We start from the raw sequence: 138510 nt of genomic DNA on the forward strand, positions 1-138510 counted from the left end.
TGGTGGTGGTGATTGGATGGATGGTTTTGCCTTTTAAAAAAGGTAGTGAAGGTTGTGGTGATGGGGTGGGAAATGGTGGTGGTGTTTGGAATGGTGGTGGTGATTGGATGGATGGTTTTGCCTTTTAAAAAAGGTAGTGAAGGCTGTGGTGTGTGTGTGTGTGGGGGGGGGGGGGGGTGGGGGCAAAAGAAAAACAAAAAAAAAAGTGGAAAAAAGGTATGAACATAGCAAAATGCAATTAGAAAAAATAAATAAAGAAATTGTGGATAGTTATGTGTGACAATCTGTTAGTAAATTAGATATGGTAGATGACAAAAAAATAGAGAAATTGTGAATACTATTGACAACTTGTTAGTTGTTAGACCATGTACAATTGTTTAAACATTCAACACCACTTTTTTCACTCCACATTATTTTCTCTTTTTTTTTCACCTACTCATTTAACTATTACCCTCTTTAATAGTTTTTCATTCAACACTCTACCCCACCAGTTTTTATTTAATATTCTTATTTAATTTTTATTTTATTTTTATGATCACATAAAATTACAATTATCGGTTAAATTAAATTAAAATAATTAACACTTAATGATTTATTTTTTACGATACAAATCATTTTAACTTAATTTAAAATACAACACACAAGTAACGTAATTAGTACGATACAAATAATTTAAAATACAATGCAACACACAAAAAAATATTGGGATTTTGATAATTGTTGGGATAATTAGAAGAATGTTGGGTGTTGAAATGATTATTGGAATCCATTTCACTAAAAAAAGACAAAAATTTCAAAATAAACACTAATTGAAAGATAATAATAATATTAAGATAGTGAAAAACTTGAGTTTTTTTTCTGTGTCCAAATCAAATGAACCAAGTCTCTATTTATAGACAAAAAAAATCATGAATTTTGGTAAAAAAAATAAAAAAAAATATTTTACGATGAAATAATTGAGTTCAAAGTATTATTGTGATAAAAATCCGTCCAACCAATCGCAACCAGCCATGTGGCTGATCATATCAACATCACCTTTCTCTCTCTCCGCGTGAAGACCCTCCCACGCCCCTGTCCGCGCGTGGCTTACACGCGCCTGTTTTCAACCACTTGTTGCCTGCCGCGTGTCCCCCGGCGTCAGTTTCAACTGTGTTGAGTTTTCTCAACACCTCTCTCTTCCATGTCAAACTCAACACCAAACTCAACAACCATTGGACCCCTTTTTATATGTTGAGTTCAAACTCAACACTTCCATTGTAAATGGTCTTAGTCAATTGGATGACATACTTGGTGCTGACAACTTTGAAACAAAAAAGTTATGAGAAGTATAAAAAGAAGTCTATTGTGAAACTTTTTGGTAGAGCTCGCTGGTGTCACCACTGTTCATGGTGGTGTTTTTCACTTGGATGAAAAAACTAAAGCAAAAAGAAAAAAAAGTATTTTGTGTTAGCTGTGTTCACCATTCCTCATAGTGGTGTTCTTCCTAAGGAGACAAAATCTCCATCCAAGGCTGGAAAATGCCTAGATTTAGTTTCATGCAATTGAAGGTCCTGAAGTTTGCTGGTTTTTGGTTACAAAGGAGGCTCAAGTGAAGTTTGCTGCTATATTGCTCCCTCATATTAGAGGGAGCCTAGCCTAGTTTCATAACCTGCAGGTTGGTAAGCAGGCAGTTTTGAAAGTCCTTCTTGCATCATTTGAAGGGTTTGGTGTAATGATGAGCGGAATTACTCAGATGGAGAAGATGGCAGGCTTACTCACAGCAGCGTCATGGCTCACAAGCGATGACACGAGAAGAGAAGGACTATATTCTCAAGGTGCAATTACCCCACAATCAATTCTTCCCAACCAAAGCCACACTACAGTACAAATGCAGAATCACCAAAACTCAAATTCATAGCTGAATTGAAGTCTATATAAGACTCCTTTCGTATTGTCTAAAGCGATTGTATAGGTGATTAAACTCTAGCAGGATTTTTAGTACATTGTGCATCATATACAGTGCAGCAATTAGGGAATAACATGGAACTATAGCTTTCTATGAAAATATTTTGTTATTTTCTTTGTTTGAATCATCTTATAATGCTTTCTACCTCGGTATGCGCTATGTCATATAATCCAAGAGACTATTGTATTTCTGTTAGTATCAGACTATCTAGCATGGGTACTCCTAAAATGGTGAAGTACTCGTACCGGGTACGTATCAGTACCGGATACTCCATGGTACTTGTGTGGTACACACCGATTCCGTACCCATTTTTATTTGGTTGATTTATGATGATGAATACGGAAAAAACATATTGGCTGTTAAAAAATCTCTTAAAATATTATAATTTTTTATTATATTTCAATTATATCTCATTTTTTTATGAAAATAGTTGAGACGGTGGACCAAAAAAATTAAATCTTCAAAGCATGATGATAATAATTCATTTAAAAATAATTTTTCTAATATTTTATATTAACGTACCCGTACCTTAAATTTTCTAAAAATGTCGTACTGCGTACCAGTACCCGTACCGGATACCGGTACGGTACCCGTACCTAGGCAACATAGGTATCAGATAACTTTGTTGTCTAATGCAACTAAAATGAAAATGTGAGTTTTTGTGTTATGTTATTTCTCCACACGTTTATCTAAAAATCACCATAATATCATTTTTGTTTTAAGGTTTTTATTCTCATATTGAATGCAATAATGCAGTACCCCTCTACAAACACACTCAAAATATGCAAATTCAATACTTTAGGCATGTATATTGAGTTCAGGTTCCCTCCGTTTGATGGCTCCATTATACCAATTTGATATTAGTGGGACATAAACAAGAGAATTGAAACAGCAACAAAACAGAACAAAGGAAGAGTATTATGAACTTGACACTATATTTGTTGATTCAAACTTATTATACAACCTAACAAGGATGCTCTAATTCACTAAATCGTTTGTCAGTCCAATTAGGTGATATTGAACGGTCAAATCGATGAAATTTGCAATCTGCAGTCAATATCAGTAGTTTTAGTCAAACTTCACGGCCCTTTCACAGAAACTAGATTTCTTTCGACAATCTTATTACAATTTTTCTATGCATTCGGAGTCCAATCTTATTACAATCTAGATTCCTTTATTTTTTATAAATAAATAAGATAAGGACCAAAGTGTTAAAAAAAAAGGACTAAAGTGTTACAAATAAAAAAGATAAAAGACCAAAGTGTTACAAATAAAAGATAAAGGACCAAAATGTTACAAAAAAAGATAAAGGACCAAATTGTTACAAAAAAATAAGATAAAAGACCTGCAGTGTAATTTTGCCTATATTAATAAAGGATGTAGGTTATTCAAACACAATTTTTGAGACACAAAATTAACACAACTCTTTTTCAACTCACAAGTACGCAAAACGAGATATGAAAAAATATTAAAAAAATCAAAAAAGTATATTTATTGTATTTTTGTCAAATAAATACGTTTACATAACATTTTTCTTAATAAAGTGTGACTTACTTTCTCTCTCTCTCTCGTTATACATATCCTTTATTTATTAAAACAAAATAGATTGCTAATCATATTTGTCCGCCAAAACAAAGGACACGATTGTAATTTCATACGCCAACTTCATTCATTCTACTTCTACATATCCCTTCACTTTCCTCTTTAGAATATTGCACCGTTTTTTTTTTAATGGCAACCAACTAGCTTTTACTGCAATATTTACAATTAATGCACCCTTTCATTTTTTTTCACTCTATTTTTATTTATTTACTGTATCATATTTTTACCTATTGCATATAGTATTTCCAAAGTCCTTTAATTTCAACAATATCTATGCATAATTGCATCTTAATGAGTAATGACACATAAAAACATAACTAGACTATTTTAAAATGAAAATGTTATTTTTAAATTCATAAATTTATAATTTCTATATAATTTTTTTTATATATTTGTAATAAAAATACAATATTTATGCATAATTAGTCCCGTGCATCGCACGGGTGGAGATACTAGTGTATATATACAGTAAAGTGTAATTTATATATATATATATATATATATATATATATATATATATATATATATATATATATATATATATATATGAGTTTTTCTTTTCATTTTGGAGGATGTTTGTTTATAAAAAAAATACACTTTGATAAAATATATTATATTATACTAAAATAAAAGTTTAGCATATACAAATTAATTTAATAATAATATATAAAATATATATATTAGATTAATAAATTTAAATTATTATCTTAAATATAATTTTTATTATGAGTTAAGAATATCCTTTTATGTCATTTTACATTATCAGGTAGTTGAACCACTATTTTTACGAAACACTTCAATTAACTTATTAGCTATCAGTCATCGGTCATCAACTATAAGCTAAAAGCTATCAGTCATCAGCCAACCACTATTTTTGCCAAACAAACTACGATAAATTGTAATTTCTCGAGTTCAATGAATTCTTTGATTTTTCGCAAAAGAAATTTTAGTAATTCAAAATTTTGTAAAATAAAGTCCAAAAATCAAATTTGAATTCTTTCGAAATATTTGTCCTGTCCTAGAATATTATAAGAAGATATTTATTATTTTTGTGAGAAAAAACCTTAAACAAGAACAAAAAAGGTAGTAAAAGAAAGAATGTCATTGTGGTTGGTGGAGTGTTCATCATGCATTTGCTTGATGCACTCATTCATCACTACTCATAGCTCTCTAAGTTAGCTCTCAAATCAAATTCATTCCAACAGATCAACCATGAACAATAACAACGACAACAACAGCAACAAAGACACTACCATAGGAGTCCTCGATTCTCGATTCAATCAAACCCTCAGAAATGTTCAAGGGTATCTTTTCTTTTCCCTCAATTCCTCATTTTTTTTCTGTTAAATTTATTGCTTGTAAAAAAAAGCTTCATAATTTGATTAAAAAAAAAGATGGGTATTTCAGAAAAATTCATGATCTCAATAATTACGCTGCCCGATTTGTTGATTTCACATGTTGATTATTTTTCAATCGGATATGAGAAAACCCTTCAAAAAAGTTGATTTTTTTTTTTAACATTAAGATCAATTGATTAGGAATGTATGATTTGTGTGTTTCTGATAAGGATAATTGACCCCAATTTTCATCTGATCCGTGTAATCAAATTGGATTGCTTTTTCTTAGTGTTGTGGATTTTTGTTATCAAATGTAGGAATAATGAAAGCTGGGAAAAGTGTCGATGATTGAGTGCAGTTTCAGTTATTAATTTTGCATTTGCAGCATGTTTAATTGTTCTTAAAATTGGAGATTATATAAAAAAAAATGCTTTTAGAGAATTAGTCATTTCTTTGCATTGCAAAGCTGTTATTCGTGTTGAGAACTTTTTTTGTATCATGGATTTTCAAAATTGCTACATCTGTTTTTATGTTTCATCTTCTTTAGTGAGTTGATTGATTGAGCAATATTTTGTTTTGTTTATAGATTTATATGTTTCAATGAGATGCTTGTATCTTATACAATTGATATGTTCTTTCTTTGTCAAGGTTACTCAAGGGTCGTAGCATTCCTGGTAAAATATTATTGAGCCAAAGAGTAGATCCTATAGATAATTCAACCTTATACTCGCCAACTTACAGCAGGAGTTCCTCATACAACGATACTGGCACTAATGATCGCAAAATTGAGACAGTAGAGGTAATTTTAGTATTTGTATTTTGTGGTTATGTCTCATTATATGTATCTATAATACTGATTGGTAGCACTTATTCAAGTGTGACATCTACTCTTAAAACAGGAGGAAGTTCACAGTGGAAGCAAACCATTTAGTACTCCTAATGATAATAAATTGAAAACATCAACCTCCCGTGTAGAGAACCCGTCTGAAGAAGTCCGGAAATCTTCCATGGGTGGTAGAGCTACTGATTCTGCTAGAGTTATGAAGTTCACAAAGGTTCTTTCTGGAACCATGGTTATATTGGGTATACTTTTATCTTCTGTATTACTAATTAACTTTTATATCACTTATTGACTTATTCTTCATTACTCCTAATCCTAAATGACCACTTCCCATTATGAAAGTATCATATGTAAGGTTCAAAATAAATCTTAAGAAAAACATAAACATTTCAATTATAAATAACTTGATATTTCTCTCTTCCAATTTTTTAGTTGTCGAGTTTCATGTGTACTTAGGCTTGCCTGTTAGTTACTGTATAATATAGCTATGTCCTTTTTTCTCACCATTTACTGCTTTTGCTTAATCAGACAATTGATAGTAAACATATACTCCTACGAAATCACGTCACGGCAAGAAGCCATAATCCACTAATAAAAACTTAAGTACTTGAGTGTCTTTCATTCCCTTGATTTTTGGCCCAAAATTTTGGTTGTTTTCAATTTCAAGCATTTAACATTCATGTTTGCTTATGCTGCAAAGCAATAATGCCTCAATAATATTTATTTAGTTTTTCAGTTTTCAATGGTAAACTGATTATGAAATCATAATTTTCTTCCTTAACTATCCTGTAGACAAATTGCGTGAATTAGCTTGGAGTGGTGTTCCAGATTATATGCGTCCTACAGTGTGGAGACTTCTCTTGGTAAGGTCTATGATCTTCAAGAATCACAATAACAATTAAGTTTGGAGTTCATATTAGAATTTGTTAGGATATGTGTATTCTTGTTCTATTTTGGTGATATCTAAACAAATCAATATAGGGTTTTGGCCGTATATATAATCATTTTAAGTAAATAGGTCAACATCATGTTTTTCCACGGACAATATATTTTTTTCTTGAAATTTAAAGATGAACTGACAACAGGGATATGCACCAACTAATTCAGATAGAAGGGAGGGAGTTTTGAGAAGGAAGCGGCTCGAGTATCTTGACTGTGTTTCTCAGTATTATGATATTCCTGATACAGAACGCTCAGATGATGAGATCAACATGCTTCGCCAGGTATATCCTTAAATATAACACATGCCACTCTTGATTATTAATGATGAAAATAAATTCTTCTTTTTTAATCTTTACTTTTAACATTCGTTAGATTGCTGTTGATTGTCCAAGAACTGTACCTGAAGTTCCCTTCTTCCAGCAACCACAAGTTCAGAAATCACTGGAGCGTATTCTTTACGCATGGTATATTACAGATAACCTATTTTTTGGGCCTGATACTATTTTCATCCCAGTGTTCTTTGTTGTGGATTTTAATTTCTGAGGTCAAAAGATGGCTTTTAGCTTTACTAAGATACTGTAGTTAGATAGCGTTTATGAGGAGAGACTTTTACTTTCTTTTTGGGTACTGTACTCAATCTTATCTGAACCCAGATGAAGTAATTTCTGTAAGGTAGACTGATCCTAGATTTTTTTTTGTTTATCGTACTGATTGATAATCTTGATGGACACTGTGTGGAGATTCCCTTCTAGAAATGGATTCAATTTTAGAAGCCAATAAGATGGTGTCAATATTTATTGCGCTTTCAGAAGATTCTAAGAATAGTTGCTCTAGTGTTGCATGTGTTTATTCTTAGCAGAAGTTTAGAACAATGATGTAGGAAAAGAAACTAGATAAATGATGCATGACCACTAATGAACGTTTATGATCTACCTTTCGCATTTCAAGTACATCACGCGGTAATAAATTGGATTAGTTGTGGTCTTTGCCCGAGATGGATACTCAGGAGATCATTAACTATGGATTATCCTTCCTGTTGACTACTTTCTTGCTTGTGAAATGTATGTATATATTATCATGGTTATTTTACTTACATGATTTCCTCATCTTCTGCCAGGGCCATTCGGCATCCAGCAAGTGGATATGTTCAGGGGATAAATGATCTTGTCACACCATTTTTTGTTGTTTTCCTATCAGAATACTTAGAAGGGAGCATAGATAATTGGACAATGTCTGATTTATCTTCAGATAAAATCTCTAATGTAGAAGCTGACTGTTATTGGTGCTTGTCAAAATTACTTGATGGTATGCAAGACCATTACACGTTTGCTCAACCAGGAATTCAAAGGCTTGTCTTTAAGTTGAAGGAATTAGTCAGGAGGATTGACGGTAACGCTTTTCTCAGGCCTGTTGTTTCTTTCAAGTATATCTATGATCGTATGGACTTAAATACCCCATTTTTGCATTTGGATCTGTATTAGTTTTACCAGACCAACTCACCTTTTGTTTGTTATTACTACCTCTATTTCAAAATATCAGTTGTTTATGGTTTTTGCACCACAAATAAGAAAGTTGTTAAATACGCTCAATTTTAGGGAAGCAATTGTTTAATGCTATCCCTTTAATCACTTTGTAGATATATTACCAAGAGATAATGCTTTCATAGTTTTCCAAAGTGAAAAAATGAAATGAATTTTCTTCTCTAAAACAACTAATATTTTGAAACTTATGGAGTATATTATTACTTGTATATATATCCAAATACAGTCTGATACTGAAACTTTGAGCTGCGACAGATCCTGTTTCAAGCCATATGGAGAATCAGGGACTGGAATTTCTTCAATTTGCTTTCCGCTGGTTCAACTGTCTTCTAATCCGCGAGGTTTGTTCTGATTTTTGTTTCCTTACAAGTTCAATAAATTTTTGCAGAAGAACAACTCTATAATTAATAAAGGGACTGCATCTTAAGTTTCAAGGGATAATGGACTAAACAAATTCGACACAGTTTTTATGCTTTTTAAGTCTGATGTCCGATTTATGTAATCAGATACCCTTCCAACTTGTCACACGCCTTTGGGATACATATCTAGCCGAAGGAGATGCCTTACCAGACTTCCTTGTGTATATATTTGCCAGTTTTCTTCTTACGGTATGTCAGTATACTTTTTCCCGTTTATATCACATTCTGTTTGAATTAAATTTTATCTTATAAGGTACAAATGCTTTGTAAAGAATAGATACCATTCTGTAATATGCTAACATTATAACACAACATACCAAAGTGTTCAACTAAGATGGAATGATGCATTCTAACAATCATCGCAGAAGACAGTTTTCATGACGTTATCTGAAATTTCTGTTAGGTATTTCTAAGTAAATAGCAATGTATAATCGTGTGTCATTATACGGTGGTTAATTAATGAATATCGTCAGTGTCTTATATAATTAAGATACTTAAGAGGTTTAGTGTCCATCAACAAGGACCCCTAAAAAGAAAATCTACTAGGAGAGGGCTTCACTGTTAAATTTTCAATATGGTTGCTTTTGATTATATATTCATAGTATTTCTTTTAGCATATTATTATACAGTAGAAAAACAAAGGTTCTCTAATCTCTATCATTGTTTTTTCAGTGGTCAGACGAAATTCAGAAGCTTGATTTTCAAGAGTTAGTAATGTTCCTTCAACGCCTTCCAACTCAGAACTGGACTGACCAGGAGCTCGAGATGGTACTCTCTCGTGCATTTATGTGGCACAGCATGTTCAACAATTCTCCTAGCCATTTAGCTACCTAAGCACCAATTCTGAGTTTATGTATTTAGCTTTTTCTGTTTTCGGCTTTAACTCATCCCGATAGACTTTTTCCCCTTTAGTGTGTGATGCTTGTTTCTTATAGATGTACTTTTTTGTTAACCATTTTCACATTTATTCCATGTAATATCTTGTAAAGGAGAGGTAAAATAAACTGGAGATAGAAACTATTTTTGTTGTATTAAATTTTCATATCTAGCAATGTCAACAACAAATGGGAGTTAGCAGACAGTTTAATTTCAATTATATTGATGATTTGAATCGTCTTTTATGATTTTATGTCAATGATGCTTTGCTTGGTTGATTTAAAGGTGTAAGTAGTCTCAGGCATTACATACAAGTGCAAAACTTTATATGCTACCAGCCAAAAATCTACCATTATTTTCAACAACCCTTCCTCATTATAAATAATTGTTCAAATCAAAAAGTACAAATGACCTCATCAACATTGCAGCATCAGTAGTATATAGCTTCACTATGGAAATGGATTTAATGCAGCTGCCAGTAACCGCTAACGGTGTCCAATTAAAAGGGAACGGTTGAGATTAAAACTGTGAAAAAGTAGTTAAATAAAATCATGTTAATCAGAGCCGTTTTATTACATTTCTAAGGCTGAGATTATCTACTGCATGAAAGCAGTACTGCAAAGTGCAAACAATCTCAGTCCCTTGGCTACCTACGAACCATGCCAAAACCTTAAACAATTGGTGCCTATCATATTCAAACATGACATAACTACAACCAATTTGGCAGTTGCCACCACCAAGCACACAAATAATGTTGGGTTGAAGCTCAAATGTATGGAATGGTCCAGTGAACCTCCTCCAGCCAAAATGATGAAAATTAATCACTGAAAGTAGCATCTCTACAATAAAACCAGTACAGTAGAACTTCATCCACTGCAGGAATTACATAACCAGTTTGATATGTTTCTTTTTTGCCTGAAACAAACAGTAAAACAAATTTACAAAATTAGCTAGAAAAGTATACTTGCATAGCATAACACTATTGAGAATTCCAAAATATAACACCAAATTGGTCATTGAGAAAACAAATTTACAAAATTAACTAATTCTATTACCCTTCCCATGTAACATATAAGGTGTGATTCCAAACTATAACTTGAAAAACCAGAGAAAAGAGAAAACAATAGTTGCATAGCATAACACAATAAAATTTGAAATCTCACATGTTTCTGCTGGACTCTCTGAACAAAATTATCATGTTCATTGACATAGTCAAAACTCTCTTTTTTCAAAGTCTCAACCAGTTCATGTTCTCCATTCTTCAGTAGATTCTTAATCAATATCGTAAACGTCAATTCATCCGGCAAACACCCTGAATCCTTCATGGATCTATAAAGATTCATCGCCTTCTCTGTATTATCAACTTGCAAATAAGCCCCAATCATCTCATTAAACAACCTCGTATCCGGTTTCAACCCCTTTTCCACCACTCGATTGAACATCTCTTCCGCCATCTCAATCATCTTGTTCTTTCCCAGTAACAGTATCGTGTCAGAATACAATGGTAGCAGCAATTCATCATACCCCGCTTCCTCATCATTAATAATAAACTCCAAAACCTATGCTTCAATTATCAAGTCCATAGTTAAAATTAGAAAGTAATAAGAAATAGTAGTTATAAGCTACTGGTAACTAACTGATTGGAAGCAAGTTGTTATCAATCTTTCTAGAGCATTAAAACATACATGAACACCAGACACAATACTGATGCATAAACATCGATAATACTTTGAGAAAATAGAAATGATCGAAGGCAACAATTGCATATGTCAGTGTCATGTGACACCAATATACACATTCAATCTTTTAATTGTCAGCACTACATATAGGTTACTATGCTTCAGCTAAGATCAAATTATTAAATTAGTATGAGTTTGATACCTAGATGAAATTACTTTTTACCAACTTAACTCTCGACCGAACTCTGAATTAGTGATATCATTTTCTATAAGGCAAGATAATTCAGACAAAAAGTAGCTAGTTACTTACTAGTGTAATAAGTTTGAATTGACTTATTGGAATTTCTCTATTAGCACAAATACTTGTGAAACTGTTGATTTATGAAATTGTTTGTAGCTTATATTCACAAGTTCCACGGAATAGCTTATGAAAACAGCTTATATCTTATAAGAAAACAATTTGACTTTGACTCTGTTTGGATAAACAGCTTAATTATACATACTGTATATGATATTTATAAATAAAGTCACAATATTTTCATATAAATTATACATTATTTTCACAAGCTATCCTAAAGAGCTTATAAAAATAAGTTGAAAACAAGTTTCGGACACATCATAAGCTATTTCCATAAATTCTCCAATACAGTCGTCACACAAACTCTCCATAATAACAAATACAAGATAATCACTTATGCTATAAGCACATAACCAAACAGAGTCTTATACCTTGAGAGATAAATGGAGTTGATTTTGTCTCTGCAATTCAGCTAAAACATCTAACACATCAGCTTTCAATAATCTAAGAAGTCTTAACTTGAGAACTTGATTGAGTTTTTCATCAGAATTTTTTGCAAGTTTGAGAGCTTGAATTACTTGAACACTTTCTTTCGAAATTACCATTTGTGTTGGTGGCTTCTTATTTTTGTATGAACGAAGACCACACACTACTGTTGTTACTTTGCTTCTTCTTCTTCTGTTGTTTTCAAAATTATCATAATAATCGATTCTGTTGTTAATTGAATTTGAGTTTTGCAAACGCGTTTTTGTCAGGAAAATCCATTCGTGAGGGCTTAGTATCATTTTCGAAGATGGTTTAAGTAAAAGCGGTTGAATTCAATGAAGATGATTTGGGGAAACTTACTGCTACCGTGCTTATGTTATGTGTGTGGTTGTGTTTTAGCTTATTTTCAAATTAAATTTAAGACAAATTGAATGATTGTTTTATTTTATTTCAAATAAATTGAATGATAGTTTTATTTTATTTTCAACTTATTTGTATGATCTCTAGAATAACATATGAATAAAAATGTATAGCTTATAAATAAATTGTTTGACTTTATCTTTTTTTTTTTTTTTTTTTTATAATGACTTTATCTAATCTTTTGTTATAAAAATACACATGATAGTCGCTTAAGCTATGAGTGCTGAAGTTAATTTTTGTCTATGCAATTCAACCAATACATCAATCTTCAATAGTCTGAATAGTCTTTAAAAAAAAATATACAGTTTAAATAAGCATTTTTCATGTTTCCAACTCATAACATAAGTTTTTTTTTTATGGCTAAAATTTCACTGGACCTCTAATGTCATATGGGAGAGGATTCAGGTCCCAAGATAACATTAGAAAATTCTTATGTATTATATTTTGATCATGTAATTTAGTGGCCAAAAATTTTATCCTTTAAGATGGATAAGTGAAATAATTGAGGGTGAGTTCGAAGCTCAGTCAGACTGGAATCTAACAATTTCGACATTTCTAGTTGAGCTAGGATTTATAGATTGGTTATTAGAAATTTTATTTGATCATCAACAACACAAAATGATGCACTTATTATATACATGTCTTAATGTTATATTCGTTTTTTACTTTTATTTTTAAAATCAACAAAATAATTATACTTAAGTTAGTTTCACAAATATTTTTAATTATTGATTTAAAATAATTATCAATTTACAATATAAAAAAGTAGTTGCAAAAAGACATTCAATTTAAAGTCAATAATTTAATGCTATTAAAAAAAAGAATTGATAAAAAAATCTAGACAAAATAAATTATATTTCAGTCAAAATATATCATATTTTCAATATCCATTAATTTAATTTTTTTTTCTAAAAACATCTAGTCAAAATAAATCATATTTCCAATATCCATTAATTTTATTTTTTAATTTTATTATATTTTAGTCGGTTTCACAAATATTTTGAATTATTAATTAAAATAATTATCTATTTAAAATATAGAAAAATAGGAGCAATTTTAGCTCAATTGGTAGGTCATTATATTATATATGCAGAGGGCCGGAGTTAGAACTCCGGTCATTTCACTTATTCACCTTAAGAGTGAAATTTCTAATCACTGCGCTACTTGACAAAAAAAAAAAACTCAATTGTTTCACAAATCTTAATTTTACTAGTAGAAATGCCAAAATTATTAGTGTTGAACGCCAGACCGGAGTTCGAACCCTGATTTCCACTTCATGCGTTTGCGTTTTTAATGAATGTACCATTGTGGTTTATCGAAAAAAGAAAATACACTCAATTTAAAGTCAATAAATTTAAGGATTTAATTGATATTCACCGATGTTGTAAAATAATTTTACATTGTCAACCAATACCAACCATGTTTTCGGCCACATCACCCAACTTCACCTCACTTTCTTGACACGACATGGCAAAATGATTGTTATTTACTGAAAGATGGTGTAAAACTATTTTACACCGTCAGTGCATATCAATTAAACTGTAAATTTAATGCTAGTCAAACAAGAATGGATAAAAAACATTCTATTCAAAATCAATTATATTTCAGTTAAAAAATAGATCATAACTCTTCAATATCAATTAATTTTATTTATCGCGTTAACGTTTCTTGTCCTCTTAAATAGCCTATTGCTAGATGGTTTCTATCATCAACCTTTCAAAATAAAAGCTTATTAAAAAAAAAAAAAAGTTTCAAAGTAAAATGGCGATTCGGTTCAATCATCTTCTTTTCATCTTTGCAATTATGTGCATTTCTTCTAGCATGGTTAAAGGTAATAACCTAATTTTACAACACAAATTATTTATTTATTTCAATGGAAATACACACGATAGAAGTCTTAGGAACTTTATTTTTTTGATAAAATTATAATCCATGTTTTTAATCAAAGTTTTAGGAACCATATTATTATTATTATTATTATAAAAATGTAAAACATATCTTTCAAGATTAATGGTAAAAAATAGTATTAGATAATATCTGTAATGCAATTTAATTGATTGTGCAGGATTTGGAATACATCTACCACCACCTGGCACAGTAAAATGCTTTCCTTTGGAAGGAAATGCAACTGCATGTAGTTCAATATTTAATAAAGAATGTAATAAATTGTGTATAGAAAAGGGATACGCTAAAGGTAGTAGATGTGTAGAGTCCATACTTCGTCCATGTTGTTGCAATAAAGCCTAGAGACAATTATTTATGGCTCATGTATTTGTACACTTTCAATAATAAAATCATTAAAAAAATTATTCAATAATATTGTGGTTTTTTTTTTTACAGATTTTCCTATTTTCCATGAAAATTTATATTTTATCACAGTGATTATGAATTTTATAATAATGATTAATAAAATAATGGATTTAGTTGTACCATAAAAAAAGGACTTATTTTATTTAGCTTTTGGTCCTCTATTTTATCAATTTTATGAAATTAATCCTCTTCATTCGAAAATCAAACTTTTCTATAGTTTATTTTGACACCGAGGTTTATCACACAAAAAAAAAGACGACTTGTATCGGAAAAAAAAAAAATTGACCACCGAGGTTTATCGCAAGTGGTTGATGCAAAATGTATGAGTGTTGTAAACCTTTAAGTATCGAGTTCACTTTCATCCCATAAAAAAAAAAAACAACATAGCATTTTAGGTATAGTTTATTTACCTCCTTTGGATCACCAAGCATTCCAACAATTGCAGTATGTATGGCATCTTTGATTCCCAGTTCTAGAATCCATTGCTACAAGAATGATAGAGATCTTCTTGTCACCCTTCTTTTTTTACCGACATCTCTTTATTTATTAATTGATGTTAATTCATCTTTCTTGTTACAAAACTTGTAGGTACTAAGAGATGGTCCATGGAGTGAAGAAGAAGATGCTGCAATTTTGGTCTCCTGGGATGGAATTAGCATTAAATTAGGAGATATCATTTCTGTTGATGCTCATTTTTTTTTTATAGTAATGAGTGTTGATCAATCCGGATTAACGGGAGAATCTATTTTGGGGAGAAAGAATCCCTCAAATGAAGTGTTTTATGGTTCAAATGGTAAGAAATGTGAAATTGAAACAAGTTATTATTCTTACCGGAGTGCACATATTTTTTGTTAAAGTTTGTCACCTTGTTAATAGCACCAATTGACCAACTTGGTTGGTTTGTGCTATCAACAAGATGATCAGCTTCGCTGAAAAATGTGCGCACTCCGGTAACAATAACATCTGCTTCAATCTCACATTTCTTAACGGTTGAACAAGAAAACACATTATCTGAGAGATTCTTTGTCGCCGGAATAGATTCTCCTGTTAATGCAGATTGATCAACACTCATCACCCTAAAGAGATCAGTATCAGCAAAAATGATACGTCATAATTTAATGCTAATTATGTCACCTAATTACTAATTTAAAATATAGAAAAATAAGTGCAATAAAAACATTCAATTTAAAGTGTTGTGAGATTGTTCGCGGATTCATTAAATATCAAAGGAGTGAGAGAGATAGCAGGAGTTGAAAATGAGTTGAGAGGAGGGAGAGAAGAGAAAAGAAAGATGGGAATATCAGCGTCAAAGCGAGTTAACAACAGTTTTCAGAACTCAGACCGATTCAACTCAGCATGTGACTCAGCGTTCTCTCAATGTCTTTCTCTAACTCAACACGCTTTCGAAGGAGTTTTACCTTACCAACTCAAAACCGCTTCCGATCAAATCCACACCATCATCTCCGACCATCCACTCATCCACAAATGGGTCCCACAACCTCCTGATCGGACTCAAGTTGATTCCGCCCTCCGTCATATCCTTCCGTCCGATCACGGCAGCGATAACGTCCTCCGACTTCCGATGTTCAAGGATTGGGCTCGTTATCTTTACACTGACGCTGTTTTGTCTTCAGCTACTAAAGCGTTGATTGTACGAGTTCCTGTTGGTGTCGCCGGAATCGTTGGAATCGGTGCCGTTGCTCACTCCGGTCCGGCACTGGTTGGGACTTTCGTTGGAGCTTATTCTCTTGGTGTTGCTCTCTCTATTTTTCTTGGTTTATCCTCGTAAATTATTTATTTTTTATTTATGTTTGATAATCTCATAAATAATTTATAATTTGCAATGCTTTATTTTTTCCTCTAAGTTAATTGTTCTGTTAATAAGGAAAATGTAAATGTAAAATAAATGTTCTTTGTTCCTTGAGCTTAACTTACTTGGTAAAAACATTCCATTATGGCTCGGTTTGGTAAAAAATAGCAGATAACCAATATACTAACTTATAGTTATAGCATATGAACTTATAGCAGATAGTTTGTAAGCTAAAAACTAACTTATAGCGAATAAGCTAACTGATAAAAAAAGATATGTTTAATTAATATTTAATTTTTTTCAAGTAAGATGATATGAATAAAATTGGAAGAAAAAATTATAAGTTAGTAAAATAAGTTACAAGTTTTTCTTAAAAAACTGTTACCAACAGAGTTTTTAGCTTATAAGCTATAAGCTAGCTTAGTTGGCTTCCCAAACAGAGTCTATATATGCAGGAACCAGAGTTAGAATTTCGAACACTACACTTGTTCTTCTTATGGGTGAAATTTATAGTCACTAGACTACTAATAAAAAATAAATAAATAAATAAATGTTATTAAAAATCACAATAGTAATTTTAAAAACTAACATTTTTAACTTGAACATAGTTTGAATGTTTCATCCTTGATGGGATGTGTTCATCAGGATATGTGAGTTTGGAGATGCCAATGGTGTAATTTTTTTTTTTTTTTTGTGGTATGAAAGGATCAATTGTTGATTTTTGTAGTTTAGTTGAATTGTTACTAGAGAACATATCAGTTAGCAATAAATAATCCTTCTAATTTGAAGAATTAACTTACTTTATAGAAACCTGATTTTTATTAGTACAAAGTTAGAGTGCTGCACAAATTTTAGGGTCTGCTAGCTCCTTTATGCACAAAGATACCAAAACTCTTTACTTCTGCTAATGATCTTCCCTATATTGATCTTGTTATCAAAAACCCAAGTTACACGTGATAAAATAAGGTCCGAGCGAAAAGAGTTTATAAAAGAGTGACACCATTTATCTTACAAGTCGGTTTTGTAAGATGAGTTAAATCTAATATAAATTCCTGATAGTTTGTATGCCTAATTAAGGCATGGAATGAAATTTTGGAAGGAACTTCCTTGCAAGTTAATTCCTTTTCCGTATCTTCCAACCAGACTTCGACCGTGTGAAATCATTCCACAATGTCACAAGCTGAATACATGCTACTTGGTGTTGGAACAAAGAAAATGTATAAACCATGCCAACCTGTTGTTATTCAGGGGAAGGGGAAGACAGAAAATGTGGTTTAGTTAGTTTGTTAATATTGTCTTGGCATTAAACCTATATATCAAGAAAAGGTATTACAATTGTTTTTCCATTTGACTTGACTGGTGGGTGTCTCCATGAAAAAATGTGTTTGGAATAAAACTATCTAAAGTCTAAACCTTATAACCTGCCAGTCAAGAAACTTATTTGAACTAACTACTAGTCTAGTCTAGGACACAACACAAGGAATTGAAGCATGTAGACATAGATGATTTTGAATTATATTTATGTTATATATGAAATGAAATGATTCATCAGACTCCTGAATCCTACATGATATATGCTGCTGCCTGCTGTGTTCTGAATGTTCATATGTTTGTGTGTGTGTATGCGCGCGTGTGTGTGTGAATTAAGGGTCCTCTCATGAAAGTAAAGAGAAGAGATTCACACTTACAAGTCCTTGAGGCATGTACTTTTGGATTCCGATTCTGGAGGATCTTGGCGATCCACAGAAAATACTGAAGGCACATTAGGATTATCAAATGTCTTGTGCAGATGCAGAAGAGGGAGATTTTCAGCAGACGCAGGGGTTGAGAAAGGTGGCGATGAAGTTGAAGAAGCCGAGAAAGAGTATTTCCTGTTTCCTGCACCATAACTTATTGGTAGTGGAGAGGGAGGTGTAGGAGGTGATGATGTTGGAGACTCCCATTCTAACTCCAAACTCATATTATTATTAATCAACAACATTGTTAATATTCATTCACAAACTCTCACTTTTATTCATTCTCATTTCCTTCTGTTTCAAAAGTGATTTCCTGGATAATTTGAAAATGAATGCACAATTTTTTAAGTATATGTATAACTTCCTAACTAACGGTCAATCCAAATTACAATGTACAGTACCAACCATCTGCTAGTTATTAATGGGCATTTAAGCATCACTCAGTCAAATCTTAGTTACTTTGGGTTTGACTTTCAGCTTGAGAACACTCTCTCCAGTTGAATCCAATTTTCCTCGGCACGTCTGCCAAAGCCTTAGATTACAGTCACATACACTATAAGCAAAGTGTCTAAGTTTATTTCCGCTGTTGAAACAAAGGGACCAACTGCCGCGTAGGTAGTTCGGTTGGTGAGCTCATAAACATCTACATGGCAAAGGGCAGAATTAACATGGGTGCGATCGGGAGGGGTGGAGACCTGCTTGTTGATGAGTTTGTTGGAGGAGTTTTGCACAAGCATATACTCCACGATATGAATAACAAATCATAATCTCTGAATCCAACTCCATTTGTAAATGTTACATGTTGTCATGTGCTAGTATTATTGCGTTTCTTGTCAAATTTATCATCCTCGAAGGGATACTGAGTCAAAAAATGTAAATTGTTTTCCCTTTGGAATTTCTTAAGGAATGAACCAATTGTTTGTTTTTGTAGTTTAGTTGCATTATTACTACAGAACATATCAGGTAGAGATAATCCTTCTAATTGGAAGTAAAAAACTTGCTAGAAACATGGTATTTTATGACAAATGTAGAATGCTGCAAATATTTCCTTTATGCCTAATGACACCAAAACTCTTTATTTGACTGCATGATCTCCCCTATCTTGATCATGTCATTTCCCTCTCTTTGCGAGTCTTTCCTTTCCGTATCTTGCAAGTAGATGTTTAAAACGTGTGAAATCATTCAACAATATCACAATTCACAAATTCAAAGTCTGTTAAAGCAATGTCAATGTTCTAGTACATCAAAAGTCAAAATTATTAACTTTATACCAAACTGGCAGCCTCCGTGCCACCCCTATATTGAGTGGTTACATGTCATGCCAGATATTCTTTGACTGTTTGCTTTGAGCATTGCAAGAAGAATCACTAATGGCACAAACACTGGAATCCTATTTGAGATGCTGAGATAGAAATGGAACTCGATTATGATTAATGGAGACCAAACCCAAAAGCATAGTAATTTTGTGTGTTCTTTTGGTTTCTTCATAAAACACAAAGTTTGTTCAGTTAATAAGTTTGTTCATTTAATGGAGACCAAACCCATATACCATGCTTGAATTCAGGTATTTTATAAAACACAAAGTTTGTTCAGTTAATAAGTTAAGCATGCAATGATATATCAATTCTCTATGGATATGTTATAAAAGGAGAAATTGAATTATTGAATTTACAACACTATGATATCATTACACTATGATATCATTTATTCATACTTATAATATACTTATATATAGTATATGTGTTTGTATGTTTTGTATGTCTAGCTAGCTTAGCAAGTAAGATTATCACCAGTAGACACACCAAATTGACTACAATATTGTGTGTAATAATCAACACGAGCCTGAACTGCGGATGGGTTACCGCCACCACATTCCATACCATTAATGGCTCTAATGGTTGCACCAAAGCCTTGGGTGACAACAGAGTGCACATTTTTCATCCAAAACCATAATCCTGTCTTGAAGGACACTGTAGGATCATTGGCCACTGTTTCAGGAGAGTTTAATCCATCAAAACCGTTGTCTTGTCCGGCTGGTCCATAGTTGTAGTTCCATGAGATTTGAATCGGTCCACGACCAAAGTATCCTTTGTTAGCGACACACGGGTACTGTGTGTTGGTTTCGTCGCAGTAGTCCTTTGATGCACCATCAATCTCTTCTATATAGCAAAAATCTGCATCAACATTTAGAAACATATGTTATGTGTGTTAAAAAACATGAAATTTCCAAAGAGTTGCGGAAAATTAAATTTAAGAAAATACTTACGTCCAGTTTCATGTGTGAAATGAGCAAAAGCGGCAGCAATCTCGCGTTTAGAGTCATCCTCAGAACCAGACCTACCAAACTGATCATAAGAATTAAGTGCATCAAGAAAAGAAGCTCTTGTGTAAAAGTTCTTTCCTGCACAACTAGAATCAGCCTGATTAATTATACCATTGAAAAAGTCTTGTGTAACAATGTCAGCTACATTAACATTATTGGTAGGACTAGGAGAACTTTGGCCAGTACATGGACCCTCTTTACACCCTGTGCCACAATACTCATCACCACTACCACAATATCCATATTGGCTGCAACACAACCCATTACAGCCACAGTTTTGTGCACTTGCATTTTTTGGAACCATGATCATGATGAAAAATGCTATAGCAAGTGTTGCTATAGATATGCTTAGTGACTTGTTTGCCATTATAGTCATATTATATTATGAAAGGTATTGAAGTAATGTTTAAGATATTTAATCAGCTGGTGGAAGGGGTGTATTTATAGTGATAGCAAGGTGTTGTGTTTGAATTTGTGATGAAGAAATATGTAATAAGTTATGTGGATGACATTTGAGTTGAACATTTCAAAGATTGAAATTCACATCCTTTTCTAGAAAGCATAGGCCTTGGAATGTGGGGAACTTTTACTTTGACTTGTCTATAAAGTAGAGCACTAGTACTCCCTTGTATAGTTGTTTTGAGCCCAATGTGGATGATTCCCTAGCTGCCCCTTGTGACCCAACAGTACATGCTTTTTGTCGGTAAACGACCGTATAAAATTTACACAGAACTATGGAACTTTGGGTTCAAACTCAGATGAAGATGTACAGTCTAATAATATTGACATTGTCAATTAAATGCGATGTTACAGACATGTAGTTAAATATATGTTTTAAATTAGATATATGAAAATAAGTTCTCATAAATCATAATAATTTCGATCAATTGAATTATATTAGTGAACTAATTTGATGTTGTAATTCAACTATTTTTTTTATAAGCTAAAAACTATTAAGAACATCAAAGCTTAGCACAAAACTTGTACCAAAACACTGTCAGTGATGAACAATACAGCAGCAACAGTCATGGCAGCCACCGGAGGTTGGATGGTTAAAGTGCAACGTCAATGCCGGGTTTCACGATCATGGGCGAGTAGAAAATTGCGACTGATGTATTAGAAATGATGCAGGTCTGTTCGTGTTTGCAGGTACAGCTTGCACAGTTCCCTGAAGCATTAGCTCTAATGGAGGCAATGCAATCTGCAAGTAACAGGCATTTGGAGCGCATAGTTTATGAAAGTGATTCACAACTAGTTGTGAATGCAGTACATGCTAATTAGTAATTACGATGGAAATTCTAAATTCAGTGTACTTATCTCTAGTATTAAAAATTTGTTAGTTTTGAATTTCAACTTTGAGGTAAAGTTTGTAAAGTGCCGGACGAATTTGGTGTTTTGCGCAAACATTTACTTCACATATGAATGATAAATCATAATCTCTTAATCCAACTTCATAATCTGCACAAGCATTTGTAAATGTTACATGCTGTCATGTGCTAGTATTCTTGCTTTTCTTGTCAAACTTTTCTCATAATAATAAGCATTATTCTTGTTCTGTATAAATTTGAGATAGTTTAGATGCATCATCCTCGAAGGGATATTGAGTCAATGACAAGTGTCTATTGTTACTACCAACCATCAAATCGCTTGAATTACGATTGGGTATTTAAGTACTTCTAGTTCTAGGGTAAAAATTAAGAAAACATGTTTTGCTTTTCGCACATATCCCCTCCGGTTTGAGAACCATTATTTTCTGAGTGAGAACCTTTATTTCTCATCAAATCAATAAAACAAGTATCCATTAACAAACAACAACACAAAGAATATATTTGTCAAAAAAACAACAAATAGAAAGCCACTTATGACGAAACAGTCGAAAGCTCAGTTGTATAGTCGTGTACATTCATTCATTCAAATTGATTGTATAATCTGTTTATTTAATTGAAACGGTTGGTTATGTTATAACCTTTATTCTTACCTTTGGTTGGTTATGTTATAACCTATTAAACCCAATCAAAATAAAAAATAAGAAAAACAATAATAATCTTCCTTCAATTGCACCATGTGATAGCCAATATGTATTGATGCTGATTATCATCACAACTTTCAGAAAGCATCTACATGCAGACTCTTCAACGGAAAAAAGACTAACTTCTATGGCAAGGCATCAAACTGATGCATTGTTGTTGCATTGGCAAAAGAGCAGACTGCAACAAAATAAAACGGAGTCAGTTTCCAGTGTTGGTCTCCGGATAAAGGTCTGAGAAATATAACCCCTGCGCGGGGAACTACCTAAGCTCGGAATTCAGGTAGGTGTTCCAAGAGCAACGTCAAACAAACCTGCTGCCTTTTAAGTGTAAACTCAGTCATCAAGGTAATAATAAGTCCGAGCATTCTTTTGCTCTCTGTCCTTTGTTGATCCAAGTTTGTTGATCCTTGGGCGGTAATTAGTTGGGTCTCTTCTAAATGTGATATCAAGATGAGATAAGAAAAGGTTCATCCCAGTAAGCAATGATTGTGGAGAATTTGCAGTACAATCAATTGAAGGTTGACCCTCGTAAACGATAACTCTGTCAGCAAGATAAGTTGCCATGATGAAATCATGCTCAACGATAAAGGCTGTTTTCTTTCTATGAAGAATAAACCTCTTGATGACTTTTGCAGCAACAATACGTTGTTCCGAATCAAGATATGCACTTGGCTCATCTATCAGATAGATGTTTGCATCCTGTTGTTGTAGGACAATAGCAACTGATTACAAAACTATAAATGCTAGTATTTAGTTTGAAATGAATAAATAGATGTCTAAAGTTACAAAAACAAAAAAACACACAATCCGAAGGGTGAAACATAAAATACCTTTCCAAGACACATGCATAAGGCAACTCTTTGCAACTCTCCACCAGAAAGATTTTGAACCTCTTGGTCCATCAACTGTTCTATAAGTAGTGGCTTCATCACATCTGAAATAAACTGGGGATGAGTATATGCATCAGGGATTCTTCGATGTAGCAAGTTTCTAACAGATAATTGGGACTTTGGGCTAATTTTCTGAGGTTTGTATGATACGTTGAACTCGGGCATCTCCACATCAGATCCACCTTCTATAGTATCGGGTTTCAACAAACCAGCCTGAATAAAAGAAGATGGTGAATAAATATATGAAGAATATATTATGCCCATTCTCGCCCATTTGATAAAGAAATAATAAGACTATAAGAATACCAGCATACGAATGAATGTTGTCTTTCCTGTCCCATTCTCACCCAGCATCACAATAATCTGTGAATCTGTAAATTCTCCTTCAACTGCACGAAGCCTGAAATTGCCTTGAGTTTTAGTCATGGTTGGGTATTTGAATCGATTATAAGTTTGAACTTCCTCAGCAATTTCCTCTGGAGTCTCTGCAACCTTGAAAGTAAGAGAGACATCCCGAAACCTAAGATTTTCTGTTGGAACAAAGCCGGACAAGAAGATATTAATTCCTTCTCTGACTGAGAAAGGGAGTGTTACAACACCGTATTCACCAGGTTGGCCATACAAACAGCAAATAAAGTCTGATAAGTAGTCCAAAACACTAAGATCGTGCTCGACAACAATTACATAGCTGAAAAAAACAAGAGGATTTCAAATAAATGACAGTGCACATAGTGATGATATCAACAATATTTAAAGCAGAAACTAGAGAGGAGAGGAAACAAACCTATTAGGCCTGAGCAATGACCGAACAACTTGAGCAGCTTTCAGCCTTTGTTTCACATCAAGATAACTGGAAGGTTCATCAAACATGTATATCTCTGAATTTCGGATGGCAACATATGCAATGGCAAACCTTTGGAGCTCACCCCCTGAAAGATCACCAACATTACGGTCTAAAACTTGATTAAGCTCAAGATCAGCACAAATCTGTTCCTTCATATCTCTCTCATTTTGTTGGTCTAACAACTGCCCCACGTTCCCTTGCACAGATTTTGGAAGATGGTCAACATACTGAGGCTTGATGATAGCCTTCGAATCATTCTCTAGCATGCGAGTAAAGTAATTCTGCAATTCAGATCCTCGAAAATGGGTCAAAATTTCCTGCCAATCAGGGGGTTCCTGCAAAGGGAAAGAAAAGTTAAAAATGATGCAATGAAACCTCAAACATGTTTGTCCACGATTAAGAGTTCTGCTAATTTTGTGGTTCTTACTTTGAAACGACCCAAGTTGGGCTTCACATTTCCAGCCAAAATCTTAAGTGCAGTGGACTTCCCAATTCCATTTGTCCCAACCAAACCAAGCACTTGCCCCGGCCTGGGAACCGGCAACCTGCAATTACAATTACAATTACAATTACATAAAAACATAACAAGTCGGAATACGCACGCTCACACTGTTAATATCAGTGATATTTAAACTTCTACACGGTAACTTGTCCAACATGTTAACTGTCTAACTGTTTTGCGTAGCTTGATTAAGCAGTTAGTAGTTAGTTACTTTGATAACTGAATGTTAGTTATGTTGTGGCAAGTGTGAGTCAAGTCTCACATTGCTTAGAAAAGTGGAGGTTGAACACTCTATAAGTGAGAGGACCCATAAACCTAACACCTTAAGGTTTTGGGTTAAAGTTTGGTGTCCAACTCACTTGTAGAGTTGTTCTTGAACCCAATGTGGATGATCTCCTAGCTGTCCCCTCGTGATGACCCAACAGTGGTATCAGAGTCAATGGTTCGACGAAGAGTTGAACCGACTCTTTGTATCGAAAGTCTTCCTGGTTGAGCAATGTGTGACTAACGGTGGTACAAGTACAAGTGTACGGATGAAGAAAGCTTCCGTTTGAGGGGTGCATAAATTATTGAAGGACTCACACTTGAGGGGGAGATTGTTGTGGCAAGTGTGAGTAAGTCCCACATTGCTTAGAAAAGTGGAGGGAGAACCATAAACCTAATACCTTAAGGTTTTGGGTTAAAGTGTGGTGTCCAACTCATTTGTGAAGTTGTTCTTGAGTCCAATATGGATGATCTCCGGTTGCCCCTCTTGATGGCCCAACAAGTTAGTTGTTTGCGGCTTTACTTTGTGTATGTATAGCTAACTCATAAAAACATAACAAGTCGGAAAACGCGCGCACATACCTGTGTAGCTTAAAGGTATTAGGACCATATCTATGAGTGGTATCTTTGTCCAACAAATTCTCTGGCAAGTTGATAATTTTGATGGCTCCAAAAGGACATTTCTACAGCAATATCATCACATAAACCCATTATTATAACAAGAAAAGAGAGCATCTTTAAAAAAAAGTGAATAATAATAGTAATACCTTAATACACATAGTGCATCCAGTGCACAATTCCTCAGATATGTAAGCAATCTGGGACACAGAAGTAACCTCGATACATAATTTTCCTTGTTTGACGACAGGACAATTCTTCTTGCACTCTTGACGACACTTTTTGGGTTGGCATTTGTCGTTGTTAACGATGGCAATACGCGTCATGTTATCGACGACGGCGCAAACAAAACCTAAATCCCAGAAGAGAATCGAACCGAGTGAATGAATGGGAGGAGGAGTGTTATGGTTGTTCTCTTGAGAGAGATATATGAAGCTTGCGTAAAAAGTAATAACATTAGTTTTTATTTTATACTAGACGCGGGTCTTTTAACTGGTAAATAAAAATTAAACGTAATTTTTTATTTTTTTACTAAAATTAATCGTAATCTTTTTTTTTTTACTAAAAAATTAAACGTAATCTTTTTTTCTTTTTTTTTTTTTACAAAAATTATACGTAATCTTATAAATTCAAAATATAGTCATGCAGGAAATAATTTACTTTTCTTTTTTTTGAAGTGTCTGATTTTATTACTCAAATAGTGACAATAAATCTAGAGTCATAACTGCGGAAATACAAGATGGAGTTTCTTCCATCCAAATAAAATCAGAACAAGAAGAAATAATAAATTTGGCTAAAATTGATTACTATCAAAGTTATCTAATATATCTAATATAATAAAGGAAAAAGATAAATAGTGCGAACGTGCCTTCGACAAATTTTAACGAATGTTTCAGACCATTAAATTACACTTTGAGATTTAATCTATTTGGATGTTTATTTATTTTTAAAATAAATAAATAATTACATCCGGCATCACCATGTATCGTCATGCATTCGTGTTTTTATATTCGCACCAAATAGCATGTCAAAGTTACTAATTTTTTATTTTTTTTGTTTACAATGAATTGTGGATCGAACCCATGACCTATAACGTATTATCCAAACCCCTTACCACTAGACCAAACCTAGTGGTTTAAGTTACTAATTTATTCTTTATGTTTAATTATGTTCGAAGTTTTATATATTTCATTGTAATTTAACTATACGTCAAAAAAAATTGTGATTCCACTAAAAATTATAGAAAGAATATAAAATAAATACAAAGGATGATACACTTAAAAATAGGAATAGAAAGATATAAAATAACAAAAACAAAAATAATAAAAATAATAAAAAATTATATATGAATCTATGCATAAAAATAGGAATATAACAATAAAAAAATTATAAAATATAGTAGAAAAAATAAAATAACAATTTTTTTGACAAATAAAATAACAATAAAAAATATTTTATAACAAGAAACAAAAAAATTATAACAAATTTTTAAATATATGCATAAAGATAGGAAGAAAATAAAAATATGAATCTATCCATGAAAATAGGAACACAAAAAAAAAAAAACAATACAAAGCTTATAGAAAGTTTAGCCAAAAAAAACTAAATAACAGAGAAAACAAAAAAAAAACAATAAAAAGATTATAGAAAGTTTACCATAAAAAAAAGTTTTGTCAATTGCTACCAAGTTACTTAATTTGCCATCATCAATTTTAATAATATTTCATATATTCTATACCTTTAAATGTATTTTTACTCGAATAATAATTTTAATTTGTTGAAAAACTCTAGACATAAAAATATGAACCACACAATCTAATAACATTAAAGAAGTTGAGCAAAATCTATGTATAAAATGGAATCGGAGTTTCAATCCTGAACACATAATTTTTTCACCTTGAAAAGATAAAATTTCAGTCACTAGATTACTTGACCCAAAATAATAATATCATTAATTTAAAAATACACGGGACAATATCTTTAATAAATTAAATTTATTGATTTAACAAGTTTTACGAGAAGTTTTGTAGTTTATAGTTTATTTTCTCTTATGTAGTTAAGTTCTGTAATTCCAAATTTACAGCAAATTTCTCCATTCTGGTTGTTTATTTTTGTAGTTTAGTTTGCATTATTACTACAGAACTCAGGTAGAGATAATGCTTCTAATTTGAAGTAAAAAACTTGATAGAAACATGGTATTTTATGACAAATGTAGATGCTGTAAATTTTTTAGGGTGTGCTCCTTTATGCCTAATGACACAAAAGAAATAAAACTCTTTTAACTCACTAATCAAAGAGTGGTTCTCTTGACATATGTGTATGTATGGGATGTTCAAAGTCAAAGGTATGTGTTAAAAGGAAAATTTTGGATGCATGCCTAATTAAGGCATGGAAATGGAAATTTTTTATGTAACTTCCTTCCATATCTTGCAACCAGACTTCAAATGGGTGATATCATTCCATAAAGTCACAAGCTTAATACATGCTACTAAGTCATACATGTCATGCTAGATATTCATTGAGTGATATTCATGTGAAAATGATAAAATTAAGACTTTGTTTGTGAGTTGTTTTTCGGAGGGAAGAAAGGGCTTATTATCTGGACCGAAGTATTATTATTATAAATACCATTTATAACACTGAAATCCTAATTCATTCAAGTTAATAAAAACAAACTGCACTACGGTCGCAGACATACTCACAATTTGGGGAACTCCGTTATCAAACACCGTGTGTTCATTGTTTGCGTTTATTCGTTATTTCTCTTGTTACTGGTTGTTCCAACATTCATATACCATGCTTGAATTCAGTCATTTTGCAAAACACAAAGTTTGTTCAGTTAAGCATGCAATGATCTATATATCAATTCTCTATGGATATGTTGTAAAAGGAAAAATTGTATTATTGAATTGTGTATAATGTATACACTATGATATCATTTATTCATACTACATGTATAATCATAAAATGAAATATACTTTATATAAAGTATATGTGTTTGTATGTTTTGTATGGTTAGCTTGCTTAACAAGTAAGATTATCACCAGGAGAAACACCCAATTGACTACAATATTGCTTGTAATAATCAACACGAGCTTGAACTGTGGTTGGATTAGCACCATCACATTCAAGTTTACCATTAATGGCTCTAATGGTTGCACCAAAGCCTTGGCTGACAACAGAGTGCACATTGTTCATCCAATACCATAATGCTGTCTTGAAGGACACTGTAGGATCATTGGCCACTGTTTCAGGAGAGTTTAATCCATCAAAACCAATGTCTTTTCCGGCTGGTCCGTAGTTGAAGTTCCACGAGATTTGAATCGGTCCACGACCATAGTATCCTTTGTTAGCGACACACGGGTATTGTGTGTTGTTTTCGTCGCAGTAGTCCTTCGATGGACCATCAATCTCTTCTATATAGCAAAAATCTGCATCAACATTAAGAAACATATGTTATGTGTGTTATTTTGACACAAAAAAAATGCGATAAAAAGTTATCGATCACACTAGTTATTTTTTCGTTAGTCACTAAAATTGTCTCGAGAGTGACATGGACAAAAAATTTTGATTTTAGTGACTATGTTAAAATTATTCTGTTAATTTAAATTACAAAATTGTAGGAAAACTAATTTTAAGATAAAATACTTACGTCCAGTTTCATGTGTGAAGTGAGCAAAAGCGGCAGCAATCTCGCGTTTAGAGTCATCCACAGAACCAGACCTACCAAACTGATTATAAGAATTAAGTGCATCAAGAAAAGCAGCTCTTGTGTAAAAGCTCTTTCCTGCACAACTAGAATCAGCCTGATCAATTATACCATTGAAAAATTCTTGTGTAACAATGTCAGCTACATTAACATCATTGCTAGGACTAGGAGAACTAGGTGGAATAGTGCCACTAGTACATGGACCCTCTTTACATCCTGTGCCACAATAATCATCACTAGTGCCACAATATCCATATTGGCTGCAACATAATCCTTCAGCACAACCACAATTTTGTGCACTCACATTTTTTGGAACCATGGTCATAATGAAAAATGATATAGCAAGTGTTGCTATAGATATGTTTAGTGATTTGTTTGCCATTGTAGTCATATTGTGAAAGGTATTGAAGTAATGTTTAAGATATTTAATCAGCTGGTGGAGGGGGTGTGTATTTATATTGAATTTGTGATGAAGAAATATGTATTTGGTTATGTGGATGACATTTGAGTTGAACATTTCAAAGATTGAAATTGACATACTTTTCTAGAAAGTTTATGGGTTGGATTGTGGTGAACTTTTACTTTGACTTTTCTATAAAGTAGCACTTATTTGTCAACACGGTTGTGTTATTAAATGATAGAGCCATAGAGGAATTAATATATGCTTTTTGTCGGCCATATAAAATTCACACACAACTAAGGAGTTTTGGGTTCAGATTCTGATGAAAATTTACGGTCTAATAATATCGACATTGTTAGTTAAATGAGATGTTATAGATAGATACTGAAGTACGTGTTTAACTTAATGAGATAAATCTTCTTCAAAAAAAAAAAAAAACTTAATAAGATACATGAAAATAAGTTTTCACAACTTCTTAATGAGATACATTAAAATAAGCTTTTTAACGGGCGCATAAAATTTACACACAACTATACGGAGTTATGGGTTCAAACTCAGAAGAAAATGTACAGTCTAATAATATTGATATTGTCAATTAAATGAGATGTTATAGATAGTGAAATACATGTTTTACTTAATAAGATACATGAAAATAAGTTTTCACAATGATTTTAATCGATTGAATTATATTAGTGAACTAATTTGATGTAGTAATTGAAATATTTTATTTATAAGCTAAAAACTATTAAAAACATCAAAGTTTAGCACAAGAAGTGCTTAAACTCGGAAAAATAGACAATGACTTAAGTGAAATTATAAAAGACAATGACTTAAGTGAAATTATAAAAAATGCTTAGTTTGTTAATTACATGTTGCTACAATTATTTAATTTTTACAAAAGACAATGACTTAGTGAAATTATAAAAAATGCTTAGTGATATTGATCGTGATAGTTGTAAAATAATATGAAACAATGAGAACATAGTTACGTCTATCAGCATTAAGCATATGCATATCAACCAACTTGATTGAATAATTGACATTTTCCAATTTAGTCATACATTTGGATTTGTCAAACAAAAAGAAGAAGTCAAACATTTGGCACAAATTAAATTAACCGCTGCTCACACACGCAATTTTAAAATTGAGGTTTTTCTTCTAAGTATAAAAATTTTAGGTTTTTCTTCTATGTATAAATAAAAAAATTAGGTTTGAATTTGAACAAGATTGACTGATCTAACAAAAATTTGACTTGTGACCTACAATAAACTGATCCAAGTAGTAAGGGTCTCAGCCCTTTTGAGTATGTGGTTAGAGATTCGATTTCTAGCTCATGTGTAGCGAAAAAATTTGGTTGGAGGGAGAACTCACATCGTGTGCCCCACAGGTTTTCCGAAGAAGATTAGTTATCGCTAACAGCAATGGAAACTTCGTACCAATATTATAATAACCAAAAAGTTGGGCTTGTGCACAAATCGCATTTTTTTAATAGATAAAGATTAATAATTTTTGGAAGTCTATTTAATATTTAGTTAGTCTATGTTTGAAGGGAACTGAAATCACTTGATGCCAGAAGTAGAACTGACCTCTGAACCAGGTGAAAGAAAAAAAAATAATATTGGGTTATGTTAACTTGTGCCCTAAAGGCACATGTTAAGCTACCTAAAAATAGAAATATAGCTTTTAATAATAGAAAACATTTAATGTTTAGAAAATTGAATACACCACAAGTTCAATAATTTTTTTCCACATTTATCTCCTTAACATGTGCCCTTAAGGGCACAAGTTAACATTCTCCAAAAATATTTAGTTAAATTTTTTTTACCTTTTTTGGTCAGGTGTGACCAGCCATTCTATTAAGGGTAATAAAAAAAGTAAGATTAGCTTAATTACAAATTTGATCCAATTTCGCAAAATTAGCTCCGCCGTTATAAAAATTAGCTCCGCCGCCATCTGCCGTCGCGAATAGCTCTCTGACAGAAGCTCCATTGAAGCTCAGAAACCGTCGTGAAGCTTCCAAGTGACGCTCTTCTCAGCTCATATTTGCTAGTTGTAAGTCATCTCAGTTCAAGGTTTGTACCACCATCTCTCTTTCTCTCTCTCTCTCTCTCTCTCTCTCAGGAGGATTTCAAGGGTCTCTGAGGGTTCTAAAGATTATAGGAGGCTTGTATATGATTTTGTGAAATTGGATATAATGTTGCTTTATGCACATTAAAATTGTTGTTTTTGGTGTTGTTTGGTGCACAAGTGTGTTGGGCTTATTTAGGTTCTGTTCTAGTATGTTTGTTGGGTTTGCTTCGGATGCAAAGTATTTATATTGTTCATGATTATCCTCACTATGAGGTTGTGTGTTATAACAAATTATCACAAATTATTTATGGAAATTGTTTGATTGGTATATGCATTAGCATTACTTGGTCCAAATGGACTCATAATGCGTGTCATATTGCCTGCAATAGCTTGTTTATGATCCATATTTGCAGCACATATTGGTTTTTCGCTGTATCTTTGCAATTATTTTGGTTTGATTAAATCTTATTTCTATGATAGGCAGTTAAAGTTTGGTGCTTTGTCCAGATTTGTTATCAGTTACCAACATTTGACTTCTTACCCTGTCTTGTGTTTTGTGAGGCTTAACTTCTACTTGCGGACATTTTTGCTTTTGTTTTCGACAAGGAGAAATGTCCTTGATAGAGTTTACAATATAATGAGAATCCTTGTGTTCTCGACTCTACAATCTGGTTGATTTCCGTTTTGATTAGTGTCTTGCAGAAAATCAACCAAGGCAAGAGGCTGATTGCTACAAGTCCTTCTCAAATTCATGATAAGGGCAAATTGGGTAAGCATCACATGGATTAAATTTGAATGCTATTCTCTATCCCCTTTTTTATCTTTGTGTGTGCACCTGTCCTAATGTCCTATATTTTAGACATTGCACGTGTCATGCCCACGTTCATGCTGTGTCTTGTTTGGTATCAGACGTTCCACAGTCTGATTGGCATCTTGTGCTTAAATAATTTTTTTTGCATGTGTTTACTGTTATTGACATGTTCAAACGTGTATTGATCGAGGTGATTGATTGTTTTTTAGGAACCTAATTTCATTTGAGGATAGAATTCATGGATGTTAGAGTTACATAACACCTGCATTATGTACAAGATTGAGGTTTTTACGTATGATATTATGACAATCTAAAAGTTTTTTTTTGTTTTGATGCTTTGATACAGAAATTCTTTGAAACAGCTTGTAAAAATGATTACATTAGAAAACATTCTAAAAGTGCAAGTACCTACCAAGCACTAGAGTCAATAAGCAAAATGAATGGACTAATGGAGAAACCAACAAAGTATGTTCTTTGTAATACACTTAGTTCTTGTGCAAAAAACCTGAATTGGCATTTGGGCATACAAATCCATGCATATATGATTCGATCTGGATACGAAGATAATTTGTTCCTTAGTAGTGCTCTTGTGGATTTCTATGCAAAATGTTTTGCCATTGTGGATGCAAGGAAGATATTTAGGGCCATGAGAATACATGATCAGGTGTCGTGGACTTCACTTATTGCTGGATTTTCAGCAAACAAACAAGGAAGAGATGCCTTCTTGTTGTTCAAAGAGATGTTAGGAACTCAAATTAGGCCCAATTGTTTTACCTTGACTAGTGTCATTAATGCATGTGTGGGGCAAAATGGAGACTTCGAACATTGTCCGACTCTTCATGTTCATGTCATCAAACGAGGATTTGATACTAGCAATTTTGTCATCAGTTCATTAGTTGATTGTTATGCAAATCGAGGACAAATTGATGATGCTGTATTATTATTTAATGAAACTAGTGAGAAGGATACTGTTATATACAACACAATGATATCTGGATATTGTCAAAACCAGTACAGCGAAGATGCACTGAAATTATTTGTTGAAATGCAGGAAAAAAATATGAATCCTACTGATCATACTTTATGTTCCATTTTAAGTGCTTGCAGCAGCCTTGCAGTGCTTCTTGAAGGAAAACAAGTGCACTCTCTGGTTATTAAAATGGGTTCTGAGAGGAATGTATTTGTGGCCAGTGCTCTGATTGATATGTATTCAAAGAGTGGTGACATCGATGAGGCTCGATGTGTGTTAGATCAGACATCTAAGAAGAACACCGTGTTGTGGACATCCATGATCATGGGTTATGCTCAATGTGGGAGAGGTTTAGAGGCTTTGGAACTTTTTGATTATTTATTGACCGAGCAAGAGTTGATTCCTGATCGTGTCTGCTTTACTGCTGTCTTAACAGCCTGTAATCATGCAGGATTTATTGACAAAGGGGAGGAATATTTCAACCAAATGAGAACAAATTATGGGTTGTCTCCTGATATAGACCAATATGCTTGCTTGATTGATCTCTATGCTAGAAATGGAAATCTAAGAAAGGCAAGGGATTTAATGGAAGAAATGCCTTATGATCCAAATTGTATAATTTGGAGTTCTTTCTTGAGTGCTTGCAACATTTATGGAGACGTAGAGCTTGGAAGAGAGGCCGCTAATCAGCTCATTAAGATGGAACCTTGTAATGCAGCTTCATATTTAACTTTAGCACATATCTATACAAGAAAAGGTTTATGGAACGAAGCATCTGAAGTTAGAAGTCTTATGCAACAAAGGATTAAAAGAAAACCGGCAGGATGGAGTTGGATAGAAGTAGATAAGCAGTTTCATGTCTTTGCAGTTGATGATGTTACCCATCAACAATCAAATGAAATCTATGCAGAGTTAGAAAAGATTTACTTTGGAATTTTAGAAGTGTCACCCCATGTAGTAGAGGATATCAATATTGAAGCGTAGGTTTACTGGCTTCACGCGGAATGCATGTTCCAACTTATGATGAAAAAAGTTATTACTCATGCTATTAATCAGTGCATCACTGATGATGATTAGTGATCACAAACGATGGTTGAATATCACTTCGTGAAAACCGTAGAGATTTCCTCAAACACTCTTTGTGGATCTGTGATATTTTATAGGTCTCAAGGATTTGTTCCGTTGCTGTTTGACTTGGAGATTTGTCAAAGGTGATTGTAAAGCTAGTAACAAGAATGGTGAAATATAGGACTCGTCTCGTTTCACAAGGTTTAAATGCTTACTGTATCCTCCAAAGTATTAATTTCTTGATCGAAGCTTCTTTTTTTTATGGAATTATTAGTTCCTGAAAAGTTTAATTTCAAAAATAGACTTTCTATTTACAAAAATAAACTAAAATATGCACCAGTTCCTGAACCAGCATTTCATTTGGCCTCCAACTGGTGCATATTTTAGTTCTATAAGGCCTAAATGGCACTTCATTTTCAATTGCTAACTAGAAGCTGTTTTTTATTAAAGGATAGGACTCAACTAACTTTAGTTAGTTGCTAACTCTTTCGTAACTGTCAAAACTGTATGAACACAGGTTGAACGGCTCAGAACTCTAAATGCTTAGCCTATATAAGGGATAGTTCCCTCCAAATCTTGTAACTGGAAAATCATTTAATCAAATTCAGTTTTCACTCTTTGCATTGTCTCTAAAAAAATTTCTATGAAAGATCTCAAAACTGAGATCTTGAAATTCTAAGACCTTTGCATTGAGTATGAGATTTCCTGAAAACTTTAACTTAAGTTCATATATCATGAATGACAAGCTTTCCCTTTAATAAAGAGTCTTCTTTCCATATACTTTCTCTACAGGTCAATAGTTTAGTAGGCAATATCATAAACCTCTCCATCGAAGATGAAACTGATCGGTAGTAGTTCAAGTTCTCATCAGAATGACTCTTTAGGGGCTCACATGATGCCAGTAGTGAAAGAAGCCTTTATAAACCATGGTATGTACTTTACTGACGTCTATTAACTATAGTTTTACTTTAGCATAAAAAGAATTAGCTTGCATTAGTGAACAAAACCTCTTTCATGCTCTGATTCAATTGAAGTGTCTCTGATATGCAGAAACTTAAATATATGTGATATTGCATATGATCATGTACTATATTCAACTTCATTATTTATACTCTGTTAAGAAAGACTGGGAGAAAGATGTTTGGAGATGATGTTGCCGTACTTTGCATTGCAGTTTGTTTGACAGTCATACGCTCTTTTGCTGGGGAACATCTGAAATGGAAGTAGAGAGTTTTGCTTGTTGAAGAAGCAATTTTTCTATACAGTGCATAATCAATCCAAGTGATTTTCAGGGTTATTGCATTTTATATGTCGCGCTAAACATCACACTTTCAGGAAAGTTTTTCTGTTATGGGTGATAGTCTGATAGAGACTAAACATCATACTTTCAGGAAGGGTTTTGCTGACGAGGAGGGTATTGCATTGAGTAGTGGAAGTAACACAAGTTTTCAAAATACAAGGGCAGTTATTAGTTTATTATGCAACTGTGATGGAAACAGTAGTGTTTATATACTCATTGTTTCAAAGAAATGTATTTTGTATCTTAGGTCAAAATTAGATGATCTACAACTTTTTCTCATTTTACTGAGAAGTTATTATTTGTATCTAGGAAAGTATTTAGATAGACTGAACAGCCATAACAAGTGAAGCTTGTGAACTTGCTAATTTGAAGCAAGTGTGAAATATGATAATGTACTCCCTCCCTCAGTCTCATAAAAATTATCATATTTAGGATGTGCAGGGTTCTTAAGAAAATGAATTTTAATCATAAAATGAAATTTCATTTACTAAAGCACTCTTGTTAATTGTATGTAGTTAGTGGTGTAATTAGGTGGATCGAAATACAATAAATAAAGGTATATTAGTGGAAAAATATATTTAATGTTTTATTGTCATTTTTTAAAAAAATTATGCAAAATAAATGGTTAAATACTTACATTTTCTTGGTTATAAGATTTCATCAAATTTTGTTCTCCAAATATTTTCCATTACGACTTTTGGTCAACACTTTTAAGTTAGTTTATGTGCATCCTTAAAGGTTTTGAATTATTTTTCGCGTCCATGTTAAATACATTATAAAAATTTATCATGCAAATGCAAACATTTAACATGTTTTTACATGGAATAAATTAAATATAAATTTTTTAAGTTTTTGGCACTTAAAAATTCATATTTAATTCTTGTTTTGTTAAACAATTCTAAAATTGTAAAAGACATTCTTATAATATTATAAACAAGAATACAAAAACTCATTCGAAAATATAAAGAATAAACATAAATTGACTTAGAACCAGAGATAAAAAAAAATCCAAAATTTACTGAAATTTTTTTGTATTGGTAAAGAGGTCCACATAAATTGAAAAAAGAGGTCCAAAATTTACTGAAAGTTTTTTTTAAGACTAAAAATAAAATTTAAATGTTTATAAGGAATACAAATTTATCTCAACTTTTACTTTCATCATTAACTTTGATAAATAGAGGATTAATCTCAATAGATCAATATAACAACCAAATTTATAGTTACAACAAGGGTGTGTCTTGTTCAATTCTGTTAATGTTGAAAATTATCAAGAACAAAAAGCTACTAAAACATAACTAAAAAGTATTATTTTGTCATAAAATGCAGAGCTGTCTTTGTCCAAATTCCACTACGCTATGGCCGCTATTTAACAACGTTGATAAAATATATAGTACAACATTCTTGGTTAAAAACAGGTTTCAGAAGCATTGCTTAGATATTTGAAATAGTTCTCTCAAAACAAAAATGATCAGTGCCTGAAGTGTCTCGCATTGGTAAAGAGCAGAGAAACGCCGTACTTGTTACAACAGTCTATAAGCACAGCTTAGATATTTGAAATAGTTCTCTCAAAACAAAAATGATCAGTGCCTGAAGTGCCTCACATTGGTAAAGAGCAGTGAAACGCCGTACTTGTTACAACAGTCTATAGCATCCTGATCTCTTATACTACCACCTGGTTCTGCAATAACTCCAATTCCACTTTCACATGCTTCTTCCACAGCATCTTTCCAAGCTGTTCATAATCATATATAACAATTAAGTTAAGAAGGTAACCATATTAGGGACAAAACAAAACAAGGACCAAACAAAAATATATATGTAAGCCTTTTCTAATATAACAATTTACTGTTACTCAATGTTATTTTCTCTGAATATATATGCATTAAGAAGAATCATTGATCCATCCACCACCAATTTCCTGTTACTCAGTGTTATTTTCTCAGAAAATATGCACCGAAAAGAATCATTAATCTATCCACAACCAAGTTGTCTTTACGAAATAGCGTAAAAAATGAATTTTTGTATTGCCATTAACACTTACCAAATGGGAAGAAGGCATCACTAGCCAAGGCTGCTCCTTTGACATCAGCTCCAGCTTTCCTCATTGCTATTCTTAAACTCTCCACGCGGTTTGGTTGGCCGCTTCCCATACCTAACATACAATTGTCCTACAAAAAATTGACAAAGAGATCAGATTTCTTAAACCACTTCCATCAAGCCATAAAAGAGTTTCATAATGTCTCAGATTGTACCTTAGCTATCACAATAGCATTGCTTTTTACATGCTTCACACACAACCATGCAAACTCCGCATCGCGAAGCTCACCTTCTTGAGGAGTCTTCTCTGAGACTACGTTGAACTTGATGTCATTTGGTGTCAAGTCGTCAGAATCCTGAGCTAACCACCCTCCACCAACTTGTCTGAGTGAAAGCTTTCCTGCTTCGTTCTTTTTTGCTTCAAGAATCCTTAGAGTCTTTGACTTTCCACGAAGAATCTCAAGTCCCTTTTCTGTATAGCTGGGTGCAACCACTATTTCATAGAACATCCTTGTCTCTCCATCAGTCGGGCTTCTAAATTCTCTTATTTCTTTAGCAAGAACCTAAAACATATAAAAACGATCATTAAAAAAAAATTAAAATATCATATACACAACCTCGCCAAGATAGAATTTTAAAATGTAATCTAGGGAAAGTGCTCTATCTTCATAAACACCATAATCTTTTTTCGACAAGGCCAATCGCATCCTTACAAAACTGACTTGTAAGGCAGGGGGTATCATTCATGTAAACTCTACTCAGGTCTTATCTAATCTCTTTTCGATGTAGGACTCGAGTTTTTTCAATTGACATGGGATATTTACCTCATCAACTTCCACATTGAAAGCTACAATTCCGCCGAATGCACTGACAGGATCGGCTTTAACAGCTAATCTGTAGGCTTCGAGAATATCATTACGTGAAGCTACGCCGCAAGGATTAGTGTGCTTCACAACTACGCATGTGGGATTTCTGAACTCGCACACACAGTTCCAAGCAGCATCAGCATCCAAGTAGTTATTATAAGACATCTCCTGCAGAAGAATGTTGATGTTATGGCATTAACTTAAACAAATATTAATAGAAAAGTATACAATTTTTCAATCATAGGCTCGCATCTCCAAACATGATGGCTTTTAAAATATTTACAAAACATAATAACCAGTAATTATAGATTTTTAGATAAAAGTAATTAGTAGCCGATTCGCACCTTTCCATGGTGTTGGATGGCTGTAGCAATCCCACCGGCATTGACCTCTGCAAGTCTTTTGTCAACATAGAATGCAGCTTTTTGATGAGGATTTTCACCATAACGGAGGGAACTTTTGAGTGAAAGAGGCACTGTCAAACTAGGAGGAAATTTATCTGTCATTGAAATGAGAACACAAGTCAATCTATAGTGCACATTACAAATATTAATTGTTCTTGAAAATTGAAATATTGCAATTAGAATATCATATTATCTAAACCATATGCAGCCATACCTTCATAAACATAGGTTGAATGAGAGAAAAATAAAAAGGCACATGGTGAAACCATGTGTTTTCAACTACACAGCAGAGACTATTTTTAGATATGCTTAAAAGGAATAAATAAGATGATTACAAATTATTCTATCTCTATTTACATGGATCCTTATCTTATGTTAAACAACATATACAGACAATTTTGGTGATGTTGCGTGCAAGTTATTTTCTTGGAATCAAATATGTCAATTCAAATAAGTTCATTGATTTCTCAAACTTATAACTTAGAAACCATATGAAATTTAAGTCTGCCGTTTAGTTTACTGGGCGCAGAACAAACTTTTACATTCTAGGATTGTATTGGTAAATTATTTCATTTTCCTACAATAGACATTTCTTTATCACATGTAACTGTTGCGTATAAATAATAATTTGACACAAACGTGTACAGTACCTCCCACACTTTGTTTCCACAGCCACTCAGATACTGCAGAATCATATGAAGCAACATGCTGAAAAGCTTTCCATGCAAGTTTTAGCCTGAACTGCTCGTCTTGGTTTCCTTTAAGAAATTCTAGAAGCGCAGGGTAATCTTCTGAATCAACCACTACCAAAACATCCTTGTGATTCTGCTCAAAAACAAATTTATCATCTTATATTACAATATATTTCAATAAAACAAAAAAAAAATGAAAATTTTAGTTCAAAGACAGTATGAATGAACAAGGGATCCAACAAAATATTTTCTGAACCATTTTACATAAATTTTTAATGAGTCGTTTCAAATTATAAAAAGTTGGCATTTTCAGTCTAATGAACAACCTTGGCAGCAGCTCGAATCATGGCTGGACCACCAATGTCAATGTTTTCGATTCCATCCTCAAATTCAATGCCTCCACTTGATGTAACTTTATCATAAAATGGATACAAGTTCACCACAACAACATCAAAAGTACCTGAAATGGAAAACTTTTAGCAAAGCAATAGAATTCCTGAATTTCACAAACTGAAAGAACAAAACTTCAAATTCATAATTTATAGCACATCACACTTGTTATAACCAGTGTTATCAATTGAAGTTCGCAAAAAATACCAATTTGATCAAATTCTGCAGCACTACAGTGCCGCTACACTGCTATTTGACATCACTTTGAACTTAATAGTGTATCATAGAACGATGACAGTTTGTTCAAATTCTGCTACAGTACAACCTCTATTTGACAACACTGGTTTTAACATAGCTGATAACAGAACTTACCAATTCCATGTGTACTGAGAGCTTCAATATGATGTTTTTGGTCTCTTCGAGCAAGGATACCTCCATGTATGTTAGGGTGCAGAGTTTTGACACGACCGTCAAGCTGTGTAGAAAAATCATTGCATACAATCGTTGTTAGTAATAATGCCAAAATGCCGAATTTGTATGAGATTTCAACATCAAAATGTAAGGCTTATTGTCCCTAAATTTGTAATTCATATTGATAGAATCATAGAACTCGATCAAAATCAGTGTTGTCAATGGCAGATGGCAGAGTACGGCAATGGGCAAAAATCTGCCATATAAACACACTGTTGCTGCCTGTGGCAGGCACCACTACACAAATCGGCTATGGTGGTAGCCAAAATCTGCCATGCCATGGACGCCATTTAATAACACTGATCAAAATACACAAAGAAAAGCAATCTTCATTGATAGAAAATCTCTCGGGATATATACCAATGAAATACAAGATCCGAGATGAAACTTTGTGAAGGAGAACTCAAGCTACAATTACACTCACCATTTCGGGGAACTGTGTAAGCTGTTCAACTTTAGTAACAGCAACTCCAGCACTTTCCAATGCAGAAGCTGTTCCTCCAGTTGAAACAATAGTGAATCTAACATTGGAAAAAACGTAAGGATATATTGTACAATAAGAAAAGCATGAACACATGAAAACAATAATATTCTAACATGGTATAAAATGAACAAAAAATCCACCAATTGTAATAACTACCCTAATTCCTGGAGTCCATTTCCAACAAATGCGAGATCCTTCTTGTCTGACAACGATATCAAAGCTTGCTTGCTGCCTGTTTCACAGCAACAGAACACTTATTCTTAGATTTAAAAAACAGAAAATATCATCAAAGGGTGAACACAGTGTTGTAATAAAGACTAAAATCATCTAGAATAAATCCGGACAGTTCTAATCACCCTATAATTAAAACTAGTCAGTCTGCACTCTCAACAGTGAAAAGATTATGTAAATTATCAAACAAACAAAAACGTATTGGACTACTGTGAAACTTGAAGCGGGAGTGATTCCCGAATGCCGCCAACATACAATATAGGCTGCGGATGTGTTTAATTTACACTCCAAATTCCCAAACACCTGAAGTTTTCTCAGTTAAATTCTTTTGGCAACGGTTGAAACTTGAAAGCTTTTCTAATGATTTAAATACTTAAATTAGGTCCGGTTTTAATATGCAAACTTCTTCTAGCGCCATAACTCGTTTTGTTTCTAGGAGATTTACAGCATTGTTACACAATAGACAAAAGACCTATTAATTATACAATAATATCAAGCATTTTTGAAAGTGATCTTTTAAAACTGAAAGAAGCAGAAACCAAACAAAAGTGAAAAACTATTTGCTGTCGATTCTAGAACTTCATGGATCAAGGTGTTAACTAACAGAAAGACCGATAAATTCATCAAGCTAGTTTTAATAAGTTGAATTGCCTACTACAGGTGGATTTGAAAGCGATACTTTATATTACTCCAGTTAAAAGTGGCATAATCAGATAAATGAATATCATCATATAAAGAAAAAAACACATTAGTAGCATATGCTGTAAAAACATCCCATTTTATTAAAAAAATGTGATTTTTTCATATTTAATCTATGAAGGACGAAAATATAAATGTTGGTGTCGTGTCAGACACGAACGCGCCTTTCATGAGAAGTGTCCGTGCTAAAGAAAAGAGTATTTAGTTTATATAAACTGAAAGTGTAAAACTTTTTACTTTTTCGCACATGCATCATTCAAATTGAATTATAGTGCCACTTTTATAAGTTAGTTATCATACTGCTAATTATATCTCCTCAAATATCTACATATGATTAAAAAAGTTTTACACAAATCCATAAACTAAGGGCCCGTTTGGATTTGGCTTATTTTTTAGCTTATCAAAATAGCTTACCCAAATAAATAAAGTTTTATGTTAATTAATAGGTTTTTACTAACAAAAATTGTATCTTTATAAGTTGTTTTCTCATAAACTACCTTGAAAAGCTTATAATAATGCATAAAAGCTTATTTATTTGAATAAGTTGTTTGGCATAAGCTCCAAAATAAATTAATCCAAACGGACCCTAAACCCCTAATGAAATAGGTGAATGAAAATGGGGGTTTAAATGAAAAAGCACCTGGAGATGATGAAGCAGTCTCAGCCATAGCTTTGATAGGAACACACCTCAATCGTTGTGCAGATGAAGAAACCTGAACATACCCATTTGAAAACCAATGCCATTAAACAAAATTAAGTAATAAAAAATAATAATTAAAAGTAGAAAAAAAATCTGAAGTGGTAGTGGTAAAAGTGAAGGAGAATATATATACCGAAGTTGTGGGAAGAAAATGAGAAGAAAAGTGATGTGTAGTTATGAGAGAAGAAGAATGAGGGCAAATGGTTGCACAGAGAATACGAGTGGAGCCGGCGGCGGTGGTGATGGCTGCGGTGGAAGAAACACCAAAACCAAACATTCTCTGCGTTCGTGTGTGTTTTTTTCTGTGAGTACAACTAAAAAATCGTTTATGTTTATTCAGAATTCAGAACAAGACCAAAAGTTGAACCACAAACCGGAGATGGTTTTTTTTTGTTACAACCGGAGCTGGTTTAAGAGCAAGGTTGTCAGAACCGGACCAGAGTTATTTATTTATTTTTAATTAAAAAATTTGAATTTTTTTTTGTCAGATAGCTTAGTAGCTGGAAATTTGACTATTTCACACTTAAGGTGAATAAGTGATGTGTCTGAAGTATGAACCTAGTTCTACATATAAAATGTTATGTCCCTTAACAATTGAATTAAGCTCGTCGAGACAAAGTGTGAAATTTGGGACCAACTCATATGGTCGGACCAACTCAACGGCCGTCTAAACTATCATGCTGCAAGTATCGTCATTCGGCTCAAAGGGACGCATTAGGTTAACCGGCGTAACATGAAACTTCAAAACAATAACGATGTGAACTATGAAACTTTTGTCTGGATTTTTTAATAGCAAACAACCCTATTACAAAAAACTAAAAAGATTATGGAACATTTCGTTATAAAAATACTTACATGATTGTCAATTGAGTGACGTGATATAATTCAATTTGTTTTGGTCATTGATATTATAGTCACACTTGCTTTTATTACAACTAAACAAGGGACTCATATGTGGTGGTGCGAGGCATTCAAATAAATAAGTGGTGATCCGTAGCATTTAAATGAATAAAGAATGGAGTGCAACGGGATGAATGCTTCAAAACAAAATAAAAGATTTACTTGATTCAAATTAGGAGATTAAAATTAATCATGTGTATCAAAAGCGAATAAATGTGCAAATATTCTTGCTAACATGAGATGTCTTTTACAAGGAGGAGAAGAGGTATTTACCAGCCCGCATAAAAAGGTGATGAATGTGCTTTTTGATGATAATAGGGACATGTCTTTCCTCCGAGTAGTTAAATAGTCCCTTTATCTACCAAGAAATGAAAAATACACGATACATGACAATTTATGTATAAAAAAAGTAAATAAAAAAGAAATGTAACTTCTGTTGAGAAACAGGTAACCCTCATTGTTTCATTAAGGACCTCTTTTGCACCGTGTATACTTTAGCGGTAAAATTCAAGAAAAAATGTGGTTCGTGTTTGAAAAATACGCAGTGAACCTTTGTTGGAGGTGGCCTCAAGATGACATGGCTCAATGAAATCACAAAATAATCTTTGGATGGTGATCATCATTGAAGTTGCGGTTTTTATTTGACATTAATGTTTTTGAAAAACCGAATTCATCAATAAATAACTGAAATCTTGTAGTCATGGTTAATTGAGCACAAATTTACGATTAAAACTATTCAAATAACCTAATCATTGAACTTCCAATATATTTTTAAATCATTGATTATGATGTTGCACACCAATTAAATTCATCCATATAATCTCCATTTTAAATCAACAATTGTCATATACCACTAAATATAACTCTATACAAAAAGTGAAGATTAGAGCTTACTATATACACCTCAAATAATCTTATACAGAGATTCAAAACTCATTCGATACGTCTAAACTATGCTAGACTAGAAGCATGTTGCAGAAAACTTGTTTGTTCTGCCTAATCATTGAACTTCCGATTTATTTTTAAATCATCGATTATGATGTTGCACACCAATTAAATTCATCGATATACCACTAAATATAACTCTACCTACAAAAAGTGAAGATTATAGCTTACTATATACATATCAAATAATCTTATATAGATATTCAAAACTCATTCGATATATCTAATCTATGCTAGAATCATGTTGCATAAAACTTGTTTGCTATTCAGTTTCCCAACACGTAGTTGAATTAGTGCATAACGAGTGTTTGAAGTTTCTATTATAGTATAGTTAATCAACTAGAGTTAGTTGATAAGTTACCAAGTTGATTAGGGAATTAAAAAGCTAGTTACTCCTACAAATAGCTCTATAAATAAGTCACTTCATTGTACCCTTTACTCATTTTTTTATCAATCTATATTCATTCAATATGAATTCTTATAAGTATCATCGGAAATACTCCTATTGTTATATGCACTTTATCTTGCTAATATCTAAGATCTTCATAACATGGTAACAATTTCGTCATTATTATAAGGAGATAGCAAGTTAAATATTGTTGAAACTCATTAATCAAAATATGTTCATCAATAAGTATGAATTTATATTGAGATCTTTCTCTTCATCATATTCTCTCGTAAAGTAATTCTTATCAAGATGGAAACTTCATCCTTAATTATAAGTAAAAATGTATTTTTTTCTATACCAAAAAAAAAAAAATGTATTTTTTTTAAAATTTATTAAAAAATTAATGTATCTAATCTATAATAGGTCAGATACATTTATTATTCAATAAATCTAAAAAGTTAATTTTTGTTTATAATTAAGGATGGATGGAGTAATTGCCAAACGCTCTAACTATTCAAATCGACAATTGAGATCGGTCCATTATACAAAATATAAAATTTAAATTTAAACCGTCTTATCTCAAATCATCGGCTAAAATCTATTAGAACCGTTTTTTATGTTTTTCAGCGCTCTTTCTTGCACTCCCTTCAAAATCTGAAAAACCTCTCTCTCTCTCTCTCTCTCTGAGAGATTCAAACTCTTCTACCGCTTCTCTCCGTCACCGTCTCCGGTAACCAACCGAAGCAACACTTCAATCATCAACCAATCCCTAACCTGCTTGGTTGCATCTTCAACTCATCTTTTCAACCTCCACTGCAATCTCAACCAATTAGGTTCTGATCAAACCTCTCTCAGGTACTTTTCCCAATTACTTCCTCACTTAGGGCTGGTTTGGGTAAACTTATTTTTGAGCTTATGCAATACAACATGCAAATAAATAATTTTTGATAAATCGTTTGGGTACTTTTCCCAATTAATTTCAAGGTAGTTTATGATGAAGCAGCTTATAAAGAAACAATTTTTGTTAGTGAAAACTTATGAATTAATACAAAACTTTATTTAGTTGCATAAGCTATTTTCATAAGCTCAAGAATAAGCCACATCCAAACGGACCCTTATTACACTTCCATTTCGTTTGATTTTTGCTTAATTGAACAGCAATATCAAACCACTCTTCGCCAACTAGGGCTTGTAATTGTATATCTTATTGTAAACCCTAACATTTTATCTATTGGAGCTTTCATTGAATACCATTAATGCTATAACCTGATCCTCACCTTTGATGTTATTCATTCATAGCTTCATTTAGTGTTAGGGCTTTGTTATTTGTATATATCTTGATTGATATAGTGTAATCTTATGAACTTTTTTAGTATTCAGCAAAAACTAAATAGCTTTGATGATAAAAAATTTGTTTATAATGGTACTTAAAAGTTAAAAGGTAGGTAATAATTTGATTATATTAGCAGTGTTTTAGTTGAGTTGTTCACCAATTGAATGAAAGATTTTAACTTCAATAGCCCAACATAAATTATCCCTAGTGCTTTAGAATTTATAACTTATAAATAGATTTGTATGTTGATTACTACATCTACTCTTTTGGAAATTTTTATTTTACTTCACATTTAAGTAGGGTTTTGTGTTTGTCGTAATTAGGTTTGCTCACTTGTCTTGAGTACTCTGTTCAAGTTTTTTGTGTGTTATAGAACTCAATAGTAGTGGTCTTGTTACAGCTGCTATATAAAGAAATGATAGGACATGAATTTGAGGAGCTGCAAATAAGATTTACAATGGTCAACCCCGTAAGAATCTAAGCTAAATTTTGTCAAAAGGTAGAAGGATTTGATATAGTCAATCATTCAAGTTAGGTAGATCTGTTTCTTTATAACAAAGGGTTTGAAATAAATGAAAATTTTGGTGAATGCTATAATCTTACATGAATAAATGCTACAAATAGGGTGGCAATGTTAGGGAGGGAGGATACCTAATATACACGGGAATTCTGAATAGAGTTAGGTATCTCTCCTTGCTGCAATTCCTCCTGAAAACTAATGCCCTTACTGGATGCGGCCTCTTTTGAGATGTTGAAACCTAGTTACTAATTGTCATATTTTAAAGCCGTTGCTTTAAAAAATAGTTTGACTTCATAGCTTTCTTTCTTGAAATCTTGAGTAAAATCTTTGGGGTTATTGTCTTGTGAATATATTTAATTCTTTCTTTTGTCATTTTGATAGAAAGTACCTTTATAATTGAATTTTTAAGTACGCTATCTAGATCAGAGGGGCAGGGGCTGTGAGTGAGGATGAATTTGCAACCCGGGCAGTCTAAGTCCTCTAATGGATATGGACGTCGTAAATCTGGAAGAGAAGTTGCAGCTAAGTCAGAGAATAAGATCCCATATGAAAATATAAATGTCAACCGGTTGGCAAGTACAGGTGAACTTCTGAGCAGGATAATTTGTTATCATAGTAGCAACACACTCTTTAACACACTTTTCAAAACACTCTCTTTTACTGGTTAAAATTGAAAAGTGTGTGTTAAAGAGCTTGTTGCTAGCACTTTTTGTTCTTTATTTGTCGGTGACAGTATTCACTATGTTGATATTTTCTATTAGTTGTAGCAGGTGTGGTTACAGGCATTAAAGATGGCAGTTATGAGAGTGTTTCACATGATCGACTAGTATATGTCACGACATGTCTAATTGGGCTGCAGGTGGAAGTCCAGGTGAAAAATGGGTCTGTATACTCAGGAATATTTCACGCAATAAATACAGACAGTGATTTTGGTATGCTCTTCTTTTATTAGTTTTGGTGATTCTGAAAGCTATTTATTTGTATTATTGCATAGCATAGCTACTTGAAGTGAACTATGAAGCACAAACACTAGGTACGTAGACACATAATATCCTATCCAAAATATAGGATACCGCTCCACACATGCAAACACACACATACAGTTAAATGCGAACCTTATTTTTGAAAGATCTAAATTGAGAATCAAGATTTATATATTATTAAAAAGAACTTGTTATACAATTTGAACATTTTATTTCTATAAAAAAATATATTCTAAGACAACATGATGAACTATTGAACTATATGTTTTTCACCATCATCCCATCCATTTACAACCAAAAAGCTAAAAAGGATTTAATCAATTTAGGACCTTTCAGTTCCTAGTTGATCATCATCATCATCATCTGGTTTTTTGTTGTTGAAAATTTTGGTACCAGCCGTGTCTCTTTTCATCTCTAGCCAAATGTAAGTGTCAGCTAGGTGTCCAAGCTGTATCCTCAAGGTGTCAGTTTGGAGCTAATTGTTTTATGTTCTGTCTCCGAAGTAAAAATGTGTCAGACATTGGACTCACCTTCAACCCAAAGTGTCCGTGCTACATATTGTAAATAAAATGGATATACATGTTATTTAGGATGATTAATAATTTATTTTGGGATTTTTTTTAATCAGTTTTTATTTTAGAAGTTATTGTTGGATTACGATTTGCCTATGTTTTGTTTTATATCACTATTCCTCTTTTCATTATTATATTTGTAGATCATAGAAAACTTGACTTACCATGCTTTGTATATCATACTATTACAGGAATCATTTTGAAAATGGCCCGCTTGACAAAGGATGCTTCATCACATGGGCAGAAGTCTGGTGCAGAATTTGTTATCAAGGCTCCTTCAAAGATTTTAATTATACCTGCCAAAGAACTTGTGCAAGTTATAGCACAGGTTTGCTATTTTTCAAGTATTTTCAATTACTTCGGGAATTGTGGTAGTTACCCTTGCTAAATACTCCACCCCCCGTCCCTAATTATAAGCCATCTTTGAAAAAAAAGTCAAGCCCCTAAATATAAGCACCTATACAAACTACTTGGTGCATTTATTAATTTTTTTTCCAAAATATACCCCTATCTTGGAGGATTGTTGAAATATTTCTTATTTAGTACTATTTATTTTCTTATTTAAGAGTCATTATACTTATTTAAGAGTCATTGTATTACTCCTAAAATAAAGGAGCTGACTTTGTATTTTCTCTCCTATAAAAGGAGCCCTTTTTCCTTCATAATAAAATGAACAGACAATTATCACCCATATGCTTTTCTACAAAGATGAAAAGTTAAACTTATACACATAAATATATAAGGGGTATTTAGGAAACTTTACATACAAAATAGACACATTAAATTCACTACCCACACTTTCTTAATATATACGTGAAAAAGTAAGAGGGGCTTATAATTAGGGATGGAGAGAGTATCTGCAATCTCACGAGTTTTATTAGAATGCTGCATAGTAAGCAATGGTATTCGAAAATTTAATCTAGGCCCTAGGGATAGGTGAAGTTTTTTAAAGACATTGGAACTTGTTTCCTGATGATCCTTAAATTATGGCAGGGTGTTGCTCTTACTAGGGATGGCCTACCTAGTGAACCTCAGCACGATAGGTATCAGGAAATCATGGTTGACTCATTGATATCTCAATCTCATCATGCTGAGTTAGGAAGAGAACTAAAACCCTGGGTACCTGATGAAGATGATCCACAATGCCCTGAACTGGAAAATATCTTTGACGGCCACTGGAATAGGTTGTTTGTTTTAATGAAATAAATTTGATGAACTGTAAATTGTCTCTTTTCTTGAAACTCCGACACCAACATGCATGGTTGTCAGTTTCCTTTATTCTTTTCAACTTAGAAGATTGAAAAACTAAACTATACTATGTATCTTTAATATTCTACTATAGGAATTTTTTCTTTAAAATAAGAGTCCATCTGTAAGTGATTGATTTCAAGATGGTCTTACTCCATTGTTTTTTGAACTGATGATATTTATCCTCCATTGTTATGAATAATACTTGATATTGTGTAATATTGTGCATAATTCTTTTTGTCTCCTTAAAAGCAACCACTTTCACAAACTTTATAAGCATATGTTCCCCATTATTCTTTGTGACTTTTGGAACCATATTTCTTGGTAGGGACCATTCAGCCTGTTGTGATTCACTAAACTCTTGTGTTTGGAACCTGATTTTAGCAAAAGATCTGTCTGACATTTGATGGGTATTATAAACTTCTTTCTTTTGCTGCATCACATATTTTTCAGGCTGTAGGTCCATAACCATTTAGTAAAATCGAGGATTTATCAAAAGGTTATTTTTGTGGTATATTGATAATCATTGAGGGAGGTTTGGTTGAGTATATGAAATTGTCCATTCAGTGCTGTCATAATTTTATATACAGGTTTTCTTTTTCACGTTTCAATTTCTTCCCATTCTTCCCAGCATATCCATGTAGGTTTGCACATGCAATTTTTTAACCTTGTTTTTTGAAATTTTTAAGGGGGTGGGATCAGTTTGAAACAAATAAGACATTGTTTGGGGTAAAAAGCACATTCAATGAGGAACTTTATACAACAAAGCTTGAAAAAGGGCCACTTACAAGAGAATTAGAAATGCAAGCTTTAAGAATAGCAAGAGAAATTGAGGGCGAGGAAACCCGAGATCTTCACCTTGCAGAGGTTAGTGTTGCTTTAATGCCCTTTTTCTTGCATTTCTTTGCCACTTGTAAGTTTCATCGTTTTTTTCATTTAATTGTCTATTTAAAATCCTCAAAATGATTTTTCAAAAAACAAAACCTCAACATAAATTATTATTATTTTTCACAGGAAAGAGGTCTTCACTTAGATGAAGACTTTGATATTGACGAAGAAACTAGATTTTCTTCGGTCTATAGGGGTACACATGATGATACATATGAGGAAGATGAAGACATACTGTTTGGTTCTCACAATTCTGAAACTTTTAATGGTATATTCGGTTCGGTCAATGAGAGGTATGGTGAAATAAATGGCGGAGAAGGCAATAATGGAGCTCCCACATTGGCAAATTCTTCCTCCATGGTATCTTCTCATTTCATTATTTAATTATCAAAAGTGCCGGAATTCAAAAATTCTCAACCATTTTCTAAACCATTTTGTGCTTTGTAGCAGTTCAATGATTACCGGATAACTGATACTGTAGAACTATATAGTGCTTTGTATATTACATAATTGTTAATATTCCTATCAAGGTTGTCAAAATTGGGTTTAAGAAAACTTGTTTTGCCTATCTGAAATTGACTCAGACTCGAATGATTCCTCATTAAAAATAATATATACACTTGTGCAATACAATAAATGCATCAATAATTCAAAATTTCAACTCAATTATAAAGCAAAAAGCTGACATTTCATGAACAAAATCAAACTAACAAAGAAGAAAAGGAATTGAATGCAAAAATTGAGATAAAAAAAGGTCAAAAACTTTGTTAAAAATTACCGAGTTTATCCAAGTTTACCAATTCACTGCGAGTACAGCCAAGTAAACTCGATGTCATTTCCAAGTTTACTAAAATTCGAGTTTACATTACAACCAAGCCAACTCGAAATTGATACCTGCCACGAGTAAACTCGTGATTTAACAGCCTTGATTCCTATTGCTTCAAAGCATCTTATTGTGCAGATTTAACATCTAACCATATACTACTAAGAATTATAGATTGCCTTGGCCAGGAAAATGTTGATATCAATGTTCTTTTCATGTTTTTTCCTTCACCCTCTTTTTATTTTGCATGCTTTCCTCTCACCGTGTTAATTGTGTTGTGTGTATGTAGGGTTACCCACAGTCATCTCAGTCAAGTTCTGGTGTAGATTTAAACTGTTCTAGTGCTTATGATCATGCTAAGCAATTTCTGTCTGAAATCCCTTCCAAAAGCTACTCATATTCGGATGGGGAAAGCAGGTGTTGCCTTTTTCTCTTCAGTATATTATTACTTGTTTCCGCTGTAATGATTTGTATTGTTTTCCTAAAGATGTCATTTTCAAAGTCTAAGCATAAATATTATCTTTATTACAAATCTTCATATCCAATAACATTACAGGATTCAGGAGAACCTGGTTCATAATCTACATGGAGCCAGTGGTAACAACAGGGAAGAAAATCATATAGTGAGTTGAAGTTTCAACATAAATGCTCACACTTTTATCTACGTAAACATCTCACATGAGACTGCTAGTATTTTTAACCCGGCTGAATCTTATTTTTTTATTTTCTTCTTTAATTGGTGCAGCATGGTCAGGATGTTCAACTGTCTAAAAATGAGGGTATGTAAAAACATTCTCTCAACTTCCTCATATTTAGCTCTAAAATGTTAAATCTGAAATGATGCAAATGAAACTACACCATTATGAAGTGAAGATTTATTGTTTGATATAACTTATAAACTTATATAGGGAGTGCAAAACCTTTCTGTTAGTACTCAATAGTATTTCTGAATGGCAGCTCTAACACCTAGATTTGAGACTTAATTTTTGTGGTTTCTTTTTCAATCATGTGTATTCCTCTGATCTTAGCAAATTTTTGTGCAGATTCACAAGCATCACTCTACTTGAAGAAAGATGACTTTGATAAAGGGATATTATCTCCTAATGCTAGCTCCTATGCCCCAGCTTCTCATATAATATCAAAATCTCATGAGAAGATGGGATCCCCCAGGGATTCTACCGAGGGTTTAGCACATGGTAAAGCTAATGACAGAACAAAGTATATAAACTCACGTGGAGCATCATCTTGGTCAGATCCTGTGAGAAGTGTGGCGGCATCTTCTGGTCCTGATTTATCTCCAAGTTCGTCAGTTGGTTCGTTGTCTTCTGAAAAATCGTCTTTGAATCCCAATGCAAAGGTGTAGTTCAAGAAGGAATATTTCACTAGATGATTATTGTTTTCTAAATTATCGACCATTGTCTGAGTTTTTCCTGCCCTTTCATAATGTAAGGAATTCAAGCTCAACCCAAATGCAAAGAGTTTTATTCCATCACCTACTCGGTCTCCCAGTCCGGTGTCTGATAATTCCTTCTATTTTCAACCGAATGTAACTACTGTACCAAATATGCCAGCTGTGCCCATGAGTATTGGGGTAAGTCTGTATGAGCATTTATTGAATATGTAGAAGTGCTTAGTTATGGGTTTGGGTTACTTGTGGATTACTGCTAAAATTGACTGGATTACTGCTAAAATTGACTTGCATCAATAGACTAAAGAATTATGACTAACTACCAAATTCACGTAGCACAATCACTGCTGTCATGTGCCTTGTGCAGGTTAGTACAATTTATAGAGCTAAATCCCTTGTTTTGCGAATAGGGGTCTTTCCTTTTGATATTCGGGGGATGTGCCTTATAGAGCTGGTTAAATAGATTTCAAATGAGGCTATTATTGGGTTCGACTTAATTTATTTTCTGCCTTGGTGCTGTTCACAAACTTTATCTTTTTGCATACGGCCTGCAGATTGGACCTAATTTTTCCGGGCAACAACCTATCATGTATAATCCACAGGTATCCCAAATGCCAACTCAAGCATATTTTCATCCAAATGCACCGCAGGTAAAATATCAATTGTAGTATGCCTCTCTGGTGACTGTTGGGACTTGGGAGAATATTGATACTTTACAGTAATTGCTTACTATCTAATTGCAGTACGGACAGCTTCTTGGTCATCCTAGGCAAGCTTTATACATGCCGCCGAGTTACCAACCTGTAAGAACTTCCATGTTTTACTCGTAATTTCATTTCATTTTTTTTTTGACGAATCGTAATTTAATTTCATAAAAATGGTTTTTCGCTAAAAAATTCTTATATTTTATTTTGGCAATTATCTTTGATATTGATCTCTTATCATATACTATGGTTAGGAACTTCAAACGTGTACTGTTTAATTTCACATATCTTAACCCTACTGCCATAAATGATAAAATCAGCCATCTCAGTAACTTAACGTCTATTGCATGCTTAATGTTCCATTTTGATATATATCATAAATCTTGTTGAACATTATTTTTTATCATGAATCACGACGATGGAACGTGACTTTTCTTCATTTAGTCATCTCGAGCAAATTTCAACAATCTTGGATGCTATTAATTAATTACATGCTTTTGGGGAGCTGTATGCTTAATGTTATGGGAACTAGATTTTCTCAAATTGTTCTTTACAGGAAATGCAATACAAGGGACGTGATTATTGAAGACTTGACTGAATGTATTATTAGCAAGTCAACTTCTTGCTCGGAAAGAATAAACTAAGTGGATGTTCTGAAAAGTTTTAAATGAAGATATCTGCAGCTGATGGAAGATTTCAAATCGTCCATTGTGTGATATGATTTTATGACCTTGCATGAACCCATACAGTTTTGGGGTTTCTCGGGTTTTAGTTGACATAATTTATATTGATCCTTACTCCTTTTTTTTCTTAATACCATACAACATAACTTACATTGGGCATGCTTGTTTCCGGTTGTTGGCTACCATATTAGTTTAATTACTGATAAAATTACCTAAGGTCCTTCTAACCAGTGCTGTCAAAGCTTTGGTTAAAGAATCAAGACTTGGAAAGTTTTTATTAGACATCATTATCAATTTTAAAAATTGTACTTTCAAAATACTGTCAATTTTTTTAGTCCTTCCAAGATATAACATTAGGTTCTTGCACCCATTTATAAAAAGATACGCATTTGCTGCTATGGTCTAATGTATGTATTTTTTAGGGGTCTTAATACCCGTGCAAGCTAGTGATTTGGGGAAGATAGTTTGGAAGTTGGGAATGTCCGAGAAAGTTAGAAGCAAATTTCCAGTCGAATTAATGAGACTTCTAATAGATGGGTTCATGGTGAGCCTTATTGTTGCCCTTGCCCTGCACTGGGTTTGATGAAACAAAACAATCCCGTGTTACAAGAGATTGTATGTATGTTGGTTAATTTTGTTTCGAATTCCATTGAATAAGAGTGAACTTCTTTGTTGGTGCCACATATCACTGGCCTTCTTTCAATGTTTTATTCACGTTGATGTGCTCATGTGCCTATAATTTTCTCCTTTAAGGTCAATCTGAGCTTCCACCTGCTATGTTTATCTTTTGGTTGCGGCACAATGAGTGCACGATCTAACCTTTTGTAGGTTGATCCACCCTTAAAAGGTTATCATGCAGTGTGCAATTAATTATATATAAGGGATGAGGAACTTGAATCCTCATGTGAATAGACGTCTTACTATGGAGGTTCCTATCAGGTGGCTTCCTCATGATATTGGGTGATTATGTGGTTTGGGGAGTTGTCGAGCTTCAACATGTCGATGTTTTCAAGTGTTTGATTAGTGTGTCCGTTGGAATTTAGTCTAGCTTAAGAGCTTGCTCCAAATGAATTGGAATGTTTAGGTGAGTCATGTCAATCGATGAGCTAATATGGTTGCCGATTGTTTAACTTAACCATTTTTTGGTGGTGGAGAGATGATTGCAGATGTATGTTGTTTGACACACCTCCTCCTCTTAAGACAAATTTACCTTGGTATATTTTTACAAGAGATTATAAGTTATATTTTTAATCTTTTTCCATTTGGGAGTAACTGAGTTTCCATTTTTTTTTTTGTCAAAAAGAATGAGTCACAATTATAAACATAAACATCTCATTCATTCATTCTCGTCAAACACACAACACAACAAGTCGTACGTAGGAATATACTTAGTACCTACATAGTCAGATTCCATTGCCATAGTGATAGTAGCCGTACGATATTATACCAGGAGGTGGAAGCATGAGCCCCAATGTTCAATCACTTCCATTACAAAAAAACAACAGAGAATAATAATAAAATAAAAACACACATGACAAAACGACAAAAATAATAGAAAAAAAAAACTTTTTATTTTTTAAAAAAGAATTTTATTTTGAAGGACTTTTTTTAAGATCTACATTTTATCATATTCCTTTCTAATATGACTCTTTTTGCTCACGTTTTATTTTGCCTTCTCCTATTTTTAGAAAATTAATCTCTTTATTTTAAAATCACACAGTTTTGATTATCCATTAAATTTTTATATTTAAAAATGGTGATTTAACATATTTTAAATAACGATAGATAATTTGATGATCTTTTTCAATGATAAAAAAAATAATGATATTACAAAAGAAATTATTTAAAATTTTAGTTTTAATTAAAAAATATTTTTAAAAATTTAATTAATGAAATATAAACAACTAATCCACCTAGATGAATCTACATTATCATATCTATATTATCCAAATTGGTTTATTTAAGTATTGAACTTATAAAAAATAGTATTATTTAATAGTTATAATATCATCATATCTAAAACATTATTTATGATGATGTGGCTCAAAAAAAAGATAAATAAAGAATAGAAAACAACAGCATATATAAATCCTAGTTGAAATCCTATACAAATACAATATTAAACATAATTTTGTATGTACACGTAAACAGTTTTCTATATTTTTTAAAATTGAAAGAAAATATAAAAAGGTTGGAAGGTGGAAGTTGAGTGTAGTTGATGCATTAATGTTGCGGTGTACATTGTTAGTCTTTGTCAAGACTTAGCACTAAAGCCAAGAGACCAAGTACAACGGGAAACATTCATAAACAAACAATCATGGATTATGTTTTTTTTATTATATTTATTTATTTTTAAAAATAAACAATAATAGAGTTTTTAACTAATCATTAGTTGATTCAGTAGTGATTGACGCTGAACTTGGTATGAAGGACTGCGGTTCGATATCCGTAACTGCGATCGGAAAAAAGCTAAAACTACTTGATGCCAGAACTGACCCACGAACCAGGTTAAACCGGTGTCCGGTGATGAAAAAAAATAATAATAGTTTTTAGATTGGAGTGTTATAGACTGTAGTATTAGTAGTAGTGCCCCACCACTCTCTATGACTCATCCCTCTTTTCATATTTTTTCTTCTTCTTTAAGATTACATCTATGCTTTTTCAACCTTCATCTCTTCCCACAACACACATGCACAACAAATTTTGTTTCTAAATCTCCAAGGTTGGTGTCTCTTCTCTCTCTATGTTTTTTTTTTGTTTATAGATAAAAAAATCATTTTTTTTTTTTACCCTTTACTTTAAATTTCATGACATGTGTGAATCCATAAAAAGATAGAATTTTTAGCTTAAGATGATGAAACTGAACTTAAATAGATTTTGGGTTTTTTTTTTTCTTTATTTTTTGTTGTTGCATGATTTGTATATGTGGATGGTTGTACTTGATACAATAGGTTATTTTTAATTTTAGCAACTATTTATTGTTTGTTATATTTGTATATTTTGTGAAGTTAACATTTTTAGAAAGCTTTCCATTTCAGGTGTGAAAAGTGTTAAACTTCAATTGGGAAAGAATTTCCCCTTAGGTTTTCATTCATCCTAGTACTATTTATTCAAAGTGTCTTTTGCTTATGTGCCCAAAAAAATTGCCTTTTTCTTCTTGTCTACCTTTTTTGGACCAATATTGAAAAGGAAAACAAAGAGAATTTTGAAGTGTTTATTTAAGTTTCTGAGATTCAGCTTAATCTTTGACTGATGTTCAGTTGATTAAACAGATAATTTCCTCTTAATTTTGCAATTGAGATATTGATTCTGTTGAAGAATACTATGTAGCACTTGCTTAAAGTATTGCATGTAGTTTTTTATGATTCTTCAAATCCTCTATGGAAGTCCTTAAAATTAACTTATAGGTATCTTTTTTAACATTTGGAATCGAACTCGGTATACCGGGATTTACAACAATCATACAATTTGCACACCAACCACTTGCGCTAGACCCTGATGGTACTCATGAGGTCTTTTGTATGGTCTTGTTCATACAATTTTGTTTCTTTATTGTCCGGTTTGTAACATGAATATAATGTTCCTTTATGTGGTATCCTTATGCTAATTTGAACTATAAAAAAGTTCATATTTTGACTTTCGATACTGCAGCGACAATCTGGCACGAATCCATGAGAACGTTTTAGCTAGCTCTAGGTTTCTCATATATCTATTTTTCATTTTATTTGGAAGGTAAATGGAATATTATTCTAAGAGTTAAAAAATGAAGTGCTTATGTGAGAAAGATTCTGCTCATTCAACACCCCACCATGTTTTTGGATGTCCATCATGGGGAACTTCTTCTGAATCTGAAGTCCAACAAACATCCATGTCCAAAAGTTTGATCTTTAAAGTGGAAGCCCTGCCACAAAAATGCCACAATAGTAAGGCGCTGAGTTTTCAATTTCAAGAACAGGAATCATCTTCAACTCAATCGTCTGGCTCATCACAATCAGGTATTTGAATTGAAACACACTCTATTCGTGTGATTCTGTGTTTGTCAACCGGTGTTTTCTCATTTTGTTCTGCTTTTGGTTTATATATGTCTATTATGAAGCTGCAGTACAGTACTTTGTATCTCTATTTAGCACCTTTACTTCAAATTAAAGGTGTGTTCGCTGTTCGGCGTTAGTGTCGAACACGACACCTATCCATGTAGTTACACAATTACTTCTATTTCTTTACTTATTATGGTGTCGACGTGTCAATGTCATGCCTGGTGTTTGTGTCAGTATATCATAGCTTTCTTTACTCCCTAAAGTGAATTACTTAATTTAGCGGAGCTATGTCCGCAGGTCAAATTCCTTTTCAGAATAGTTCTTCTACTAGTTCAACATTTAAGAGAACCGAGGAGAATAGTATGGGATGTCTCATTGGGACATCATCTATTGGGACTTCAAATCTCACCATCCATCCTCCACTAGTGGATCACAGCCAATCACTTGTAAGCAGATATATCTCTATGTTCTAGTGGATGGAACATATATGCAGACACTTTTCTCAATATTTTAGGTTTCAGGCGCATATTGCATTCCACTTTGCTGATCCATGCTACAATGGCCTACTTTCTGCTTCATATGGCCAACAATATAAGGTAATTTGTACTTCGAGAGGTTTTTTTTATCTCGTATTTACTGTTTATGTCACCTTAACTCCACTCGAGCATGTTGATATTAATATTCACTTTAAAATAGAAGCATAAAAATGATCCTATGAGTTATGACTATGACTATGGACTGATATTTTCATGGCATCACATAATGGTTTCAGTAGATCTGATATCAATGAGACTATCTCTTCATTGTTGCTTCTCCATTCTTTGTGCATTTGGTTGGATGCTATTTTCATCTGGCTTTTGTTGAGAATGGCTTAGGAAAAGGACTTTCTAGGAGAGCTTATTGATATATTTTTTCATAAGAAAATGTTAGTAGTTGATTTGTTAGGGGAGGGGGGAATGTTAGTAGCAGATATCGAACCCTAAACCTCCAACATATAACTCTTTCACTGTCCCAACCCATACCACTGAGCTATTAGGATTGTGACCAAATCCTTATGAAAACATGTACATAGATGGTAGGAGTAGATGTTGCAGCCGGTACATCCTGTTTATACCTTAATTTACTCCTCCAAACAGATAATTCAATAGTTCATGCTCTCTGTCGTTGTCTAGTCCTTAACGGCTTTCATAATATTTTTTGCTTTTATTTTTGACCGAAGAGTGTATTAGTCAAGTTTCAATTATTTTGATTTCTTTGAGTTACATTAGTTCTCTAACTTGAGCCATAGTTATGAACTGAAAATTATTATGTAAAGCCATGACACTACTTGTTGCTAATTACAGGCTTATGGCATCGTGTCATCAAACTCTGATCAGCCTCTTCATGGCCAACTAATGGAAGCTGCTCCTGTCCGAATTCCCTTGCCATCCGATATGACGGAAGAACCCATATATGTGAATTCAAAGCAGTACCATGCTATTCTGAGGCGAAGACAGTGTCGAGCAAAACTTGAAGCACATAACAAACTCATCAAGGATCGTAAAGTAAGCACACATATTTGTTTTGTCTCCTTTGTAAGATAAAATTTCTCCTAAACCAACAACACTAAGAATATTGTTCTGCAGCCATATCTTCACGAGTCTCGCCATGTACATGCATTAAAGAGAGCTAGAGGGGCTGGTGGCCGCTTTCTCAATGCTAAAAAGCTCGAAGAATCAAAGCAAGCTTCACTAAATCATGGCCAAAATGTTTCCACCAGCTATACTTGTTTAAATTTGAATGGAAATATGTCAGAATCTAAAACGCGTGATCTAGTTGAAAATTACCGAGATGGTGCTTCTGCTTCTGATGTCACATATGGATCAAATAAGAATGAAATGTTCCAGCAGCAACAAGAGTTAGAATTCAGGTTATGCAGTTACCCTTCTTCTCAAACTGGAAGGAACATGCAGGAATATGCAGCTGACAAGAGTGTTGGTGCGAATCAACGCCGATTATCGGTTCTCATGTGAGAGACTTATATAACACATTGTTGTGGTTGTTCTTCATCATCATTAAGATCGGATGAACACCGCTTCATTGTGTTCTCCACCATTGGGAAGTCATCCTTGGCTCATATTTATATATATGTCTTACTGTTTGCTTATTTTCAATTTCCATCACATTTTACTACTACACCTATTATTGTTTTGTAGCCTAAATTTGTTTAGGCAAAAAGTGCAAGCACTGACTTGTTAAATACAGTGTTTTTTTTTTTTATGTTGATGTATGCAAATGACTTTAATATTGGAACCAAATGTGACTTTATTTGTTGTTTTTATGGGAAGAAGAGAATTTTGAATTTGACATGTCATAATTTGATGGATAGGGCTTAGCTTAAAGGCAAATGCTAACATGTGCGTGCACACGAAAAAAGAACTCAATATAGAAATATTTTTTTTAGGTCGTGCATTCAACCTTTCAATTTCAATGCAAAAATTCTAGTTTGGATTCCTTAACATGCATTTTTAGCAAAACCCTAGGTTTAATTTTTTTTGTTTGGAAAAGGGCAAGAAACTTAATTAATAAGGCATAAGACATGCCAAAAGAACCGGTCAAGATACATATGTGTTTTCAAGTATCACCCAAATTATACTAATGTCTCCACAATCAATCCCACTAAAATACATCAGTGCCCTAAGTTTAATTATACTTTTAGTTCTTCAGCTATCGTGTGATTTTAGTCTCACAAATTTTTTGGAACAATTTTGGTTCTTATAATTTTTCTGTTTGCATTAACTAGTAGATGCGTTCAAATGAATGAGGCACTTTTATCTTCTCTCTAGAAACTGGAGGGTTAGACTAGTGCATACTCTTCGGGAAGGGAACACTTGTGCAGACTTCTTAGCCAAGATTGGAGCTCGCAGCCCTGAAACTTACTCTCGTATAGCCGTTCCACCGGTTGGAATGAGTCTCCTCCTGCTAGCTGATGCTAGTGGGAATTTTTATTCTAGATAATTTTCTTTGTTGTTTTTTCCTTTTTCTTTTCATCTTGTACAAAAAAAAAAAGGATGAGGCACTGAGAGTGAATGGAGGATAAATTAGGGTTTCATGTGCGCATTGAGGCACCACTTATTTAGTTTGTGTGATTGAGACGACCAATCTTATCTTATTAAAAAAGTTTGAATCAAGAGGAGAAACCTATGAAGCACATAAAATGAATGAATGATTTGAGTTTTTTTTGATAATTATTAAATTTTGAGAAACTTACTTTTATTGTGTAAATGAAATTATAAGAGATAAGTTTTTTTTTTTTTTTTGTATGGGTGAACGTATAAATATAGAAATAAAGGATAAAATTTCACAATAGGTGAATAAAAGTTAATGGATACATTAAATGTGTGCTAAGACTTTGGTCAACCTATTAGACTTTTTATTTTATTTTAGTTAAAATAAAAGTTTTGAAGAAGATATTTAATGTAGTTTTACATATTTTATGCATTTTTTATTTCCGTAAATTTTTATTTTATTTTATTACTATATATTTTGTTGGTCAATGGTCAATGCATTTGTTTTATATTTACCACATACATAGAAAGTAGTAAAATATGAGAATGTCCTTATGACCGTTGATGAGGTGAGAATAATTTAGATTATTACAGTGGAGACTAGGACAGAGGATCCAGTCCCGTAGAAATAAAATCCACCTCGTAGAGAAAAAGAAGAAAGAAAAGAAGAAGAAGAAACTGCTTTGCGTTGTGTTGTGTTTTTTGTTATCTCTCTCTCTCTCTCTCTCTCTCTCTCTCTCTCTCTCTCTCTGTCGTTGTTTTCTTCTCTTTGTCTTTCTTTCACTCTCATCGCATCTCTTTCCCTACGACACAACAAACTCACCCAAACCCTAAACCAAAACGACACCGTTTTCAACAATTTTCTCTTAATTTCCACTCTCACCATAACAACAATTACCCATTGAAAAAAAAAAGAGAGGAAAATGGAAGGTCGAGGAACTCGTTCCGTTGAAGAAATTTTTGAGGATTTCAAAAGCCGTAGAGCTGGAATCATCAAAGCCCTAACCACTGGTACTAATTTCTTCAATTACGATTACCAATTTTGAAATTCATTTCTCGATCTACAACTCTAATGTTTAAATTTCAATTCTTTGTATAAAAAAATAATAAGGGTTTTTGAAATTTATTTATTTTTTAACTAAAAGATGTTTTTTTTTTTGTTTGGTTTTGTTGCAGATGTTGAAGATTTCTACAGACAATGTGATCCTGGTTAGTTTAACTCAAATGTTTTGTGTCTAATTTTTTGTATATATGGTGTAGTTCTGTCGTTGACATTTGAAGCATGATTTTAGGTTTTCATTTTTGTTATTGTTGTTGCAATTGCTATAACTGTTTTGTCCAATTGAGATGCTTTGTGTGTTTTAGTTATTAGGGTTATGTGTAATTGATGATAATTCACTGAGTTTTGATGTGGGTGATTTTTAATGTAGCCATAAGCAATACATTTTGCAAATTTTGTAGCTTTCTATGATTAAATGTAGTTGAATACGGTATTCAAGTTTGTCATAAACTTTTGATATATAATAATAGCCACTGAGAGGATGATATTTATGCTGGTGATTGGTATAGCGCATGATTTTCCTATTAAAGTCAATGATTTGGAAATCTCATTACCGACTTTTTGGGGGGAATTGTTTTGTTTGTTTCACCATCACTAGTGCTTGTTGGGTAGTATTATATGGAATGCTTGATAGTTCTGTAAACCTCTTGGGGGTGAATTTTATGCTGAGGTGAAGATATAATGGATTTAAACTGCGTGCAAATAAAAATACTGTAAATGTTGCAAGTTGTTTTATCCATATTAAATTGCATTCATTTGTGGTTATTTTATTCCATGTATGAGTTTTAATATCTGTTGTTATTGTACTCTTTCAGAGAAGGAGAATCTGTGCTTATATGGATTACTTAATGAGAAGTGGGAAGTGAATTTACCTGTTGAAGAAGTTCCTCCGGAGCTTCCTGAGCCTGTGCTGGGCATCAACTTTGCTAGAGATGGGATGCAAGAGAAAGACTGGCTATCTTTAGTTGCTGTTCATAGTGATACATGGTTGCTTTCCCTTGCATTCTACTTTGGAGCCAGATTTTCATTTGATAAAACTGACAGGTATATATCACTCAGAACATAACTATTTTTATCTTAAGTCAACTTGTAAAGAAGTTGGTTCTGGAATCCGGATGAGTATTAAATTATGGCACTATTACTTTTCTTATCAGTACATTGGTTTAGTCATTGTCGTGTTGGATTTTTCTTAACCCCCTTGATGAATAGGAGTTTTCTTGTTTAGTATGTGGCCAATTGTCTCAACTTAACAATTGTTTTCAAGCATCAGCATTGATTTGTAATTTTATTTGTTTGTAAATCATTGTTGAGGAGGTAGTATCCCACCACGGAGACAAAGATGTTGAAGCATAGAAAAAATGTGTACCCTTTTTCATTTTTTCATGAAAAAGGGGAGCCTTGCCTTTCATGTGTGTGAGGCTGATTCCACGATTCGAGCCTGTGACCTCTTAGTCACATCACACATGGCAGCAAATCTATAGCAGTTTCTATCTGCTGAGCTCTGGCTGGCTCATCTTAAGATATTGCAAGAAGGAAAAGTTGGATTTATATATTGATTATCACACGTGAATGGAAGATCCATGTCACGTGGTGTTTTTTTAGCCGGCGCAATCAATGCTCTTTCGGTCATCATGTAATCATCCGTGTATTGATACTTGGTAATGTCATATTGATTTTCTTATGCATTCATCTAGTCACAATTTGCCATTTGTGATGCAGGAAACGTCTATTCAATTTGATTAATGAACTACCAACAGTATATGAAGTTGTTACTGGTGCAGCAAAGAAACAAGTTAAAGAGAAGTCTTCAGTCTCAAACAACAGTGGCAGCAAGTCTAAGTCCAGTTCTAAAGCGGTAAAATATTTCTTGACGAACATTCGTGACAAATAAGTATATCTGTTAATAAATATTTTTGAAGATAAATAGATTAGAATTTCATTGTTAATAAATATTTGCACTGGTTAATTATTTCAACCGTTGTACTTGTAAGATGGAATTTGGACTGCATCCTAATATGTTATATCATTTTGAATTTGGCATTTGGAATATGGACTGCATCCTAATATGTTGATATCTTGTTTGTGTTCTGTTCTATTTCTGAGATTGTATGTGTTCTCATCTAATTGTCGACTGGTTGAACAGCGGGCTCCTGAAACTCAGAGTAGACAACCAAAGGCGGCAGTACAGCCAAAAGATGAGGAGGAAGGACTGGAAGAGCATGATGAAGATGAACATGGAGAAGCCATGTGCGGGGCTTGTGGTGATAGTAATGGTGCTGATGAGTTCTGGATCTGCTGTGACATATGTGAGAAGTGGTTCCATGGCAAATGCGTGAAGATCACTCCTGCACGCGCAGAACATATCAAGCAGTACAAGTGCCCTTCATGCAGTAGTAACAAGAGAGCTCGCTAGCAATATTTCAGTTACAGACAAACTTTGTTGGAGTCTTTATTGATCTGGTTAATATGCTTTTCTTTCTAGATGCAGTTGATGGATAGTTTTTATTTAAGTTGGAGACATAGGTTTCTTTTTTATGACTTCTTTGGTATATGTATGTATCCGTAGTGAAGCATTGTTGACTGAGAAAAGCTCAAGTCTTTTCTTTAGTCTCGTCTTGGCTATCAAAGACAATTGCCTGGGCTGGCCACATTAATGTTATGGATTTTAAATTAAACCAACATTTGCACCAAATGAAGGAATTATATTTTGCCATCTTTTGTTTCTATAGTCCCTTTTGACTGTAGATGCAGATAAATAGTAGCAGCCTAGACGATGGCTCGGTATGATAAAAATAGCGGATAGCTAAAAGGTTGATAATAAATGAGTGGATAAGCTAGTGTGTTAAATTTGAAATGACAATATGATAGTTTATTTTGTTTCTTTCAAATTTACCATAAAATTGCCAATTTTATGTCAATTTTTTTTTGGTTGATAGACGAAATGACAAAGCCATTTAAAAATCACACACACAAAGTGGAGTGACCGGAGTTCGAGTCTCGGTCCTGACGTCCGACACTAGTAATTTCGGTATTTCTGTCGGTTGAACTAAGATTTGTGGGCAATATGTCATTTTCAGAGATCAATTATTCAATGAACCCTAAAAAAGCATCTATTTCTTATAAGCCTTCTTATAAAAATATCAAAGATGATATACATTAATAAGTTTTGTTAATGTATTTCCAAGACACATGTGTACCTAAATTAGACATGACAATAAAACCCATACTCGCGGGTACCCACCCAAACCATACCCGTTTTGACGGGGAATACCCGAGTTGACTGGGTTTGGGTTCGGGTTCGGGTTTTCCCCGATTTCAAAAGATGGGTTTGGGGCGGGTAATGGGTACATTGATACCCACCTCGAACCCGTCCCCGAACCCGCCCCGCTTATACTAAAAATTAGAAACGCTTAAACAATCTCTTAAATTAGGTTCATATATTTATTTTTTATTTTAATTTGAGTATTAAACAAACCATTTTCTCTATTTTTTTTTTCTTTATTTAAAAAAATATTGTTGAGAAAAAATAATTTTGGACATTTAACATTTTTTTAATAAAAAAATACTAAAATATAATCTAAATTCATGTGGAAAGAGGCGTAATGGGGATACCCGAAACCCGATGGGGATACCCGATCCCCGTTGGGTATGGGTTTGAGGTTATCATTTTTATCCCGCTCGAATTTGGGATGAATTTGGGGAAACCCGAACTTTATGGGTTTGGGTTTGGGGAGGGCAAAACCCGTCCCCGCCCCGCCCCATTGTCATGCCTACCCTAAATCACATGCTAAGTTATTCAAAAAGTAGAATTTTTACATTGAAAAATATAATGATTTAATTTTTTTTATCTAGTAGTCTAGTGGTTAGAAATTTTACGTTAAAATAAAGGCTTAATTAGTATTTTGGTCTCTTAAAGAAATTTTAGGTTTCACTTTGGTCCCTTAAAGAATAAATGTTCCGTCTGAGTCGCTTAATGATATCTCTATTAGACAAAAAGGTTCATTCCGTTAACTTTTAACCAAATTTGTAAGGTGTACCAGGTGGTCCACCATATACCTCCATAAATCTTTTGATTTTAACCGTTTGATCTTATTGTAAAAAAAAAGACCATTGGATTTTGCATGTCGATCGGATTTAATGGTGCACTTTTCTATATCTTCATCTTCTTCCACATATTAGAATTGCTAAACTTTCTAAAATTTTAACTTCTAAATTTCTAAAATCCAACGTCCCCATCTATAAAGCGATTGAACTCGAACACATTAAAGTCTCACCGCTGTGGCAGAGCTTGGTAACTTGGTGAGGGGATGTAGTTGGTTGGGCTGCCATGGATGATGAAAGATTCGGGATAGTAACATGCTCTCTGTTCTTAACCAATCCCCATGATATTCTTCTGTGCTATTTTTTTCTCTCTAAATCATTGGCCATCTTGATGTGGAGATATGAGATTTTGGAAATTTAGGTTTTTTTTTTTTCAAGATTTGGGATTTTGTGAAAAGTTAAAGTTTTAGAAAGTTTAGAAATTTTTAAAAAAATTTGAGGGTTTTGTTTGAAGTTGATAGAAAATCTGGAAGTTTATGAAGAATGAAGAATATGAAGAGGAATGTGTGGAAGAATATGAAGAAATAGAAAAATAATTTAGTTGGTGATTGTGCACCATTAGATCCCAGGACATGTAAAATCTAATGGTCTCTTTTTTACAAGAAGATCAAATGGTTAAGATTACAAAAAATATATTGTGGTATATGGTGGACCACCTTCGATGTTGGTCCACTTAATACATTTGTGGTTAATAAATTAACGGAAAGGACCAATGCAGACTTTTTTTTTCTTTAAGGGACCATTATAAAACCTAAAATATCTTTAAAGACCAAATAACTAATTAAGCCTAAAATAAATAATTGGAGTGTCAGGTTTGAACCCAACTCCTTATAATACATGTGATGTCCTATCAATTGAGTTAAGTTCCCCGAAGAATTTAACTAACAAATGATGACATGACATTAGAATGGACGGATGGTTGATGTGATAAGTGTAGTAAGTAGAGTGACTAGAGACGCGGCGGCTCGCAAGTTGCATCAATCTGTCTTCTACTCATTTCATTGTTTTTCTCTATTCATTTTTCATTTGATTTCTTTGAATAACTGAACTCAGATTCAAACCATAACTGAAACACAAAAACCAAACCCTATTTTTCATTCCCATGGCTTCTTCTTCAACCCTATTTCAATCTTCACCTTTCTCTCTCAACAACACCAAAACCAAACCCTATTATTCTCTTCCCAATTCACCAAAACCCACTCATTTCACTATCAAATCCCAATCTCAACCAACACAACCCCAAATCAACCTCACTCAATCAACCAACAACAACACTCCCACCACTCCACCACCTCCCACCACCAAACACCGCCGTCCCGCCGACCAAAACATCCGCGACGAAGCCCGTCGCACAAACATCTCCCAAAATCTCTTCTCCGCCAAATACGTCCCATTCAACGCCGATCCATCTTCCACTGAATCCTACTCCCTCGACGAAATCGTTTACCGATCTCAATCCGGCGACCTCCTCGACGTTCAACATGACCTCACCGCTCTCAAGAAATTCGACGGTGCTTACTGGCGTAACCTCTTTGATTCTCGTGTCGGTAAAACCACATGGCCATATGGTTCTGGTGTTTGGAGTAAAAAGGAATGGGTTTTACCTGAAATTGATGATGATGATATTGTTAGTGCTTTTGAAGGTAATTCTAATCTTTTTTGGGCTGAACGTTTTGGCAAACAGTTTCTAGGCATGAATGATTTATGGGTTAAACATTGTGGTATTAGTCATACTGGTAGTTTTAAGGATTTGGGTATGACTGTTCTTGTTAGTCAAGTTAATCGTCTTCGAAAAATGAATCGTCCTGTTGTTGGTGTTGGTTGTGCTTCCACTGGTGATACTTCGGCTGCTTTGTCTGCTTATTGTGCATCTGCTGGGATACCTTCCATTGTTTTCCTTCCTGCTAATAGAATATCGATTGCTCAATTGGTTCAACCCATTGCGAATGGTGCTTTTGTTCTTAGCATTGATACTGATTTTGATGGGTGTATGCAGTTGATTCGTGAAGTTACGGCTGAATTGCCTATTTATTTGGCTAATTCTTTGAATAGTTTGAGGCTTGAAGGACAGAAAACTGCTGCAATTGAGATTTTGCAGCAGTTTGATTGGCAGGTACCTGATTGGGTTATTGTACCGGGTGGTAATCTTGGAAATATTTATGCTTTTTATAAAGGGTTTCATATGTGTAGAGAGTTAGGTCTTGTGGATAGGATTCCAAGGCTTGTTTGTGCTCAAGCTGCAAATGCGAATCCGTTATATTTGTATTTTAAGTCGGGTTGGAAAGAGTTTAAGCCGGTTAGGGCACAGACGACTTTTGCTTCTGCTATACAGATTGGTGATCCTGTTTCTATTGATAGAGCTGTTCATGCTTTGAAGAACTGTAATGGTATTGTCGAGGAAGCTACTGAGGAAGAATTGATGGATGCTATGGCTCAGGCTGATTCGACTGGCATGTTTACTTGTCCTCATACCGGTGTTGCTTTGACTGCTTTGTTTAAGCTTAGGAATAGCGGTGTTATTAAGCCTACTGATAGGACTGTGGTGGTGAGTACTGCTCATGGGTTGAAGTTTACTCAGTCCAAAATTGATTACCATTCAAAGGGTATCAAGGATTTGGATTGCCAATTTGCCAATCCTCCAATGCAGGTCAAGGCTGATTTTGGATCTGTTATGGATGTTTTGTCCAAGTATTTGCAGAGCAAGGCTCCCAAGTATCATTAGGTTAGCGCTGCTGGTTTTTGCTGCATGTTTGTTTTTTAGGCATTGTGTTGTCTTTTGTATTAGATTTTCGGTCTTTATGATGATTTACTTGCATTTTGTATGCATGCTGCTCTCTTTAATTGAGAAAGCTTGCTGGATTTGTTGTAGATTATCTTTGTTGAGCATTTAGTAGCTCCCCGTAGAAAATAATCGGATAAAATAAGAAATGCTCATCATTGGCTTTGTTACTGCATTACTATTATATAGATCAATGTCCCCATCCTTGATAAAACAAATTTCTTGCTTCTTATGCTGGTGGCTTAAACTAAATTTATAAATCGATTTCCCACATTTTATAAACCTCTTTCACAAAAGTTGGTATAGTTCCATTTGAAAAGGAATTCACCTACATTCCTAGCCATATCTGACAACAAAATCAAATTTATTACAACAAAATAAACTAATACAGAGTACCATTGAGGATTTCTATACTTTTCCCCAAAGGGACATCTTGGTTGAATTTTCCTTAAGATATTATTGAATAAAACACTTAACTTCCCTTGTATTACACTGATTTTTTATGAGACTTTGAAGCTTTGCTGTGTTATAAACTACACAAACCTTCTTTACTGATGAGCCTAAATTGGAATGTATGTTTCCAAATGAATCTAAAAAAATGTTTGGTTGATATAACATTATTTGTAAAGATATTTTTAAAATTCAAATAATGGATAAAAAATTAATGTTTAAAACATACTAATAAGATGAATCTGATGGGGTTTGTCAACTGGTAAGGTCTCAACGACAAAAAACTGAAAACTTCAAATGTTTATACACAAAAAATGAAAAGAAAATCAAGAGTTGCATATATGCTAGAATTCTCTTGCAAAGTATTACTATACTCCTATTCCATTTGTATAAATATGAGCTCAATGTATACATCAGAAGGAGGAAAAAAATCACTTAAGAAACAAATCAATTATAAATGACTTAAGAATATGTTTTCAACTTCTTCTTTTGTTAATGGTTTTGGTGATGAAGAGTATTATAGAGATTAGACCTCCCTATCCCCTGCTTCTTCATGGAATTCATTTTCTCCATCTTTAAACCAGCCCTGAAACTTTGAATAAAACTACCAGCTTTGCTATCAACATCTGGGTTGGGATTTGGATACACCAATAGATCAATTCCAGGTTCTTCATCACGACCGATTGGCAACTCCATTACTTCATCGTCATCATCTATATCTGCCAAACCATCACTTGTACTACTTATGCTATCTATTCTAACAAAGTCACCCTGCACTTTAAACTTCCATGCTGGCATCTTGAACGGTGGCGGTGGGGGCGGTGGTGGAGGTATTGAGTTCAACGGTGACTCGTTACCTGTAATTACAAAAAAGTTCTCGTCCTTTGTTTTTGACACAAGCATGGATGAAACATGATGATGTGGCGGCGAGACAGAGTTACGTTTCTTCTGTTTGTTTTTCTTCAAAGAGAACAAATCATGAAAAGAAGAAGAAGAAGGCATTGTAGTAGGAGGTTCAGAATTTAGAAAGCTTTGAAAATTTTCAACACTTTTATGCCTATGCTTCTTCTTTCCTCTCAAAGATTGATACGTTTTATCATCCTTTGTTGAACTTGCCTTTTTATTCTTTCTCTCTGAATCTTTGTTATTTTTCGCTTTCTCAATCGTTTCCGATTCATACATTTCTATTGCTTGCTTCTTCCTGTTCTTTCCTTTCAAAGATGTGTCCACTTCAATGTCTTTGGTGCTTGCTTCTTTTCCTTGTTTGATATTTAAATCCAATCCACGTTCTAATGCTTGCTTCTTCTTGTTCTTTCCTTTCAAAGATGTGTCCACTTCAATGTTCCTGGTGCTTACTTCTTCTTTTTCTTGTCTGAAATTTAAATCCAATCTAGGTTCTAATGCTTGCTTCATCTTTCCTTTCAAAGATGTGTCCACTTCAATGTCCTTGGTGCTTGCTTCTTCCTTTTCTTCTTTGAAATTCAAATCCAATCCACGGTAACCGTTAACATGTGTATCATCGCTAAATCGCCACCGTTCATCCCTGGAGACCCAAAAAGATTCTTGTCGAAGATCAGGGTAGGAGTTGAAACTCCTCAATCTGTTATATGAAGTTCTATCTTCTGAGTACTCATACCAAAAACTTGGCTCTGTTTCTGGCTCTAGGTTGGGTGTCTCATACTCTTGTCGCGTGTTTGTCTCTGAAAATGTTTGATCTTCGTGGGAACGTGGACTTTCGTTGTTGTTGTTTTTGCTAAGGAAGCCACAAAATATGGCAAAGAGAACAAGCAAAAGGTTGAGGGAATCCCAACTCTTCTTAATTGAATTGGGTTTGAAAATGTGGGAGTAGAAAGAGTGCAATGTAGGAACTATAACTAAGATGAATGCAAGTGTAATTACTAGAAGGAATATGACAACCGTGCTGGAGCTGATGAATAGTGAGTACGAGCGGCTGAGGCGGCGGCGGTTGGCGCTGCTGTTTTGCACCCAGAAGGGTGAAGATATGTCTTCCTCTTCTTCCATCTGGTTTTGGTTGATGCCAAATGGTTGAATTTTTTTTCCCTAGTTAAAAAATGGGATATGTTTTGAATATTGGTATGGAAAAAAAAAGTGTGATTTTCAATTTTCTTATAATGGTGTGTTGGAGTGGTTGCTTTGGTTTGATTCTGTTTTTTGTGTCCTTTGGTTGCTTATATAGTGTGGATAACATGATTATTTAATTTATTTAATGTAGAGTAATATAATGTGCATGCCATTTTATTTTATTTATTTATTTATATCTATTTAGACATTCAAGTATATATTATATTTTCAAATGAATTGATGAGATTGGTGGGAATGTGAATGAAGAATGATAATAATATGAAAATATGTTTAACTTGAAAATTGTTGTCAATTTGGTGGTATTGGCTGTTTCATGGAAATGACAGCCAAATTATTAAATGGTGGTAAACCATGTCCATGTGCCTTTCTAAATTGTCAAATTGAAGCTTGTAATAAGCTTGACTTGATCCCCAATTTTATTTCAAACTTGCAAACTATTACAAGGGACCAATCATTGAACTAATTTAATTCATGCCATATCACATTATAATATTTTCTTCATTATGAATTTGCTGCAAAAATGTATATTTTAAAATTTTTTGTGACTCTCATGTATGCTGGTTTTTATTTTATATTGTCTTTATTAGTCTTACTTTTGAACATGACTTGCATAAACCTTAGTATATTAAGATAACCAGCTAGCTATAGTGATTTTTTTATTCAAATTGATAGAATATATCAGATACAAATTTAACATTTGATTAAAAAAAAAAAAGAGATGAATATTCGAACAAATACAAATCATCTAAAATTAATAGCATAAAATAACATATTCATGTCCCGAAAAGATGCGATAAAATTAAAGTAATCAAAATAACTATTTTTTTTAATACAATGAAGGGCCGGATCCCATAAAAAGATTACTACATAACAACCAGTCTGAAAACACTAGTACATGCTGTATCAGCTTTAAATAAATGACGAATCTGAGTCGGACAAAAATCATAAAAAATCATAGTAATTATAATGAACATAAAAATATTATGATAGTAGGTTGTATAGTGTAACTTAGGGTGATGGTGTGATGAGGAAAATTGGCCATGCTTTTAGCGTGAGACAATCAAAGATCACACAAAATTGGAGTTAAAACAAATTTTGAGTGACGTAATTGCATAGATTTGGAAAGAAAATGACAAAAGAGATAATATATATAAACAGATTTGTGTATGTTTTACTAATAAGAATGATTCGTTTGCCAATAAAAATATTGATAAAAGTGTATTAAGAAATGTATTAGTCATCACATTACTTGTTTAATTAGATAATAATATTGTTGAAGGGAAAAACGCGTTGATGGAGTGTATGTTTGTTTTATGTCATCATCAACAACGTATTGAGTCTTGTTTTCTACTCTTGTGTGCTAAGCAAACCAGGGTCTAAGAAAATCATAAAAATTCCGTTCAATTTCTTTGGCCACAAGCTATGAGTTTGTGTTTTCTTTGTTAAGACAGATCAATTTTTTTTAGTTTGGCTTATATATAGTTTAGTTAATCTTTTGGCTGCTGTATGCAAAGAACGGTGCCGGTGCCATTATTTGGACACAAAATAGTGACATCTAATGTGATAGTGTCACTATTTTGTGTCCAAATAGTTATGATTAATTGTTGATTTATGTAAATATTTTGACTAATATTTAACTACACCATTATATTTTTTAAACATTTTTTTACGGCCATTGAAAAAAGTATGCGGTTAACAATGTGAAAATTGAAAATATTCAGTTAATTTAGCTCCGTTTGGATTAGCTTATTTTTTAGCTTATACAATATAAATTAGGTTTTATGCTATTTTATAAGTTCACACCAGTAAAAATTGTATTTTTATAAGCTATTTTATCATAAATTACCTTGACAAACTTATAATAATACATAAAAATTATATTAGCTGTTTTCATAAACTCAAAAACAAGCTAATTCAAACGGGGCCTTATTACAATACATGAAATTTATGAATTACATTTTATTTTATTAGTTATCAATTGGACGTATATTTTGAAGAGAGTTAATTAATCATATAATAATAAAAAAATAAATAGTGTTGTGTGAAAAATAGGTATTGTTAAACATAATTAGCCACGTAGTTTGAACTTATGTCAAAATAACGTTTATTTTTATTCAAGAAATACTCTTTGAAAAACTTGGTATATATGAAAATGACTATTTTGCATTTTTTTTATTATCTATTTATTTTGAAAAGAGGTATAACAAAAGTCATTTATCATTTTTTTGTCGATCAAGTAACCTAGTGACTAGAAATTTCAGAGTTCGAACCCCACTCTCTGCATATATAATTTAATGCCTCTGACAACTGAGTTAAGCTGACGGAACAAGTCATTTATCATTTTATTACTTAAAAAATTGTATATGATAACAATAATATTAATATAAACGAAATCTCCCTGTGTGTGCAAAGACATCGTAGTTCGTAGCTGATGTATATTGGTTCGACACTCTTGATGATGCTCTCACGTCCTTCATATTCCTAATCTGGTGGGGCTCTCTATTAATAATGTACATATAATTGATCTTATAATAAAGTATTATTTTTAGGTTCATGTTAAACGGCGCATCAGTACACTTGTTAAGCATACCAAAAATAGAAATAAAACATAAAGTTAATGTTGATAAAAATAACAAAATTATGGTTACGACAAAATTTTCTTTTTGGTATGCTTAACTAGTGCACCAGATGCACTATTTAACATTTTCATTATTTTTATATCAATTGCAAACATATTTTTTTAGGTACATCTTAATTAATATAGTAAAAAATTATGGATACATCTATATATGAATGCAATTTATTTTTTATTTTATTTTTTTGAATAAATTTAGAATATGCTAATTTATTTTTTATTTTATTTTTTGACATGCTAATTAAAATAGTTTTACAGTTAGATCCAACTCATATATTTACGTATAACAGAGAATAATGGTCAACTAAATTGTAGTATTTGGAAGGAATCCAGAAGATTTTTGAAACAAATAATTGTTAATCCTTTCTGTTATAATGTTCCCACCAAAAATAGTAAAACTTTTGGTCATCAGGTCATGCATGTTGCCAAAACCTCATAAACATATATATATTGATTGATTATAATTTTCTCTAACATAGAGATTAATTAACGTAAAATTAATTAACCACAATAATTATGGTTTCCATTCTTATTGCCATTGATAAAGACAGCAATAGCAAACATGCTGTAAGATGGGCTGTTGATCGTCTCTTGGACAAGAACTCATCATGTACCCTAATTCACGTTAGAACCAAGTCCCTTAATTCAAGTAATTACTCTTTTCCATTAACATATTCATTGTTGTTATATTAGTTAACTAGCTCTAGTTAACGACGAATCCTTCAAATCGTGTCTGAAATAATCATTGGTTACGATTTATTTATCCTCTGGACGAATTTCAGATTACCAGACATCTTAGAATGACATTGTTAGGGATAATCAATGATAAGGTGTCGGGTAATTTGAAATTCGTTCAGAAGATAAATAAATCAACTAATTAACAACTGGAAGGTTAAGACTTACGCCTAACAAAATTTGTCGGGGTAAGGTGTCTGGTAATCTGAAATTTGTCCGGAAGATAAACAAATTGTCTGACAACCGGAGGGTTAAGACTTGAGACTAACAAAATTTGTTACCATGCATGCCTCTAGCTTGCAACAACATGGAATTATAGTATTCTTAATTAATACTATATTGTATGTTTCCATAATCAATCTTAATTAGTGATGTTTTGGGTTTATGCAGGTGAATTTGATGTTGTTCCTAAACATGGTCGTGCACCAACTGAAGAAGAATTGCATCGGCTTTTTCTTCCTTTCCGAGGATTTTGTGCTCGAAAAGGGGTCAGTAATCATCATCGTTAAATATTTGGTTAATTATTATTATGGACCTTAGTTGATTAATTGAGAATTTATTAATTTCAGATCATAGCAAAGGAGTTGGTTCTTCATGACATTGATGTTTCAAGTGCACTAACTGATTACATCACTGACCACTCTTTCAGCAATGTTGTCGTTGGTGCTCCCCGCTGGAATAATGCTTTTATAAGGTCATTCTCTTTGTCCAATTAACCACTGAACACTGATTAAAACAAATTAAAGTTGCAAATGTAGTCGTAAGACCTAATTCAACTGATAATATCGATATTGTTAGACTGAACATCTTCACCCAGGTTCGAACCCAAGACCACGCAGTTGTGTGTGACTTTCAGATGATGTTTGCCACTTCGTTTATAGACACAATGAAAAGTTGCAAATGTAATTAGTTACAGCTACCTAATTTTAACATAATTAATTAATGTTGAATAATGCAGGAGATTTAAAGATGTAGATGTGCCAACAAACTTAATCAAGTCTCTACCAGAGACTTGCATGGTGCATATTATATCGAAAGGAAAAGTGCATAGTATTCAAGCAACAGCTCCTGCTCAAACCATTACTATTTCTAGTCCAAAGCCAAATTATTTGTCCAAAGAATTTAACAGGTATATATATAAGGCTTAAATATGTTTTTATCAAATTTAGTTCATACAACAAAAATCCGTCGATGTTTAGTCCCTAATTTAGTAATTCTGTCACACTCGTTTTGTTCAGAACATCATTATCACGGCGGCGCTATAGCAATGATGGTGGATCCTTTAGTCAAAACAAAGATGCAAGAGTATCAAGAAGATGTAAGTCCCAAAGAGAGTTTTGTCCATCAAGGAGAGCACTAAGCCAAGATGCATTTATATATAAAAGCATATCTACTAAAGTATCGCCGGTAAGTTCTACATTATTTATATATACGACATCTTAGGAAAACAATAATTTGGTGTAGTCAAGGTTACTAAACTCGATATTCTAGGTAAGCGTTTTACTAATATTGATTGATTGATTGATCTTTTAGACTAGCATGGAGACGAAGACAACAACAAAGTGTAAGTCGGCATCAGTCAGTAGAGAACTTGGTTTGGCGAAACAGAAGGTAATTAATTAATGAATTATTTCAAATTCTAGCTTACAAGGTGGTTTTTAGTATAAGTTATACACTGAAAAAGTGAATTAACACAATTTGGTGTTCATCATTCAGTACCATGAAGAATGTATTGGAGAAAATGCTAGGCATGTTGAAGAAGCTGCATCGGATTTGGCCGAGGCAATAGCTGTTGATGAAGAAGTAATAACATTAAATGTAATTGAACAAAACAAATATATATTTAAAAGATACAATATTGAACAAATTGAAGTTGCAACAAATTACTTTGATCCTGATGGCAAAATTGGTGAAGGTGGATATGGACCTGTTTTCAAAGGTGTGCTTGATAACCATGTTGTTGCAGTTAAGGCCTTAAGACCAGACTTGACTCAAGGAGAGAAACAATTTCATCAAGAGGTAACCATAGTTTTTTCCTCGGCATTTGATTTTAGTCTCGATAAAAATTTCTTTGAAACTTTCGTAACCTTAATGACTCCAATGCAGGTCCTTGTTTTAGGCTCCATAAGACACCCCAACATTGTAGTACTTTTAGGTGCATGTCCGGAGTATGGATGCCTCGTATACGAGTACCTAGAGAACGGAAGCTTAGAAGATCGCCTTTTTTGTAAAGATAACACACCGCCAATTCCATGGAAGACTCGTTTCAAAATAGCATCAGAGATTGCCACAGGTCTTCTATTCCTTCACCAGACAAAACCAGAACCGGTTGTGCATCGCGATCTAAAGCCAGCAAACATTCTGTTAGACAGAAACAAAGTGAGCAAGATCACTGATTATGGTTTGGCAAGGCTTGTTCCACCTTCTATCGCCAACAAAACCACTCAATATCACAAGACAACTGCAGCCGGCACTTTATGCTATATCGATCCGGAGTATCAACAAACGGGACTATTAGGCGTAAAATCAGACATATATTCATTAGGCGTGATGCTGTTACAGATCATTACCGGAAAGCCTCCAATTGGTGTGGCTCATCTTGTTGAGGAGGCCATTCAGAATAATACTTTTGCAGAGGTTTTAGATCCGAATGTGACCGATTGGCCGGTTGAAGAAACTTTATCATATGCTAAAATGGCTTTGAAGTGTTGTGAAATGAGAAAAAGGGATAGACCAAATCTTGCTACTGTCATTTTGCCAGAACTGATTAGACTCAGAGATCTATAACTACATGACAGCACAGGTTTTGATGATGGTAATTTATGTGTTGCTCAAGTACATTGTCCATTCTTAAAGAAATGTATTTCTCATGAATTGTACATTTGTATAATATGTGTGTATCAATGTATCTTATAACTTAGAAAAATTTGTAGGACTGATTCAAAAAAAAGAAGAAAAATTTGCAGTAGGTACTAAGTAAGTGTTTTACTTATTTAATATTTTATTTTTTAAAATGTAAAATAGATGAAGTCAATAACTAGTTGCATTATTTTTTAGTGAAAATTACCAAACAGAATGCACGAGTCTTTAAACTAGTCCCCTTTATAAATGAGATGTTATTTTCTTTTCTTTTTTTGAATCAGTTTTTTTTTTTTTTTTTAAATAAGAGTTGTTATTTTTTCACACAAAATTCCATGACACCTTATTAAATACAATATGAAAAATTATTACATTTGTCTCTAAATATAATTTTTAAAAAAATTACAGAGATTAAGAAATATTGAGTCAAAATAAGAGAAGATAGACGAGGATCAAAATCCAAAAAATCATGGTATGTTTGTCCAGGACTAATTTTTTGTAACTTTTTTATATCTTAAAGTTTCATTGTTTTTGTTTTATTCCGGTTAACTTAACTTAACTTAGTTGATCATTTGTTCAAGTTCAGACCAAAATACCCTTAAGCTTGCTTGAAAATTCTATTCATCCGCTTACTTTAAAAAAAAAAATTTCCACTCTTACTTAACTACCTAAGTCTTGTCAAAAACCTATATACAAGAAGTCAACTTTTCCTTTCAACCAATTTTGTCATAAAGATAGGAATAAGGATTGAACACCAACTAAATGTTAGTTGATTCAGTGATGATTACGCTGAATTTGGTAGGGAGGATCACAGTTCAATCTCCCGTAACTGCATTTGGGAGAGGACTCGAACGATGTCAGAACTCGCCCTGAACTCCGGACTACTAGGGTCTCCTTCCCCTAAGAACCAGAGTGTGAAAACCAAAAAAAATTAAACACCAAAGATCTGATTTTAATTTTACGACCAAAATTATTTTAACCAAAAAATACAATTTTCAACTTAGACTAGCAAAAATTTAAAACCAAAAAAAAGACCGGTTGAATACAAAAACCCGGTTCAATACCAAACGCGCCGCCATAGAAACTCGATTTTTTTTTCCTTCCCAAATCTCAAGGCTCTCCACACAAAAAGAACATCGTCGTTCTTCTTCTGGTATCGTCTCTTTTCCCTCTTTTTTTCTCTCTCTCATCCCCAAACCCTAACCCTAGATTATTGAATCGTCTCTCCCATGGCGTTCCATACCCCCGATCACGAATCAGCTTCCGATTCCAATACCCCAAAACGACTCTACAATCCCTACAAAGACCTCGAAGTACCTATTGGAAATCTCTACCAGCTCCCAATTTATCCCGAACACCTTTTCATTGAAGAAGCTCAAAAAAAACATCGTTCATGGGGAGAAAGCCTCACTTTCTACACTGGCTGTGGCTACCTCGCCGGTGCTGTCGCCGGTGCCGGAGTAGGTCTCGTTGAAGGAGTTAAATCGTTTGAGAAAGGAGATACTACGAAGCTCAGAGTCAATCGGATTCTTAATTCGTCTGGACACGCCGGTCGGACGTGGGGTAATCGGATTGGAGTTATATCGTTGCTTTATTCTGGTATTGAGAGTGGGATCACGGCGGCGAGAGATACTGATGATGTGTTGAGTAGTGTAGCGGCTGGGCTTGGGACCGGCGCATTGTATCGTGCGGCGAGAGGGGTTAGATCGGCTGCTGTAGCGGGTGCTGTTGGTGGTGTTGTGGTTGGAGTTGCTGTTACGGCGAAGCAGGTGTTGAAACGCTATGTGCCTAATATTGCATTGTGAGCTTTCAAAATTTGCTCTTTTTATTTTGGGGTTATTATCAATTTTGATTATCATTGTTATTGAGGTATAAATTATGTACCAGCTTGTGGCAGTGTTGCCCACTTGCCCTTGCAAACAATTGGCTTAGTGCATATTTTTTCAGCTTGATAAATGGCTATTAGTTAACCTTTCTAATGTAATTTGTTTAGTGATCTTGAATGAATAATTCGGACGGCTTTAATGCTGGAAAGTTGATACAGTATTAAAAATGTTGTTCCTATGTGAATGCATGAGAATGGAATATGGAAAATTGTGAAAATGGCATTATACTAAAAAATAATTGTGATTGTGATATTTGTTTTGATTGAAGCTGAGTGGTTAGTTTACTTTAGGATTTATGAGTTCTGGGGATTTGCATGTGCTGATTATAATTTTTAATTTATTCGCTGATGCAGTATTAATTAGACTAATGCATTTGCTAGTATTTTCGATAGGTTGCTAGTTTTTGTGTTATTCATGTTAAATTACTTTGTATAATAAGCTACTTGTGTATTGTCAATGAATTGTAAACATTAATCATGTATTTTGATATTTTCTCTGTTTGGTTGAAAGAAGACAATTGTTCTTCATGGACAGTAATAAAACATATGATATGAAGATCTTAAACTGTTAGATGTTGCATTAGTAGATCAGTGAACTATCTTCATTACTAAATCATCACTTCCTCAGAGGATCATTTTCCCAAATAAAAGAATGTATGTAATTGGTGCCATTCTTATAGTAATCAGTTGATAATGATTTATTTCAATTTGGTCGCCTTCTATAAATTTTCTTTTACCATTAAGGTTAGTTTTCATAGATAATAATGTTTATGGATTCCTCTCATATCATTATGATGTACTAACTACTTATTGTTGATGTGAGTCACTCTTTTGAGCAGTGAGCACATCAGCAAGCTGTTAGCCTGTTACTTGTATAAATCTAGAGTCTAAGTTTTACCTCAATCTCTTGCCTCTTAATTGATGCCATTGTTAGTTGTAGCTTTTTTCTACTCAAACCAAAACAATGAATTATTCATAAGAGTCTTTCTGCAAACTGTTACTCGATGCATCTTAGCTGTTATGGAAGGTGTTGTTTAGGGCTAAAGCTGACTGGAAAAATCTCCTGAGTAAGTTATTGCTGCCGGTTTGTTTCTGTGAAAGGAGGGATAGCTGCCATTATGTTCTTATTTATTGGTAGTAGCACTTAGGAACTTTTTCATATATGTATATGTTGTTATATCATATGGTTATGAAACCCCTGCTTAGTATGTGTATCATTCGGCTAGATTATAATATTTGGCTTCTCCAACATAGTTAAGGGTTTACCATGGCCTGATTATTTAAACTTCCAAAAATGCGAAGGAAAACCTGCATTTTGTTATCTTGGAAGTTAATTATCTATTTTTGTTTTGTGGTTTCCTGTTAACTTGGGCATGTTTGTGTTTCCTCTGCAACGTACATGTTTTTGTTTCTGTGTCATGTTGGATTTGTTCTGGTAAGTGATATAGATTTGAGGTACTGCTCAAGGTGCTCCATCCTTAAGCACGACGGAATGGGATTACCGGTGCACTCCAATTTTATACACTAATCAAATGTTAAAAACATCGTAGGTTGGACTGAAATGGGCGTCTGAAGTCCATTATAAAATGAGAATTTTCAGATAGGTACTTATTAGCTTCACCTTTGACATTTTCTCTTTCATGGCCTCTACTGTTGCCACTTCCACACCCCCTGTCCTCTCCACCATAGTCAGTAGGAAATCTAGCAACCGCACTTGCTTCCCCAGCAACGTTAATGTTCAACAAATTCCTCCCCCGCCCATTCCCATCTCTCTCTGCTCCAACCACCACTCCCATCTCCTTCAGGAATGTCATCGCTGCCTAATCCATGGTCATTGACTCATTGTCCAAAAATCGGAACTAACAGACACAATGCACAGCTTTTACACGTCTCTTGAACACATCCCTGTTCTGATGTTTGTATTTTACTCTTTCTCTACACTTGTTTTTCTGTATTGGTAAGAAGCATCTTATCCATGAGGATTCTCAAGGTTATGCTCTCTTACTCTCAACATTTCTTCACCTTCTACTATTGTCATTCGACTTGAATCATCACTGTGCTATATGTGAATCTCCCTCCTCCAAGCTCAGTACTGTCAATTCATTGGACGGTCAAATTGGACTGTTGAGCCAGGTTTTAGTTGCTTGTCAGGTTTTGTTACTTTTCTTTCTCAAGTTAATTCCTTTTGTCCACTTTTTTCTTGCTGTAAATTGTGGGTAGTGCCCAGAATTCATTGAAGTACTGCATTGGGTAGAAGTATTTTTGACCCAGCTTTGAATGATCTATGTCTTCTCCTTTTTCTTTGTAATATATCCTTTTTGAAATATTATGTTTTATAATTTTTATCAAACATATTATTATTAATCTTTGTATACATTATAACCGTTGAGAAGTAAATAATTTGGATTTCGAACACCCATCATCCTTCCTATAATGTCTCTAAGCACCAAACCTGTTATTTTACTTTTATAATAGTATTATGGAAGTTTTACAATTTTAAATTTAATTAATCAAAAATGAATTTAATTTAAATTGCGTTTAATTGAATCGAAGTAGATCATTTTTTTCAAAAGAAAGTCACCCAAATTAAACTAAATTGTGTGTGGTTTTAATTATTATATATATTTTTTACAATAGTGTGGTTTTAATTTTTAGATAGATTCTGTCTCAAAAATTCAATCTAAACCGCAATGCAAACATCCCAAAACAACAATATGACATAGGTTAAATTTTTTTACGGTTTTGGCACGGGTCTATTCTAACTTAACCAAAGTTCTGGGTTCGATCCCTTGTTTGGGTATGCAAGTGTTAAAATTTTTAGGGATAGTTTGCCATCCATTTGAGTTTCACAAGACTCGATGGATTAGTCTCTACGGTTGCACACAGAGGATATCCGATTTTAAAAAATAAATTTGTATGGTTAACACTGGATTCTTATCATGATTAGTAGCGAAGATCAAAAGAACTAGAAAGCTACCTCAAGGACTTATTTTTAGATCGATTTTGTATGGTTAATTTTTTTATTTGACGTTTTGGAGATTGTTATTTGTTACCCTTAAATTGATTGTGTTTTTTTTTTTTTTTTTTTTTGAGATTTAGACCCCTTTTGTTTCAAAAATAAAATGTTAAGATTGAAATCAAGGACTTATTTAAATGAGATCATTTTAAAATTGAATCGTATTTGATTGGACTATCTTTTTTTTTTATTTTGATTTTTGGATATGGAAGCTAAAAAGAAAATTTATTCACGAAAAAAGAAAATTTTCATTGCATCGTTTTTAAGAAGATCACGAACAACTTTTGAAGTAAAAGCATCAGTCAAGAAGTTGGCATCTGAAAATTTTTCAATGATTCTCCACTTTAAGTGTGTGATAGAGAGAAATATTAAACTATTTTTTTTTTGTATTACATAAATTATTTTTGCTAAAGATAATCTTATTTAAAATGAGTTTAATTGTTTTGCACCGTCGTTGTAATTTTTTTACACATGCATCCAATGACGCGTTGTCACATCATGTGTTTTTAATTACCATACATGATGTGTCAGTATATTATTGAACGCATGTGCAAAATAAATTTACATCGATGCTTATAAATTAAATTCTTAAAATATTTCAAACGTTAAATATGAACAATTTCTTTTAGTTTGTAATGTTATGACTTATGAGAGTCTAGCTCATTCCTATAGTGTGTGATTAAAATAAACTTTTTATTTTATCATATCTGTACGAAACTTTTACCGCCATTGTCATTAGCGATGATTAATCTCCGTCGGAAAAATTGTGGGACACGACTAAAATGAATTTATATATCATTATTATACTTTATAATAAATACAGTAATAAAATAATAAAAGATGATAAATCTTACTCTGTCCGTCTCATAATGAGTGATCCAGTAGACCGATTCACGCATGCCAATGCATAATTTAGACGATTAATATATTTAATTGTATGACGGTAAAAAATTATAAAAAGTTAATATTTTGAAAATACTCATCGAGACGAATTCAATAACATCTGATTTGCTAATGTTTATTTTTATTTATTAGCAGAAAAATATGGTTAAACTAAAATGCGTCAATATTGTAAAACAATCAACTGAGTTACTTGGAAAGTAGAGAGTACTATATTGGCTTCATATGTACTCATCAGTCATCACAAAAATATTGGCTTCATATGAGACGTGGCTTTATTGCATGAGGTTTAAATGACACTTCGATTGGTGTCAAATTAATCTTGCATGCACTTCAATTATTCTTGTTTCTCATGTAAGCATTTTGTTTATTTCTGCATGAATTTTGTCTGACACCTTGCACTTGGAGTTTGAGGAGTCAGCGTTTCTATTATAAAAAATTGAAAAAAAAAAATCTCCATAAGCTTAGCTCAATTGATAGGGACATCGCATTATACGTATAGAAGTCCGGGTTCGAACCCGGGACAAACCCGGGACACTCTATTTATTTACCTTTAAGGTGGATTTTCTAGCCATTAGGCTACTTGACAAAAAAAATTGAAAAAAATTACATTAATTAAAGTAGTACTATTAAATTTATACATTTAAGCAGTTGATTTGATTTTCTTGTAGTTAGAATTGAACTTGAACCAACTTCATCAAATTTGAGGTGGTTTAGTTCAACTTAATGAGTTTATGATTTGAAATTCAATATTTCTAAAAGAAATTTGTGATTTTCTTTAATGTGTAGTTTAAAATTGTTATGTTTGAATATGGAATTGTGTTCAATTTTGTTTAAGTGCTAAAATTTAGTTTATATGTTGAAATTTTTATGAGTAGAACGTAAGTGATTTTGGAAATTAAAAAAGTTGAGGTTGAGGAACTATAAATTCAATGTTTTTGGATAAAAATATAGTATCCTAAGTCACTTGTTGTGTGATTGCTTTTGGTCCAATTTGGATGATATCTCCGGCTCCGCTCATAAATCAGGATCAATCTGTGGTATCAGTGGCAACTTGCGATGAAAAAAACTTTCGCTTGAGAGGGAGCATAATGAATTAAATGACTCACACTTAAGAGAGAGATTGTTTTGTAGCAAACAAATGTATGAGATTAGAAGTTTCACATTGCTCATAAGAGTGTAGGTTGAACAAGATATATAAGTGAGAGACTCATAAGCTCAAGGCATTAAGATTTTAAGTGTAGATCTGATGTCCAACTCATTTATATGATTACTCTTGACCCAATGAAGATGATCTTTCAGACTCCTCTTATGATCCAACACGGCCCCTTGACTCGGTCCTAAACATACATACACTGGTGTGAATTTACAAAATCAAGACATGTATACATTCAAATCTATTTTGTAAGAACAACTCAAATGGTAAAAGGCTGCAAAAACATTTGATATATTGATAGGCGAATTTAAACCTACAATTCTCGACTTTTCTACACCTTGTATGTGAGTTCTTCCGCTAGATTCTTTACAAAAAAAAATGGCCAAATGCATCTAAAATGTCTTTTAAGTTTTGCGTTTATAACAAATAGGTCTTTTAAAGTTTTTAGGTAACATATATGTCTTTTAAGTTTCTAATTTATAGCATAGTTACCCTTCAAGTTATTCTCCGTTACAAAAACGCTGAAGTAACTTAATGAGATGGTACTGAACACTGCGTTTTGACTTACAAATAACAAGCAGCGAAGTTCAGTGCCATCTCATTAAGTTAATGGTTATGTCGGTGCTTTTGTAACAGAGGTTGAAAAGATAACAATGCAATAAAATAGAAACTTAAAAAACATATTTGCTAGCTAAAAAACTTAAAATGACCTATTTACTACTTAAAAAACTTAAAACCTGACTATTATAAACACGAAACTTAAAGTATCTTTGAATGCGCCAATGCAAAAATCTATAAATACACAGCATAGCTTTGCTTAGTTTGGTGCAAGTCACTGACTTAGTAAAATAATATAGTAAGTGTTTGGGCAAAGATGTTTTCAGGGGTGACAGGAATACTTAATAAGGGCCACAAAATAAGAGGGTCAGTGGTGTTGATGCGTAAGAATGTGTTGGACTTCAACACAATTGTGAGTATTGGTGGTGGAAACATCCATGGAGTCATTGACTCTGGCATCAATCTCATTGGTTCAACTGTTGATGGCCTCACTGCCTTCTTAGGCCGCAGTGTCTCCCTTCAACTCATTAGTGCTACCAAGGCTGATGGTTATTTCAATTTCTTCTTACTTTTACATCTTTCTTGTCTTTCAATATTAATCATCATCATCCACACAAATATAGTGTTACATAAACTTAAGTGTTATTTCTCATTCAATTTTTATATTAATTAGGCATGTTAATCTATGGACAAATTAAACATGTTTACATAAACATATAGTATCTTGGTTAATTCAAAAGAATTAAGAAAGAGTTTAACATTATAATTGGCTTATCACTAAATAAATTTAATAATATATGTAGCAAATGGAAAAGGAAAAGTTGGAAAGGATACATTTTTGGAAGGTATTATTGCCTCATTACCAACTTTGGGAGCTGGTGAATCTGCATTCAATATTCATTTTGAATGGGATGATGAGATGGGAATTCCAGGTGCATTTTACATCAAGAACTATATGCAAGTTGAGTTTTACCTCAAGAGTCTAACTCTTGAAGATGTTCCTAATCATGGAACCATCCGTTTTGTGTGCAACTCTTGGGTTTATAACTCAAAACTCTACAAAAGTCCGCGCATTTTCTTTGCCAACAAGGTACTTTACATCTATCTTTTTAGTGCATATTTAGTATTACGGTGGATTTGCCAGAATCACCGTCAGCTAGCATGATTTTGGTAAACACACCGTGATACTAAACATGTACCTATTTTCCAATAAAAAACCTTACCAAATCAACTGTTATCGTGTAGACATATCTTCCGAGTGAAACGCCATCTCCACTTGTCAAGTATAGAGAAGAAGAATTGCAAATTCTAAGAGGAGATGGAACAGGAGAGCGCAAGTTACATGAAAGGATCTACGATTATGATGTCTACAATGATTTAGGCAATCCGGATCACGGTGAAAATCTTGCTCGCCCTGTTCTTGGAGGGTCTAGCACACATCCATATCCTCGTAGGGGAAGAACAGGTCGATATCCAACAAGGAAAGGTTAGTTCAATTTGTTGAATTTCTATAGCCCCAATATACTAAGTTTTCATTGTTGTTTCCCTAAATTGTATCTTTCTATTGTCTTATTTTGAACAGATCCAAAGTCGGAGAAACCAGCTACAGAAATATATGTTCCAAGAGATGAAAATTTTGGTCACTTGAAGTCCTCAGACTTTCTTACATATGGAATAAAATCTGTATCTCAAATTGTATTACCTGCATTCGAATCTGCATTTGATTTGAACTTTACACCGCGCGAGTTTGATAGTTTCCAAGATGTGCGCGACCTCTTTGAAGGTGGAATTAAGCTGCCTCTAGATGTAATTAGCACAATTAGTCCCTTACCTGTGATCAAAGAACTCTTTCGTACCGATGGTGAAAATGTTCTTAAGTTTCCACCACCTCATGTTGTCAAAGGTGTGATAAATACATATTTGTTATTGTAAAACATAATGCAAATTAAACTATGTTTTGCGTACTTTCATTTACTTATAATTTTCTTTACTGTTTTGATCAGTGAGTAAGTCTGCATGGATGACTGATGAAGAATTTGCAAGAGAAATGCTTGCCGGTGTAAATCCTTGCATGATTCGTGGTCTTCAAGTAAGTTCAAGTATTTATTGCTATTACATGATATAAAATAATGGATTTTCATATGATTATTACCTCATGATATTTATTTTAATGTATCTTTAATGGTAGGAGTTTCCTCCTAAAAGCAATCTAGATCCCACAGTCTATGGTGATCAAACTAGTAAGATAACTGCAGATGCCTTGAATCTTGATGGGTTAACAGTAGATGAGGTAATTAAATAGTATGATTTTAATTTTGAATTGTAAATTAACATGAACATTTTATGATGACATGAAGTGATTAAGATTAATTGTGTTGAACACAGGCACTTGCTAGTGGGAGGTTATTTGTATTAGATTACCATGATACATTTATCCCATTTTTACGACGAATAAACGAGACTTCTGCAAAGGCTTATGCTACTAGAACAATCCTTTTTCTTAAAGAAGATGGAACTTTAAAGCCAGTAGCCATTGAATTAAGTTTGCCACATCCTGATGGTGACAAATCAGGTGCCATTAGTCAAGTCATCTTACCTGCAAATGAAGGTGTTGAAAGTACTATTTGGCTATTAGCAAAAGCTTATGTTGTTGTTAATGATTCTTGCTATCATCAACTCATGAGCCATTGGTAAATTTCATGATTAACATTGCAATATCTTACATACAAAATGATTCTAACTATATGCTTAATTAATTTGTGATGTTTCAATGTTTTTTATACATGTATTGGTATAGGTTGAATACTCATGCAGTAATTGAGCCATTCGTCATAGCAACAAATCGACATCTTAGTGTGCTTCATCCGATTAATAAACTTTTAGCTCCTCATTATCGTGACACCATGAACATCAATGCACTAGCAAGGGAATCTCTAATCAATGCCGATGGCATAATAGAGAAAACTTTTTTGCCTTCAAAGTATGCTGTGGAAATGTCTTCGGCTGTGTACAAGAATTGGGTTTTCCCCGATCAAGCTCTGCCAAATGATCTTATAAAGAGGTAATAGAATGATCAAGTGCCCAAATATGTTTATAAATTTACTGATCCTAGTAAGATTATTAGAAGTATGTTGGTAAAGAAATAATCAATTAGAAGGTAGTAACATGTATATGCATTTTGCTTGACTCAGAAATATGGCAGTTAAGGATCCATCTTCCCCATATGGACTCCGTCTTCTGATAGAAGATTACCCTTATGCTGTCGATGGATTAGAGATATGGACAACTATTAAAACATGGGTCCAAGATTACGTCTCATTGTATTATGCAACAGACAATGATATCAAAAGTGATTCTGAGCTTCAACATTGGTGGAAAGAAGTGGTAGAGAAAGGTCACGGTGATTTGAAAGATAAGCCATGGTGGCCTAAGTTGCAAACACTTGAAGAGCTTATTGAAGTTTGCACTATCATCATATGGACGGCTTCAGCCCTCCATGCAGCTGTTAATTTTGGACAGTATCCTTACGGCGGTTTTATTCTAAACCGTCCAACTCTCAGTAGAAGATTGCTTCCTGAGAAAGGAAGTGCGCAATATGATGAAATGGTGAAGAGTCCTCAAAAGGCTTACTTGAGAACGATTACGCCAAAGTTTCAGACTCTTATTGACCTTTCCGTGATAGAGATTTTGTCAAGACATGCTTCTGATGAAGTCTACCTCGGAACAAGGGATAATCCACATTGGACCTCTGATTCAAAAGCATTGCAAGCATTTCAAAAGTTTGGTAATAAGCTAGCAGAAATCGAGGCAAAACTCTCAAAGAAGAACAATGATCCAAGTCTAAACCATCGAGTTGGACCGGTTCAGTTGCCATATACTTTGCTTCATCCCAACAGTGAGGAGGGGTTGACCTTTAGAGGAATTCCCAATAGCATCTCTATCTAAGATTACTCTATGTTAATGTATCTTTCAATAAAGAGATGCTACAATGTATCTTATCTATGTTATAATTATCAAGTGTATGTTTGTAATCTGAACCTTCAAACTTGTTCTATCTCGGAATTAATAAAGACACCATTAGTTTGTGTGTTTATTTCTCTCGTTCTAGCTCGCAAATAACTCTTTCCTGAAATAAGGATAGAAGGAAACAATTTTTTTATTTTTATTTTTAAAAGAGTGCTATTTTTAAAAATTATAACACTTAGTAATTTAGTTACTTATCTTGTGGAGTCGATGACTTGTGCTCTGATTCTGCGGTTAACACTAGTTAGTGAACTATTTTTTTCAAAATGCAAATGAAGATGAAATTTTCTGTGTATTTCTAAAGATAGCAGTAAATAGCTATCGATCGTACACCTTTAGCCACTAGTAAATGTTTGTCGCTGATATACAGATACTCCCTCCGTTCCAAATTATACGTCATTCTTGCAAAATATAGTTGTCTAAGGTCGAAGGAAATTTTGCGCGACTAATCTTCTCCAGCTAAAAAATCAATACACTTTTTGTTATGTGATGTGTGAATGTGATAAAAGCATGTGGTTTTTACGATGAGGCTAGAGACAGTTAATGTGGCTACCAAAAGTGTTACATACTTCAAATAAATACATAAAAAATATGAAGAGGAGAAAAGAATACTAAAGTAACTTACATTAATCGACGATTCAAGGAATTCGATCCTGAGAGTAATCATCTTAACATTAGCAAGCAAATGCAACCAATTCATCAAGATATCTTCTCCCATAGTATCTGTATTCCTATGCTTACAATCAAATTTCAGTTCTTCCAACAAAGTTAAATTGCATGTAGCAGGTGCTGGGAAAGTAGGAGAAGTCCCTTTGATAGTGAGAGAAGTAAGTTTTGGAGTACATACAAAGTATGACTTTAATTTACAAGCAACAATGACCAACTTGTTCAACATAGCCATTGTCACTAGTAAAGAAAGTGAAATGCGCAAGTCTTAAAGTTTTCAATGCCGGCAAGTTCAGAGATCTTTGCGGTGGTCTGTTTGAGTATTGATTTCCAGTTGTTGCACGTTATGGGACGCAGCATATTTTTTTACCTACTGATATTACTTGATCAAATCAATTAATTTGTAATTAGTATTAGTTAATGTTATTAGCTGTCAATTAGTCAAATTAGTTTAATTGGTAATTAAATATTATCTTTTGCCTTGTATAGTCATCAACGGTTCTATTATTTAGGATATATAAAGAGGTGCTCTTCCTCTCAAACTAGTAACAAACTTTATCAATTCTCATATATATCCAGATGCTATATATTAATCTTTCTATTTGGTTGATCAATTTCAATATATTTCATGATCTTTGCGGGAATTTTATTAGTTTCGGGGGGGAATTCATAATCCATATAATTCATATATGATATGCTATGAAGGGAAATAGAGTTGTCACGGCCAGATAGAAACTGTGTTACAAATTTATGGAAGATAACACCGTTGTTATTGTTATATAATGTTTATGTTTATGGGGTTAGTAAAAATGTTTTTTTTTTTTAATGTAATTCTACAATCCTCTTTTATTTTTTTTTTTATATATATATATAGGGTTGTTGGGTGATGAGTCTTTTTTGTATTTTTTTTGTCTTAGTATAGTTGGTTGAAAATCCACGGATGGATAAGTGGAGTGTCCGTGGTTCGAACCTCGACTCCTGCATATAAAATGCTGATGTCCCTACTAACTGAGCTAAGCTCACGAAAACTTTTTTGTATTTTTTTTACTAAATAAATAATATTTCTTTGTAACAAAAAAAATCCAGCTTATTGTGGAAGAAATTAGAATGTTAGATTTACGGTTAGCCTTTTATATACTTTTCTTTACAATCGCTTTATTCCGCCTCCTTTGATTGGTTTGAGTTCATCCGGGACAATTGCTAAAGTGTGGGATAGTTGGGCACCGACAAAGGTTATTCTTTTTTCCTGGCAAGCTCTTTTGGGAAGGATTCCTACGCGGGTGAATCTTGCTCGTCGAGGAGTAATTCCTTTGGACGAGCCTTTGTCTTGTATTTGGTGTGACTCCGCCGAGGAATCGGAGAATCATCTTTTTGCTTCTTGCTCTTTGGTGTGGGTGGTGTGGTCGAAGGTCTTTAGATGGTTTGGGGTTTCTACGGGTTTACCCCACTCCATGCTTTCAATATTTGAGACTTTTAGTGGCTTATGTTGGAAAAAGAAGCATGGTAGAAAAGGTGTTCTTATGGTTTGGCATGCGGTCATTTGGACTTTATGGCGCTCTCAGAATGATAGGATTTTTTGGGGGAGAATTGGAGAGTTACAAGAGATGGTGGATAGAATTAAGCTTGTTTCTTGGAAATAGCTTTTGGCAAAAAAGATTGGTACACCTTGCTTGTTTTATGAGTGGTGTACGAATCTTTTTGCTTGTATAGCTAGATAGTTTTGGGTATGGTTTTTTCGAATTGGGTGGAGTACTATTTGTACTTTTTCTTTAGAAGTGGATTGAGTACCACTTGTACTTTTTTCCAATTCGTTTTTTATATATAAATATCATTTTGTCGTTAAAAAAAAAAAGTGTATGTAATTTGAAACTTCAAACTTAGTTCACAAATAATAAGAACACTATAAGAACTTAACTTCAAACTTTTATGCAAATAGGAGGAAAAATAAAAGCTGATGACTAGCTCAAAAAATATCTATCATTGCTATTCACAAAATAAACTCTACCTCGAAATTGGAAGCAAGAAAAATTAAATTCTTAATATTATAGAAAATCACATGATATAAAAGATGTGCATATGAAATAGTCATACATTTAGAGGATAAATAATTTTAACTTTAATTAGATTCCTTTTCTATCCTTGAACTTGGAACAAGGAATAGATGTGCATGTGCCTATGACCAAATTAGAAACTTTAGAATTGGATATGCATAGGTCTTGCGCATCATCCTGTAATTTACAAGCAACAATGACCAACATAGCCATTGTCACCAGTAACAGGCCCGGTTTTGGGCCAGGGCAACCAGGCCCCAGCCCAGGGCTTCCAACATATTGGGGCCTTAACTTTTTTTCAAGTCCATCATAGTAAATATGGGTTATGTATATGTTTCGCAAAAACATATTCATGAAGTGATGCTTGGTCTAGCGGTGCGCGCATGAGTTGTTAGTTCTTGTCTTGAGGGTGGTGTGTTCGGATCGCAGTTGTGATAATTTTTTTATTTTATTTTAAGTGATCAATGCATAATAAATACACTTAATTTTAATTTAATATTATTTATAGTTCATATTGAATATGACAAAAATTGTTTCCTTTTATAAAATAATGAGTTTATTATAAATAGAATTACTCTATAGCTTAGAAATAGTTTTACTATATTTTTTTTTTAAAAAAAACTATATTTTGTTATTTCTTTGAAAATAAATAATTCATTTTTAAAATTAAGTTGCAATTTTTATTAAAACATAAGTTTTTTTTTACAAGATTTAAAACACTGTCATTTTTTTAAGGTGTATTTTGTTGTTATTGATTAGAATATGACATTTTTTTATATTATTGATGTTTTCATTTTCTTTAAAAAAAGTTACTCTCTTTTAAAAATTGCATTTTTCTTAAAATAAAAAACATTAATTTTACTAAATTTATTTTATCTTTATAGGGTTTTTTTATCCAATTTATCTAGGAGCTCCAAATGTATTGGGACGGCCATATGCTATTTTCAATTTAAATAGATGATGTTCTTTTAAAAAAAAATTGGAAAAAAAACTTATTAGGGGTCCTTTTAATTATTTGCCCTAGAACTCCAAAATGTCGGAACCGGCCCTTACTAGTAAAGAAAGTGAAATTAATGCGCAAGTCTTAGGGTGTGTTTGGTAACACAAATAAGCTAGCTTATAGCTTATTATATGAGCTTATAAGCTTGTTTCAAAAAATTAGAGGTGTTTGGTAACAAGCTTTTTTTACTAGCTTATAGCTTTTTTTCAGATGCTATTTCAAGTAGCGTTTGAGCTTATAGCTTATAGCTTTTTACACTTTATTCCATTTTTACCCTTTAATTTAATAACTACCCACTCTAAAAAAGAAACTACCCACTATCAATTATGTCATTTTATATTTATTAACCACTTTAAAAACTAATTTTACCAAACACTTTAATTTCAATCAGCCAGCTTTTCAGCTATCAGCTATCAGCTAGCTTATCAGCTATCAGCTAGCTTATAGCTTATTTTTACCAAACAGACCCTTAAAGTTTTCAATGTCGGCAAGTTCAGAGATTTTTGAAACATTTTAGTATTAGGTTTATATACATCCCACAGGCAAAGAGAAATAGATGTCAAAGAAGCGCAATTAAAAATGAAAGGAGAAGCAAAAATCCAATAAATGCACCCTGTCAAAAGTTTTGTCTTCCATGTAGGGTGGCAAAGCGGGCAAGCCCGTCCAGTTTAGGCTCAGCCCGCTTAAGCCCGCCTAAAAACAGTAAGAGCCGAGCCAACTTGGATGGCCGAGTCTAAAATCACAGCCCGCCCTGTTTAATGACGGACAAGCGAGTGGGCGGGTCGGCCCGTCAAACAAAAAGTTTTTTTTTTGTTTTTTATTTTATTTCTTATTTTGACACTTGTGTTGTTACGAAAAACATGTAGTTTATGAGATAAAATCATCAAGAAGTGTGTCATAAGTCCATTGATTATATACTTATAAACATGTATGTAGTCACTCTAGTTATCAAGAAAATGTGAACCACAACGTATTTGATGTTGATTCAAGTAAAAGAATAAAAAAAGTAAGTTACATTAGAAATCCGGTGAAGAAGAAGAACGAGTATGAAGACCGAAGAGACAAAAAGAAGCAAGAACGACAATAAGAGAATAAAGCGACAACAATTTCGCCCCGCTTTTTAAGCGAGTTCGGCGGGGCAGGCCAACTAAAGGGATCGGGCTCAAAACTTAAGCTCAGCCCGCCAAAAATGGCGGGACAAACGGGTCAGCCCGGCGGGTTGGACCCGTTTTGCCACCCCCACGTGACTGATAACAAAGGTGGAAGGTGGTGGAGAATTTTGAAGTAGATATGTTACCATTTCTCTTGCTCTTTCATCACTTATCCATCGGTGAGATTCCAGTTGCAGTGACTTCAATTTAACAAAACTAGGAAGTTGAGCTCTCATTGAACCACTATTTTTCAAAGCCTGCATATTATACATATAAAATTAAAGTGATCAATTGTATACATTCAAATAAATATGAAGAGGAGAAGAAAAAAATACTAAAGTGACTTACATTAACCATAAAGTCAAGGATTCCGTGATTGAGAGTAATTATCTGGACTTTAGCAAGCAAATGCAACCAACTAATCAAGATACCTTCTCCCATAGTATACCCAAACCAACAATCAAATTTTAGTTCTTCCAACAAAGTTAAATTGCATGTAGAAGGGGCTGGGAAAGTAGGACGATCGCCGTTGATTGCGAGAGAAGTAAGTTTTGGAGTACAAAGTATGATTTTGTGAATTTTGTAATAATGAGGCTTAAATGTACCTATTTCCAAATTAGAAACTTCAGAATTGGATATGCAAAGGCCTTGCGCATCATCCTGTAAACCACAAGAAAAAATGGCCAACTTACTCAACATATTACATGTTGAAAATGGATCAGCATAGCCACTGTCACTAGTAAGGAAAGTGAAATGCTCAAGTTTTAAAGTTTTCAATGCCGGCAAGTTCAAAGATTTTGGAAACATTTTGGTAGTACTAGGTTTATATGCATCCCGCAGGCAAAGAGTAAGAGATGTCAAAGAACAGCAATTAAAAATGGAAGGGGACAACTCAATTGTTTCAGTATTGATTACTAGTTGTTGAACATTATGGGACGCAGCATATTCCATGATCTCTACAAGAATATTAGTAGTTTTAGGGGGAATTTCATAATTCTTATATGATATGCTATGAAGGGGAACAGAGTTGTCACGACAAGATAGAAACTGGGATACAAACTCATCGATGAGAACACTGTTGCTTTCACTAATGAAATGCAACTTGATATTAGTGAGATATTTCCAAAGGTTTTTCCATCTTTTAGACAAAACACAAGTCTGGACACAATGTTTTGTGATCATAAATTGCATTATATGCAAAAGAAGATCGTCGGGTAAGCCACTGAGTCTGTCTTTTTTTCTTTCCTTTTGTCTTTCCCTTTTCCTTCTCCTTTTCTGCGCCTTTAATGACATGTTACTATTCATTGGTCTTTTGATGATAACAGAGCATGTAGGAGGAGGAGTATTATGGTCAAAGATAGAGACAGAGAACAGAGAGGTTTAACTGCAAACAAGATCACAATATTGTGAGAGAGAAGAAACCTGTGTGAGAGAGACGGCAAGCGAGGGTGACAAACAGATTCCTTAACTTTGTTTTTATAGGGTTGTTTGTTTTTTAGGGTTGTTTGTTGTGATGAGTCTCTTTTGTATTTTTTTAATCAAATCTATTTTGTATTTTTTTACTAAATAAAAAAAAATTCCTTAAAAAAATATTTTTTTTTACAATATAAACAATTATTTTTTGGCACAAACCGGTTATTTTCTGCACGTAATTGGAAGACTAACTAGTTTAAAGACCGGTGCATTCGCATATTGATGCAAATCAGAACCGTACAAACAGACTCTGTTTAATTAGTTCAACAAAAAGCAAGAATGTTATTTTCATCTTTAACTCTGAAGCAAGGTTTTAAATTGCAGTCCGCATCCGCAATTGCGGTAGCCTCCGCAACCGCATCGCACCGCAATTGCGGTGTGATCTTAATTCAGGTGTACGACCGCATCATAACCGCATCAGAAGCCGCATCAGACGTTTTCGGCGATGTTCGTTCAAATTTTCTCACCAAAAAATAAAATTTATGAACTTCAAATCATAATTTGTGTCAAATCTAATAAAAAATCTTAATTTTAATGATCTCTCAACCGTATATTTTAAGAACACTCAAATTAGTGTTTATGAAATAGACTAAGACTATACAATGGTGGATAAATAATGTAGTTACATAGTAGTTTCATTATATATAGCTTGTGAAATTTCAAAATGATTTCACGCCGAAACAGCTGCATTGCGCGCTGCAGCATCCGCAATGAAGGCATTCGCAACATCCGCGACCGCAACCGCATCCGCGACCGCAATTTAAAACCTTGCTCTGAAGTAGAAGCAGATCTCAAATATAGGGTGTTACATACTTTAGATAAGTTCAAATATTATGTCATTGTGGCATTGTATCTTTTACTAAACAAACATAATCATTTTCATTATTTAAAAACCATTTTATTACAAGCACAGATACATTTATTGATGCTCAACAGGAAAGCACTTAAATACAGAAGCTAAAAGAGGCAGGTAGGTGAAGGAATATGAATTCCTTCTTCTGCATATCATTTATTCATAGGTACGATATATATGCTTAAGGAACCATAGACCTCTTCAGATAGAGATACTATTAGGAATTCCTCTAAAAGTAAGTCCTTCCTCACTAGAAGGATAGAGCAAAGTATAAGGCATTTGAACCGGTCCATGACGGTTTCTCAGATTCTCATCATTGTTTCTTTGAGCGAGCTTCTTCTCAATTTCTGCCAACTTATTTCCAAACTTCTTAAAGGCCTGCAATGCCCTTGTATCTGATGTCCAATTTGGATTGTCCCTCTCCCCAAGGTACAATTCATCAGAAGCATGCCTTGACAATATTTCTATAACAGAAAGGTCGATAAGTGTCTGAAACTTCGGTGTAATTGTCTTCAAGTAAGCCTTTTGTGGACTTTTGACTAGTTCATTGTACTCAGGCGAACCTTTCTCAGGCATGAATCTTCGACTAAGAGTTGGACGGTTTAATATTAAACCTCCATAAGAATACTGTCCAAAATTAACAGCTGCATGAAGAGCTGAAGCAATCCATATGACGATAGAGCAAACTTGAATTAGCTCTTCACGAGTTTGCATCTTAGGCCACCATGCCTCGTGCTTCTTATCACCGTGACCAACCTCCACGAGTTCTTTCCACCAAGCTTGGAGTTCAGAATCTTGTCGAAGTGTGTCATCTGTGGTGTAGTACAAGGAGACATAGTCTTGAACCCATGTTTTTATTGCAGCCCATATCTCCAATCCATCAACAGCATAAGGATAGTCCTCTACAACAAGTTTAATGCCATGTGGAGAAGTTGGATCCTCAACTGCCATTCCTCTAAATAACAATTTACAAACAACTTCACATTAATTCATATATAAAGGTTTTCTAGTTTATGTCTTTTACAACCGATTCTACTGAAAACTAAATAACAACTTAACATCTATTAAAATACCTTTTGAGAAGATCAGCAGGCAATGCTTGCTCTAGAAAAACCCAATTCTTGTAAACTTTAGAAGACATTTCCATAGAATATCTTCCCCATAAAAATGTTTTTTCGATGATACCTCCATCGTTGACCAGTGATAGTCGAGCAAGAGAATTTATATTCATGGTGTCACGATAGTGAGGATACAAAAGTTTATAAATGGGGTGAAGATCACTCAGCTGTCTGTTAGTTGCTATGACAAATGGTTCAACAACAGCATGAGTATTTAACCTATTATCATCGAGAATCAAGAATCAAGAATCAATTCATAGATATATGTATAAAAGTATATTATTTAGATTACTTGTCGATAAAACTTATACCAATGGCTGACAAGTTGATGATAGCAGGAATCATTCACAATGACATAAGCCTTGGCCAGTAACCAAATAGTACTGTCTACGCCTTCCAGCGCGGGTTGATAAACATGACTAACAAAACCATGTTCATCTCCTTCGGGGTGTGGCAAACTCAACTCTATGGCCAGTGGCTTTAAAGTGTTGCTATTGTTCAAGAAAAGGATGGTTCTCGTAGCATAAGCCTTCGTGGGAGTTGAGTTTATTCGCCTCAGATATGGCATAATTGAGTCATGATGATCTAGCAGGAATAGTTTCTTGTTTTGAATTGCCTTTAAAATCAAATACAATTGTCATTGTTATTCATATTGGAACAATATGATTATAGAATTAAGCAAAGCATAAAAAATAATTGAATTCACCAAGCAAAATTGTACCTCTTCTACTGTGAGTCCTTCTAAATTAGGCTCAAGATGTTCTTTGGTTATTTTACTGGTGTGATCACCATACACTTTACTATCAAGCTTGCTTCGCGGAGGAAACTCCTGCAATTATAAAATAATGATCCTTCATTAGGTCATCCAATTAACATGCAAAGAAAAATCAAACTTTTAGTTTAGAGTATTTTTTTCTTTTAAAACTAACCTCAAGACGAGATATCACATTTGGATTTACTCCGGCAAGCATTTCTCTCGCAAATTCTTCATCAGTCATCCATGCAGACTTACTCACTGTAATTGCCAAATAAGATTAATTCATGAGATCCATAAGCACTTATAACAATGACATTTTAGATATAAGTACTTTTAAGGTATTAAAATGAAATACCTTGAATTACTTTAGGTGGCGGATACTTGAGGAATTGTTCGCCATCAGTTCGAAAGATTTCTTTGAGCACAGGTAACGGACTTATCTTGCTAAGTACATCAGTTGGCAGCTTAATTCCGCCCTCGTACAATCCATGAACTTCCTCAAAGCTATCAAACTCATTTGGTGTGAAATTTAAATCAAAGATCACAGACTCTAATGCCGGAACCACATTTTGAGATACCGCTTTCAGTCCATAAGTCAGAAAATCTGATGACTTCAAGTGACCAAAAGCTTCATCTCTTGGAAGATACACAGAATCACTCCTACTCTCACTCTTAGGATCTGTTTAATAGCATAAATTTATCATCAACAATAACAAACATCTTGATTTTATAATCAGTAATTAGTTGTTAATTTAGTATTTTTCTCCTCGAGACTTAAACCCTAGTCCTTTTACACCTTAACCCTTAGCTCAAACCAGTTGAGCTACCCAATCCACCTCTGTATTCTTTTATTTCGTGACAATTTGATAAAATTCTAAAAATTAGAAGATAAAACATTATTGAATGTGGTTGTAAACATTATATATACTCAATGTAATAGAAGTTTAACCTTTTCTTGTTGGTTTTCTGCCGGTTCTGCCCCTACGAGGGTAAGGATATGTGTCGGATCCTCCAAGAACCGGACGTGCATGGTTTTCACCTTGATCTGGATTTCCTAAATCATTGTAGACATCATAATCATAGATCCTATCCCACTCTTTGCGTTCTCCGGTTCCATCTCCTCTTAAATTATTCAATTCTTCTTCTCTATAATGGACTAATGGAGCCGGTGTTTCACTTGGAAGATAGGTCTGCAATCAAAAAAATATTAATAATCTTCCTCATGATTTATACTTCCTCAGGTCTTATATATAAGCAAGAATTCATTTTACAGATTCATTGAATAACTGATGTATCTGGTCCATAAAAATTATATATGAGACCGGAGGGAGTACATTAAAGTTCAATAGTTACATAAAGATTCATGTATATATATAATAATATGGGAGCTTCTATGGTGCATTCTTGTTTTGGAATGTTTTGGTGCAGTCCATTTAATTGACCAATAGAATATCAACTTATACCACATCAGCGCAAGTCCATGGTGAACCCTATGAAACTTTAATTTATTGCACATCAGTACTTCATTAAGTTAATATTAAGTATATATTGTAATTGTTTTCTTTTAGAAGCAGCGATACATTATACACAGGAGAAACACAAGCAGGTAACAAAAAATCTAAGACAATTACATAAACTAGCACCTTAACACCAAGCAAAATCTTAAATAAATCAAACCTCAACACCCAACTTTGCTATATATCATTTATTTCTATTCAATTTTGCTGTATAATACCAGAAAATCTTAAACCCATAAGATTTCAAACTCAAAATTTCAATCTCAGAATTCATTGTTTCCAGAAAATTTTATCAAACTCATAAGATTTTGAAACAGAGTAATAAAATCGAGTAGTATTAATGGATTTGATTCATCTAAATCGAGTAGTATTATTGGTGGAATATGCGGCGGTAGCAAGATCTCGTTTTGAAGTTTCTAAAAATTTTAAGTTTAGGTATTTTGTTTTAGATCATTTAAATCAAAATTAAAATCATAAATATATTCCAAATCGTTTTTGTGATGTTTCTGGGTAAGTAATCGTTATTATCGACGTTTAAATGACCAGAAACCGTCGGGTTTTATAATAAAAATCGCGGGTATGAAACCGGGTCGCATGTACCCGGCTGAAGGTTGAAGATGAAGGTCGGTTTAATATATTTTTATTAACACTGGTTTTATAAATATCATATAACGCACAACTAATCACAACTTGCTAATGTGTCGTAGTGGTTGAGACTTTATTCTATTGTTATCACGTCATGGGTTCGAATCCCATTTTCTCCAACTTTTTGTGAAAAATACTGAATTTCATATAAACAGCCTTGAAAATACAGAAAAACTAAAAAAATAAAAGCCACATACACAGGATTCGAACACACTACCAACGAGCCATAAATAAACATTTAACCGCTGAGCTATGGTACTTTCATGTTAGTTATTGCACTCCCTAATTATATATTTCGGTTTATCATGCTGTAATTTTTTTTTTTTGGTTGATGTAATAATTTGTATTATATGAATTAAAATTATTTGATTAGTTTTTATAATTTTTAAGTCATTACCTTTAACTAGAGTATAACCCGTTAGGGTTAATAGTACTTCATTTGAACTTGAGTATAATCTTTCAGATAAATACTATAGTTAACGGTGCTTCATTTGAATTGGAGTATAATCTTAAGCCTAATTATACTTTATTTTTAGTTTTCAAAAAAATTATACTTTATTTTAAAATTTTCAGTTATTATTATAATTTTTAAGTCATTAACTTCCACCGGAGTAAAACACTTAATTAAAGACTGGGGTTAATAGTGCTTTAGTTGAACCGGAGTACAATCTTCAGTCAAATAATAAGGTTAATAGTGTTTCAGTTGAAACAGAGTATAATCTTAAGTCAAATTATGCTTTATTTTTAAATTTTAACTTATTTTTATAATTTTTATGTTATTAGCTTCACACGGAGTAAAACACGCAATCAAAGACTAGGGTTAATAGTGCTTCAATTGAACCGCAATATAATCTTCGATCAAACATTAGGATTAATAGTGCTTCAAATGTACCAACGTACAATCTTAAATCAAATTATACTTTATTTTTAAATTTTACTTTATTTATGTAAATTTAAAGTCATTAACTTCAACCAGGTATTACTTCTAGTCAAAAACTAGGGTTAATAGTGCTTCAGTAGAACAGAAGTACGATCTTCAGTCAAATTATGCTTTATTTTTAAATTTTAATTTATTTTTATAATTTTTATGTTATTAGCTTCACACGGAGTAAAACACGCAATCAAAGACTAGGGTTAATAGTGCTTCAATTGAACCGCAATATAATCTTCGATCAAACATTAGGATTAATAGTGCTTCAAATGTACCAACGTATAATCTTAAGTCAAATTATACTTTATTTTTAAATTTTACTTTATTTATGTAAATTTAAAGTCATTAACTTCAACCAGGTATTACTTCTAGTCAAAAACTAGGGTTAATAGTGCTTCAGTAGAACAGAAGTACGATCTTCAGTCAAATTATGCTTTATTTTTAAATTTTAATTTATTTTTATAATTTTTATGGTATTAGCTTCACACGGAGTAAAACACGCAATCAAAGACTAAGGTTAATAGTGCTTCAATTGAACCGCATTATAATCTTCAATCAAACATTAGGATTAATAGTGCTTCAAATATACCGACGTATAATCTTAAGTCAAATTATACTTTATTTTTAAATTTTACTTTATTTATGTAATTTTAAAGTCATTAACTTCAACCAGAGTATTAGCTTTACTCAATAACTAGGGTTAATAGTGTTTTTGTTGTATTGATCTTATATTCTTTATATATTTTTTTTTAGTAAAATTACAATATAAAACTTGAAACGTAGTTAAAATTATTAAGAATAAATTAGTAAAGTTGGTAGTAATTGATTTTATTATATTAGATGTAGATGGATAATTAAATTGCATAAACATTTTATAACGCACAAGTAATTAAAATTCGTTAATCGGTCGTAGCGGTTGATGGTTATATCTTTACCTATCATGTTGTGGGTTCGAATCCCATTTGCAGCAAGTTTTTGTCGATTATATTTTATAAAAACAGAATTGAAAATGCAAAAAAAAATTAAAAGCACATTGCCAAGTTTCGAACACAATACTTGTAGGCTGTAGTGTAGCACGTAAAGGGTAACTTAACCACTGGGCTATGACAATTTCTTACTATTTGTTACATTGCCTTATTATATATTTCAGTTTATCTGGCTGTAATAATACTTATTATATGGATTAAAATTATTTGCTTATTGTTTATGCAATTTAATTATTCTGAATTATATGTCGGACTTAAGAATATACACCGGTTTAACTCAAACACTATTAACCCTAAGGGTTATATTTCAGTTGAAGTTAATGACTTACAAATTATATAAATAGAGTAAAAGTTTAAATTTAATTAATTAAAATGTAAATTTGATATTTAAAAAAAAATTAAAAGTTAAAAGACTAAGGTTAATAGTGTTTCAGTTAAACGTGAGTATAATCTTAGGTCAAACTATACTTAATTTTTAAGGTTTATAAGTTTTACTTAATTTTTATAATTTAAGTCCTTAACTTTAAGTGGAGTATAACTCCTAGGCTTAATAGTACTTCAGTTGAACCTGATAATAATATTTAGACAAATATTAGGGTTAATAGTGTTTCAATTGAACTGGAGTATAATCTTAAGCTTAATTATACTTTATGTTTAAAAATTTTAAGTTATTAACTTCAACCGGTGTAAAACACTCAATCAAAGACTATGATTAATAGTACTTCAGTTGAAACAGAGTATAGTCTTTAATCAAATACTAGGATTAATAGTGTTTCAACTGAATTGAAGTATAATCTAAAATCAAATTATACTTTATTTTTTAACTTTAGCCAGAGTATTACCCCGAGTCAAAAACTAGGGTTAACACTACTTCAATTGAACCAAAATATAATCTTCAATCAAAGACTGTAGTTAATAGTGTTTCAATCGAATTGGAGTATAATCTAACTCAAATTATACTTTATTTTTAATTTTTTTTATACGATTCATAAGTCATTAACTTCAACCAAGTATTACCCTCAGTCAAAGACTATGGTTAATAATGCTTCAGTTGAACCTGAATACAATCTTCAGTCAAAGACTATAGTTAATAGGTTTTTCTATTTTGTTCCTATGTTTTATTCTAATTTTTAAGCATATCCTATTTTTTATTGTATTTATCTTATATTTTTTATTTTTTTAATATTTTTTTTGTGAAATTACAATTAAGGATATACAACTTGGAACGTGATTAAAACTAAAAAAAAAAATTAATAAATTTGATAGTAATTAATTTTAATATATTAGAAGTAGATAACTCTCGATCGAAAACCACAATTAATAGTGCTTCAGAATAATTTTATTTAATTAAAATTGTTGCGGCTACTCTTTAATCATTTAAGTTAAATCAAAGTATAATCTCAAGTAAAAAAAAATTGTTGTATTCATCTTATTCTTTCTATAAAAAATTTTATTAACTAAACTTTATATAATTTTTTTTATTATTTCTGTTTTGTTCATATTTTTATGCATAGATTAATATATAATCTTTTTGTTGTATTTATTTTATTCTTTCTACATTTGTGTTGTAGTTTTTTTTTTCTTTTTGTAAAATTGTGATGAATGATTAAAAATTTGGAATATATTAAAACTGATATGGACAAATTAATGAATTTGGTAGTAATCAATTTTTTTTTTGTCAGGTGGTAGTAATCAATTTTATTGTATATATCTATATTTTTCTATATTTATTTTTTATTTTTTTAAAAAATAAAATCTTTACGCATATAGATTGTTCTATTTTGTTCTTATTTATAATATATTTTATTCTCATTTTTAAGCATATCATTTTTTTGCTGTATTGATCTTATATTCTTTCTATATTTTTTTTTTAAAATATTGTTTTAGTAAAATTACAATATAAAACTTTAAACGTGGTTAAAACTACTAAAGATAAATTAGTAAATTTGATAGTAATTGATTTTATTATATTAGATGTAGATAGATAATTAAATTGCATAAATATTAACAACAATTAACTTTAATTCATATAATTCCTTCAAAAAAAACTTTAATTCATATAATTATACATTATTAAAATGATAACACCACATATAAAGAGATATATATATATGTTCTAAATTAAAAAAAAAGTGATCATAGCTAAGTGTTTGTGTTATTTGCCCAATTTCTAATGGTCATGGGTTCAAAGCCCTTGTTACGATTTTTTTCTTTTTCTGTAATTTGAAGGCTAGTTAAAAAAAATTAATTCAAAAAATATTGCAACAGGGACTCGAACCCTGCACATGGTGTGCAATTGGCAAGGTTGTGAACCACTCGGCCGCATGATATATATTCATATTATTTGCGATATGTGTTATATATACAACTAGTATTGATAGAAATATTTATCATCATCTTCAACCTCCAGCCGGGTCACTCTGACCCAGTATCGGACCCGCGAATCCAATATTTAACCCGACGATTTCATGTTCATTTAAACGTCAAAAATAACAATTAATTACCCATAAGCATCACAAAAATCATTTACAATATATTTATGATTTTAATTTTAATTCAAATGGTCTAAAATAAAAAACCTAAAATCATATTTTTCAAAAACTTGAAAACAACTCAGAAGTTACCCAAACATTAACAAAGTTGTTGCATTTGATTTGTTGATGCAGTGATATGTTCGTTCTTATTTTGCAACTTTAAATCCAGATCTGTTATGTTATAATAAACTCAAATCTATTTTGTGTAACTTTCTTTTACGTTTTTTTTACAACCAGTTGGATTATTAGATCTACACCATGAACTTTTCCTTTAATAAATCAGATCCAATCAATTAGGATGAGGATGAAGAAATATTCTTTTGATTTATTTGTAAACCCATATCAATGATTATGATGGTAGAAGACAAGTTTTTTTTTTTTTTTTTTTTTTTTGTAATATGAGTGGAAGAAGCCATTTGAACTTTTTTTGTTGGTGATGAACATGATGAACAGAAGTTCAGAAATTGAAAATCACGATGTTTGCTTAAAAAAAAGAAAAGAACCATGATTTTGTGAAGTTGTTGTTTTTTGATTTAATTCCAGTTGTAATTTTATTTTAATTAAAAATGAATTAAATATTGGGATAATTTTGTAACTTTTAATATGTTAGGGACTTAGTTGAAATATTAATAGATGTAAGGATACATGGTAAGTACCATATATGTTGTTTGTACCATATAATTCAAAGCTAGTCAACACTGTATTCTGATTGGTCAGATTAGGAATGTTTTGATACATTCCAACTAAGGAATGTACCATAGAATTTTCCTAATAATATACCTGATTGACAAAGAAAATTCTGTCATTTTTGTAGTGTTTAGCATTATATATCCAAGAGTTGCATACAAAGTAAATGCTTCCATGATTTGGAATGTCTTCAAGAGTCAAACTCACAAGGAAAAACTCAGTTTGCATAAAGTTTTTTATGTAAAATGCTCCAGGAATTCCCATGTCATCATCCCATTCAAAATGAATTTTGAATGCAGATTGTCCAGCTCCCAAAGTTGGTAATGAAGTGATTATACCTTCCAAAAAAGTTGCTTTTCCAAGCTTCCCTTTCCCATTTGCTAACAAAATTAAAACAAAAAATTATTAAATGTTTGTACATATATAATATTATGAATTTAAATAATCAAAGTTTCATTTTCCAAGCTCAAATACTATTTTTTGACAAAGTTAGCTCAGATGCTATCTGAACCGTCCATTAATCATACTATGACGCTGTACTGTTAACATTTAATAAAAATCAAAGGTTGAGATCAAACAGCACCATTCGGAGGGGATCCAAACTTAAGTATATTGAATAAAAGTAACTAATTAATAAAATAAAAATTAAAGAAATGAAGAAATAATTAATTACCATCAGATTTGGTTCCACTAATCAACTGAAGAGAAACAGAACGGCCTAAGAAAGCAGTGAGATTATCAAGTGTTGAACCAAGAATGTCAAAACCTTGACCAATAATTCCACCAACACTAGTTAAACTATTTATATCCAACACATTCTTTCTCATCAACACCACTGTCCCTTTTACCTTATGACCCCTATTCACTATACCTGAAAACATCTTTCTTTCTTTCTTTCTTTCTTTGCAACTTTTATTTAATTTCACTATATATGATTCTCTTGTAATGAGAATTCTTGAGGAAATGTGAAACATAGCATAGCTCTATTTATAGTGAGGAAGTATAAGAAATGCCAAAAAAAAAATAAATTATTAATTATAAAACTACTTTATCATTTTCTCCATTTTTTTTTGGGTCTTGTTAACATGTGCCCTAAGGGCACATGTTAAGATATACCAAAATAGAAATTCAACATTTAATGATATAAGAAATTTAATGCTTCAAAAGTCAAAATGCACAAATTAGCATTTAATAATTTCTATTTTTGTTTCCTTAACATGTGCCTTAAGGGCACAAGTTAACATTCTCCTTTTTTTTTTTTTTTACAAAGCGACAAAAGTTTGTAGTAAAATTAACTTTAAGTTACAATTATTGTGAAATCAATTTTCTATGATTGTTTACTGAAAAATTAATGCACACTGACTCCAATGTGCAAAATTTCATGCGTGCATGCAAAAGAACGAAACAAACGGCTACTCAAAAGTCAATCACGAGTTCAAACTATTTTATTGCTTCGTAGTATTTTCTTTTTGTTATCATGATATTGGTACAAAGTTTTTACAATTGTTAGCGATAATTAATCTCCATTGGAGAATCTGTGCGGCACACAAGACATATTCTCTCATTTTAACCGAATTTTCTCTATACGCATGACCTACACTAGCTAGAAATCGAACTTCTAAAAGTGGACCAAGACCTTTACCGTTTTTTTTTTGTACAAAAAGGGGGGCAATGCCAAAAGAAAACAAACTAACACATTAAACGAATGTTCCGAAACATGCAAGCGCCGGAGATGTCATAAAAAATGAGACTTCGAAGCTCTCGAGGAGGAGTCTCAAAAATACGTAAATCAAAAGAGTTCAAGGTTAAGCTGAAATTAGCTAACCAAGACTTTCACTACTTTAATCAATTCATTGTTGATATAACTGTTTTATTATTACCATATCTAAGGGTCTGTTTGGTTCGAAATAGAAGGAGGGGAGGGGAGGGAAGGGGAGGAATTTTAATGGAGGGGAGGGGAAGTGAGGGGAGGGGAGGATAATATTTATGTTTGGTTCAAAAGAGGGGGAGGGGAGGGGAGGTGACAGATTTTTACTAAATATGTGTTTGGTTCACAAGGGGAGGGGAGAGATTCTAAAATTAATTTACTTTTTTATCCTTGTCATCTTTACAAAATCTCAACATTTTAAAATTATTCAGTATTCACTACATAAACAATTAAATATGAAAATTCAATAACCGAAAACTCCAGAAATAATCAAATGCAAAATTCTAACAAAATTTTTTATGTTCAAAAATATTAGAGCACTTCTAAAATATAATGTGTAGAATATGAAAATATGTATAAAACAATTTATTGATAGTTAATTTTCCTAAAAAAACTTGTTGATAGTTTATATATATATATATATATATATATATATATATATATATATATATATATATATATATATATATATATATATATATATATATATATATATATATATATATATACATGTACAGTGCAATGAATTAAAAAGTGTTCATTTTATTATATATAACAAAAAAAGTATTCATCCAAAAATGTTGTAGGATAGGTAAAAAATAAAAACAAGTATCTTGTAAAAAAAAAGTACATTAAAACAAAAAAAAAATAGTACAGGTAAAAAATAAACACAGGATGTTAGCAACGTAAAAAAAATGGCAACAAACAAATAACTTAGTATGATTTAATATAAATTTTAAAAGGAAAGTTTTGGTATTTTCAAATAAATATGAGGATAATTATGTCAATGTAATTAAAATTATAATAATTCATCTCTCCTCACCTCCCCTCCCCTCCAAATCCCCCCAATTTGGGGGGAAGCAAAAATTGGTCATTGGAGGGATTTTGCTCACCTCCCCTCCCCTCCTCTCCCCTCATAAAATTTGAACCAAATACAAAACATTTAAAATATTCCATCACCTCCCCTCCCCTCCCCTCCAAAAACCCCGAACCAAACATACCCTAAGTTTTATTTTATAAACACAAAATGAATTATAAAAGAGGCAAATTCTAGCATGCACAAGTATACCATATGGTGCATGGTAAGTTAGCAATTTCATTATAACAAATACGAATTATACAAAATCAATAATGTAACGTAGTTCCCATTGAGATCACCGAACCAAACTATGATCATAATTAGAAGTGTATATAATGGATGCAACTTGTCCGTAATGAAATTTTGAGACCAAAAGTTTGGTAGATAATATTTTTAGAGACTAATATGTCATATGATGATTAGAAATAAAATTTATATTCATAAGAAGAGTATTCATTAATCATCTTTTAAACTAATTAATCATATATTTAAATTGTCTAAACTGTTTACGTAAATCGTAGTAAAAATTCAATATAAAATATCAAAATACCATTTTTGTAATTAAATTGTAATATTGAGTCAAAAAAAATTAAATTGTGATGTATGCTAATATGAAGACACGTCCGAGCACAACATGCATTATTTAATTTTATTTTTTTTTACTAAAACATTATTTATTTAATTTATGAAGTGAAATGAACACCTTATATTATTTGATTTTTAGGCACTTGCCAGATCATAGCACAAGTGTCAACCAAATTGACAAACACCGGTGTTAGAACGTCGACGCACTCAACTCATACATACTCAAGTTCTATTTTATTTTATTTTAATTTTTTGGTATAAAAGTTCTATTTAATTTTTTGGTACAAAATTAAGTGACATTGAGAGTGTTAATTTAGAGGGCTCCACCTCTCTGAGTTTGAGGTTGTGAGGTGTCTAAAGAAGTTCATGCAAGAAAGACAAGGAACGCAAAGTGCCACAATCACCGAGTGCATGCACAGAGAAATTTGGACATACACATATTCATGATTCAATGATTCATTTGTAGGGTTTGTTCCATTCCAAAACTTTGGTAATTTTAAGAAATAATAAAGATCGGTAAATTAAATTATTTTTACCTTTACTTTATTAAGAAAGAAAAATGCATTTAATGTTTTAGTTTTTATAAGGGTATAAAGGTAAAGCATCATTGAAAGATCAAAGATTTGAAACGGAATTACTATTTTGGTTTGAATGCACTTTAGAAGTGCATTTTATTGTAACTAGAGGTGTCGTGGTGGTGGAGCTAGAACTTTAGTCTAACTAGGGGTTTAAATTGTTGAAATCTTGAAACGTTTTGTTGGCTAATGGTGTAACATAAATAAATTAGGGGATGGATTCAAAATAATACATAAAAATACATTTGCAATTTTTAAGTTTAGTTGAAATCACTCAAACAATCTGATTTTTGAAAGGCAAAGAATATATTGATTATGGTTATGGAAAATACTACAAGTAGTACTTTTCTTATAAGTTGGAATTAAGTACTAGTGGTATTATCCCCACTAATAAGAATTTAAGATAAAAATGAAAACAAAAAATTTGTCGCAAAATACAATCCATCGGATTTACAAACTACTCATAAAATAGACACGGTAACCCAACATGTTTTTTCAAAAACCATTGCCAAGAGATGCTTTTGATTGAGTCGACAATCCCTGTGGCACTTTGTTTTTTTTTTATTTTTTCCTGAGAAATTAAATCATTGCGAGCTTTCCAAATAACCCACAAAGTTGTATGTCATATCAACATTAACCCCTTAATTGCCTTTTTATACCTTATGGAGAAGCTACAATTCTCGAACAAAGTGAAAAGGTCCCCGGCAATACCATCGAGACGAGAGTGGATTCCCTCATGTGCATATTGCACTAGAGATGGAGCGGTGTAGATCACAACCCTTGATTGTTCTTGCACATAAGGGTTATGTCACGAGAGAGAATCCAAATTTCATTGAGACACCTGGTCAATTGAAAATTTTGTGCTCCTCTGTCTCGCTCTCAACCATACAAAAGGGGCATCTCGGCCCTGCCCTATTTTGAAAGACCCCACACAAATCTAAATTTCATTTAGTTGAAGCCGATGTTGAAGCAATTGCCAAGAAAGTATGATCACTTTTAACGGCACGGACTATCGCATAACCTCCCGAATAATTCCCCCTTTGTCGGCCCCATGAAAAATGAGAAGGAAAATTGATGGAAAGATAAATATGCACCGAGTTAACGGTAAACAAACACACACATCGTCAAGATGATTGAGTTTAACCGGTAAACAAAAGTCTTCGCCATTGTAAATTTTAGTTCCAACTTTCAATTCCCCAATCCTTAAACCCTTGTCACCAATCCTAAATGTCTTGGGAATGCAATCATTAAAGGCTTGTCACACCAATCCTATGGTCTTCCCAAAAAAGAGTGTCTTCTCCATTACCCACTTTTTTGTTCTTCAAAATGTCTTCCGGCTAATCCTCATCAAATCCCAGAACTATTCTCACCTTATAAAATCCCTTCACTAGATTGAAGCTTGGTTTGGACGACAATAATTGGCAACACCCTCGTCCCATGTGTTTACGGGTTCGATTTGGTCAAATTTGACAAAATATAATCTAATACTCAAATCAATTGATAGTTTTTAGTTTGAATTGAATTTTCAACACATTCTTTTAACGCTGAAATTGAATAAACCAACCCAATCATAAAAATGAATTGGGTTGGATTTGTAAGTCTTGGACAAAAAATGATTTTAAAATTTTAAATAAAAAGCAAGTTAACACATTTGTGGTTTTTTTTTACGCATCATGCAATATGTAAATTCATATAATTTAATTTACAGAAACATATCGTAACTGACAATAAATTGGCATGTGGAATGGAGCGGAACGGAACAAAGTTTATATTCCACTATTTGGATATTTATGATGGAGCGGAACAACATTTCCATTCCACTGTTTGGAAATTGAATGAAATGGAATAAATTAAAAGTTTTTATTCTATTTTTACCCTTAACTCCTAATTAAAAAATTTGTATTTTTTAATAGAATTTTAATTAAATAGAATAGGCTGAACTTTTATTTCAAATTTTTTAAGTGTAGTTATATTTCTAGGTTTTTATGAATTCTTATTTCTAGTTTGATACTTTAGATTAAATTATAAACATAAACCAATTTAAATTGAAATAACAACGTCTGAAAAAAAAAATGTCTCATTTTAAAAGATTCTGACCCGTCTTAATGATTTTAACTGACTGAAAATATTATAATAACTGTCTTAATGATTTTAACTGACTGAAAATATTATAATAACATGTAAACAATTATAAAGTATATTTTGTTCTTGGTCAAAAACAATTAAAGTATATCTAATGGTTTTTATGAAAAAAAAGTATATCAATTGGTCAAATAAAAATAAAATCAAAATATATCCGGTACATCGTTTTTTTTCCGGTAACAACTAACAATCACAGTACCGTCTAAAAAGAGAAAAACTACAATCATAATTTCAAGTTCTAAGTCAAACAATATGGGCACACATTAAATATACTAAGCAAACGAAAACTATACATATTCGCACGATAGAAAATAAGAAAAATAAACCCACATGAATCAAACAAAACCATCCATATACGAAGAAAAAGTAGAAAATAGAGTCAGAACAGACACAAATACGAGGAGAAATTGGAGAACAATAGGAGAAGGGACAGTTCAAAGTGATGAAATAATAAGGGTTATAGAGTAATTATGTAATTAAGTGGTATCATTCCATTGCATACCTCCTAAATTGGCGGGAATGAAAAATTGAAGGAGATGGTGGAATGGAATAGGTTCCATTATGTTTCATATCACTCCATCCATTTTTGACAAATTCAAACAATAGAATGTTACACTATTCCACTCCATTCCACTTCATTGTATTCCATCAATCTAAACATAGCTTTAGATTCCTTAAATCACAAATTTTTTTATTGAGATTAATTATTCGAGAACATAAACTTTGTGTATATGTCATAAATAAATAAATAATTAAAAAAAATTAATATAAACAAATTTGCACATAAAAAAAAAAAACAATAATCAGAGAACTTGACTATCACTACACAAAGTACGAACCTGTTGAATCGAAACTGAAAACAGTAATCAGAGAGAGAGAGATGGGAAATCAAAAGCAAAAGTGGACGGCGGAAGAAGAAGAAGCGTTACAAGTCGGCGTTCAAAGATACGGTGCCGGAAAATGGAAAAACATTCTCCGTGACCCTGAACTTCAACCTAAACTCATTAGTCGTTCCAACATTGATCTCAAGGTTCCTCTATTTCCTTATTAGGGTTAGGGTTTAGGGTTTCTATTCTTTAATTTTCAAATTAAATCAATCAATTTTGTTTATTGTTCAGGATAAATGGCGGAATTTGAATGTTTTCCCTGGTCAAACTGCTAATGCTAAAGCTAGGGCAACTCCTAAGGCTAAACCATCACCATCAGTTGTTCCTGTTAATGCTACTCTTTCTCCTTCTCCGGTTACTGTTATTACTGCTGCTGCTACTCCTTCTCCGGCTACTACTCCTGCTCCTGTTAATGCTACTACTGTGCATAATGTTTCTCCTGTACCTCAAACTACTCAATTTCAGACTCAGACTCCAACTCGCCGCCCTCCGCAAAATGATGATGATGCTAAAATTCCTCCAAAGTATAATCCTTTTTCCGTTTCTTTATACAGTTTTGTGAATTGAGTATAGAATTTGTTTGTGAAACACACTTGGGTTGGTGTGGTGGTATTGGCTTGGGACCTGGGAGTGTGCTCCTCCTTAAGGTCTCTGGTTCGATTCTCTCTGATGCCAATTTGGATGGGCTAATTTTTCTTCTTCGAAAAAAAAAAATGTTTGTGAATTGAGTGTGCTCATTTGATATTTTGAAACGGCCAAAGTCAGTAATTAGTTGTTAATGTTAGTATTTTCTGATTCACCAAGACTTGAACCCTGATCTTTTTACGCCTTAGCTATTTTAACCCTTAGCTCAAACTAATTTAGTTACCTAATCACTCAGTATGCTCATTTGATTTGGTATTGGATAAAATAGAAGGATGAGTTTAATGGGGATGTATTATCAGGGTAAACTAGTTTTACACTGAACATTCAATAAGAACTCATCATCTTCTGACATGAACTGAATTTTGAAATCATCACCATTTAAAAATACCTGCAAAATACTGAATTCTCATTGGACTTTGGTGTAAAACTTGTTTATAGCGATAGTGCATGTCCCATTTTAAACACAATATGTCTTATTTTTTTATTATTTGTCTTGTCAATCAAGGACATTTTATGAGGGATTCTTTGTGCTCGTTATTTTTATCAGGTACAATTCAATGATATTTGAAGCTTTATCAACACTCAAAGATACCAATGGTTCTGACTTAAGTGCTATTGTTAGCTTTATTGAGGTGAGGCGGTTTTCTAGGGGTGATGTTTTTCCTATATTTGACTACTTATGATCACGATTGTGTGGATTGTTTGAATGACTTGTTTCTTAGATCAAGTAACATAGATTTTATGAATTGAATTGTGGCTGTCCAATTGGGCTCAATGACTTCCAAATGCTTGACTTGCATAATACTATTGAACTGTTTTTTATATGAGGATATATATAATCCTTATAATGTAAGGCTTGTTCGTGAATTTAAATATCCTTATGTCATCTATATTATACAATATACATTCAAAATATCAAAAGTGTTTTTCTTTTGGTGGAAGTGTATTTTGAAGTATTCATTGGCATTTGCGTAATATGTAATGCCAATCATCTGGGTGTAGTATGCATTTGACCGTGACAACTAATTAATACAAATTGGGGTTGCAGTAATTTGAGGTTCCACAACCTCCCAATGCTCAAACTCATTTCTTCTTATTTGGCAGCATGCCTTATTTCTCCTAAAATAAAAAATGGGTATTTTTAGAGGGCTGAAAATGTTATTTAAACCTAGTTTGTATTGGGTATAATTGCAGCAATGAGATTTGAGCCTAGATCTCATAGAAAATATCCAATTTCTTTACCACCAGTTTAATATCAGTGGCTTTGCCATTTATTTTTACATGGGAGAATTTAAAATCAGTTCGTCAACTCAAAGACCCTTCTAGGTTTTTTTCCAAGTGTAAATTATATTCACTCTAGTACGACCTTTCAAAGTAGCATGTTTATTTTTGTGATAGTTACAGTTTATTTTATTCCAGTTGCGAAAATAAAAATTATTTGCCATGTAGATAGACTATATCTGTTAGTTATGGTCGTTTTGACCTGCATATTTGGTCAAAATAAAATACAAATTGAGATTGTTGCAATCTCTCGTTTTTGTACTTATGGGAGTTCGGTGCTTGGGATGGAAACATTGTTTACTTTGCAGCATCTATTGTGCATATTGACCTTTTAAATATGGGGTATTTTCTATTTCTAGTATGTTTTTGTTTTATACTTTCTGAGAAATAATGACTCATAATACTGCAGCAAAAGCACAACCTTCCTCAAAATCCAAATTTCAGAAAGACATTAGGTTCAAAGTTAAGAAGGCTTGTCAGTCAAGGGAAACTCGATAAGGTAAATCAGTCCTCTGTACGTGTTGGAAGTATTATATTCTCTGTACTTTTCCTTATATTGCTGTGTGTATATGCTTAGAGTTTGTGACTTTAGAAGCATTTACATATATTATTAGTTACTTATAATACTCTAAGCACACGCACACACAAAATATAAACTCCAAAGTCACACACACAGGATAAGTTACTCTGTTTTGGTAGTTACGTATTTCTGATAGAAGCATTTAAATAAATGTGATTCTGTTTTGGTTGTTAGATTTATATTCACGTAGCTGATAGTTAATTCAGTTAACTCTAGGCCCGGTCTCTATAAATAGATATCCACTGTATTCCAAAGTCAGTTAACCAATTTATAATCTATTGAATTGCCTTCACATAGTTACTATTTATAATTTTCCCACATCTTCTCGTCACTTTCTTTTAAAAATTGTACATCGTAGTATTTTGTTTTTCATATTTAAACCTTGAATCATTTCCTTTATATTGATATTATATGATCCCTAAATTACTGATCCCCATTTTCAAAGAAATTATAGTATTGCTACTCTACAATTTCCTTCTCGGTCCTTTTATTTTTATCCTTATCATGTTACCCTGTTGACTTGGCTATAAATATACCTGTTAGAAGTCGGACTATTACGTAGCAGAATTTGAACATACTGTTGACAACTCTGGACATGCCTCTGTTGGAAAGCTATTTTGTATTAACAATAATGCTTTGGTTTGCCTGTCTCAAATGGTTTGGGAAAAAAAATGCTCTAGGATTAATTGTAACAGGATAATATAGACCCACCTTTTCCAGCACATAAGCCAAAATTGTGCATGTTTAGCTAAATGATCTGGAAGCTTGTTTTCTTGATTCTATGTTGCTTGAGAGTCGGAGAGGGGAGATAGAGGAGCGTAGAATTATATGCGGATACCATGCTAGAAAGATTGAACTAGTGAAAAATGGAACTCAATTCTTATTGAATCAGTAGAGTGTTTGGATCCAATTCTAACTGCTAGATAACAGAAGTAGAGTGTTTGTATCCAATTGTAACTGCTAGATAACAAAACAGGGAAGAACCAACTGTATAAACTATAACTGCCACTCAACAGATTAAAACTAATCAGTCATCTAACACATGCAGGTACAAAATGGTTACAAGTTAAAGGATACCGCAATAGAGACAAAGCCAGCTGATGACACAAAACCACCTGCACCAAAAGAAGAAATGGATCCACCAGTGTCAATTAATACTTCGGCATATGATGATGCAATGAGAGAAGCTGCCGAAACTGTAGCCATCAGAATTGCTGAAGCAGAGCATAGGTCATTTTTGGCTGCTGCTGCAGTCAAGGAGGCAGAAAGATATGCAAAGTTTGATGAGGAAAATGATGCAATGTTAAAGTTTGCAGAAGAGCTTTTAGAAAAATGTACTGCAGATAAGCAACCCTATCTACTCATAAATAAAATTTTCCATACATAATTATGCAAGTAAAATGACCATTGTTCTTTTGGTTCTATGATGGCAGGCAAGCTCGGTGGAAATGTTCGCTTTGCTTAAATTGGTAAATGTTAGGGTTACAATGTTTTTGTTTCTACTTGTAAATTGGTCCATCTAGTGAAAAATGTTTTTAGACGCCTCCCCTCACCCCTGATAGAAAATTTAAACCACTGTTAGCTTAATTTTTTGTATGTGAAGTTCCTTTGAGACCAATATTGTGTTACTTTTTTTGGAATGAAATCAGTCTATGTGAAAATGATTTAATTTTTATCTATAGGAGGTTGGATTTCAGACAAATTCTCATAACTTGACAACACTTGTTAGTAACATTCATTCTACTCTGGATTAAAAATGTTAGGAATTGTTAGGCGATAAAACCGAATGATTTCATAGATGTTTTTGCAACGTATATTGCAGGTATATTAAAACATTATGATTTTGCTTATCAGCGACTTCTTTTTTTGAGATATACAACAAAGGTCATACCCATAGAAGAAGATTTATCAGTTTTTTTACAAATGGTTGTGCAAAGGTTATACAGAATATACATGTGGGAAAATGAAGAAAAGCTAAATATTTTTTTGAAATGCGACTGTGATTGTTGTAAATAAGCTATTACTGAAACGTAGTTGTGACATTGCAACATACAACTTTATCACCACCAAATTACTATTTTAAGTTATTCACGTAATAATTTGTTATTGTTATTATTATAAAACTATTCTCCAATAACATAATTAATAGCAACGTACTAACAATTTGTTTTATAATTCACACGATTTCACTGTTAAAACATGACTTTTTTTTAAGAAAAACTAATTCAAGGGCCAACCCGCCCCCATTTATTCAATAAGCAAAATATGGTGAATTAATTTAAAAGACTGAGTTCAAAATCTCAATTCAAACCATTTAAAATAGCGGGAACCGGAGGAATCGGCTCATTTTATCACCCCTAATTAGGAGTATTTTAAATATTATTATAAGTGTCATGCTAACATGATTTCCTAATTTCCTAAGAGTACGTGTTAGTTTTTTTCGTAATTATAACTAAATATTGTGCACTTGATATGGATATATGTAGTATTTTAGAAAGATTATCTTGAATGTTAATTCTAGTTCTATTGTGCATGTTCTTTCAGAAGGAGTCGCATTATATAGCATCATGGAAAGGTCTTTGGTGAAGGCATTCGAAAACTATTTGATATGGATTGACATGTTAATATTTCACATTCGTATCGCAAGGTAAATCATTGTGTCGATGTCGATGCTTTAACAAATATTGGTTGCACCTTATATGTTAATTTAGAAGTTTATGATATGTGTTGTCTCAAATTAGTCATTTCTTAGTGGCTGATATTTTGGATATTTCTACCCTCGATTAATTCTCTTGTAGGATGCGTTTGATTCGCTAGAAAGTAAGGGACTGAACATGACAACTTCAGTTGTACTGTGTTTGATATCAAAATTGTTCATGGGACAGGATAAATTGGGGGCCAAAGGACAGGACGAAAACCTAAATTCTTGTCCTCCACTGAACCACGGGACAACTTTTTGTCCTCTGCACAAATTGTCTAAAATACCAAAATAACCTTTTGTCCACCAAAACATCGTACAAAGACAAAATTTGTTCAGCACCTTAAACTTTATCATATGTTGTTCTGTCTTGTATTGTCATGTATTGTTCTGTCCGATACTTATATTTTGCAGATCAAACAAACTCGTAGTTTTTTTCTTGGGCCTAGGCGCTGTTATAAAAATATATGGGTTTGCTTTTTTTTTTTTCCTTTTTTTTTCTTAAAAATATATAGTTTGCTTGAGAGGTGTATCTATATATATATAAAAGATGGTAAACTTTCCAACCCAAACCCTAATTTCCCCTTCAAAACCCTAATGTCTTATGTCATATGTGATATCATATGGTTATTATAATTATTGAGTCTGCAACAATTTTATTGGACCTCTACTAGCACCAATAGGAGAACTCCAAGTTTCTTTCTCTGTCTTCTCTAGTGTTTTCTCAGCATCATAACACTTTCATCTCTCTATTCTCAGTCTCTCTTTCTCTCTGACCTCCCTATCTCAGCATCATAACTCTTTCTCTCATCTCTCACATCAGTATCATCATCATCTAGCAAATCCAAACCAAGATCAACTCAAAGTTCACATGCAAGTGTAGATTTGTAATCCTTGAGTCATGGGCTTTCAAGGAAGGTAAACATCAAACCAATCTCTCAATTCCTTCTCAAATTCGTGCCTTTGAATCAAGCCTAAGATTGAGTTTCATCTTGCATATGAGCTTCAAGGATCAAGGAGCCATGGTTAAGGGATTTTGAGCAATTTAGAAGAAGATTGGTGAAATTCGTGTTCCTAGACAGGGCTTCACTAAAACGGTCAGTACTCTCTCCTCCTAGCTCCGATTTAAATTTCGTTTGTTGATATGGAAAGCTAACGAAATTCCCGTCATTTTGGGTACAAGTTTCACTATTTTTGGATCAGTATTGATGTCTGAACATGCTTCTGAAGTTGAGGGCTGAAGCTGTCAAAATGGTGTTTTGAGGGCTGCGGGTTTGGGTACACAAACGGCGCAAATGAATGATTCTAGGCTTGAGAAACAACACGGTACGGCTGTTGAATCAGGTGGGTTCCCTTAGAAAACGAGCACTTTAATAGATTAGGTTTAATAGTTTTGATTTTTCTGTTATTAGTGTGATTCTAATTTGATTTTACTAGAATAAACCCCTTTTTCAATTTTTTGTGTTTTCATAAATTTTTTACTTTGATTTGTTTGTGATCAAGCCTAAGAATCAAGCCTAAGATTGAGTTTTATCTTGCATATTAACTTCAAGGATCAAGGAGCCATGGTTAAGGGATTTGGAGCAATTTAGAAGAAGATTGGTGAAATTCGTGTTCCTAGACAGGGCTTCACTAAAACGGTCAGTACTCTCTCCTCGTAGTTCCAATTTAAATTTCGTTTGTTGCTATGGAAAGATAACGAAATTCCCGTCATTTTGGGTACAAGTTTCACTATTTTTGGATCAGTATTGATGTCTGAACATGCTTCTGAAGTTGAGGGCTGAAGCTGTCAAAATGGTGTTTTGAGGGCTGCGGGTTTGGGTACACAAACGGCGCAATTGAATGATTCTAGGCTTGCGAAACAACGCGGTACGGCTGTTGAATCAGGTGGGTTCCCTTAGAAAACGAACACTTTAATAGATTAGGTTTAATAGTTTTGATTTTTCTATTATTAGTGTGATTCTAATTTGATTTTACTAGAATAAACCCCTTTTTCAATTTTTTGTGTTTTCATAAATTTTTTACTTTGATTTGTTTGTGATTTTGTGAGTTTTTTAGTCAAGCCTAATATTGAATTTCATCTTGAATATGAGCTTCAAAGATCAAGGAGCCATGGTTAAGGGATTTGGAGCAATTTAGAAGAAGATTGGTAAAACTCATGTTCCTAGACAGGGCTTCACTAAAACCGTCAGTATTCTCTCCTCGTAGATCGGATTTAAATTTCATTTGTTGCTATGGAAAGCTAACGAAATTCCCGTCATTTTGGGTACAAGTTTCACTATTTTTAGATAATTATTGATGTCTGAACATGCTTCTGAAGTTGAGAGCTGAAGCTGTCAAAATGGTGTTTTGAGGGCTGCGGGTTTGGGTACACAAACGGCGCAAATGGATGATAGGCTTGCGGAACAACGCAGTATGGCTGTTGAATCAGGTGGTTTGCCTTAGGAAATGATCACTTTAGTAGATTAGCTTTAATAGTTTTGATTTTTCTGTTATTAGAGTGATTCTAATTTGATTTTACTAGAATGAACCCATTTTTTAATTTATTTTGTTTTCATAAATTTTTTTCTTTGATTTATTTGTGATTTGCGAGTTTTTTAGGTTATAAATCTCGCTGAAATTTCTCAAATTCCTGCCTTTTAATCGAGCCTAAGATTGAGTGTCCTAAGATGTTCCATAATCTTATATATTGGTTAAAATTTTAAATTTCAATTCCTCATATTTTGATATTGCATGTTTGAAATCTTCCATGAAATTGTGTCTTATTATTGTTTAAATCTCTTTCTTATTCAATTTTTTTCTTCTCTAAATTGCAGATCACCTTCTAATATTGTTTAAATCTAATACAGAACTCTGGAGGAAAGAAGATATATATGTATCTTTATGTTCATGTGCCTGCAACAATGATCCCTTTGAGTAAGTTTGTTGTAGCATATGTGTATAGAATACTATGCTTTTGTCTATGTTTTTGCAACATGTGTTTGTGTATACTATGTTTCTCTAAATTTTACACCATTTGAATTGTCTAAATTTGGACTCAATTGCTGGTATATATGTCCTTGATGATCAATATTTTTTGAAATTATCAAGTTATTTTAAAGTAGATTCAAATAAGGGCCGTGAAATATTCACATGTCATTTAAATCATCTTGGTTGTATTTTTGTTGTTCTTGCAAGGTTGGATATGATTTTCCTTAATCCAATTGTTTCTTATAACAAGAAGGTTGGATATGATTTTTGTCCTGTTAATCTTTTATCTGCTATTTACAGGTTACTTTGCGATGATCGAACCTTCAGAGGTCGTTTACGTTTGAAACGTAGGGTACGAAATATCTGAGGTACTCTCCTGCCTCTGAATAAGATATCATCTGGTGCTCTAGAGTTCAAAATTAAAAAATATATATGCATTCCCATACATTATATTGTGCTTAGGATGTAGGTAGAAGAATTTATCTTCTGATTTATTTGACTGCACCTGAATATGTCTGGTCTTGGTGATTTTTAGTTGCTGATCTAGCAGTAGTGTTTTGATAGTCAAGCTTAGATGTACTAATTCTTATATACTGGTGGAGCAGCAAAATCACTGTGAACATATGTTATAATAAAAATGAAGGGCGAGTGATTGATTGATTGTGTAAAAATCTTTACACTAATAGTGTATATGAATTCAATCCATATAGTTAAGTTTATGTTAATTTAACACCCACTGATATTTTTGGCTTTGCAGCATTTGCTATTGAAGGGTCAATGAAAGAGAAAAGCAAGTGGTTTATATCACTAAGATACTTGATGAGCAAATTGAAGGTGCTGATATCCTAAAAACGTTGAATGTATGACAAGAAAATTTAAGATTATATTTATAATTTGGTAGTTATTACATTGTGGATAGACTATGAAAATGGAACACATGAGGCTATTAGAGGTAGCAGAAGCATACAAGAAATATGTAGCAGATATAAGTGATTTGGGACTCATCATCAAATCTAAAAGTAAGAAAATGTTGCTGCATAATGAATCTCGGTTAGATCTCTTATTAGTATTGTTATTATATTATACGCTGCAATTGTTATATTATTAGGCAGTTAAGGAAGTTGTGTTATTTAGATGGTTACTGAATAAATCGAAAAGGAGAGACCCAAGACTCTAAAATGCACTTTCGTTTTTATAGTGAATGAGCAAACTAGCATCACATCAAGATAAGTCCAAATATATTGAAGGGGCTAAGTTTCAAAAAGAGCTTTACAATAAGGTATTGGAGTTGAGAGGAAACATAATGGTCTTAGATTTTGATTGGATCTCCAAAGAAGACTTTAAAGTTTGATGTTGTGTTTGGCCCTCAAGTTGAACAAGGTAATTAAGCATTTTAATGACATAAGTGTCTTTTTAATTTGGTTCTATATTGAAGTTAAATGCTCATTTTGAAAGATTTTCATTTACTTTCTTTACAACAGATATCTTTGAGGGCACTGTACCATTTGCAACATGTATACATTTTAAAACTCTCATTTTTGTTTTCAATTTCACTTAAGTTTTGTTATGTGGCTACAAAATTCGATTTTGAGTGAATTTAATTTGTAAAGTTGTTCTTACTTGAAAGTTGAAAGTAAACCAAATTCCAAGTGTTGCAGCATAAGCTGACAGGCGGCTAAGCATGCATATGCATCAGTTGTGCAGTCACCACTAGATGACGATGCTTTAACACGATGGCAGCGGGATGTAGGCCATGATGATGCAGGGCAGCAGGATGCAGGCCATAAAAAAGACTCACCTAATGTTGCTGACTCCAAGTATTCACATGGTGTGATCAACTTGAAGCAGTTGAAAGAAGTTTTGTAAGTAATGTGCAGAGAAAGCCATTAAATTTATACTATTTCATTACCATTGTTTATTGTATAGAAACAAGGTTTCAGACTATTTTTTCTTAGAATTAAGATTTTTCCGTAATAGGCACATATATGCTTAGAATGAAATAAAATGATACATTATGTTTGCAACTTTGGAGACTAAGGCTTTGGTGTTGATTTGTATGCTACAAGTGGCCTTCTTATGAGAATTGTATTTGGAGATGACAGTGTATTGCAAGCATGGAAGAATATGAGTGTATTTGATGATTTTGTTTGTAATGTTATATGTACTTAATGTTACATGAATTAGGATGTATTTTTGGTTCATTTGTAGTGTTTGTAATTTCACTCTAAATTTCATTCAAACTGAAATATAGGTTGTATTTTGAGTAATTTTTAACAAGTTATGTATAGTTAGTACTATCTTGACACCAATGCAGCTTACACTGTGGTTTAGAAAGAATTATAAAATTAGTTGAAATAGAAAATGGATTCTTATGATTTTTGTTGATTGTTGTATTGATTGTCTGTAGGGTGCTTGCTATGAAGCCTTAAGCAATTTTCAAGTTGGATTTATGCATTAGTTTTATTGGAATTTTGTCACTTTTGCCAAAACACAGATTGTGGTGGCTTTGCTGGTGTTGAGAAAGTGGGAGGAATGGGAGATGCTATAGTTTTTATTTTTTGCATCATGCTGGTGTATTGACCGGTTTCTTGATTTGGTTTTTAAGTTTATTTACTCTTTCAGATGTATCGATTATACAATGTACTTCTCTATCCTATTATCAATGATTATATGAATGATTTTTAATTTCATCATCTTAACGAGTCTTGAAATTTAACGATAGGATTTTTAAACTCATGAGTAATTTAAATTAAGTGTACTCTTAGACAAAAATTTAATTTTATAGATGTCACGAGTCTTGAAAGCTTCACTATAAAATTTTGTGTGATGCTTCACTTGATTCGTTTTATTATGGCGGACACAAGGCTTCTTATCAAGCCGAACATCACTTCATGTTATCAGCATTTCATGTAGGCCTTTGTTACTTAACCCTATCGTTATTATTTTGTTTGTATAATTTGGACTTTGATTTTACTTCTTGAAACTATCGTTCGATTATCTAATCATTGTGTTCAAATTCCTCAATGATGTTTCCTTAGAAAGTTTATAATAAATTTTGTATGCTATTTTATTTTATGCTTGATTTCTCAAATAACTACTTAGCCCGTTTAATTCCGTTTAATTCCTCCAAACCCGTAGGTGGTTTTAAACTGGTTGATCTTAATCGAGCGGCTGCATATGACCGACTATATAAATACGAGAAAGTTTTGACTGCACAAGAACGTGATCCCAGATAAAGGTGGACAATTAGATTCTGCGACAGAAATCAGTAATCAACAAGAGGAATGATATTTTGACACAAATATTTTTATTTACCATGATCTACAACATCCATGATTGATAACATCCATGATTGATATATAAATGGTGTTCCTTGATCAAGGAGCATATGAGCTACAAGGATCAAGGAGCCATGGTTAAGGGATCCCTCCGAGTATCGATATAGATTCGCAATTTTTGTATTCTTTTTTTGTGATAATTTTGTATCCTTCTAATAGTGAGGTTTATAATTTATGCGCGCTGCTAGAGTTTCTTAATTTTTGCGCTTTAGGTCAGCCCTAATAGAATGTTTCTTAATCTTTGCGCCATATAGAGTTTCATGATACTACAATATTTTAGCATTCGCATAGATTCGTAATTTTTATGCGTTCTTGATACAAAGATTTGTAATTTCTGCGCGTCGCGAATATGTTTTTTAGTTTTCGCGCCACAAGTATCCACAATGGTTCGTAATTTTTTTGTGCTTACAATATAGACATTTATGATCTCTGCGCGCCACTTATAGAATTTCTTTTAATAGAGAGATTCTTGATCTCTGCATCATATGTCAACCTATATATAGAGAGAGATTTATAATTTTTATTCGACACAAGTATCCACAATGGTTCGTAATTTTTGTATCCTTCTAATAGAGTTTCTTAATTTTTGCGCTTTAGGTCATCTTCTAACAGAGAGTTTCTTAATCTCTGCGTCATATAAGTTTCATGATACTTCGATATTTGATCATTCACATAGATTCGTAATTTTTATGCGTTCCTGATACAAAGGTTTGTAATTTCTGCATGCCGCTTATCTAAATTTTTAGTTTTCGCGCCATTATTATCAACAATGGTTCGTACTTTTTTTGTGCTAACCTATCATAATTTGTACTTTATTACACTACATGATATATCCATATTGCACCATATCCTTTACATCCATGATTGATATATAAATGATGCTCCCCTGAAGTAATTTTCGTATGCTTATGACTAGCTTCCTCGGCTCATAGCATCCATGATTGATATATAAATGATACTCCCCCTAAGGAATTTTCATATGCTTATGACTAGCTTCCTTGGCTCATAACAACCATGATTCCTTGAGATTTGACGGTGCAATCAACGTGGATATTACCGAGTTCCAGACAAACCTGGTTCCATATCCTCGTATTCATTTCATGCTTTCATCTTATGCTCCTGTAATATCCGCTGCAAAGGCCTACCATGAGCAGATATCAGTTCCGGAGATCACCAACTCAGTTTTCGAGCCATCAAGTATGATGGCTAAGTGTGATCCTAGACATGGAAAGTACATGGCGTGCTGCCTTATGTATCGTGGAGATGTTGTGCCTAAAGATGTGAATGCAGCAGTTTCAAATATCAAAACAAAGAGAACAGTTCAGTTTGTTGACTGGTAATTAGACTTGGACTTCTTGGAATATCACATTCTGAGTGACAATTTAGATTATGTTCCTTGAAAGTGATTTAGTTAAACTTGCCTAGAATGGTCAAAATGCTGAAATTATTCAATTTTGCATGACAATATAATTGCTCTATTCTTATAGGGGACATAATAAATTCTTTGTAATATGATTGAGCTGTAAGCACAGAGCAAACTTTTCTTTCGCCTTTTACTAAAAATCAATATGATTGAGTGATTTTGGTGACTAATTTCAGGTGTCCAACTGGTTTCAAGTGTGGTATAAATTACCAGCCACCAACTGTAGTACCGGGAGGTGATCTTGCCAAGGTGATGCGCGCGGTTTGTATGATAAGTAACAATACAGCTGTTGCCGAGGTTTTCTCTCACATTGATCATAAATTTGATCTCATGTATGCTAAGAGGGCATTTTTATTGTCATGCACTCATGGCTGTTAAGAATTATATTGACATGCAAAAAAGAGTTAATAAATAGTTCACATATATGATTGATTTTAAGTTAATAATTCAAATTGATATAAGGGATTTCATGAACTCCCTCTTTTCATTAATGAAAAATAAGAAGCACAAAAGGGGGATACGTTTCGAATATCATTGGCTTGAAATTTTGATCTGATTAACAGAATTAAGGTATTTCGATGCTACTACTTTTCTAGATATTGTATAAACACTCATTAACTCATATGATTGATTAGGCACAAATATGCTAATTTCTCTATCTACTTGCATTGCAGTGATACCTCACCTGGTGTAGCACGCGACGCATTCAACACCTTCTTCAGTGAGACCGGATCCGGAAAGCATGTGCCAAGAGCCATATTTGTTGATCTGGAGGGGGAACTTCCCCGAATAATAGAAGATTTTTCGATCCCGAATTTTACCGAATCATTCTATTTGATCAGGTTAGTTTTGAAACGCAAGTGTGTTTCATGGATCAAAATTCCTTCTATTGTGAATTTACATTTTTTCTCTTTATCAGCGAGGTGCAGGGAAAAGCACACCCCATGCTTGCTTAGAGCAAAACACCACATGGGACCTCATTGACGACATTGAAAAATTAAGAGAACATTTGGAGATTCCAGAATGGCAGGTCATCTTTTACCTCTGGTTGTTTACCAATTACCAGTATACGTTTTGTGATTCTTACGTAACAGTATATGATTTTATGATCCATATAATATACAGGTATTTGGGGGGTCATGGGGAAGCACACTTGCCCTTGCATACAGCCAAACTCACCCAGATAAGGTGTATAGATTTGTTTTGATTTTCATTGCCCTTATATAAAAAATGTGTTTAATTTTTCCATGCTATGTTCACTTTTTTAAATATTTAATAATTTTGTTACAGGTTACTGGCATAGTCCTCGGGGGTATCTTCCTTCTAAGGAAGAAAGAGATTGATTGGTTTTATGAAGGTGGTGCTGCTGCAATATTCCCTGATGGTATTAAACTATTCTTTTATTTGTTTGTTTAGTGAATTAAGTTTGAGTAATTGTCATGCGTAATAAGCATTCCTTTTAAAATATGAAGTTGTTTTTGACTTGATATATAGAATAAGCCTGAAACTTTAGGTTATATAAGTTTCTATGCATGTGAGAACTAATAGTTTTTGCATTTTGTATCATGTAAGCCTGGGAGCCATTCAGAGATCTTATCCCAGAAAATGAGAGAGGCTGCTTCCTTGATGCTTATAAGGAGATTAAACTCTGATGATATCGAAGTTCAGGTGATTGTTTTGTCTGGTTTCTGAACTTCTATGGTTTTTCTTTAAAAGTTGTTTTGGTTTCACGGCTATTGTTTCATCTTTTGGCCTGACTCATTGTTGTTCCTCTAAACAAAAGTTATTTTTTATATTTAGATGATTCATCTTGATTGTTCCATTTCTTTTTCTTTTCTTCATTTTTTACTCCTTATTAATTTGCAGAAGTATTACTTATCTTTGGCGATGACCGAATGCTTGCAGTGGCTCATGGTCGCGGTGTATATTGTGATGGTAAAGATTATTACACTTTTTGATTCAACCTTTTCCTTCTATATAATTTGTACCTTCTCATTTGCCTCTTCAATTCATTTCTTGCTGCAAAATTATGATTACTAGATATTTTGTGTTGATTGTGACCAGAAGCCTCGCGTCGGCTATAGCGATGGTTCATGTGGTGATGATTTTCCCAAGATAATGGTGTAGCTTACGGTGATGGTTTATGTTGTGCATACGTTGCCTTCAATGATGAGTGACTTTTTGCGCATGATTCTTCTTGGTCTCATTCTTCTTGACATACAGGGGTTTTATTGTTCCACTTTCCCAATGAAATAAACTCTTTCGGAAGACCTTCCCTTAAGCTTTCTTTGAAGTTCTCCGCCCAAGACACTGTAGATTTAAGATTACAAATTTTTGTTCATCTTCAAATCTTGATCTTGACGTTTCTGCAGGCGAAATTGCTGATCGTGAAGAGGGTTCTCAAGAAAAGCATGATGATATAGAAGATGATAATAAGGCTTAACCCTGCCTCAACCTTCATCTGGGAAGGAAAACATGATTATAGTGTTTTCCAAAGTATCTTGAAAAATTATAATTCATTTTTTTATCCTATGCTTCATGTTTGTATTGATTTTGCTTGATTTTCTCCCGTGTTGTTTACTTCCAGGGATGAAACTTAAACTCTCATTCAGTCATCCAAATTCATTATAGAAGAAGGCCATATATTTTCAAGGAGGGACATTTAAGTCAAACCAGTTCTCTAAGCTAGCATTTGAAAATAAATTATCAGTTGAAGAGAATTATATTATCCGACTAATTTGTAATTTGGAGATAGTTTGTAATTGAAAATCGATTACTTATTTGTACATTTCGTTTTGATTATGTAATTGGATATCTTATAATACTTAAATTGGGTCCAGAATATAGCTACACTTTTTTTAATATAACATGCTATATACTTAATGTGTAATGACAGCAAAACCTAAAATGAAATATTGTTATAATTTGCCATATACCGTATAAGTAATAAGAATGTGAAAGAGTTATAATTTGCCATGGTGTATAAGTGTGTGAAATTATGATCACTCGAATTTCATTTATGCAGTATTACTATGGTCAACAACATCCATGATTGATAACATCCATGATTGATATATAAATGGTGTTCCGCCGAACCCGTGCATCGCACGGGTAGCCGACTAGTTTAGTTAAAGAGTAAGTGTGCAGTTATCAAAAACCATATAAATAAATTGCTTATGTAATCAAGCTAAGTAGGGTGTGTGTTTAGTTTTACTTATTTGCTACTACTTCTTATAAGGAGAAGTATGGCCAAACATAATTTTAATAAAATTTTTAAAATAAAAGTGTCTTTTTAATAAAGAAAACACAACATAATAAGTGACTTAAAAAAAATTATGATAATTATATTTTTTAAGTTATTATTATTAGTTGTTATTATCTTTTTCATAAGTTTGTTATTAGTATAATTAATAATTATTTGTTATTATTTTTTTCTTTGTTATTATCTTTTTTCGATATTTTTTTCTTTTGGTATAATCTTTTTTTTTATTATCATAAGTTTGTTATTAGTATAATCTTTTTTTTTGTTATCATAAGTTTGTTATTAGTATAATCTTTTTTTTTTTTTCTTTTTTCGATATTTATCCAACAAAATCTTTTGACAAAAAAACAACAAAATCTATATCTTTAGTTAAAAAATAAAAATAAAAAAAATCTATATCTATATATATTAAAAAAAAAAAAACATAGTAGAAAAAAAACATATATAAATAAATAACCTAAACTCTGTTTCTGTCTTTCTCTCTCACTCAACTCCACGGCGCAGATCCGAGGAGTTTGGGAAACCCTAATTCACTTCTTCTTCAATCCTTAGCGATATTCAATTCTCTCTTTCTCTTACCACCCAGGTACCTTTACCAATTTCAATTCTCAATTTCTCTCATTATTCCTAATTTTAATTTTAATCTCTAATTACTCAATCATGTACTTTGTGTTTTGAATCTGAGATTGATCCAATTGCTTTTTCTTTTCTTTTGTTTTTTAAGCATAAAAGTTCTGATCTTTGAAAAAAAAATCAATTCTTTATTATTAGTTGTTTATGATTTGTTTTTTGCTAAGTTCGAATTTTGGATTTGAATAATCTATTCACTAGTGATTGTTTGCATTCAGATTCAGATTGGTGTTTTTCTTATTCTTCTATTTGATTTTCTGATCGAAATTAATGTTTGAATTTTTTTTGTTGTAAAAAAGTGTTTTTTTTCGATTTTAGTGCTTCTGTTTTGTTCTTAAGCGTTCAATTATTCATTGACATCAAGGAATGAAAACCTTAATTTTTGCTGAGAATAGCCTTAATAATACTTGAGTTTTCTCGTAATGATATTGGTGACTGTCTTTTTTGTTATAATATCTGTTGAGTTTTACCCTAAAGTATGTTTCTTGTGCAGCAATCATGGCAGGTTTAGCTCCCGAAGGTTCGCAGTTTGACACTAAGCATTTTGACACTAAGATGAATGAATTGTAAGTTATTAACTAAGATGTTTTTTGTTTATCTTATATATATTGTATATTGTATTCTGTAATTTTAACATATCTGAAATTAATTACAGGCTTTCCACTGATGCACAAGAATTCATTACCTCTTATGATGAAGTCCATGATACTTTCGATGCAATGGGTTTGAAAGAAAATCTTCTGAGAGGCATTTATGCTTATGGTATATAGATAATTTTGCCTTTCTTTCTTTAAGCACTTTTAAGTATGTATTATAACGATATCTGTAAGTGGGGAATTATTGGAGTGCTAAATTCAATGTTTTCATACTGCATTTTGACATTGTTTGTTGTAAGATTTAGCTCTTGAAGTTATGCTACTCCATTATAACCATTTTAATTTCGAACAAAAATTCAAACGAGTATTGAGTTTTGGACTATTTGAAATATTAAAGTTTGTCTGTTTGAAAATCATAAACATTTAAAGAAAGAGTCATGGTTTTGTAAATTTATCTTTGTTTTTGTTTCTTAATATTCAATTTTGATAAGATTAGAAGTGAATTTGCTGATTTTTCTTATTATGTTTTGAAACTAAATTATCTACGCATAGTAGTACTAGTATTTTATTTTAAAGAGTATTGAAACTTTTAATGCACTTAACTTCTCTCTGCAAGACCTTGTGTAATGTTTTTGTTCTTGTGCTTAAGGTTTTGAGAAGCCGTCTGCAATTCAGCAAAGGGGTATTGTTCCTTTCTGCCAAGGTCTAGATGTGATTCAGCAGGCTCAGTCAGGAACTGGAAAGACAGCAACATTCTGTTCTGGAATTTTGCAGCAGCTTGATTATGAATTGGTTCAGTGCCAGGCTTTGGTTTTGGCACCAACAAGGGAGCTGGCACAGCAGATTGAGAAGGTTATGAGAGCACTTGGTGACTACCTTGGTGTTAAAGTTCATGCTTGTGTTGGTGGTACTAGTGTTCGTGAGGATCAGCGTATTCTCCAAACTGGTGTCCATACTGTTGTTGGCACTCCTGGACGTGTGTTTGACATGCTGCGAAGACAATCTCTTCGGGCAGATTGCATTAAAATGTTTGTTTTGGATGAGGCTGATGAGATGCTTTCACGTGGTTTCAAGGACCAGGTCTGCTCTTCTTTCTTTTCTTATTTTAATCGTTTATTAGAACTGAATTCGGTTGGTTTTTTGTTTTTTGGGTGCTGTCAGTTTTTCTTGTTTTTTGATTGTTAGAACTGAATTTGGTTGGAATATTTTTGTGTTGTCATATTACTATTTTCCCATATTTTGAAACCCTTTCACTTCATTTGACATATCCCATTGGCACACCTGATGAATTTATCTTATTTATCGTTATGTTTGATGCAGATCTACGACATCTTCCAGCTGCTGCCACCCAAAATTCAGGTTGGAGTTTTCTCTGCTACAATGCCACCAGAAGCCTTGGAGATCACAAGGAAGTTCATGAATAAGCCAGTCAGAATCCTGGTTAAGCGTGATGAATTGACCCTTGAGGGTATCAAGCAGTTTTATGTGAATGTTGACAAGGAAGAGTGGAAACTAGAGACATTATGTGACCTTTATGAGACCCTTGCTATCACTCAGAGTGTCATTTTTGTCAACACGAGGCGCAAGGTGGACTGGCTCACCGATAAAATGAGAGGAAGAGACCATACAGTCTCAGCCACCCATGGAGACATGGACCAAAACACTCGTGATATCATCATGCGTGAATTCCGCTCTGGCTCTTCACGAGTGCTCATAACAACTGACCTGTTGGCTCGTGGTATTGATGTTCAGCAAGTCTCTCTGGTTATAAACTATGATTTGCCTACCCAACCTGAAAATTATCTTCATCGTATTGGTCGTAGTGGGCGTTTCGGAAGAAAAGGTGTTGCTATCAACTTTGTCACATTGGATGATGCAAGAATGCTGTCAGATATTCAGAAGTTCTATAATGTGATCGTAGAGGAATTGCCTTCAAATGTTGCCGATTTACTCTGATGAGTTAATTTTTGTTCTTTTTTAATTCATCAGGGCGTTTTAGTTTTTTGACATTTTCTGCTCCTTTCTCTTTTACAATTTTTGCCCATTAGAGTTCAAAGACATCTGACTCTATTTATATTGGATTCTATGAATTTTGTTTAATTACTTGATTAGTAGGGTGCTTCAGACTTTTTTTATTTGATCTGTTTAATTGTTTCTTTTGGATTCTATGAACCTTACCTATCATCAGTTATGAATTTGTGTCTAGATTTTAAGACACTTATTTAATGCATGGTTTGTAGCATGTTAGTTTATTCTAATGTTTGCCAAAAGATAGTATTTCCTTTCTCTTTTTTTTCTTGAGTTGAACCTCTTCATGCAAACCAGTAGTTCTTCATACAGAATGATCCAATACAGATTCAACTTTTAAGAAATTGTTCCACAAAACATGGTTTTATTTATGCAAGTGGGTGAAGAACTTCTTCACTGCTATTATAACAAGAGATTATCTTTGTTCTATTCTATTTATATGCCAATGGCTATACTTTACTGCTATTATAAAAGTAGCTTTGGTTGGATAGGATTGCCCATTCAAAAGTTAAGCTCTTCATAGGAATACATTGTAATTCCTTTCATAGATGCATCATTAAAGTATTGTTAAGTTGACTTTTTTGTCAAGTATGTCTTAGGGTGCGTTTGATCTGCAAAAAATTAAGGGATTGGACAGGACAACTTCTGCTGTAGTGTGTTTGATTTTAAATCTGTTCTAGGTACTGGACAAACTAGGGGCCAAGGGACAGGACAAAACTTGAAATTCTTGTCCCCCACAGAACCACGGGACAACTTTTTGTCCTCAGCACAAGTTGTCTAAAATACCAAAATAACCTTTTGTCCACCAAACATCGTACAACACAAAGTTTGTTCAATACCTTAAACGTTTGTCTTGTGCTGTTCTGTCTTGTACTGTTCAGTATTTATATTTTGCAGATCAAACGGACCCTTAAAGTGGGACTTTTCAATTAGTTTGCACATTGTTGCTTTTTACTTACACTGGCCATGCTACTGCTACCAATGAATTTTACACTTTTGGCCAAAATTCCAGAAGCATAGGAAACCGGGTCCTCTACCGCTGGTATTAGATGTAAAAGTTAGTTATACTAGTTAGTTATAGTAGCTAATAGTTTTTTCCTTGAATATATAGAGATATATGGCGATAATATTTACATACCTATCAAGAATAATGAATGAAATATAACAACATCCATTTAAGATTCTCAAGATGTAAAAAATTGGGTTGTTGATTTGGTTATCCTATAAAACATCATAGTGTTTTCATGATTGTACATTAGTTTGTACTTTTGTTAGGGTAATTTGTGAAGTTTAAATGAAGTTAATAGACAGTAGGTTAAAAGGGTTTATCTATTACTTTGTATTTTTGTGAAAATACCAATTTCTTTTGGCAGCTTCCCACAAACGATTTTAACACTTTAACAACATGTGAAAGCTAGCAAGCCCAATAATCTAATCACAATTCTACTCTATTAAGCAAAGTTTTGGATAAGTAGCTACCCCACAATTTCCATCAAATAATTAAAGACTAAAATCATCATTCAACTTCAACTGCCTCCAGCTAAAAATATTTATTTAATTAATTATATAATTAAAGAGTAACTAATGTCACAACTTTTTCAAAATTGAAACTAATACTGAGTGTACTTTAGAATACCAAAACTATAACTTAGTATCAACTATTATTTTTTTTTATTACTTTTTATGTGATGAATATAACTTGGTATGAATTAAAGTTAGTAAGAAAAAGTAATAAATTATTCTAAAATTGTACAACTAGAAATCAACAGGGCGATGTACAAAAGAAAAAAGAAATCAACACGGTGTTGGCGTCAAAGAATTGATAACGTAACTCTCGTGCAAATAAATTAGAGTTTGATTTATAAAGTCGTCTATTTGAGAGACAATCTAACTTTATATAAAAAAGAAAATAAATGAATGCCCTGCTGACGGCTCGAGGATTAATCCGACAACGGGTCAAATAATCTAAGCCGTGAAGATACCTTGATTTACCTAGTAAGGTTAAAGGTTAATTAGGAAATATATGTATATATAAATACAAACACTAGGGGGAAAAGGGCAAATCCATCAACCCAACCATTCTTTGTAACTTGTACCTTCGTGCCTTGACTTAAAAACACATCCTAAATTTTTCTCTCATTGGTTATTGTTGTTCCCATCATGGAATTCAGATCAAAGTCATGCAAAGATGAAAAGCTACAAATTGAAGACAAGGTAACCCCAACAAGCATGCAAGGTCTAAGGAGTTTTAGTGCTAAATATGTTTATAATCCAAATCAAACATATAATAAGGATGTGAAGATGAAGAAAGTAAAAAGCATATCAAAGAGTAGGAGTTTCATGAATGATGCCGAATTGCAAAGGAAGAAGAGAGTTGCTGGGTACAAAATATATGATGCTGAAGGAAAAGTGAAAGGGTCTCTAAGGAAGAGTTTCAAATGGATCAAAAACACTTATACTCAAGCTATCTATGGTGGATGGTGGTGAAATGAAATGGTTATTAATGTGTATTTTATTTCCTTTTGTTCATTTCTTGCATGTAACTTTCATCACTGCTTTTATGGTTAGATTGTTTAGTAGCTGTTGAATTTCAAAATCCTCATTTCTAATTGGGTTTGAACTAGAGAGTTTGATTAATTTGTTTGCAATTTTATTTTAATATATGTGTATGAATATGTATGTGTTAAATTGTGGCCTAAGTAAAACAATATAAAAGGTTTGGAATTAAAACCTATATCTAGTGGTCTCATTAATATTATCCATTATAAGTTATTTATATATAAAAATAATCCATTATCTAATCTAAGTCAAAACTTGGATTAGTTTTGTGAGAATTTTCAGCACTCTTTTTGTTGCTTTATCTTTTCTAGATTGAAAGCAAGAAGAAATAAAGAAAGAAAATGATGGCAAAAGATAAAGTTTTCTTCATTCAAACCTTTGACACCGTTAATGTCTTTGAATGATTATATTTTCAATCATTTTGCTTTTCAATAAATTAAACCAGAGGTTTGTAATTCTAAAAATAAGATCATGAAGTTCATGCATTGAAAGTGTAATGTATAAGTAAAATTGCTTATAGTTGATCACAATCATCACATATTGCTGCTAATGAAAGATAAAAAGAGTATCATGTCCCATATTGTATTTGGTCATACTTGCTCCTTTTCACCCCCATAATATTTTGTCACCTACATTATTAGAGTATAAAGACACTCTAGTTTGGAATTTTTTTTCCTTTTAGATAGTGACTGACTCTGACAAATAACCTTTTGTAGTTTATAGTATATTAGCCTCTTGAAGTTCAATATTAAAAACACATCTATTTATTTTTCAAAAATATGTTATAAATAATATGGGATGTGACTTTTATTGATTCAGTCATTGCATAATATCTATATTTTACTTTGGTACTTTGTGCCAGATCTCAGAATCTAAACAATAGCCTTATAACTCAATGATTCTAATTTTATTTATTTTTTGACAATACAATGATTCTAATTTTTATACTTTTAAACATAATATTTTTCTTTTCATAAAAAAAATATATTTTATTAGCACCTCTCACGGCCAACGTTCAAACTTTTGATTCATCGTGTGAAAAAACTAATATCTTTTGCTAGACTCAAACCTCCATTGATAGATATTATTATATATTTTAAAGAAATGCTAATGTAACATGATTATTTTTCAAGGTGGCTTCTAAGGTGAGGGCTGTATTAAGTCCCTCACAGGTGAACCACTAAACGTAACATTTGGATTAAAAAAGACTATAGGATCTCATTAGTTAATATTACACTAGATTGAATCTCCCTTTTTCTCTTTTCCTCTGATCTCACTCTCTATCTCCATAAACAACGTAAACCCATTTTTGAATTTTGTTGAATTGGATTCGTGATTGTCTTTGTCTCATGAATTTGCCTCTTCACCCTCTTCCTCTCATGTTTGGTAACCTAAAGAATTGTTGAAATTATTAGAAACATCCATGATATATTAGTATAGGTGAGGATTACAATCGCAGGGTTCTTAATTTTGTTTTAGCCTTTTAGCCATCACCAAGACACCAACACAATTCCCTGGTCACAAAATTTTAACAGAAAAAAATTCCTTAAAATCCAATTGCGTCAAATTAATATCAAAATTTTTTCAAAACTCCAACTTTTTAATCCAAATATTCATTCGATCAACATTTTTGAAGATTTTTAAAATTCATTGTCATATCACAACAATAATTTCAAGGTAAACAAAGAAAGAAAAAAGGAGTAAATTGTTGTGATTTCGGAGAAGATGGATAGTTGGGAGGTCACTAATGTGATCGACAATTTGAACGAAGAGATGAAATAAGTAAAAATATTGTGTGTGTGATGCGTTGTAAGATTTGATGACCTTTTTAATCCAACGGTTATTTTTAGTGGTACACCGGTGAGGGACTTAATAGAACCATCACCTTAGAAGCCACCATTTTTCAATAGAGTTTAATTTGTATATGCTTTCGGTGTAAAGTATTTTTACACATGCATCCAATGATGAGTTGCCACATCATTTAATGAATGTGACACATTATTTTTAAACATCATACATGATGTGTTGATATATTATTAGACGCGTGTGTAAAATAATTTAACACTGATAGTGTATATAAATTAAATTACCTAGCTAAATTTGCTATTTCTTCTTGTTCTAATTTTGTTTGGATTTGAAGAAACTACTTGTATTTCCGCAGTTGTGGCAGATTTATTGCCACTATTTGATTAATAAAATCAGACACTTCAAAAAAAATTAAATTCTTTTTAATATAAATATAAGCAGTTATAAATATTGTCTATATGATGATGGCTTTTAACCTAAACACACTCATGGAGAAGGAAATGCAAGTGTTGACTTTCTTGCAATGGGGCTCTAATAATGACATCAAATGGAAACAATGGAACTCTCCTCCAAAGGACTTATACTCATTCTCAACAATGACTCTTTGAGGACCCCCCCCCCCCCCCCCCCCCCCCCCTCGTTTGTAGTGTTCCATTATTTTTCTTTTTGTTCTCTGTTTTCTTGTGTTGATTAGCTCATGTACCAAAAAAAAAAACCTAAAGATGATTTATTTTATTTTTTTACAATATGACACTGGCAAGTTGTCTACTATTAAATTACATGCTTAAGAGTTGATCTTCTAAATTGTATGAAGTTTTACATAAATTAATGATTATCAAAATAATATGATATAATTCATTATTTATTTTGATATTATCAATTCACAAAAACTATTGAAAATGCAATATGCCAAGTTTAAAACTTGATGCCAATAAATATTAGCTCAAATATAAATCTTAACTTCAATTTTTTATTAATTAAACAATAAATGCAGTATTCATGCAAGAATTGCTCAAGAGAGAAGTGATGCTGGTTCACATCTGGCTTACAGTATCTTAGAACTCCCCACCCCTTAACAATAGATTATTGTTGCATGGATTGCATGCTTTCCGAGATAGTACACACATTATTCGGTTGAAAGAAGACGCTGGCTGGCTCCCTAACTTAACTCACATTTAACTCTCCTGATATATTCGTAATTTTGTAACTCGGGATGTTTAGCCAGTTGGTAATCACTGAAATTTTCCACTTGAAAGTAAAAAAACAGATATGATTTTATCCTCTAAAAGAACAGGTACCAAGAAAGAATGAATATAAATTTACCAAAAAAAAAAAAAAATGAATATAAGAAGCAGGGAACGATTGTATAAAGTTGAAGTTGTAGAACCAATGCGAGTAAAATGTAAACTGTATTAACAGAAGAAGCCTTTTTATGGGTAAAGCTTTGTCAGGAAACCAGCACCCTAAGCATCTTTTTATATACTTGTGGTCACAATTCCCAACTTGTCGTATAGCTTTCCTCAACAGAATGAACAACAGACAACAATCCACTCGGCAGTTCATGAAAAAGTATGAAACTTTTTAAAATTTTACCAAC

General features: G+C 32.8%; 24 protein-coding genes, 1 long non-coding RNA gene and 1 pseudogene across 49 annotated transcripts in view; 16 read left to right on the top strand and 10 right to left on the bottom strand.

Moving 5' to 3' along the window:
• Positions 1-4601: 4601 nt before the first annotated feature.
• LOC123894091 (GTPase-activating protein GYP1) lies at positions 4602-9708 on the top strand. The gene is made up of 10 exons (XM_045943975.1): positions 4602-4851; positions 5533-5683; positions 5784-5967; positions 6518-6588; positions 6811-6948; positions 7040-7131; positions 7785-8056; positions 8464-8549; positions 8715-8816; positions 9300-9708. Exons 1-10 carry the CDS (start codon positions 4760-4762, stop codon positions 9459-9461), a joined length of 1350 nt encoding a protein of 449 aa, XP_045799931.1. The 5' UTR covers positions 4602-4759; the 3' UTR covers positions 9462-9708.
• Positions 9709-10016: 308 nt separating this feature from the next.
• LOC123894092 (protein THYLAKOID ASSEMBLY 8-like, chloroplastic) lies at positions 10017-12366 on the bottom strand. Its single transcript, XM_045943976.1, has 3 exons — positions 11912-12366; positions 10667-11062; positions 10017-10418 (listed from the first exon to the last, which is right to left on the bottom strand). The coding sequence occupies exons 1-3, from the start codon at positions 12263-12265 to the stop codon at positions 10386-10388; spliced, it is 783 nt and encodes a 260-aa protein (XP_045799932.1). The 5' UTR covers positions 12266-12366; the 3' UTR covers positions 10017-10385.
• Positions 12367-15907: 3541 nt separating this feature from the next.
• Positions 15908-16626, top strand: LOC123894093. The gene has a single exon (XM_045943977.1). The coding sequence runs from the start codon at positions 15988-15990 to the stop codon at positions 16483-16485; it is 498 nt and encodes a 165-aa protein (XP_045799933.1). The 5' UTR covers positions 15908-15987; the 3' UTR covers positions 16486-16626.
• Positions 16627-17409: 783 nt separating this feature from the next.
• Positions 17410-18641, bottom strand: LOC123894094. Its single transcript, XM_045943978.1, has 2 exons — positions 18195-18641; positions 17410-17740 (listed from the first exon to the last, which is right to left on the bottom strand). Exons 1-2 carry the CDS (start codon positions 18485-18487, stop codon positions 17698-17700), a joined length of 336 nt encoding a protein of 111 aa, XP_045799934.1. The 5' UTR covers positions 18488-18641; the 3' UTR covers positions 17410-17697.
• Positions 18642-19879: 1238 nt separating this feature from the next.
• LOC123894096 (endochitinase PR4-like) lies at positions 19880-20978 on the bottom strand. Its single transcript, XM_045943980.1, has 2 exons — positions 20509-20978; positions 19880-20416 (listed from the first exon to the last, which is right to left on the bottom strand). Exons 1-2 carry the CDS (start codon positions 20939-20941, stop codon positions 20013-20015), a joined length of 837 nt encoding a protein of 278 aa, XP_045799936.1. The 5' UTR covers positions 20942-20978; the 3' UTR covers positions 19880-20012.
• A 1949-nt stretch (positions 20979-22927) lies between these two features.
• LOC123896673 (ABC transporter E family member 2-like) lies at positions 22928-26704 on the bottom strand. Its single transcript, XM_045947035.1, has 8 exons — positions 26680-26704; positions 25862-26064; positions 25677-25777; positions 24756-24873; positions 24269-24663; positions 23791-24172; positions 23425-23697; positions 22928-23293 (listed from the first exon to the last, which is right to left on the bottom strand). Exons 1-8 carry the CDS (start codon positions 26702-26704, stop codon positions 22928-22930), a joined length of 1863 nt encoding a protein of 620 aa, XP_045802991.1.
• A 1885-nt stretch (positions 26705-28589) lies between these two features.
• LOC123894095 (endochitinase PR4-like) lies at positions 28590-29856 on the bottom strand. The gene is made up of 2 exons (XM_045943979.1): positions 29365-29856; positions 28590-29143 (listed from the first exon to the last, which is right to left on the bottom strand). Exons 1-2 carry the CDS (start codon positions 29810-29812, stop codon positions 28737-28739), a joined length of 855 nt encoding a protein of 284 aa, XP_045799935.1. The 5' UTR covers positions 29813-29856; the 3' UTR covers positions 28590-28736.
• A 1840-nt stretch (positions 29857-31696) lies between these two features.
• Positions 31697-36442, top strand: LOC123894099 (pentatricopeptide repeat-containing protein At3g57430, chloroplastic-like). Of its 5 annotated transcripts, none has more exons than XM_045943991.1 (5): positions 31697-31893; positions 32584-32660; positions 33049-34941; positions 35533-35669; positions 35791-36442. In XM_045943991.1, the coding sequence occupies exons 2-3, from the start codon at positions 32643-32645 to the stop codon at positions 34654-34656; spliced, it is 1626 nt and encodes a 541-aa protein (XP_045799947.1). In that variant the 5' UTR covers positions 31697-31893; positions 32584-32642; the 3' UTR covers positions 34657-34941; positions 35533-35669; positions 35791-36442. The 5 variants fall into 5 exon arrangements, with proteins under 5 accessions (XP_045799947.1, XP_045799948.1, XP_045799949.1 ...); XM_045943992.1 differs by having other exon boundaries at positions 35915-36442; XM_045943993.1 differs by having other exon boundaries at positions 32594-32660.
• Positions 36443-37325: 883 nt separating this feature from the next.
• On the bottom strand, positions 37326-43345 carry LOC123894098 (bifunctional purine biosynthesis protein PurH-like). Its single transcript, XM_045943990.1, has 12 exons — positions 43148-43345; positions 42955-43027; positions 41541-41616; positions 41325-41421; positions 40802-40904; positions 40366-40499; positions 39998-40172; positions 39288-39442; positions 38902-39111; positions 38293-38640; positions 38082-38208; positions 37326-37772 (listed from the first exon to the last, which is right to left on the bottom strand). Exons 1-12 carry the CDS (start codon positions 43289-43291, stop codon positions 37621-37623), a joined length of 1794 nt encoding a protein of 597 aa, XP_045799946.1. The 5' UTR covers positions 43292-43345; the 3' UTR covers positions 37326-37620.
• Positions 43346-45828: 2483 nt separating this feature from the next.
• Positions 45829-54566, top strand: LOC123894097 (polyadenylate-binding protein-interacting protein 3-like). Of its 9 annotated transcripts, XM_045943986.1 has the most exons (16): positions 45872-46102; positions 47522-47682; positions 47862-48032; positions 48847-48983; positions 49649-49839; positions 50593-50770; positions 50918-51151; positions 51904-52031; positions 52171-52237; positions 52360-52393; positions 52658-52762; positions 52808-52971; positions 53065-53205; positions 53577-53672; positions 53766-53825; positions 54283-54566. In XM_045943986.1, exons 2-16 carry the CDS (start codon positions 47550-47552, stop codon positions 54310-54312), a joined length of 1869 nt encoding a protein of 622 aa, XP_045799942.1. In that variant the 5' UTR covers positions 45872-46102; positions 47522-47549; the 3' UTR covers positions 54313-54566. The 9 variants fall into 9 exon arrangements, with proteins under 9 accessions (XP_045799941.1, XP_045799945.1, XP_045799942.1 ...); XM_045943985.1 differs by having other exon boundaries at positions 45829-46102; positions 47871-48032; positions 52658-52971; XM_045943989.1 differs by having other exon boundaries at positions 45837-46102; positions 47871-48032; positions 52658-52971; positions 53577-53624.
• Positions 54567-56980: 2414 nt separating this feature from the next.
• Positions 56981-60787, top strand: LOC123894101 (nuclear transcription factor Y subunit A-8-like). Its single transcript, XM_045943996.1, has 6 exons — positions 56981-57131; positions 58142-58404; positions 58744-58892; positions 58968-59042; positions 59790-59990; positions 60072-60787. Exons 2-6 carry the CDS (start codon positions 58173-58175, stop codon positions 60456-60458), a joined length of 1044 nt encoding a protein of 347 aa, XP_045799952.1. The 5' UTR covers positions 56981-57131; positions 58142-58172; the 3' UTR covers positions 60459-60787.
• A 1313-nt stretch (positions 60788-62100) lies between these two features.
• Positions 62101-65266, top strand: LOC123894102 (PHD finger protein ALFIN-LIKE 3-like). The gene is made up of 5 exons (XM_045943997.1): positions 62101-62504; positions 62670-62702; positions 63369-63597; positions 64273-64408; positions 64697-65266. The coding sequence occupies exons 1-5, from the start codon at positions 62417-62419 to the stop codon at positions 64964-64966; spliced, it is 756 nt and encodes a 251-aa protein (XP_045799953.1). The 5' UTR covers positions 62101-62416; the 3' UTR covers positions 64967-65266.
• A 2490-nt stretch (positions 65267-67756) lies between these two features.
• LOC123894103 (threonine synthase, chloroplastic-like) lies at positions 67757-69603 on the top strand. Its single transcript, XM_045943998.1, has one exon. The coding sequence runs from the start codon at positions 67757-67759 to the stop codon at positions 69374-69376; it is 1620 nt and encodes a 539-aa protein (XP_045799954.1). The 3' UTR covers positions 69377-69603.
• Positions 69604-70198: 595 nt separating this feature from the next.
• On the bottom strand, positions 70199-72054 carry LOC123894104. The gene has a single exon (XM_045943999.1). It carries the CDS (start codon positions 71903-71905, stop codon positions 70376-70378), a length of 1530 nt encoding a protein of 509 aa, XP_045799955.1. The 5' UTR covers positions 71906-72054; the 3' UTR covers positions 70199-70375.
• A 3083-nt stretch (positions 72055-75137) lies between these two features.
• LOC123896674 (U-box domain-containing protein 51-like) lies at positions 75138-78143 on the top strand. Its single transcript, XM_045947036.1, is given in 9 exon segments — positions 75138-75270; positions 75747-75844; positions 75926-76050; positions 76315-76485; positions 76595-76763; positions 76890-76985; positions 77076-77085; positions 77146-77375; positions 77463-78143. Coding segments are annotated over 9 exon segments (1713 nt in total).
• A 1130-nt stretch (positions 78144-79273) lies between these two features.
• LOC123894105 (mitochondrial import inner membrane translocase subunit TIM23-2-like) lies at positions 79274-80363 on the top strand. Its single transcript, XM_045944000.1, has one exon. It carries the CDS (start codon positions 79445-79447, stop codon positions 80018-80020), a length of 576 nt encoding a protein of 191 aa, XP_045799956.1. The 5' UTR covers positions 79274-79444; the 3' UTR covers positions 80021-80363.
• Positions 80364-86046: 5683 nt separating this feature from the next.
• LOC123894106 (seed linoleate 9S-lipoxygenase-2) lies at positions 86047-89675 on the top strand. Its single transcript, XM_045944001.1, has 9 exons — positions 86047-86278; positions 86534-86820; positions 86976-87216; positions 87313-87633; positions 87734-87819; positions 87919-88020; positions 88116-88420; positions 88528-88791; positions 88922-89675. The coding sequence occupies exons 1-9, from the start codon at positions 86047-86049 to the stop codon at positions 89673-89675; spliced, it is 2592 nt and encodes an 863-aa protein (XP_045799957.1).
• Positions 89676-92539: 2864 nt separating this feature from the next.
• Positions 92540-95914, bottom strand: LOC123896678 (putative F-box/FBD/LRR-repeat protein At1g78760). The gene is made up of 3 exons (XM_045947040.1): positions 94970-95914; positions 94768-94878; positions 92540-92647 (listed from the first exon to the last, which is right to left on the bottom strand). The coding sequence occupies exons 1-3, from the start codon at positions 95912-95914 to the stop codon at positions 92540-92542; spliced, it is 1164 nt and encodes a 387-aa protein (XP_045802996.1).
• Positions 95915-97043: 1129 nt separating this feature from the next.
• Positions 97044-107003, bottom strand: LOC123894107 (seed linoleate 9S-lipoxygenase-3). Its single transcript, XM_045944002.1, has 9 exons — positions 106796-107003; positions 106216-106502; positions 99772-100012; positions 99178-99501; positions 98995-99080; positions 98787-98894; positions 98377-98681; positions 98021-98284; positions 97044-97902 (listed from the first exon to the last, which is right to left on the bottom strand). Exons 1-9 carry the CDS (start codon positions 107001-107003, stop codon positions 97149-97151), a joined length of 2577 nt encoding a protein of 858 aa, XP_045799958.1. The 3' UTR covers positions 97044-97148.
• A 5976-nt stretch (positions 107004-112979) lies between these two features.
• Positions 112980-117272, top strand: LOC123894108 (telomere repeat-binding factor 4-like). Its single transcript, XM_045944003.1, has 6 exons — positions 112980-113240; positions 113329-113621; positions 114290-114374; positions 115433-115522; positions 116652-116937; positions 117037-117272. Exons 1-6 carry the CDS (start codon positions 113091-113093, stop codon positions 117066-117068), a joined length of 936 nt encoding a protein of 311 aa, XP_045799959.1. The 5' UTR covers positions 112980-113090; the 3' UTR covers positions 117069-117272.
• Positions 117273-118976: 1704 nt separating this feature from the next.
• Positions 118977-124829, top strand: LOC123894111. Of its 12 annotated transcripts, XR_006803623.1 has the most exons (15): positions 118977-119219; positions 119305-119398; positions 119485-119645; positions 119855-119941; positions 120028-120188; positions 120360-120488; positions 120575-120732; positions 121118-121217; positions 121572-121639; positions 122029-122105; positions 122191-122290; positions 122470-122651; positions 122753-123133; positions 123679-124180; positions 124410-124829. It is a non-coding gene; the product is annotated as an uncharacterized LOC123894111 (long non-coding RNA). The 12 variants fall into 12 exon arrangements; XR_006803617.1 differs by lacking the exons at positions 123679-124180; positions 124410-124829 and having other exon boundaries at positions 118980-119219; positions 119312-119398; positions 119855-120188; ... (2 more) ...; positions 122753-122785; positions 122922-123538; XR_006803613.1 differs by lacking the exons at positions 123679-124180; positions 124410-124829 and having other exon boundaries at positions 118980-119219; positions 119312-119398; positions 119855-120188; positions 120403-120488; positions 122930-123538.
• A 549-nt stretch (positions 124830-125378) lies between these two features.
• Positions 125379-126470, top strand: LOC123896679 (tubulin alpha-2 chain-like). The gene is made up of 3 exons (XM_045947042.1): positions 125379-125385; positions 125603-125945; positions 126209-126470. Exons 1-3 carry the CDS (start codon positions 125379-125381, stop codon positions 126408-126410), a joined length of 552 nt encoding a protein of 183 aa, XP_045802998.1. The 3' UTR covers positions 126411-126470.
• A 52-nt stretch (positions 126471-126522) lies between these two features.
• LOC123896680 lies at positions 126523-128894 on the top strand (annotated as a pseudogene).
• Positions 128895-129723: 829 nt separating this feature from the next.
• Positions 129724-132746, top strand: LOC123894110 (eukaryotic initiation factor 4A-10-like). 2 transcript variants are annotated; one of them, XM_045944004.1, is made up of 5 exons: positions 129724-129880; positions 130418-130490; positions 130580-130686; positions 131170-131600; positions 131841-132746. In XM_045944004.1, the coding sequence occupies exons 2-5, from the start codon at positions 130423-130425 to the stop codon at positions 132474-132476; spliced, it is 1242 nt and encodes a 413-aa protein (XP_045799960.1). In that variant the 5' UTR covers positions 129724-129880; positions 130418-130422; the 3' UTR covers positions 132477-132746. The 2 variants fall into 2 exon arrangements, with proteins under 2 accessions (XP_045799960.1, XP_045799961.1); XM_045944005.1 differs by having other exon boundaries at positions 129734-129876; positions 130415-130490.
• Positions 132747-134581: 1835 nt separating this feature from the next.
• On the top strand, positions 134582-135282 carry LOC123894112. Its single transcript, XM_045944007.1, has one exon. It carries the CDS (start codon positions 134709-134711, stop codon positions 135033-135035), a length of 327 nt encoding a protein of 108 aa, XP_045799963.1. The 5' UTR covers positions 134582-134708; the 3' UTR covers positions 135036-135282.
• A 2976-nt stretch (positions 135283-138258) lies between these two features.
• The window catches only part of LOC123894113 (casein kinase 1-like protein 2), a 5309-nt gene continuing 5057 nt past the window's right edge, over positions 138259-138510 (bottom strand). The window contains exon 14 of the mRNA XM_045944008.1: positions 138259-138510. This exon is cut by the window's right edge and continues 322 nt beyond it. The gene's annotated coding sequence lies outside the window, so the exon portion shown is untranslated.

Source organism: Trifolium pratense, linkage group LG7 (assembly GCF_020283565.1).
Source record: "Trifolium pratense cultivar HEN17-A07 linkage group LG7, ARS_RC_1.1, whole genome shotgun sequence".
Lineage (NCBI taxonomy): Eukaryota > Viridiplantae > Streptophyta > Magnoliopsida > Fabales > Fabaceae > Trifolium > Trifolium pratense.

Coding starts and splice junctions, on each gene's coding strand:
- LOC123894104 (XM_045943999.1), bottom strand. CDS start 71,905: ATGGAAGAAGAGGAAGACATATCTTCACCCTTCTGGGTGCAAAACAGC.
- LOC123894103 (XM_045943998.1), top strand. CDS start 67,757: ATGGCTTCTTCTTCAACCCTATTTCAATCTTCACCTTTCTCTCTCAAC.
- LOC123894101 (XM_045943996.1), top strand. CDS start 58,173: ATGAAGTGCTTATGTGAGAAAGATTCTGCTCATTCAACACCCCACCAT. Junction 59,043..59,789: donor CATATGGCCAACAATATAAG/GTAATTTGTACT, acceptor TGCTAATTACAG/GCTTATGGCATCGTGTCATC. Junction 59,991..60,071: donor AACTCATCAAGGATCGTAAA/GTAAGCACACAT, acceptor ATTGTTCTGCAG/CCATATCTTCACGAGTCTCG.
- LOC123894107 (XM_045944002.1), bottom strand. CDS start 107,003: ATGTTTTCAGGTATAGTGAATAGGGGTCATAAGGTAAAAGGGACAGTG. Junction 106,503..106,795: donor TAGTGGAACCAAATCTGATG/GTAATTAATTAT, acceptor TAATTTTGTTAG/CAAATGGGAAAGGGAAGCTT. Junction 99,081..99,177: donor GCCACCTAAAGTAATTCAAG/GTATTTCATTTT, acceptor TGGCAATTACAG/TGAGTAAGTCTGCATGGATG.
- LOC123894097 (XM_045943983.1), top strand. CDS start 47,550: ATGAATTTGCAACCCGGGCAGTCTAAGTCCTCTAATGGATATGGACGT. Junction 48,984..49,648: donor TTGTGCAAGTTATAGCACAG/GTTTGCTATTTT, acceptor AAATTATGGCAG/GGTGTTGCTCTTACTAGGGA. Junction 53,206..53,576: donor CTGTGCCCATGAGTATTGGG/GTAAGTCTGTAT, acceptor TACGGCCTGCAG/ATTGGACCTAATTTTTCCGG.
- LOC123894098 (XM_045943990.1), bottom strand. CDS start 43,291: ATGTTTGGTTTTGGTGTTTCTTCCACCGCAGCCATCACCACCGCCGCC. Junction 41,422..41,540: donor AATGGACTCCAGGAATTAGG/GTAGTTATTACA, acceptor TTCCAATGTTAG/ATTCACTATTGTTTCAACTG. Junction 39,443..39,997: donor GTGGAAACAAAGTGTGGGAG/GTACTGTACACG, acceptor TTTCAATGACAG/ATAAATTTCCTCCTAGTTTG.
- LOC123894096 (XM_045943980.1), bottom strand. CDS start 20,941: ATGACTATAATGGCAAACAAGTCACTAAGCATATCTATAGCAACACTT. Junction 20,417..20,508: donor TTTCACACATGAAACTGGAC/GTAAGTATTTTC, acceptor ATGTTGATGCAG/ATTTTTGCTATATAGAAGAG.
- LOC123894110 (XM_045944004.1), top strand. CDS start 130,423: ATGGCAGGTTTAGCTCCCGAAGGTTCGCAGTTTGACACTAAGCATTTT. Junction 130,687..131,169: donor GAGAGGCATTTATGCTTATG/GTATATAGATAA, acceptor CTTGTGCTTAAG/GTTTTGAGAAGCCGTCTGCA. Junction 131,601..131,840: donor CACGTGGTTTCAAGGACCAG/GTCTGCTCTTCT, acceptor TGTTTGATGCAG/ATCTACGACATCTTCCAGCT.
- LOC123894108 (XM_045944003.1), top strand. CDS start 113,091: ATGGGAAATCAAAAGCAAAAGTGGACGGCGGAAGAAGAAGAAGCGTTA. Junction 114,375..115,432: donor CTATTGTTAGCTTTATTGAG/GTGAGGCGGTTT, acceptor ATAATACTGCAG/CAAAAGCACAACCTTCCTCA. Junction 115,523..116,651: donor GTCAAGGGAAACTCGATAAG/GTAAATCAGTCC, acceptor TAACACATGCAG/GTACAAAATGGTTACAAGTT.
- LOC123894112 (XM_045944007.1), top strand. CDS start 134,709: ATGGAATTCAGATCAAAGTCATGCAAAGATGAAAAGCTACAAATTGAA.
- LOC123896678 (XM_045947040.1), bottom strand. CDS start 95,914: ATGTCATTAAAGGCGCAGAAAAGGAGAAGGAAAAGGGAAAGACAAAAG. Junction 94,879..94,969: donor TCCTTGACTTTATGGTTAAT/GTAAGTCACTTT, acceptor TATAATATGCAG/GCTTTGAAAAATAGTGGTTC. Junction 92,648..94,767: donor ATGAAAGAGCAAGAGAAATG/GTAACATATCTA, acceptor TGTAAATTACAG/GATGATGCGCAAGACCTATG.
- LOC123894092 (XM_045943976.1), bottom strand. CDS start 12,265: ATGATACTAAGCCCTCACGAATGGATTTTCCTGACAAAAACGCGTTTG. Junction 11,063..11,911: donor AACTCCATTTATCTCTCAAG/GTATAAGACTCT, acceptor ATTGAAGCATAG/GTTTTGGAGTTTATTATTAA. Junction 10,419..10,666: donor AGAGAGTCCAGCAGAAACAT/GTGAGATTTCAA, acceptor TGTTTGTTTCAG/GCAAAAAAGAAACATATCAA.
- LOC123896673 (XM_045947035.1), bottom strand. CDS start 26,704: ATGACGATACATGGTGATGCCGGAT. Junction 24,664..24,755: donor CCAACTTGGGTCGTTTCAAA/GTAAGAACCACA, acceptor TTCCCTTTGCAG/GAACCCCCTGATTGGCAGGA. Junction 23,294..23,424: donor TATGCATGTGTCTTGGAAAG/GTATTTTATGTT, acceptor CTACAACAACAG/GATGCAAACATCTATCTGAT.
- LOC123894105 (XM_045944000.1), top strand. CDS start 79,445: ATGGCGTTCCATACCCCCGATCACGAATCAGCTTCCGATTCCAATACC.
- LOC123894102 (XM_045943997.1), top strand. CDS start 62,417: ATGGAAGGTCGAGGAACTCGTTCCGTTGAAGAAATTTTTGAGGATTTC. Junction 62,505..62,669: donor CATCAAAGCCCTAACCACTG/GTACTAATTTCT, acceptor GTTTTGTTGCAG/ATGTTGAAGATTTCTACAGA. Junction 64,409..64,696: donor CTAAGTCCAGTTCTAAAGCG/GTAAAATATTTC, acceptor CTGGTTGAACAG/CGGGCTCCTGAAACTCAGAG.
- LOC123894106 (XM_045944001.1), top strand. CDS start 86,047: ATGTTTTCAGGGGTGACAGGAATACTTAATAAGGGCCACAAAATAAGA. Junction 88,421..88,527: donor CATCAACTCATGAGCCATTG/GTAAATTTCATG, acceptor GTATTGGTATAG/GTTGAATACTCATGCAGTAA. Junction 88,792..88,921: donor CCAAATGATCTTATAAAGAG/GTAATAGAATGA, acceptor TGCTTGACTCAG/AAATATGGCAGTTAAGGATC.
- LOC123894091 (XM_045943975.1), top strand. CDS start 4,760: ATGAACAATAACAACGACAACAACAGCAACAAAGACACTACCATAGGA. Junction 5,968..6,517: donor TGGAACCATGGTTATATTGG/GTATACTTTTAT, acceptor ACTATCCTGTAG/ACAAATTGCGTGAATTAGCT. Junction 8,817..9,299: donor TTGCCAGTTTTCTTCTTACG/GTATGTCAGTAT, acceptor TTGTTTTTTCAG/TGGTCAGACGAAATTCAGAA.
- LOC123894095 (XM_045943979.1), bottom strand. CDS start 29,812: ATGACTACAATGGCAAACAAATCACTAAACATATCTATAGCAACACTT. Junction 29,144..29,364: donor CTTCACACATGAAACTGGAC/GTAAGTATTTTA, acceptor ATGTTGATGCAG/ATTTTTGCTATATAGAAGAG.
- LOC123894093 (XM_045943977.1), top strand. CDS start 15,988: ATGGGAATATCAGCGTCAAAGCGAGTTAACAACAGTTTTCAGAACTCA.
- LOC123894094 (XM_045943978.1), bottom strand. CDS start 18,487: ATGTTGTTGATTAATAATAATATGAGTTTGGAGTTAGAATGGGAGTCT. Junction 17,741..18,194: donor AGTACATGCCTCAAGGACTT/GTAAGTGTGAAT, acceptor GAATAACAACAG/GTTGGCATGGTTTATACATT.
- LOC123896679 (XM_045947042.1), top strand. Junction 125,946..126,208: donor ACAGTTCAGTTTGTTGACTG/GTAATTAGACTT, acceptor GACTAATTTCAG/GTGTCCAACTGGTTTCAAGT.